Consider the following 144,179-nt stretch of genomic DNA (forward strand, 5'->3'; position numbering starts at 1 on the left):
AGAACGGTGATGATTGCCCTTGACATCCTTTGTCAACACCTGATTTTCTTGTCACCGTTTTCTGCTCCCCCGTCTCTGTTGGTTCGTTCTGCGCCTTGCTGTGTCCTGACACAACGCAGCAGCCCTCCACCGATCTGAGCAGGGACCTGCCTCCAAACACAATTAAGAAATCACAAACTGGTTAGGTTTCCCACCGCGCTAATGCCACAAAGTAGGGAGCAGTGTGGGGGAAATGGAGGGAGAGGAGATGTGAGACTCTCTCTTGAAAGCCAGCTTGGGCATATGCTGCTGGTATTAATTGGCCACAGCAAGCTAAGCATATCGTTTTTGAGTGTATGTGCATATAATTTTTCCATTCACCTGCTTTACATATCTGTTATATGTAATGGAGCAGTTTTAGCCCTTGCATCAATTATATACTAATATTTTCTTGTCTGCTTTTTGTCTGCCCTTTTTTTGGGGAACATTACAACACTGCACACTTTGCGCTTATTGTCCATTTCTTGGAGTTCTAACCTAAGTTACATCAGCCCTTTTGTCACTACACTTCCCCTCTTCTTTCTTTTCTTGGAGCAAATACTGCATCATTATTCATTAATCTCTCCTCCCCTTCCAATACGGTTATTGCATCTGACGGTGTGCTCCCAGGACATCATCTCAGCGGCGGTCGGTGCCATTTAAGTTGAGGGAAGATTTTTTTTTTCATGAGCATGGCCTCATTTCTATTACAGCATATTGGATGACTGTCATTCATATTCCATTCACCCAGCTCAATGTAACATTGATAGGTTTAGGCTACTACATGATACTCACATTTTCCCTATACACATCATGAGGTTGCTACAACCTAGTCTACGAATGAAAGTTTACAGCGTAGGTGCACAGGTCAAGAGAAATGTGAGTCATAAAGGTGACAGACAGTGATACATTCAATACCGCCTTGCACACTCTTGCCTGCATATAGCTGATCTAGGGTGTAATCATTAGTCCAAACAGTTGCAAACGAAAGTTTTTAATGGAGAAGTTCAGGTATGTTTATCAGCATTCTGTTCCGTTTGCTTCCGTTTAAGAAACATTTTAACAGAATCGGTCGAATGAATACACCCCTGATCACCCCCAATCACAGTTCACTCTCATAGCAGCCACATACAAACAGCTCATTGTATAATTCCTTCTCGCATCTACACCCTACTCTGTGACCAGGCGAAAAAAAACGTTCCAAGCCAAATCTTCATACCATAACCACTACACACTGCCTACATTAGGGTTTCCCAAACTCAGTCCTCGGGACCCCAAGGGGTGCACGTTTTGGTTTTTGCCCTAGCACAGCTGACTCAAATAATCAACAAAATAATTTGAATCGGCTGTGTAGTTCTAGGGCAAAACCCAAAACATGCAACCCTTGGGGTCCCGAGGACCGAGTTTGGGAAACTCTGTCCTACATTGCTGTCAAAATAGCTACTAGAAATAACGCGTTAGTAAACCCGCTACAATCATGCAGTACAGTGTACAGCAAGCAGTTTAGCAGTTACACCGGCGTGCCCCAGTGGCAATACATTTATAAAACCAAAAGTTTACCTTGACTTGGAGGAGTATAGTTCCAGTGTTTGATAGCCATAGCCAGCTAGCTAACATAGCATTCCTCTATTTGAGCCAGGTGTTTGAGTAGACTAAACTAGCTAGCTAGCTTACTATTTCACAGCAGTTTAGATGGTACAATGATTCTCTACACTATACTTGCTTGTTTTGTTACAAACTGAAATTAAGTGAACTATTCAAATTTTAGCGAGAAGGAAATGGCAGAGCAATTTGAGTGAAAGTAAAAAAATGTATACAACGAAATATAGCTAGCTCTCTCTCTCTCTTGCTTCTCCTTCATTCTTTAAACATTTATTTGTTCAAAACTGTTCAACTATTGTCTCTCTCTTTTTTTGAGTCAGCTACTCATCACATTTTATGCACTGCTGTGCTAGCTAGCTGTAGCTTATGCTTTTAGTACTAGATTCATTCTCCGATCCTTTGATTGGGTGGACAACATGTCAGTTCATGCTGCAAGAACTCTGATAGGTTGGAGGACGTCCTCGGGAAGTTGTCATAATTACTGTGTAAGTCTATGGAATGTGGTGAGAACCATTTAACATTTTTATTCATTTAGCAGACGCTCTGAACCAGAGCGACTTACAGTAATTGAACCCACAACCATGGCATTGCAAGCACCATGCTCTACCAACTGAGCTACAGGAGGCCTCCTAGGTTTTGTATTGAAGTCAATGTAGGACGGAAACTAGCTGTTCTCCGGCTACACCATGGTGCTACCCCAGAGAGTACCGTTGAGGCTACTGTAGACCTTCATAGCAAAACAGTGTGTTTAATGAGTTATTTGGTGACGTGAATATGTTTAGTATGGTTTTCTCTAAAAATTATACTTTTTTTATGTTTCACTCCTTTTTTATGAGATTCACTGAGGAGGATGGTCCTCCCATTCCTCCTCTGAGGAGCCTTCACTGGTGTGTGTGAGTGAGAAAAGTGTGTATGCAGGAAATTGTAAATGTGGGTGTGTGCAGGAAGGGAGCCCTGCTTTGGCAGTGACAAAAACACTATTCGGTGACTCAACTTCGTGCTCCGCAGCTAACAACCTAAATACATAAATGTCAAACTCTCCTGACTGCCTCACTAATGAAAGAAGTCTTAATTGACTCGTCACAGCATCTCTAGACTAGCACAATTTCTCAGTTCCATATTTTCATAGCGGGATTACCTCCACATAATATCTGCTCAGAGAGCTTTTAATTGGCTATAGATTGGAGACCTCCGGTCTCCTGTCTCCTCTTCTTCAGGTCAAACACCGTAGATGTGATGTCAAGCTACAACTAATTAAACATGAAACGCCAGTAGAGGGCTCCAAATGACATACTGTAAAACTACATGAACCAAGGGCAGAGTCCTAGGCAGATGGTGTCATGGGCCTCTCACTCCACCGGGTTACCACCTTAATTTTCTTCCACTCTGCTCACCACTCTCTCTACTCAGCCTAACTAGCTCCACCTGTCCCTGCTCTGCTCTGCTCTAATTACTCTGCCAGCTGCGCTGCATTACCCACTACCTCTCCCAGTATTTAAGGCCCTGTCTTTCAGCTCTCCGGTGTCAGATCGTCTGCAAAGCTCACACCCGGAACCTGTTTGCTCGCGCTTCTGGCTCACCCTGGTTTTGTGACCCCGGACCTGCCTGTTTATTGGATACTCTTCTGCCTCAGGAGATCCAGACCTGCTTCTGCCATTACGACTCCTGACTACTCTTCAATCCCGGTAACTCTGACCAGCCTTCTGCCTTGCTACTACGTATTTTGGATTTCCCTTGAACTGTACTGCTGCCTGGTTTCATTCCGCCCTGTTGTGTCTGTGTCTCCCCCCCCAGGACTTCTGGACCACCCACCACCGGCTTCATAGGACGCATCGCTGCCACTGGGGGGGGCACAGACCCAGCGCATTGGACGGGATCCCTGTTACCCCTGGAGCCTTCATTCACTCCCTACTTCCCTTTTCCCTTAAGTTTAATAAACTTTCTGGTGTGACGCAATTGTGGTCCTCTGGTCGTCTGTCTGAATCGTGACAGATGGGGTGCTGAATTTAACTTTCTGGACAGACATACGTTTGCTAAGCATTTACCAGCACTTTCCAAAGTATTGCAGAAGATTCCAAAGTATTTCCACCATGTAGATGGTGCATGACTTTTATATACCGTAGGTAAAGAGAGAGGCCTTAACAAATGGGAGTGGTAAATGTTGTGGACAGTTTCACCCAACTGGAACATCCTTTAGGGTTCTACTCTCACCGAGAAAATGGGTTTGAATCAGCTCTCTTCACTGGTGCAAAGACAAATGTATAAATAAAATGAAACAATCATATTCTAGAGCTTCCAGGTTGCAGTTTGTTGGAATTGATACTTTGAAAGTTTAGGTTAGATCACACCACACTTGCCTGAAAGCTCTCCAACTGTAATGAGATACAGCCCAAAAGTTGGCAACTTACACCTTAAAGTTCACCTTTTATATGACATGAAATCGATTATCTTGGCTCATTTATGCAGATGTTTTCCATCAACTACTGTAAGCTACATCAGATGAAATATCTAGCCCCCCCCACCCCACCCCACCCCCGAGATCTATTTGCCTTGCCTTAGAATATCTGATTTACATCACCCCACCCCAATCCTTCTAACGTTCTCTGAAGGAATGCAATGAGCAAACCAGTCCCTTAATTAATCAGTGATTAAATTAAAAGAGCCAAAGTGTTTGCATTATCTCTGCTTCTTCAGATAAAGTGGGGGAAGCAATTTAAACAGGGATGAACACTCGGATTTGCTTCTAATGTGGAATGCTAGGTAGCGCTAATCACATGTCTTAGACTAGCAGCTCTCAGTGAAACACCAGTGGAGACTGAGAGGTGTGGGAAATACAGAGCAGCATTGAATTGCTAGTAGTACTGAGTTTTGCCTACTTGCTTGCTTATGGCGGCACAATGAGCCAGATGATGGCATGCCATAGCTCTCTGTTGTTCACGACAGCTGGTAGATCGTGAGGGGACTTGAATTGCAAGAGGAGATACAGAGGCTATGCATCAGTATGATCTAGGTCTAGGCTAGTAGTCCTCCTGAGTTTTACATTAAGAAATCATTACTGACTGCCTGGTTCCATGAACTACATGTTAGGTAAACCGAGATGAGCTAAATATGTCATCCCCATGAGAAATATCCATATCTCTTTATGTTCGTATTGCTTATTCACACTCAACTTCAATCTTAGAGGAATTAAGTTCCCATTAAGGACTAAATGGAAAAATCATGAGGTACCTGAAATGAGGAGATTTTTATGTATTCTATCATAAAGATTGTAGGCTACACAGGAAATACTACTATTTTCAACAGGACATTACATCTTAGCTCTCAGCATAGAGGGGAATATACACTGAGTATACAAAACCTTTCCATGACATAGACTGACCAGGTGAATCCAGGTGAAAGCTATGATCCCTTATTGATGCCACTTGTTAAATACACTTCAAGCAGTGTAGATGAAAAGGAGGAGACAGGATAAAGAAGGATTTTTAAGCCTTGAGAATATTGAGACATGGATTGTGTATGTGTCCCATTCAGAGGGTAAATGTGCAAGACAAAATATTTAAGTGCCTTTGAACAAGTTATGGTGCCAGGCGCACCGGTTTGTGTCAAGAACTGTAACGGTTTTTCACACTCAACAGTTTCCCTTGTGTATCAAGAATGGTCCACCACCCAAAGGACATCCAGCCAACTTGACACAATTGTGGGAAGCATTGGAGTCAACATGGGCCAGCATCCTAATGTTTTGTATACTCAGCGTTGCCATTCTAGGATATAGAGTGAAAAGTTACGACCAGCAGTAAAACCTAGTTGCATGTCAAACAGGGTTAGAGGTCAAATGGTTACAGCATTCGGCCACGGCAGCAGTCTAAGTCTTTGGTTGCCATGCTGTCTTGGCCTGGCTACCATTCCACCTACCTCCAGCATTCCTCAATCGATACGGACGGATACAGACGGTAAATAAGCTTAGGCACTCTGGGAAGGAGGCAGAATCACATGATCTCAATCAATACACTGGCCGGCGTATTTCACCTCAGTTAGCACACCCATCCACCATGTCTGTGGTCTGTAATGCAGAATCTCTATACGGGTGTAGTTACTGATATCTGCTAATTAATTTAATGAATGGACAATTAATACTTCATATGATCTGTCTTCCACTGCATTAATAATGTACTAACAAGCATTTTGTTTTCGTTCTCTCTGAGGGTTTGAGGAACATTCTTCAAACATGTCAATGTGTTCCTGCAGGTATACATTTCTTCAGCAAAAACAACACTGAAAGAGAAGAATAAGGGTATGTAAATGTCTGATATTTTAAAAGATGTCAATGCCGTTAACAAGTCCAGAACGGAAAATGTTATCTTCTGAGAGACAAATCAATAGAGCCAATCTCACACCCAGGAGAGCTTACTGCTCAAGCCTTTATTGATGCTTTTTGAGGCGCCACCCCTCTGCCTTGCCTCGGCTCCCTTTCTGCCCCCACCACACACAAACACACACACACCCACACCCACACCCACACCCACACCCACACCACACACACACACACACACACACACACACACACACACACACACACACACACACACACACACACACACACACACACACACACAGTTATAGATCAGAAGAAAACCTTCAAGACAAAATTGACTGTATATCATTTCCGTGGAGTCTTCTTACATTTTCTTAACAAAAGTGTGTTTTCCTTTGAAACCACTAAACCTTTATTTTTATTTATTTTTACATCAATCGAAGCATGTAGTTTAGCGATAGATGAAACGTGAAAGTGCTTCTCTGTTCACTTGTGGCCCTATTCCGCCGTTCTTATGTACGCCTTTCCTACGCACTTCTAAGTAGTTGGTATTCAGACACCTTATCAAGGTACATAACAGGCTTTGCAGGCGTGGTTCCCTTGCGTGCTGAATAAATGTAATTCAACGGCTGAAAACCTTCTCACTTGCTGGCCAACAGATTTTCTCATGGAGTTTTCATTCAATAGGGTTTTCAGTACATTTATCTTAAGCCATCCCTTTAAATACAGTGTACCTTTTAGTTAGAATTTTGTCAACAGACTCAATAGAATATATTGAGAGAACGGGTTCAGAATATTAGGGATCAACTGTTAAGGCTTGGTCTGCGCTCCCTTCTTAACGATTTAATTAGTATTTTTTTAAATATTTAATTAGTATTTTTTAAAATATGATCAACTGTTACTAATAATCCTCAGCAACAACCACATGACGGTGTTTACAGAGGAAGCAAATTCAGGTAAATGAAATAATGTATTTACAGTTGAAGTCGGAAGTTTACATACACCTTAGCCAAATACATTTAAACTCAGTTTTTCACAATTCCTGACATTTAATCCTAGTAAATATTCCCTGTCTTATGTCAGTTAGGATCACCACTTTATTTTAAGAATGTGAAATGTCAGAACAATAGTAGAGAGAATGATTTATTTCAGCTTTTATTTCTTTCATCACATTCCCAGTGGTCAGAAGTTTACATACACTTAATTAGTATTTGGTAGCATTTCCTTTAAATTGTTTAACTTGGTCAAAGGTTTCTGGTAGCCTTCCACAAGCTTCCCACAATAAGTTGGATGAATTTTGGCCCATTCCTCCTGACAGAGCTGGTGTAACTGAGTCAGGGTTGAAAGCTTCATTACTTGCACACGCTTTTTCAGTTCTGCCCACAAATGTTCTATAGGATTGAGGTCAGGGCTTTGTGATGGCCACTCCAATACCTTAATATTGTTGTCCTTAAGCCATTTTGCCACAACTTTGGAAGTATGCTTGTGGTCATTGTCCATTTGGAAGACCCATTTGCGACCAAGCTTTAACTTCCTGACTGATGCTGCCACCCCCGTGCTTCACGGTTGGGATGGTGTTCTTCGGCTTGCAAGCATTCCCCTTTTTCCTCCAAACATAACAATGGTCATTATGGCCAAACAGTTCTATTTTTGTTTCATCAGACCAGAGGACATTTCTCCAAAAAGTACGATCTTTGTCCCTATGTGCAGTTGCAAACCGTAGTCTGGCTTTTTTATGGCGGTTTTGGAGCAGTGGCTTCTTCCTTGCTGAGCGGCCTTTCAGGTTATGTCGATATAGAACTTGTTTTACTGTGGATATAGATACTTTTGTACCTGTTTCCTCCAGCATCTTCACAAGGTCCTTTGCTGTTGTTCTGGGATTTATTTGCACTTTTCGCACCAAGGTACGTTCATCTCTAGGAGACAGAATGTGTCTCCTTCCTGAGCAGTATGACGGCTGAGTGGTCCCATGGTGTTTATACTTGCGTACTATTGTTTGTACAGATGAACGTGGTACCTTCAGGCGTTTGGAAATTGCTCCCAAGGATGAACCAGACTTGTGGAGGTCTACAATTTTTTTCTGAGGTCTTGGCTGATTTCTTTTGATTTTCCAATGATGTCAAGCGAAGAGGCACTGAGTTTGAAGGTAGGCCTTCAAATACATCCACAGGTACACCTCCAATTGACTCAAATGATGTCAATTAGCCTATCAGAAGCATCTAAAGCCATGACATCATTTTCTGGAATTTTCCAAGCTGTTTAAAGGCACAGTCAACTTAGTGTATGTAAACGTCTGACCCACTGGAATTGTGATACAAAGAATTATAAGTGAAATAATCTGTCTGTAAACAATTGTTGGAAAGATTACTTGTGTCATGCACAAAGTAGATGTCCTAACCGACTTGCCAAAACTATAGTTTGTTAACAAGAAATTTGTGGAGTGGTTGAACAACGAGTTTTAATGACTCCAACCTAAGTGTATGTAAACTTCCGACTTCAACTGTAAATGGAATGATAATGTAGTCTATACCAACTGACAGGGAACTAACATTGAATTGGCAGTTGAATATGTGTTATTTGGCCTACTGATGTTTTAACATGTTAGAAATAAGAAACAAAGAAAGTTGGGGTAGTCTATAATTAAAACATTTGAGTGTGCCCATCCCTGCAAGTTAGAAGGCTGTACAATAAAAAGTATACATAATGGCACAGCATTTCATCAACTTTATTGTGGGAAAGGTGATATGTTGATTTGCTTCAGTTTGCTGTCATATGACTGGTTTCACATTTGTCTCCAGCAATTATAAGGTAACATACAGTGAGGGAAAAAAGTATTTGATCCCCTGCTGATATTGTACGTTTGCCCACTGACAAAGACATGATCAGTCTATAATTTTAATGGTAGGTTTATTTGAACAGTGAGAGACAGAATAACAACAAAAAAATCCAGAAAAACGCATGTCAAAAATGTTATAAATTTATTTGCATTTTAATGACAGAAATAAGTATTTGACCCCTCTGCAAAACATGACTTAGTACTTGGTTGCAAAACCCTTGTTGGCAATCACAGAGGTCAGATGTTTCTTGTAGTTGGCCATCAGGTTTGCACACATCTCAGGAGGGATTTTGTTCCACTCCTCTTTGCTTATCTTCTCCAAGTCATTATGGTTTCGAGGCTGACGTTTGCAACTCGAACCTTCAGCTCCCTCCACAGATTTTCTATGGGATTAAGGTCTGGAGACTGGCTAGGCCACTCCAGGACCTTAATGTGCTTCTTCTTGAGCCACTCCTTTGTTGCCTTGGCCATGTGTTTTGGGTAATTGTCATGCTGGAATACCCATCCACAACCCATTTTCAATGCCCTGGCTGAGGGAAGGAGGTTCTCACCAAATATTTGACGGTCCATCGTCCCTTTGATGCGGTGAAGTTGTCTTGTCCCCTTAGCAGAAAAACACCCCCAAAGCATAATGTTTCCGCCTCCATGTTTGACGGTGGGTATGGTGTTCTTGGGGTCATAGGCAGCATTCCTCCTTCTCCAAACACGGCGAGTTGAGTTGATGCCAAAGAGATCGATTTTGGTCTCATCTGACCACAACACTTCCACCCAGTTCTCCTCTGAATCATTTAGATGTTCATTGGCAAACTTCAGACGGCCCTGTATATGTGCTTTCTTGAGCAGGGGGACCTTGCGGGTGCTGCAGGATTTCAGTCCTTCATGGCGTAGTGTGTTACCAATTGTTTTTTTGATGACTATGGTCCCAGCTGCCTAAGATCATTGACAAGATCCTCCCGTGTAGTTCTGGGCTGATTCCTCACCGTTCTCATGATCATTGCATCTCCACGAGGTGAGATCTTGCATGGAGCCCCAGGCTGAGGGAGATTCACAGTTCTTTTGTGTTTCTTCCATTTGCGAATAATCGCACCAACTGTTGTCACCTTCTAACCAAGCTGCTTGGCGATGGTCTTGTAGCCCATTCCAGCCTTGTGTAGGTCTACAATCTTGTCCCTGACATCCTTGGAGAGCTCTTTGGTCTTGCCCATGGTGGAGAGTTAGGAATCTGATTGATTGATTGCTTCTGTGGACAGGTGTCTTTTATACAGGTAACAAGCTGAGATTAGGAGCACTGCTCTGCTCCTAATCTCAGCTTGTTACCTGTATAAAAGACACCTGGGAGCCAGAAATCTTTCAGATTGAGAGGGGGTCAAATACTTATTTCCCTCATTAAAATGCAAATCAATTTATAACATTTTTGACATGCGTTTTTCTGGATTTTGTTGTTGTTATTCTTTCTCTCACTGTTCAAATCAACCTACCATTAAAATTATAGACTGATATTTTCTTTGTCAGTGGGCAAATGTACAAAATCAGCAGGGGATCAAATACTTTTTTCCCTCACTGTATATCTAAAACAAGTGTGATTTATATTTACAATTCCCTTATCCAAACCAATTACTCAGTTACCTAGTTCTTATATACAGTAGGTCTTATCAAGTTGTAAATTACAGTGCATGGAAAATTGTGTTATTTCTATCTGAAAAAATAATGTAAATGGTTTTTCCACTTGGAACCAGTAGGTTTGCTAGACCTTATGTAGACACACCTCTGCCACACCTTCAATTATTTGTTCTCCACCCAAAATGAATAGCAGGTGAATAGCACGCTATACTCATGCTGAAATTCAAGGTCAGAATACACAGAGAGAAAAGTACATAAACATTGAATTACGTCCACGCTTAACTCGGGTCGGAATCAGGACCAAAAAGGCTATTTATTTTGCCTGTGGAACATCTAAAAAGTCTCCCGGTTAATCAAAAGAACAATTTAAGACCAATTCAATGGGAATGAACGGTGAAGGATGACAGAATATTATACAGTATGACTGTGGAAAATGTTACAAAATGGAGCCGTGAATGGACACTGGTGTTATTTGTGCTTAATTGTAGTCAGAGAAATTGTAGTAGTAACAATCACTCTTTTTGGGAGGGACAAACGTCCTCTTTCTCTTCAAGAGCAAATAGATGAGAGGCTTTGATCTTTGACTATTTGTAATAATAGAAGCTATATCTCTGTTGGATGTGATACTCTACCTATCTGTAGCCTGGTCACAGATCTAGTTGTGCTGTCTTGCCAATTCCTATGGTCGTTGTCATATACTAGCCTGTCTCTCTGCAGCCATATCTGAGTCAGGTTGACTCCATGAGGCAGGATTTAACTGCAGGGAGTGGTGGACGTTTATTAGACGACCTGGTATTTAACTTTGTAAGACACATTTGTATTGATTGGTCTTTGTAATTTTCTCTGCGGTAGATTGAGCCCCTCTTCACAGGCTGGCTGTGTGTATTAAAACAGACACACAGCGCTCGGAGCTTCGCTGTCGCTGAGTCATGCTGGGCCTTGGAGACCCACTTCACATTATCATCACAGTGGTTTAGTTGATAAGGGGGGCCTCAATAGACTACTAAAATTGGGTTTAGTTTAGTTGAAGAGACACACATTACATTTTGACTTATCCAGCAGTGTATAATTAAGCAATAAGGCCCGAGGGGGTGTGGTATATGGCCAATATACCATGGCTTAGCCGTGGTATATTGGCCATGTAACACAAACCCCTGAGGTGCCTTATTGCTATTATAAACTGGTTACCAACGTAATTAGAGCAGTAAAAATAAATGTTTTGTCATACCCGTGGTATACGGTCTGATATACTACGACTGTCAGCCAATCAGCATTCAGGGCTCGACCACCCAGTTTATTATTGAAATTGCGGGGCAGTCTTTCAGTAGTATAACCACACATTTATACAAATCTTGTGTTAAAAAATAACAGATTTGTACTATGCCGAAACATGATTCCTTGTATATCTAGTATCCTTACTCTAGATGAAGTAGTTTAAATGCACATTAAAAGGTTATTAAATTCAAGAATGCAGTACAGAAACTACATTTGGATCAACTCCAAAAAGGAGTAGAGAGGATCTTTCACACACCAGAAAAGTCCATCACGCTCCCTCAAACACATTTTTGACCATCCATGGCCCTGTTTTGTAAGTCAGTGGACCACTCTGAGTGCTGCCCCTACTTCACCTGTATTCTCTATTCATGGCCTCTCTCATTCTCTCAGCTCTGAAGTGGCTGCAAGTACCAGTTGGACCTTGAAAAACATCAGGCCCCCTTTCAGAATACCTTGCACTTCAATCAGGCTTGTTCAGCTAAAAAATGTAGTATAGTTTGAGTGTACTGTATAGCTCTGCTGTGACTGGGGTACTCAAAATCAAAGCAGAGGGGGTATCTTAGTGCTTGTAAGAGATGTGATAGCTGTACAGCAGCTATTGAGGGGTGGTGTGACACGTAGTTTCAGTGTTGCCATGATTTCATCAGGTCTTTAGATGGATATAATTGGAACTGCAAAGGGACATGAAGAATGCCTATCAGAGTTCTCGCACAACATGAAATGGCACAATCCAACTTACGATAAAGATCTGCCACACACAAAATATATTATTGCATAAATAAAGAAATCATCCTTCTCAGTGATATCTACAGAACTTCATGTCAAGTGTCAACTTGCTAAAATATCTGACAGTGTTTGTGTATGTGTGTGCATGTGTATGTTGTTCAAACAGCTTGTGTGTGTTCACGCTAAAGGTCACACAGATTTCTACAGTCACACATGCTACTCCAGCAGGTCACTAAATCAGATATATTAATCTTTCCACTTCATCCTCAATGACTGAGGCTCCTTTTGTTGAGCATCAGTGAAGTGTATACAACAAAAGATGAGGCCTTTTTCTGAAGAACAAGGGTACTGTATGTATTGAGGCCAAGAGAAGATGTTGGAGTGTTGTCTATTAACATTTTACTGCAGTGAGCTAAATCCGGGTCACACAGAGTGTTTCTTGGTAATCTTAAACAAATCTACTTTGAAACAAAAGTACATGGTTATGGGCTTTAAAAAAAAGAAGACACCTGTACCATATCAGATACAGAGTTGAAATGTATTCCATTTTGAGTTTGCATCCCAATACTACACTTTATATACATCACAGAAGACTGAAATAAAAACAAAACCGTTTGACATGGAAACACCGGATTTTCTGCAGTTAAAAAAATATAATGTTTATTAATTATGAAATTATTACCGTTGTCACCTTCTCACCAAGCTGCTTGGCGATGGTCTTGTAGCCCATTCCAGCCTTGTGTAGGTCTACAATCTTGTCCCTGACATCCTTGGAGAGCTCTTTGGTCTTGGCCATGGTGGAGAGTTTGGAATCTGATTGATTGATTGCTTCTGTGGACAGGTGTCTTTTATACAGGTAACAAACTGAGATTAGGAGCACTCCCTTTAAGAGTGTGATCCTAATCTCAGCTCATTACCTGTATAAAAGACACCTGGGAGCCAGAAATCTTTCTGAATGAGAGGGGGTCAAATACTTATTTCCCTCATTAAAATGCAATTCAATTTATAACATTTTTGGCAAACGTACAAAATCAGTAGGGGATCAAATACTTTTTTCCCTCACTGTAGAATCAACAATGGACAGAAGGATTTGTTTTAAATTATTTCAACTTGTATTTCTATATTTCCAGTATAGCTAGGCTGTCTGAACAGTGACATGATCAGCCTAAAAGCCTGAAGGAATATCATTTGAATTGTAAATTGGGAGTAATATTGAATTGGGAATTGAATTCTTGGAATTTACCTAACATTGGAATTGAGAGGAAATGTATAATCTCTAAATTCAAAGACTGACCTGACATTTAATTAAATTCATTGGAATTTACAGGGAGAGGGAATTGAATTATAATATAATTTGTGGAATTAACCCCAACCCTGTTGTTAACCTCCCTTTAAGTGGTATCAAACTATTTGTAACACTCTCAACTTTGCTGTGCTTGATTCGTTAGCAGAGTATGACACAAACTTTAAAGTAAAGCAAAACAGTCTGACAATGTACCCAGCAAGTCTACATGTTTAGATAATTACCTTGCATTTCCATCACCCTTTTAACTAGCCTAAATAGTTCATTAGGACTTGATGAAAGGTATTTGTATGCTATATTACATAGACTATTAGTGAAACATCAGTTGAACAGAATGACTAGACAACTGTGAAACAAGTGTTTTCACTCAGTGTGGTGAAAGATACAGTATATCCTGGGTACAGGGAGTCAGAAGCAGAATCCCCGTGGTGACGATCTGGGAACAGTGTCTCTCTCCTCACAGACAGACACATACCAGTTGGTTTTGCGGGTCTTAGCTTGAATAATTAATGATTTTTAGCAAATGTATATCAGTCTCCTTTTAAATGTAATCAAGCCAGGCTGTAATTATCTCCCACGGAGGACCTTTCAACATACCTTCCAGGCACACAAAATACAGTAAGCTACAGAAGTATTGGGACAGTGACAATTTTGTTGTTGTTTTGGCTTTGTACTCCAGCACTTTGGATTTGAAATTATACAATGACTATGAGGTTAAAGTGCAGACTGTGAGCTTTAATTTTAGGTTATTTTCATCCATATCGGGTCCCCCGATTTTATGTGTATTAAAGTAGTCAAAAGTTAAGTATTTGGTCCCGTATTCGTAGCACACAATGACTACATCAAGCTTGTGGCTCTACAAATTTGTTGGATGCATTTTCTGCTTGTTTTGTTTCAGATAATTTTTTGACCAATAGAAATGAATGGTGAATAATGTATTGTGTAATTTTGGAGTCACTTTTATTGAAAATAAGAATAGAATGTTTCTAAACACTTCTACATTAATGTGGATGCTAACATGATTACGGATAATGTTACAGGAGGGGGTCACAGTTCCGGAGCGACCCACTAGATGTCATCCTCCGACAACCTTAGGCACCTCCTCACTCACAGTCAGGACTAATCATCATCCTATTGGTGTCACCTGTGTCTATTGGTTCACCTGTGTATTTATGCCCTCACTTCCCTGTGTTCCTTTGCTCAGTTCTCTCTGCAAGTTTCTCTGTCCAGTAGTACTACTCAGTGTCTGATCGGAGACCTATGTACAGGTACTTGAGAAGTGTTCTCCCTGTTTCGTTATTTGTTTCAGTCGAAGGTAGTATTTTGTATTTTGACTGTCAGACGGTTTTTGGAGACTTATTTGCTACGCCTTTCTTTTATCGTGATAAGTCCGTTATTTTGTATTTTGGCTTCGGGACCACCAGTAAAGATCCTTGTTTCACCATCACTGCCTACTGCCTACTGTATATCCTGCACCGCACCTGGGTTACACCTCACCCCAACCCTTACAGGATAATCCTGAATTAATCGTGAATAATGATCAGTGAGAAAGCTACAGACGCACAAATAAGGTAGAATTACATAAAAAATGGTGTGCAATGCCTGGATTCTCTCATCCTTCTACTCAACTCCTTAAACAACAAGGGACGTGTGTCCTGCTTTCTCTAAAGAGGTTACAGTATTCCCAAAGGTGTGTGTGTCTGCGCGTGCGTATGTGTGCACGTATGCATGTGTGTACACATGCTTGCGTGTGCGTGAATGCATTTGTTTCTGTTTACAGTATGTGTGTGTGTCACTATTTCTATTTGTATTATTTCTCTTTAACTCTGCATTGTTGAAAAAGGACCTGAAAGTAAGCATTTCACTGTTAGTCTACACCTGTTGTTTACGAAGCATGTGACAAAAACATTTTGATGTGTTAGTTTGTGCGCATGTGTGTTTGAGGCGGTCCTGGATATAGGAAAGAAACTCCACTAATAGCCTGTCTAGGGCCCTATAAAATCAGCGATGTGGAGAATGCGGACGGAATCACGGAATCCAGACATTAAAACGGAATTCAACAATATGCAAAAATGTATTGAACTTAGCAGGGAATAAACTAAATGTATTGAAAATGAATTAGCTTAAGTGTATCATAAGACAACAGAATGCATCAGTGATTCGTATTTCCTACAACTTTCTGAAGAGGCAATGACAATTCCCTGTGTACAGCGAGGGAAAAAAGTATTTGATCCCCTGCTGATTTTGTACGTTTGCCCACTGACAAAGAAATGATCAGTCTATAATTGTAATGGTAGGTTTATTTGAACAGTGAGAGACAGAATAACAACAAAAAAATCCAGAAAAACGCATGTCAAAAATGTTATAAATTGATTTGCATTTTAATGAGGGAAATAAGTATTTGACCCCCTCTCAATTAGAAAGATTTCTGGTTGTTTTTATACAGGTAACGAGCTGAGATTAGGAGCACACTCTTAAAGGGAGTGCTCCTAATCTCAGCTTGTTACCTGTATAAAAGACACCTGTCCACAGAAGCGATCAATCAACCAGATTCCAAACTCTCCACCATGGCCAAGACCAAAGAGCTCTCCAAGGATGTCAGGGCCAAGATTGTAGACCTACACAAGGCTGGAATGGGCTACAAGACCATCGCCAAGCAGCTTGGTGAGAAGGTGACAACAGTTGGTGCGATTATTCGCAAATGGAAGAAACACAAAAGAACTGTCAATCTCCCTTGGCCTGGGGCTCCATGCAAGATCTCACCTTGTGGAGTTGCAATGATCATGAGAACGGTGAGGAATCAGCCCAGAACTACACGGGAGGATCTTGTCAATGATCTCAAGGCAGCTGGGACCATTGTCACCAAGAAAACAATTGGTAACACACTACGCCGTGAAGGACTGAAATCCTGCAGCGCCCGCAAGGTCCCCCTGCTCAAGAAAGCACATATACAGGCCCGTCTGAAGTTTGCCAATGAACATCTGAATGATTCAGAGGAGAACTGGGTGAAAGCGTTGTGGTCAGATGAGACCAAAATCGAGCTCTTTGGCATCAACTCAACTCGCCGTGATTGGAGGAGGAGGAATGCTGCCTATGATCCCAAGAACACCATTCCCACCATCAAACATGGAGGTGGAAACATTATGCTTTGGGGGTGTTTTTATGCTAAGGGAACAGGACAACTTCACCACATCAAAGGGACGATGGACGGGGCCATGTACCGTCAAATCTTGGGTGAGAACCTCCTTCCCTCAGCCAGGACATTGAAAATGGGTCGTGGATGGTTATTCCAGCATGACAATGACCCAAAACACACGGCCAAGGCAACAAAGGAGTGGCTCAAGAAGTAGCACATTAAGGTCCTGGAGTGGCCTAGCCAGTCTCCAGACCTTAATCCCATTGAAAATCTGTGGAAGGAGCTGAAGGTTCGAGTTGCCAAATGTCAGCCTCGAAACCTTAATGACATGGAGAAGATCTGCAAAAGGAGTGGAACAAAATCCCTCCTGAGATGTGTGCAAACCTGGTGGCCAACTACAAGAAACGTCTGACCTCTGTGATTGCCAACAAGGGTTTTGCCACCAAGTACTAAGCCATGTTTTGCAGAGGGGTCAAATACTTATTTCCCTCATTAAAATGCAAATCAATTTATAACATTTTTGACTTGCGTTTTTCTGGATTTTTTTGTTGTTATTCTGTCTCTCACTGTTCAAATAAACCTACCATTAAAATTATAGACTGATCATTGCTTTGTCAGTGGGCAAAGTACAAAATTTGCATATTGCTGTATGTGCCACTTTGTGTAGCCATTAGCTATGATGCTGATGAAAATAATTCTCAATTAAATGTTAATTACAAAGTAGCCTATGCTTACCTGGCAGAATGATATCATGATTATTTGCATCAATCCAGTAGGTATTTGTTTCGCATACTCTATCATCACATGTGCGCTACAAAAACACTGCATAACAACAGCCTCTTGCTAGGTGCACACTGGAAACTAAAGGGTAATTTAGTGTAGTTCAGTTGGTAGAGCATGGCGTTTGCAACGGCAGGGTTGTGGGTTCGATTCCCACGGGGGGCCAGTATGGGGAAGAAAAAAAAAATGTATGCACTCACTAACTGTAAGTCGCTCTGGATAAGAGTGTCTGCTAAATGACTAAAATATAAATGTAATTACACCCCCCCCAAAAAAAAATCTGACCTGATGTGGTTTAAGCATTGTTGTGGACTTACAACATCCAATATAGTTGTTTTTCTATTAATAAAGTGTGATTTTGATATTGAAAACCTGAAAAAACTGGGGAAAACGGAAACCTGGAAAAACAAAACTGAGAAAACAGAACTTGGAAAAATAAAAAGGAATCAGGCAAAGAATAAACCGATTTTATAGGGCCTTACCTGTCGTCTCTGCAGGGCTATTAAAATATGATATGCCCAGCCTTTACACACGTTGTACCTGGAAGTTGGAGAAATAACGTATAAACCATTCCATTAATCACGCAACTCCTGGGTCATTAAGCCTCCTCTCCCTGAGCGCTAGCTAGCTTGCTCCATCTGACTTATATATACACACGTTCGCTATCTCCCACAATGGCCAGGAGTTGTGACACCACTCTTAATAACATGCCGCCATCCGAACATCGTACTCCCTAAAGCCATCTCTCTTTCGTAGTAGTTGGTTAGAGACTGCCTGAGTGATACGCCGCAAATATTTTGAGACACATGTAAATCGGAGGGTAATGAAAAAGATGAGGGCTCTTCTCTCAAACTCCCAGTGTAATGCCTGAACGTTAACACCTCGTTACGTCACAGAAGAGCACCTCTGCTGTTTAATTTCGTTTCACCCTCACCCTTTCGTTTTACCATCCCCTCATGTTGTTGAACAGCAGAGCAAAGGCTTAAAGGAGAATTAGCAGTCATTTTCCTTCTTGATTTAACTTGATAGGACATCTACTTGGATAAGTATTATCATTGCTTTTACTTTTTCACTTCTTTCAAGAGGGTTAACCCATCAAATAGTGTTTTAATTAATTGTTTGAGCGGAAGACTGATGCGTCCAGCAATGGGGAGACTAGTGCGATGTGTGCTGAATTTTGGGACAGCCAGGCTAGCTGGTGGGTGCTGCTGGGGAGTTAGCGTGTGACACGTGTGTTTTATGGAGTTCTTCAGGGGCTCTTGGGGAAATATCGTTCTAAGCACAGCTCCTCAAGGATTGAATTAGCCTTTTGATCTGCTAATCAATTTGGAGAGGGAGAAGAAATTAACTGTGGATTTTCCACTCTCTCGCTCTCAGCCGACTAGCAAATAAATCACTCTTGCTGCATTTAATTCCATTTCAAAGGAAAATGGTAAAAAAATATCGTTTTTTTTCTGTAATACTTTTAATACATGCAGGCCTATTCTACACATTAGATTAGGTGGTTCTCTGTACTGGTTACAGAGGTAGGCCAGAAAATCTGAATATATGATAAAGATGTTAATAATTCACAATCAGTGTTGGGGAGTAGTGAACTACATGTAGTTCAACCAGTAATTTAATTACATTTTGCAGTAGCTTGGTGGTAGTTGAACTAAACTCAAATCTAGGTACTGTTTTTTCAGTAGTTAATAACTTCTGCCTTGTAGCCGTGTAGCTTACTACTGGAACTACACATTTGCAAAAATAAAAGAAAATAACATTTTATTTGTCACATGCTTTGTAAACAACAGGTGTAGACAAACAGTGAAATGCTTACTTCCCAACAATGCAGAGAGAAAAATATAGAAAAATAATAACATGAGGAATAAATACACAATGATTAATGATAAAGTGGCTATATACACAGGGTTCCAGTACCGAGTTGATGTGAAGGGGTACGAGGTAAAGTGACTAGGCAACAGGATAGATGATAAACAGTAGCAACAGTACATGTGATGACTCAAAAGAGTTAGTGCAAAGAGGGTCAATGCAGATAGTCCGGGTAGCTATTTGTTTAATATTTAGTCTTATGGCTTGGGGGTAGAAGCTGTTCAGGTCCTGTTGGTTCCAGACTTGGTGCAATTTTTAGGGCCTTCCTCCAGCACTGCCTGGTATAGAAGGTCCTGGAAGGCAGGGAGCTCGGCCCCAGTGATGTACTGTCTGGGCCGTACGCACTACCCTCTGTAGTGGCTTGCAGTCGGATGCCAAGCAGTTGCCATACCAAGCGGTGATGCAGCCAGTCAAGATGGTCTCAATGGTGCAGCTATATAACTTTTTGAGGCTCTGAGGGCCGATGCCAAATCTTTGTTGTCGTGCCTTCTTCACGACTGTGTTGGTGTGTGTGGACCATGTTAATTCCTTAGTGATGTGGACACAGAGGAACTTGTGGGATGTACGTTCGCCAACAAAACAGAGGGCAATGGTGGTCTACATGCTCCCCAATGTAGATTAATCATGACACCGCCTCGCTTGCCTCTCTTTTGCCGCCACTTCCTCTTTCGAGTCCTGGGGATCAGGTCCTGGTATGGGGTAAGCATAGCATCCAGAAATCTTCATCCAAATCGAGGTTAGTGATCACTGTTCTGATATCCAGAAGCTGTTTTCGGTCATAGGAAGCGATCTTGGAAAAATGATGTACAAAAAAAGTTTACATCAGCATAAAAAAACACCAAATGGCAGAATTGGTCAGGAGCCCGTAAGACTGCAGCTAACCACTGCAGCACCATCTCAACATGAGATGGGTGAAGTAGGCAAGAATTCTCACTTAAAACATAGTTTTTGTGTTTAAATTATACATTCTGTTCACATATGACCCCAAAGTGACCGGTCTTGCAATTTGTAGTGTATGACATTTCAGATTTACATTTGACAATTTTTCAGGAAGTAGTTTGACTACTTGTTTTTAAGTAAACTATATTTTTCTTTAGGGCAGCTTTAGTGTAGCTTAACTTCTTCCAATGTGAAGTAATTGTTAGCTTGGTAAACTATATTTTCAGAGTAGCTTCCCTTCAGAGTAGCTTCCTATGTTTCAGAGTAGCTTCCTAAATATCTACACGTCTTCAACAACCTACATAAATCATATCCTATGGCATATTTAAGGTATTATCATACTGATAATTAAATATTCAAATGTGCGAGGGCGAGCTGTAGAATGGAACAGGTTTTTCAGTAATGATGACATAAACCCCTTCAAAGAATAAATGTGATTCATGGGAAATTAATCTGAGCTGCACCAACCCTCTGCATGACTGATGAGGGCAGAAAGTGGGTCAAAACCACAGGTTGGCTGTAGAACTGGGCTGAGATACAAAACCCAGAACAATCCTATGATATCTGAGTCCTCTTCACCAAAGGTTAATTAATTAGCATTGCTGAGACCAGGCCAACAGCTCTGTCAACGATTGTGACTCAAATGAACTAATACAAATGGAAAATAGGCTTGAAATTCCACAGAAACTCAACTATACAGAAAAACTAAATTTAAAAATACATTCTAAGTTGTCAGTTGGTCTGTGGAGACTCAAACTTCAGTCGTGATGACTTTGAACTCAGAGGTAACCGACCATGGAATCTCAAAGGAAGTCCTACTTGCCAAACAGAGGCGGTCTACCCAAGCCAAAACAATAAGTGCATCATACATTAAACATGAGAGTGGTGCTCAATTTGAGTAACACACATCTTATAAAAGTTTGGAATTTTTAAGGAATTAATATTTGAATAACACCATCAGTGCAATTAATCATAGCAGTGTTTAGGGTGAGAGTGATGAATATTCAATTGCCCAACGTAGACACCGGAGCTCTGACCCTGCTTTCCCTCATTTTAAATATATTCTATTCAGTTATATTCCCTCTGCTTCGCTGTGGAACTGCTACTATTTACTTCTCTGCACCTTAGCCTCCTAGTGTGGTACCAGTACAACAACCTCTCCCTCAACCTTAGCAAGATAAAGGATCTGATCGTGGACTACACGAAACGGAGGGCTGAGCACGCCCCCATTCACATTGAATGTAGTGGAGTGGGTCGAGAGCTTCAAGTTCCTCGGTGTCAACATTACTAAGGACCTATCATGGTCCAAACACACCAACACAGCTGTGAAGAGTGTACGACAATGCCTCTTTCCTCTCAGGAGGCTGAAAATATTTGGAATGGGCCCTCAGATCCTCAAAAAGTGATACAGCTGCAACATTGAGAGCATCTTGACTGGCTGTATCACTGCTTGGTATGGCAACTGCTCAGCATCTGACTGCAAGGCGCTACAGAGGGTAGTGCGTACGGCCCAGTACATCACTAGGGCCGAGCTCCCTGCAATCCAGGACCTCTATACCAGGTGGTGTCAGAAGAAGGCCCTAAAAATTGTCAAATACTCCAGCCACCCAAGTCATAGACTGTTCTCTCTGCTACCGCACGGCGAGCGGTACCGGACCGCCATGTCTGAGATCAAAAGGCTCCTGAACAGCTTCTTCCCCCGATAAGCCATAAGACTGATGAACAGTTAATCAAATGGCTACCCGGACTATTTGCATTGACCCCCTTTGTTTTTGCACTGGCTCTCTTGCACTGGCTCTATGCACTCTGGACTCCACCCACACACACACACACACTACAAACCAGTGGATGCTGCTGAGGGGAGGACGGCGCGAATGGAATGGCATCAATCACATGGAAACCATGTGTGTTGACGTATTTGATACCATGCCACTCATTCCGCTCCAGCCATTACCACGAGCCCGTCCTCCCCAATTAAGGTGCCACCAACCTCCTGTGCTGCATATGCTCACAGACACAATACACACACAAATATGCCTATTGACGCCACACACACACAGACACACTTTCACACTCTGTTGCTACTCTGTTAATTATCTATCCTGATTGCCTAGTCACCTTTACCCCTGCCTACATGTGAATATTACTTAAATCACCTCAAATACCTCATAACCCCAGCACATTGGCTCGGTACAGATACTCCTTGTATATAGCCTTGTTATTGTTATTTTATTGTGTTACTATTTCCTTATTTTTGGTGCTAATGTTCTTACTTTTTAACTCTGCGTAGTTGGGAAAGGGCTTATAAGTAAGCATTTCACGATAGTCTACACCTGTTCTATTCGGCTAATGTGGATTGTAACATTTGAATAGATTTTTGAAACCACCTCAGTATGTTAGAAAATTAGTTAACAGTTTCTCGATTGCTTGAGCACATTTGTCCAAAGATAATTCACACGCAACCCCAAACTGAAACACCTTGTCCAAAATGACACATTTCATTTTCAAAATGCATTGACTCGCAAAACATTAAATACATGACACAACATCAACTACCTCCATCAAAACATAAAGCTTGTTATCTAATTAAAAGTTATTACAATCAATCGTTACACAATGGCCCAATAAATACTAACTACAACTATCAATATACCCTAACATGGTTAACCCTCTTTTATATGTCTGGGCCATTTGTTGATACTATAATGATAGTATGCACTATAAAAGGCAAGTAAACATATTATAACAACATGGGCTGTATTATTTTGCCAGAATGTCACTCGAGCATAAATATCCAGAAACAAAAGGCTTTATTTGACCTTTTTCCAATTTAACTGCGAGCTATATGGGCCCCTCTACCTCTCCTTTGTCCTTGCCCTCGCTCGGCCTCTTACTTGAAAATAGCAACTCAGAGGTGACCTCTTTTATGCATGATTAAGGACTGATTGCTGATTGAACAATTGTGAAAAGAAGTTTTGCACATGTGCAGAAGAGGTTTACATTCATGGGAGTAATTTGTATCAGCTGTGACCAAATGTTTTAATTTAGTTTGTCATGATTTATTCAACTGGGTTTTGCGTCTTTTGTAGAGAGTTGTGTTTACTATTTTGCAAAAATGTACTTAGCATTTGCATTGTGTGTGTGTGTGTGTGAAAGCAATGAGAAATGACTTAAAGTTTTGCCCAAAAAAATATTGTTAGGTTATGATGGAGATCAAATGGACCCCAGTTTCATTTAAAAGTGTCTTGGCAATCGAGAACTGTAAATGCAGATAACGTTTATAACTTTCCGGTATGAAATCCTTCTACCTTTACGCACTAAAGAAAAACATAAGAGCCCATAGATGTAGCTAGCTAAATGCTCTCTTGGGTAAATAAATTAAACAAGCTCCAGTAATATTTTTGAGTGTGAACTGTATTACTGTACTTTATTGTATTATACTGTATTATATGGACTGGAATTAAGCACATCGTTCAAACCATGATAAAGCAGAAGAGAACATGCGATTCTGGTACAGCACATGTGGCCTACAAAGTTACATGTATAGGCTACTGAATTTGATTTGAATTTTTAAATATAATAGGGCCTATTTGTATAATTAGTAGGTTGAGGCATATATACCTTTCATAGTATTTCCCCTAATGTTATTAGCCTAACTCCTCCTTCTCTCTCTATTGTTGCTTCATTCCTTCCTCGTGTTCAACAGTTAAATCTTCATCATTCTAATGACATCCTTGTATAATATAGGACTATAATTAGATGCAGAAGGCTTTCAGTTCTGTTCACGAAGATTTAATGGGGTCTGAATAAATAACTGCTATAGCCTACCGCCATCGCACGTTCGCTCTTCTTTCAAACTACCCTTGAGTTCTATTGGCTGCTGTATTTAACATTCAGCAAACAAGAGGTTGCGTCTATTGGTATAAGAAATGCACAAAAAAATAATGTCCAGCAAGCTATTCTAGTCTAGCTTTACCTGCATGGGATTAAAGAACTAAGGAGCGTTTTTTAAGGAGAGGCCAGCGGAGCACAGGTGCGTGTGTATTGCGCAAGAGACAGAGGCTATAAGTTAGAAGCTTATTATGCATAACCCATAATTAATTAGCTAAATATAAGACTAATACAGCATTGAATGTATTACCTGGAAGAGGTAGGCTAGGACATCTACAGTGAGGGAAACAAGTATTTGATCCCCTGCTGATTTTGTACGTTTGCCCACTGACAAAGAAATGATCAGTCTATAATTTTAATGGTAGATTTATTTGAACAGTGAGAGACAGAATAACAACAAAAAAATCCAGAAAAACACGTCATAAATGTTATAAATTGATTTGCATTTTAATGAGGGAAATACGTATTTGACCCCTCTGCAAAACATGACTTAGTACTTGGTGGAAAACCCTTGTTGGCAATCACAGAGGTCAGACGTTTCTTGTAGTTGGCCACCAGGTTTGCACACATCTCAGGAGGGATTTTGTCCCACTCCTCTTTGCAGATCTTCTCCAAGTCATTAAGGTTTCGAGGCTGACGTTTGGCAGCTCGAACCTTCAGCTCTCTCCACAGATTTTCTATGGGATTCAGGTCTGGAGACTGGCTAGGCCACTCCAGGACCTTAATGTGCTTCTTCTTGAGCCACTCCTTTGTTGCCTTGGCCGTGTGTTTTGGGTCATTGTCATGCTGGAATACCCATCCACTACCCATTTTCAATGCCCTGGCTGAGGGAAGGAGGTTCTCACCCAAGATTTGACGGTACATGGCCCCGTCCATTGTCCCTTTGATGCGGTGAAGTTGTCCTGTACGCTTAGCAGAAAAACACCCCCAAAGCATAATGTTTCCACCTCCGTGTTTGACGGTAGGGATGGTGTTCTTGGGGTCATAGGCAGCATTCCTCCTCCTCCAAACACGGCGAGTTGAGTTGATGCCAAAGAGCTCCATTTTGGTCTCATCTGACCACAACACTTTCACCCAGTTCTCCTCTGAATCATTCATATGTTCATTTGCAAACTTCAGACGGCCCTGTATATGTGCTTTCTTGAGCAGGGGGACATTGCGGGCGCTGCAGGATTTCAGTCCTTCATGGCGTAGTGTGTTACCAATTGTTTTCTTGGTGACTATGGTCCCAGCAGCCTTGAGATCATTGACAAGATCCTCCCGTGTAGTTCTGGGCTGATTCCTCACCGTTCTCATGATCATTACAACTCCACGAGGTGAGATCTTGCATGGAGCCCCAGGACGAGGGAGATTGACAGTTATTTTGTGTTTCTTCCATTTGCGAATAATCGCATAAACTTTTGTCACCTTCTCACCAAGCTGCTTGGCGATGATCTTGTAGCCCATTCCAGCCTTGTGTAGGTCTACTATCATTTCCCTGACATCCTTGGAGAGCTCTTTGGTCTTGGCCATGGTGGAGAGTTTGGAATCTGATTGATTGATTGCTTCTGTGGTCAGGTGACTTTTATACAGGTAACAAACTGAGATTAGGAGCACTCCCTTTAAAAGTGTGCTCCTAATTTCAGCTCGTTACCTGTATAAAAGACACCTGGGAGCCAGAAATCTTTCTGAATGAGAGGGGGTCAAATACTTATTTCCCTCTTTAAAATGCAAAATCAATTTATAACATTATGACATGCGTTTTTCTGGATTTTTTGTTGTTGTTATTCTGTCTCTCACTGTTCAAATAAACCTACCATTAAAATTATAGACTGATCATTTCTTTGTCAGTGGGCAAATGTACAAAATCAGCAGGGGATCAAATACTTGTTTCCCTCACTGTATATATAGGGCTATATATCAATATAGAACAGGATTCTCTATTTTGGATGCAATTTGAATGGAGCTTGCGTGTGCACTGATTGAAAGCAACGATATTCGAGTGATAGCCTGTTTTAAAACTCTGCAGCTGCAATAAATAAATAAAATATTTACAAATAAAAAAGAAGGTAACCCCTGAAAGCCAGATGTACAATTGAAGTCGGAAGTTTACATACACTTAGGTTGGAGTCATTAAAACGCGTTTTTCAACCACTCCACAAATTTCTTGTTAACAAACTATAGTTTTGGCAAGTCGGTTAGGACATCTACTTTGTGCATGACACAAGTCATTTTTCCAACAATTGTATACAGACAGATTATTTCACTTATAATTCACTGTATCACAATTCCAATGGGTCAGAAGTTTAATACACTAAGTTGACGGTGCCTTTAAACAGCTTGGAAAATTCCAGAAAATGTTGTCATGGCTTTAGAAGCTTCTGATAGGCTAATTTACATAATTTGAGTAAATTGGAGGTGTACCTGTGAATGTATTTCAAGGCCTACCTTCAAACTCAGTGCCTCTTTGTTTGACATCATGGGAAAATCAAAAGAAATCAGCCAAGACCTCAGAAAAAAGATTGTAGACCACAAGTCTGGTTCATCCTTGGGAGCAATTTCCAAACGCCTGAAGGTACCATGTTCATCTGTACAAACAATAGTATGCAAGTATAAACACCATGGGACCACGCAGCCGTCATACCGCTCAGGAAGGAGACGCGTTCTGTCTCCTAGAGATGAACGTACTTTGGTGCGAAAAGTGCAAATCAATCCCAGAACAACAGCAACGGAGCTTATGAAGATACTGGAGGAAACAGGTACAAAAGTATCTATATCCACAGTAAAACAAGTCCAATATCGACATAACCTGAAAGGCCGCTCAGCAAGGAAGCAGCCACTGCTCCAAAACCACCATAAAAAAAAGCCAGACTACGGTTTGCAACTGCACAAAGATCGTATTTTTGAAGAAATGTCCTCTGGTCTGATGAAATAAAAATAGAACTGTTTGGCCATAATGACCATCTTTATGTTTGGAGGATAAAGGGGGTGCCTTTCAAGCCGAAGAACACCATCCCAACCGTGAAGCACGGGGGTAGCAGCATCATGCTGTGGGGATGCTTTGCTACAGGAGGGACTGGTGCACTTCACAAAATAGATGGCATCATGAGGAACGAAAATTATGTGAATATATTGAAGCAACATCACAAGACATCAGTCAGGAAGATTAAGCTTGGAGTGGCCATCACAAAGCCCTGACCTCAATCCTATAGAAAATGTGTGGGTAGAACAGAAAAAGCGTGTGCGAGCAAGGAGGCCTACAAACCTGACTCAGTTACACAAGCTCTGTCAGGAGGAATGGGCCAAAATTCACCCAATTTATTGTGGGAAACTTGTGGAAGGCTGCCCGAAACGTTTGACCCAAGTTAAACAATTTAAAGGCAATGCTATCAAATACTAATTGAGTGTGTGTAAACTTCTGACCCACTGGGAATGTGATGAAAGTAATAAAAGCTTAAATAAATCATTCTCTCAACTATTATTCTGACATTTCACATTCTTAAAATAAAGTCAGGAATTGTGAAACTGAGTTTAAATGTATTTGGCTAAGGTGTATGTAAACTTCCGACTTCAACTGTACGTACCTGTGCTAGCTTATACAGCCATGTCATTCATATTTTAGCCGTGCTATAGCCTAAGTTTTCCTACTCTTTCCTTTCAGAACCACATAGTTAATGTCAGTTCTCACTGGACATGATTCTCAGTTATCTGAACCATGAGTGGTCAAATATGTGTGTGTGTGAATGTGTACATCTTCTTCCAATAAACTCCCCTTAACCTGGACATCCGCCTCTTCCTTGTTCTGACCGGACATTCTGTTGTGGTTGCTACAGGCCTTAAGCCGGCACCTAAGGTTTCTTATTACTACATTCATGGTCCTTCGATTCTCTACAACCCTACCCTTATTTTTCACTTGGTCTTTTATCTGTTTGACCTGCTATATAGCCTTCTCCTATGTATAGCCAAGCCAACTGCTATGGTAACATGGCATGCCAACTGTCATACATTAGGAGTTAGCAAGACAGCATAAACAGACTATAACATTTTTACAACCTGCACCACAAGCTTAGTATGTATAGCAGCCACCACCAGCATCAACCTATGAGGGTTAGAGCGGGGACCAGTTCAGCTGCTTCTCTGCCAGTTGAATGTAACCTGTCTCTCCTGTCTGTGTATCTCATACTCTTCGTCCTAGTCTTCACCAAGTAGCTCCTCATCAAAAGCATCTCCCTCCAAGAAGTCCATGACCTCATGGTCCTCCTCATCCTGCAGCCCTTCCTCAGCGATGACCCTTTAGCACATTTAGGAGATCATGAATGGAAGGGAATTGTGTAGCCAAAAGTTATCATCCTGTTGACAAGTTACATTTTATATTCTTAAGGTTTTCACTCTCACATTTGAGAAGACATAAAATAATTTAATATTTGATAGTCCATAACTGAAATAATATGATCATGTATGCCTGTAGCAAAGTCAAACCAGCTAGACCTTAAGCCTGAGCTTTCATAAGATATAGCATAATGGTTATACATTCATTTTTGCATTCAACAGCCAGAAGGCTTACAATTTTTTAGGAAACATATCACAGATACACATACATCTAATGACTAAAATGTAAATGTAAATATCTAGCTAGCTAATATTAATAATAGCTACCCTCTCTCTTTCTTCTGGCTGGCAGGCTAGTAGCTACAAATCCAATTACAAGACGTTTTAGCTAATGATAAATACTTTACAAATGTGACTGACCGCATAGATTCAATCTTACTTAGAAAAATTAGATTTTTTTTTCTTCATTGGATAAAAGTAGAGACTCAGATCTACAAAATGGTATATTATACACTGCAGTTGAGGAACAATGGGAAAGTCATTCTGCTTTGAAAGTTGATAAACTTGTAACCCCACTTTTGAGAAAATGGCCCTTGAATGTTTTGGTACACCTACTGGAGAGCTCTTCTTTGTCTACACCTATTCAGCATTGTTCACACCCTCTTAAGCCCCACCCATCTCTTTAATGATTCACATGTGAGGCCATGTGCTAAACAGAGTGAGTAAGGTAGTGTAGTAAACAACCAAAGATTAAGACTAAAATTGGTGAAAGTAGTAGCCTACAATAAAGAAAAACTCCAGGTAAAAATAACGTTATCTAGTCCTTGGCCTATATCCTAATCTGACTTTTGAAAGTGTCCAGCTAAAAATATTTTATAATTATTACATGATGCTTACCCAGACACTGTCTAAATTGATGGGTTATGTGAAAAATACTATAACCAACTCATACCAGCCACATCAAGCTAAGTGGATGGGTCACTATTGTGTATGAAATACAATAGGCAATCTATGTATGAAATACAATAGATTGCTGTAATCACCACAAGACACACCTGGCTAAATTGATGGGTCATGTAATCATTCTCTTGCGAAGTGGTGTCTTTTGTTTAGACATGTAGCTAGCTAGCAAGCTAAACAATGAACCATACTCCCGATGCATAGCTACAGTAAAAACGGATTGTCATAGCTAGCCACTATGCATGAAATGGTGGAGTATGAATCTGCAGGTAGCTAAAGCTAACCAACTAGGTTCAATGTTAGCTAGCTAGCTAACATTAGACTATAACTAGCAATGCAAATGACTTTCTGAGATACAATTAATATTACTACACAGATCATACATGTAACGTTAGCAAGCGAGACAGCAATCTAACGTTCGCTAGCTAGCTAACAGTTCGCTTTATCTTGCAATAAAAACAAATTTCTGACAAAATTAAAAACGTATAATATCTGAAAATGTAGCTAGACTCTTTCCCGTACATATGGATGAATGTTTCATGGCAGCGTGTCTTTTCCGTTTGGTTTGTAGCTAGTTACAGCTTGTTTGGCCGGTTGTTGTGTCAAGTCACTCCGGTTCACACTGACCTTGTGCAGAAAAGTAGTCCATCACAACTTTTCCCCACTGATCTTTGTCGAATAGCGCCTGCTAAATTCTGGCCAGCAATGATGTTGAGAGCAGTAGCAACACTTTTGCAGATATCCATGGCTAACATTATATCTTTAAAAAACCTGCGGTAGCGAGGGTTATCTACATATAATGAGCAGCTCATGTTACAGAACTCATCTCTCGGCATGTCCAGCCCGTCCATTATCTCAGCCAATCATGGCTGGCGGGAAGGTTCCTGTCTTTTTCCGTAGCTAAACCAACTAGGCTCGTAATTTAACAATTGTATTCGTATTTACAGATGGCATACAAGTTTGTTATTAAGGCACATGAAAGTTCACATGTTCCAGAAGACATTTCTGCCAAGAAACGCATTTTGATCAAAAATAAAATGATCATTCAAATGCCTCTCCTGTGAAGTAATGACGTGCGACATATGCCTAGCTTCTTGAAATGGGTCACAAATGGTCAATTTGAGCATTTATTTTGTACAGTCATCAAAGAAAACACTAACATAAAACAGACAAGACACAAGCCAAATCAAGTAGGCTATCTTGGTCCGTTTTGGGTGACTGACGCTGACTGCAGCTTGAACAACAATCAACAGGCTAGCTACCATTAGTTAGCTCACAGACTTCTGTAAGTAGCAATCTAGCTAGCATTATCTGAGGAGACATAGTGGCCTGGAAATACGATGGCATTGCTAAAGTAGGCAAGTAATTAGTAGGAAACAACTTTGTCATTATATTTACTTTACAGAGATGGGAATTGCCATAGCTAAAAGTGAGTAAAAAATAGCTAGCTAGCAATGCTAACGTTAGCTAGGATAAATCCGGTCCTGTCCCTCAATCTTCTCTAGCTAGCTAAAGGTATACTCCATCTAAACTCAATCTGGCGACATTACAGCAACGACAAAAGGTTTTCCTACAAATTATTTTTCTCCTTTAGAAATGTCATTGTTTTTCAAGTCATTATAATGCACTTTAAACTACATCTTCATCAACTCATGGCGGCATATCAAGAAGATGATTAAACAGCATGATCATTACACAGGTCCACCTTGTGCTGGAGACAATAAAAGGCCACTCTAAAAAATACAACACAATGCAACAGATGTCTCAAGATTTTACGGAGCGTGCAATTGGCGTGCTGACTTCAGGAATGTCACCAGAGCTGTTGACAGAGAATTGAATGTTAATTTCTCTACCATAAGCCGCCTCCAACGTCGTTTTAGAGAATTTGGCAGCACGTCCAACCTGCCTCATAACCGCAGACCATGTGTAACCACGCTAGCCCAGGACCTCCACATCCGGTTTCTTCAACTTCGGATCGTCTGAGACCAGCCAGGAATTTCTGCACAAATTGTCAGAAACCGTCTCAAGGAACCTCACCAGGGTGTTGACCTGACTGCAGTTTGGCATCGTAACCGACTTCAGTGGACAAATGCTCACATTCGATGTCCACTGGCACGCTGGAGAAGTATGCTCTTCATGGATGAATCCCGGTTTCAACTGTCCCGGGCAGATAATAATAATAATAATAATATGCCATTTAGCAGACGCTTTTATCCAAAGCGACTTACAGTAATGCGTGCATACATTTTTGTGTATGGGTGGTCCCGGGGATCGAACCCACTACCTTGGCGTTACAAGCGCCGTGCTCTACCAGCTGAGCTACAGAGGACCACAGATGGCAGACAGTGTGTATGGCTTCGTGTGGGCGAGCGGTTTGCTGATGTCAAAGTTGTGAACAGAGTGCCCCATGGTGGTGGTGGGGTTATGGTATGGGCAGGCATAAGCTACGGACAACGAACACAATTGCATTTGATCAATGGCAATTTGAATGCACAGAGATACTGTGACAAGATCCTGAGGCCCATTGTCATGCCATTCACTCGCTTCCATCACCTCATGTTTCAGCATGATAATGCACGGCCCCATGTCGCAAGGATCTGTACACAATTCCTGGAAGCTGAAAATGTCCCAGTTCTTCCATGGCCTGCATACTCACAAGACGCTGTCACCCATTGAGCATGTTTGTGATGCTCTGGATCGACGTGTACGACAGCATGTTCCAGTTCCCGCCAATATCCAGCAACTTCGCACAGCCATTGAAGAGGAGTGGGACAACATTCCACAGGCCACAATCAACAGCCTGATCAACTCTATGTGAAGGACATATGTCACACTGCATGATGTCACACCAGCCTTTGCTTTGGCTCCCCCTCCTGTCCAGCTCAGGTGTTCGGCGTCACCAGCCTTCTAGCTGCTGCCAAACCTACAGCTGGCAAACACCCTTCACTCATCAACCCCGGACTTGTCTCATCATCATTATACACACCTGGTTCCAATCCCCACTCTATCACTGTATATATACTCCTTCTGCCATTTGTCTTTGTCGGTCATTGTAAATGTTACTTGTTTTCCTAAGAGCAATCTCTCCTACTATTTCCTGAGTACTTTATATTTTGCACTTTGGGTTCGCCCTGTGCCTTTTTGTTTATGAAGACATATTTTGAGCACAACAGCGTTTGGGTTTCGTCCCGCTTTGATCTATGGTGCATAAATAAATTCAGTAGTTCTAAACCTGCGGCTGCCTCCTGCCTACTCCTCTCTACACCAGTGACACATGAGGCAAATGGTTGTCACACCAGATACTAACTGGTTTTCTGATTCACGTCCCTACCTTTTTTTAAGGTATCTGTGACCAACAGAAGCTTATCTGTATTCCCAGTCGTGAAATCCATAGATTAGGGCCTAATGAATTTATTTCAATTGACTGAATTCCTTATTTGTGCTTTAACTCAGTAAAATATTTGTTGTTGTTGCATATTGCGTTTATATTTTTGTTCAGTATATCTAGACAACTTACTTAATTAATGGTTGCTGGTGCTGCTGATTTCAAGATCCTTGTGATGCTTGGTGGAGCTGCTGGGAAATCTATGTGTACCTAGCCTGATTTTCAGTGTAGTCCAATGCAACGTTTGCTGTGCAGGAGGTTCGAATTAACTTCTCTGATAGTTGATTATGAAAGTGATTGAAGATTAAGTGATTGTTCGGATGGAATATAGTGCAAAGGCAGCCATACTGCACAATCTCTCTTGCTTTTGGGCCAGCACCAAAACTTGGACAGAATATGCAAAAAACAATTAACTTTAATTGGTCTATTATAATCAGATCGCCAGGTGACGTTATGTGTCACACCTGAATTACATCCCACCCAAACAGGCTGAAAATCGATGCGATTTTTTTCAAACATCTCTTACACAAAAAAGTTATTTCGACCTCATAGTGTGGAAATAACACCAGAAAAACAGGAAAAACACGCTTTTAAATCCACTGCCCCTTTAAAATACTCCTGCATATGGATCAGCACTCACTTCAGGGGGATAGAAGGCTGGAGGGTCATACATAATAATTATGAATTTAGTTTATATACTGTAGCACCATACAGTCTTGTATGTCCACTGCCTGGTAGGAAAAACAGCAGAACACACTGGAGGCCAGAAACGACTCACAGACATTGAGGGAATTTCTCATCATCTCTCACATTTACCATACCTCCATCCTTTTAACATATATTGTTCTGGGTTCCCACCCAAAATACCTGATACAAAAAAGAACCCACTGGTGTGTAAAATCATAATCGATGTGTGCATGAATGGTGAAAACAGAAAATATGTGGATGTGATATCCATCGTGATCCTGCATACTGTTTGATATGATGAATGACTATTGATCAGCAATAGGCTGGGACACAAGATGGAACGCCATCCATAGATTCAGTCCTACATGATCGGATCAATGTGTGTGCATGCCAGAAACATGCATCATCTTTTCAACACTGGGAAGGAAAGTCAGAGCAAGACCAGTAGAGAATGTAAATCTCAGGAACTGATGACAAAGCAGATATGCAAAAATAACAACAGAGAGATTGCCACATTTCTGTGGAATCGAAGAAACATCTTTCAAGTAGGAATTCACAAGGACACTGGGAACAGAAGAAAGTCATTGAGGAAAAAATATTACACTACCGGTATGGCATGTTTCTGAGAAGCACCCTGTTACAATGTGAGATGATAGGCATCTAGTAATATATAATATTCTCTTCTCAAAACACAAGAATTGCCAACATAATGATAGAAGCTTATCACCAGTTTACATCCATGCCAAGCCAAGAAATCATTCCAGATTCCCACAAAATTCAATCATGCGAGTAGAGCAGGTGAGTGAGTAGGGTTCAAGGGCACACCTCATGTATGGCTTGCACACCTAGATGAGCAGAGAATGGAGCTCGCAGGCGTACTCGCATCTCCAGATTCACCTGGACACCCAGAAATGAATACTGCTATGATTAACAAAAGGAATAGGGAGTGAATATCCTCCTCAGATAAAATGGAGAACATTGATCTGCTCCATTATAAAGTCCCAAAACGAATAGGGCCGGACTAAGCTCACTGGGCCCCGGCACTCCTATACAATGTTTAAGAACCGCTAAGCATCTCAAGACAGCAATTTAACGCTTTAGTTCCCCTAGCCACGCTGCCTGAGAAATTACAGAGCTGGTCCGCTGGAGACAGAACTATTAAAGAAGAGCTCCTCCAGAGCGTCTCATTGCCTGCCAGGGATTCTATATGCAGATGAGGCCAGATGGCAGACGGTAGAGGCCTTCACGGGTCCAAAAAGTTGGACCTGTTCTGAAATGGACCTGGTGCTTTCCCAATCGGACCCGATATGTATAAATTCTTTTTTGTTTTTAATATAGAGAATCGTTCCGAACGGACCCGAGGACAACTAGACCCATTCCATATATAGACCTGGTTATGGTTTGGGAAGCAGCAGAACGTGCATTTTTATGTTACTTTATTAACCAGAGCTGATAAAGCGCGAGGGAGAGAAGGTAGAGAGAGGTGATGCTCTATCAGGGCCAATGTTGTATGTGTAGGCTACTGTGAGTGTGAGCGAGTGACAATGGAGCAGGGAGGAGGGAGGGAGAGACGAGAGACCGCAACCAACCAAGCCAACTCACACTTTAGTAGACTAATAGCTGCCACAGCTAGGTTACTTATCATCCAATATGATTACGTAGCACCTGTTTTGACTACATCAAACCGGGAGAAGCTAGTTAAGCTAGGCTAGCTAGGCTAATTGAGGCTGCATGCGAACAACAACAACTCCATACAGAATATTAAGTAGCAGCCTACCTGTTAGCTCTTGGTCGTTGTAGCCTATTCTTCTCCTTTAATTTTTAATTCCGTAATTTTAATTCCATTTTCCATTGATTAGCCTAGATATCTCCTTACTTTTGCAACACACGGAGGCTCTATGACTGTAGCCATTTTACCGCGTTGATGACTTATGATAGGCCAGCAACAACAACAAATCTACGAGCACCACTCTAATGAAAAGCAAGAGCAGCAGCATAAATTATACAATTTTCCTATCTCACTACTGCAGCAGACCTGTTCGGATCTGTACGGGTCCTTCCAAACAAGTCAGTTAAAATTACACATACCCAAGACCCGTGACAATAATATCAGATCCAACCCAGACCTGTGACATTATTTAGAATTCAGGATCCTGACCCGCTCAGGTCTCGGGTATTTGGGTACAGGTGGATCCATGAAGCCTCAGGAGGAACCTACATGTAAAGTAACAGCATGTCTAAGATACATTTCCACATCTCTAACCCCTGGAAATCATGAAGTATCTGCTCCAATTCTTTCCTCAGACACTGCACAGTAACTGTGACAGTATAAGGTGTCGGCAGGAGCCTGAAGACGATGGAAGGCTTCAGTGATGGTCTCTAAGGGAGAGGCCTGTGAGAGTACCTACATCACTCTGAATAACAGTGCGTAGGGACATAGACCAGGGCCCGGTTTCCCAAAAGCATCTTAAGGCTAAGTTCATGGTTCTAAGATGAACTTAGCCTTAAGATGCTTTAGGGAAACCGGGCCCTGGCAAGGAGGAGGGGTTGGCAGACAAACATATTACTTGACCTTTCTGTGAGTGGATCAACAGAATTAATATTTTGACCTCTTTATGAAGAACATTTGGATATGGCAGACAGTCCCGCTCTCCCACTCAGCAGGTGGTCTCCCTGATGCTGTGTTTGTCCCTCACCCCCTCCTGAAGTGTGATTCACCAGGCTAATAAAGGCAGCAGCAGCTGATGAAATCAGTCAGGGCCCCAGCCAGCTGGGAGGCATCGGGCTTGAGAGGCGCATCAATTACCCTGAAGACTCAAACCTCAATTCCTGTTTAAAACATGGGTTCATTACCCGCTCTGGACACAGTATGTCCCCCAGGGACTGGTCGATATGCTTTCGCCTCAGCAGCCTTTATGCTGAGAATCATGAGCAGCGGGAATAAGTAAATGGAAAATCAATTCATAGCCTGTTGCAGAAATAGGCCGGGAGTACTTTCTACCTAGAGCCCAATTATAGCACTACTCACCTCTGACTGATCCATCTCCTGACTCACACCCCCCGTGAAGACATTGATGTTCTAGATGCACTGAAATACATGTCAGAGTAGAGGCCTTACCCTGGATGTGTCCAATCACCCGTTTGTTCCATGCTATTGTTGTTACTGGCACATTCAAACTTTACCAATACACTTTATAAAGTATAATCACTTCAAAACAACATTTTCAGTGTTGGCTTTTGAATTTTGAATGTACGTTTCTCATTTAAAGCACCACAAAAAAAGAATACTATGACTTAAAATGAATGCATGGCTTTGCTAATCAATACCTGAAGAGACACTGCACTGAATATTTGAAGATTTCCAAAAAAGTTACTATTTCTAATTGAAAGTCACTTAAGAAACTTTCCCCATTTAAAATTAAAAGCTTTGAGAGACAAAACCACCATTGTGGCTATGACAGCATGTTATAAGAAAAATCTATATGTGCAGACAGTGTTGAGGCGAAGAAAGTATCAATGTTGACGTCTTTGAATGTTGCCACAATAATTGAAAGGAGGCCTCAGAGGACAGAAGAACATCAGATGTTTATTTTATTTTTATCTAGAAGCTTCCACTTTAAAGTGGCCTTGACAAAATGACAGCAGCAGAACTCTCTCTGCCTCTTACAGATGCTTCTCCACTTCTGATGTAAAAAAAACTCCAGTTAAAATGCCTGTTATGTTTGGCAAATGCAGTTGTACAAAATGGTCTCCAAGCACACCTCCTCTACAGACTTAACTGAACGGAAATAGGTGTAAACTCATGCCTAAATTGAAGGCGGAGAGCAGTGTGCACATACCTATTTCTTATGTTCTAATGTAAAGCTTTTCAAGTGGGAGCTATTGAATCACTCTTAATTAGACTTTCCCCTCTATTTTCAAGTGCTCTAACAGTTTAGTCTAATAGGGGGGAATTCAGACCAGAGTTTAATTGTTTCAAATCTATTTCACCTTATGATCGCTGGAGACAAATTTGAAACCAGTCATATTTCAGCAAACTGAAAAGCATATCAACATGACAGGTATTTTGGCCTCCTTTCCACAGTGAAGTCTAAATAGCTGTGTCGTTATTCCGAATTTTAATTGTAGGCCTATGGCTTTATAATTTGTGGGGGCTGTAGTCCAGGGGTGTAGCCCAGGGGTCTCCAACAGGTAGATCGCAAGCTGCCAGTAGCTCGCAGCCCACCTATGAGTAGCTCGCCAAGCAATTCTGAAAGTACATGTATTTTTTCATAAATATAAAGTTCTGGGCTACGTTCCAAACAAATCCACATTGACCTTATCCCACCACTGGATAGCCACTATTGGTTTAAAAAGCCAAATGTATGACAATATCTGCCAATTAATTTCCAGCAATATTTCCTGTATGTCTGTTTGGTGCGCATGTTTGTTTATCACTCCTTATGTAGCCAGTTAGCTATGCTAATGAGGATAGACAAAGACTTTCCATTAAATATTAACTGCAAAGTAGGCTTACCTGACAGAACTATATCATGATTATTTGTATCAATTGGGTGACCATTGTTTTACAAACTTTGCCATGACAAGCTGCAGCAGTAGGCCTAACAACAGAAACATCACTAGCCCGACACGTTCCTCTCTTGCTAGATGCACAAGGGGAATTACACAATTTTTTTTGGACATTTGTTAGTTTTTTTTCCAGACCTCAAATTGTATTCTGATGTGATTTAAGCATTGACATGGATTCAGAACATCCATTTTCGTTGTTTCTCTATGAATAATTGTAATATTGAGAGTAAAAAACTGATGGTGCTTGTACAAATCCCAAACCAGGAAAAATAAAACAGAATTCGGGAAAATACTAAAGATACTTTTATGGGGCCTATCAGGCCAAATACTGTTTATTAACCATTATTTTACCAGGTATATTGATAGAAAACCCATCTTTGTACATCAAGGACCCGGGGACAAGTTGCAGGGTAGAGGAGAAGAGAAGAATGTGCGTAATTTTAAAGCTATAAAAAATAGTAGCTTGCGTTTTTAAGTAGCTCTCATGCTACAAAAGGTTGGAGACCCCCTGCTGTAGCCTATGGAAACCTGTGTGCACTGACAGTAGCACCCAACCTACCTAGTTGATTGATGTGCTCTAGATTTTTAAAATTATATTCCCCGATTTTTATTTTTATTTTATTTTATTTTTTACAATTTCTATCATATTAAATATTTGCTAGTCGGTAGCCAGCGTCAGTAATACCCACATAATAACTGTCACTTTAGTGCAGTGACTGTTCGTTTCCTTCAATTTGTAGCCTATGTTTTGCATCATTCCTTTACATAATTCGTTTCCCTTTCTTGCCTCCTGTTCCTGAGGGTCGCTAGTAATAGTGGATCATATTAGGCTAACCGATTACATGTTAATGTCAATCATTTGGGACAAGAAGCCGATTTAAATCATTATGGAATGCAGTTTAAACCAGTCTGCCGCATGGTTTACGTCGACTGGACCTTTGTCATCACAGTTCCGTGATTAGTGAGGATTAGGGTAGATTTATAGGACTATTGTTCAACCCCTATTGTACACTTTTCTCACGTTCCAATATTTCATGGATTGAACAATTGAATATGGCAACTTTCAGAATGAATCAAACCACTGTATTTTTGATTCACCAATATATTTAGTGCACAAAGGCTCTCCAACTCTGTTAATGTATGATTCATAAATACTTTCCTAACCTGTAAATAATCAGTGTTTTTAATTCTACCAATTGGTGCTGAAAAGGAGATGAAAATGTGTGTATTTAGATGGATTTCTTTAATTGATCCCTATTCTGAACCCATTCTCTCGATATACAGTATATTCGAGTGAGTCTGTCGAGAAAATTCAAGTTAAATGTACACCGTGTTTAAAGGGATGGCTTTAGATTAATGTACTAAAAACACTATTGAATGACATTTCAGCAGTTTAAAGATGGCGTATTGAATAGAAAGCGGTACAAACCACCTCAAGATAAAAACATAATATTCAAAATCAGTAAGTTAGACTAAATATTAGCATTTCATATATTCGCAGTTAATATAATTCAATCTGGATAATAACATAAAACAGATCATAAGGCTAGAGAAATATATCGACAAATATTACATCAACACGCAACACCCAAACATGGCGGAAGATAAGCGAGGAGAGCCGATCCCCAAAAGAAAACGCGACTCTTCAACTGATACGGATGACATATGCTTTTCACCACTAGGTATGGTAAGTGTGGAAAGCGATCTGTTGAAGTCGATAAATGACAAATTGGGCATACTAGAACTGGTCAGTAAAGACGTAAAAGAGTTGAAAGCGAGTCTTCAAATGAGTGACGAAAAAGCTTTGGTAATAGAGAAAGAAACCAAAGAATTAAAAGTGACAGTCTCTAAAATAGAAACGAACGTTAGGGAACTAAAAAAGGAGAACAATCTTCTGAAAGCAGCCTTACTAGACATCCAAACTAGATCGATGAGGGAAAATCTAGTACTTACCGGTATTCAGGAAAAGGAGGGAGAAATAACAGAGAATGTTATGAAGGACTTCCTGCATACAGCGCTACAAATCCCACTCGAGGCTGTCGATAAAATCCAACTCGAACGTGTACATCGTTTAGGAAAAAGAGGACAGAAATATGAGCGCCCAATCGTTGCCAAATTTGCGTTTTTTAAGGAGAAAGCTATGGTGAAGAGCCTGGGAAAAAGACTTGCTGGCACAAAAATAGGCATGAATGATCAGTTCCCGAGGGAGATTGTAGAAAGGCGCAAAGTTCTGTATCCAATCTTCAAGGAAAACAGATTAAAAGGGAAGCGTGTTGCATTAGTGGTGGATAAATTATATATTGACAACCAAATGTTCAGAGACACAAAGACTACTCCATGGCTATTCTAAGTGGTAATAGAGGAGTCAAATATTGGAGCACCTGATAGGGATTGTAATATTAAATGACATTTATAGTAAGTATAGTATTGTATAAAACGATATAACAAGCAGAATAATACATATTTAAATACAAATAATTAGAACATGGCTTTTTTTTGGCGGGAGGTTGTTGTTTTGGCGGATGGTTGTTGTGGTTGGTCCTGTGTTCTCTCTGGCGTCCTTTCCCCCTTGCGGCAGATGTGGATGCGGGTGCGTTTGCACGCTCGGCCCATTTCTTCCCCAGTCAACCATGTGGTATGCATTTTTGTGTTTGAAAAGGTGCGGCGTTAAATGAGTGAGAGGGGAAATGGTTGCATATCCCGGAGCCGACCGGGGTCTGGGAGCAGGGGTACAGAGAGAGAGCTGTCAATTTTGTGTGGATGAGGGATATACATTTTTAAATATAGTATACAACTAATCTAATTTTCCATTGTCCTATCATGATGGAAAGATCCCTAACCCTATAACCTTGACACCCACCTGAGCGACCTATACACCAAAGAGAAGTTCCCATCTCTTTTTGGACCTGCTGTGAATATGCAGCCTAAACAGAGAAAAAATACGGTCAGAGACCTACTTGAGCAGCACCGCCCCCTCAAGATTCTGAGCCTGCCTGGCAGGGTTGGTCATACAAAGCCAGAGCCCCCTGATGGGAGAGCATAATAAACAAGGAAATTCTCAAAGCTGCTAATGAGAACCTTGACGACCTTTTACCTAGCCGGTGGGGATTCCGGTGGGGTACGCCCACCCAGGTAGTGGCAGTGCTGGCAACACTGGCTGCAGTAACCCATGGGGAGGGGGTCACACTCGGACAATCAGAGAGGGGGTTTATCATTGTAGCCCAGGTGGCACAAAATAATCAAAGGTCTGATCGCATGGAGATGCTTGGGAAAATGGTTAAAACAGGGGATCAGAGTGTTTGTGTCTCAGGTGAAGAGGGTGATCTGATCTCCATCACCTAGGACTGGACATAGATTAAGTAGATTAATCAAATCTCACATTGTTATCAATTTCTACTCAATCTGCATGCTTTCTCAGTCAGCTTTAACTGTATCTGCACTCGTAGATCAAGTTATTTCTCGAGTTGGGCTCTGGGATATAACAGCTGTTGAGTATCTGTTTTTATGGTCGACTGTGGAGGGGAGGGGTTGAGTGTGTTGGAGTATGTGAGTATGTGCGTGTGTGCTTGTCTGACGTCTGTTGTGGGGGGTGGGGATGTTGGGGGGAGGGTATGGGATGGACCGCGGGGAATTATTTGCTGGGATAATGATTACTTGTCAAGGAATTAAATGTAATACAATGGCAATCCGGGTTATATGTTAGAATCCTACGCGTGAACTGCCGACATTATTACGCATATTAATTGATAATGATGGAAAATAGGATATGCATAATTAAAAAATAAATAAATAGATATATATATATAGAGGTGAAAGCATTGGAAATGCTTTTGGCGGTTGACCTGCTTTTGTTTTGTGGGTGGCACTATGTGCTGTTTTCGATGGATGGGTCCTGGCCTCTCGGGGCCTTAGGGATACGGAGGGACGTGGGTGGGATGCTGATCACGGCGATGACGGCTCAACTTGGGATGGGAAGGGGCTTTAGCGGGGGAATTAGTGGAGAACAATTGAAGGGCTACTCCGTAGCAATGCAAATATCACGGTACAGCTATATGGACACTCAATCATTACGCTATTTTTTATTGGTAAATTTACAAACATATATAATGATAAATAGACTTGAAACTTATATCTCATTATGGTGTATGGTGAAATAAGTATAGCCAGTTATAATTGTAATGGCTTAGCTGATAATAACAAAAGAAGAACAATATTTACATGGCTCAAAGAGAAGGAATATAATATCTATTGTATACAGGAAACTCATTCAACAATTCGAGATGAAGTAGCGTGGAAAAAAGAATGGGGGGAAATATACTTCTCCCATGGGCAAAGAAATTCAAAAGGGGTGATGATATTAATTAATAGTAATTTCGATCCAAATGTGCAAATTGTACAAATAGATACACAAGGTAGATGGATTATTTTAAATATGTTATTGGACCATAAACAGATATGGCTCATTAACCTTTATGGACCAAATAATGATGATCCACAATTCTTTGACAATATATATAATAAATTATCAAGCCTGCAAGCAACTCAAGACAATATTATTATGGTGGGGGATTATAATACTGTTTTAAATAGCTCAATGGACCGTAAAGGAAATCACACCACAAACAATCACCCACATGCTCTTAAGGAAATTGTGAATGTCATGGATACATTAGAACTAGTAGATATATGGAGGCTTAAATATACTGATCTAGTGAGATATACATGGCGGAGACTGAATCAAGCTAGTCGTCTTGACTTCTTTCTTATCTCATTCTCGTTGGCACCAAAAGTAAAAAAAGTGTTGATAGGGGACAGAATGCGGTCAGACCATCATGTAATAGGCATATATATTACTCTTACTGAATTTCCACGTGGGCGAGGATATTGGAAATTTAATCAAAGCCTATTGGATGATAATTTATTTATAATTAGAACAAAGGAATTTATAACTGATTTTTTCCAACATAACATAGGTACAGCGAATCCCCTTATTGTATGGGACACCTTTAAATGTGCCTTTAGAGGCCATGCAATTCAGTACTCATCTCGAAAACAAAAGCAATTTAGGTCAAAAGAGTTTATACTAAGAAAGGAAATAGAAAGTCTAACAGAACAGATAGATGGCAATAAAAACTGTAACATAGAGGCTCAGAATAAATTAGAGGAAAAACAAAAAGAAATGGAGAAATTTATTCAAGAAAGATCAAGTGTAACATATTATAAAAATAAAGCAAACTGGATGGAATATGGGGAAAAATGCACAAAATTCTTTTTAATCTTCAACATAGGAATGCTACCAAAAAGAACTTAATGAAACTGGTTACAATTGACGGAGTCACCCATGATTCACCAAATGACATTTTGAAGGAAGAAACAAAGTACTTTAAGCATATGTTTTCTTTTCAGTCGCCTCCATCTCCTCTAACTGAAGCTAATTGTAGAGATTTTTTTTCTATTGATAATGTCAAATTAACAGCCACACAGAAAGACTCATGTGAAGGTGAAATTACAGAGGAGGAACTTCTGGATGCAATTAAAGACTTTAAGTCTGGGAAAACTCCAGGGTTGGATGGCATACCAGTCGAGGTATACCAAACCTTTTTTGATATACTAAGAGGACCGTTATTAGCATGTTTTAACCACTCCTATGTAAATGGTAGATTATCTGACACTCAAGAAGAAGGACTGATCTCATTATTACTGAAACAGGATACAAGTGGAAAATATAAAGATCCAGTCCATTTACAAAATTGGAGGCCCCTTACACTTCAGTGTTGTGATGCAAAAATCCTAGCAAAATGTATAGCGCATAGAATTAAAAAGGTATTGCCGGATATTATTCATTCTAATCAGACAGGTTTTTTACATGGAAGATACATTGGAGATAATATAAGGCAAGTATTGGAAACATTAGAACACTATGGAAAATATGGGAAACCAGGCCTGCTATTCATAGCAGACTTCGAAAAGGCATTTGATAAAGTTCGACTGGGGTTTATATATAAATGCCTGGAGCATTTCAATTTTGGAGAATCTCTTATAAAATGGGTCAAAATCATGTATAGTAACCCTAGGTGTAAAATAGTAAATAATGGCTATTTCTCAGAAAGTTTTAAACTGTCAAGAGGAGTGAAACAAGGTTGTCCACTATCGGCATATCTATTTATTGTGGCCATCGAGATGTTAGCGATTAAAATCAGATCTAATAATAATATCAGAGGATTAGAAATAAAGACCTTAAAAACAAAGGTGGCATTGTACGCTGATGATTCATGTTTTTTTTAAATCCACAACTAGAATCCCTCCACAGCCTCATAGAGGATCTAGATACATTTTCTAACCTCTCTGGATTACAACCAAATTATGACAAATGTACTATATTACGTATTGGATCACTAAAAAATACAATTTTTACATTACCATGTAGTTTACCAATAAAATGGTCTGATGGTGATGTGGATATACTCGGAATACATATCCCAAAGGAAATAAATGATCTCACTTCAATAAATTTTAATAGAAAATTAGCAAAAATAGATAAGATCTTACTACCATGGAAAGGAAAATACCTGTCAATTTGTGGAAAAATCACCCTGATTAACTCATTAGTATTATCACAGTTTACCTATTTGCTTATGGTCTTGCCTACGCCTAGCGAACAGTTTTTTAAATTATATGAGAAAAAAATATTCAATTTTATTTGGAACGGCAAGCCAGACAAAATTAAAAGAGCATATTTTGTCATGAGCCCTCTCACTCCACTGGGTTACCACCTTAAGTTGTTTCCACTCTGCTCACCACTCTCTCTCTACTCAGCCTAACTAGCTCCACCTGTCCCTGCTCTGCTCGGCTCTAATTACTCTGCCAGCTGCGCTGCATTACCCACTAACCTCTCCCAGTATTTATAGCCCTGTCTTTCAGCTCTCCTTTGTCAGATCGTCTGCAAAGCTCACACCCGAACCTGTTTGCTCGCGCTTCTGGCTCACCCTGGTTTTGTGACCCCCGGACCTGCCTGGTTTTTGGATACTCTTCTGCCTCAGGAGATCCAGACCTGCTTCTGCCATTACGACTCCTGACTACTCTTCAATCCCGGTAACTCTGACCAGCCTTCTGCCTTGCTACTACGTATTTTGGATTTCCCTTGAACTGTACTGCTGCCTGGTTTCATTCCGCCCCGTTGTGTCTGTGTTTCCTCCCCCCAGGACTTCTGGACCACCAACCACCGGCGTCATCGGACGCATCGCTGCCACTGGGGGAGGCACAGACCCAGCACATCGGACGGGATAACCCCTGGAGCCTTCACTCACTCCCTACATCCCTTTCCCCTTAAGTTTAAATAAACTTTCTGGTGTGACGCAATTGTGGTCCTCTTGTCGTCTGTCTGAATCGTGACAGTACGATCTGACCATCATGGACTCAGCGCACACTTCCCCCGACATGGAAACCGAAGAGCCTGAGCAACCCACCGCCATGCTACGCCTGGAACACACTGAGAGAGAGCTAGGCCGCATGAGCGGCGTCATCTCCTCTCTGCTTCAGGTCGGCCACCAACAGCATCAGCAGTTCCAGCAGCACCAGCAGCAGTCCCAGCAGCAGCAACAACAACTCGCCATGATCATTCAACTCCTCACCAACCTGACCCCAGCCAGTCTGCCCACCAGCCCTGCCCCCGAGTTACCTGCCCCGGTCATTGCAGCCGCTGCTCCGAACCCAAGATTGGAAACCCCGAGCGGTTCAACGGCGATTCAACCCAGGTCCGGCCATTCCTGACTAGCTGCCGACTTCAGTTCTCCTTGCAGCCAAGGACCTTCGCCACGGAGGGGGCTAAAGTTGGGTATGCCATCACTCACCTGACGGGCCGAGCTCGACTCTGGGGAACAGCAGAGTTCGAACGTCAAACCCCCGCATGTGCAACCTTCGACCTGTTTGCTGAGGAGATGCTGAAGGTGTTTGACCTGGATTCCCCAACCGCAGAGGCGTCTCGTGAACTGTTCAGTATTCGACAAGGCAGACGTACAGTCGCAGACCATTCCATCGACTTCCGAACCCTGGCTAGACGAAGTTCTTGGAACACACCATCGTTGGTGGACGCGTTCTTCCATAGTTTGGCTGACTATATCAAGGACGAGTTGGTCTCCCATGAACTGCCTTCCACTCTTGATGAAGCCATCGCACTGACTGTCAGGATCGACAGTAGGATACAGACCCGTCGTCGTGGGAGGGGGCGCCAAGGTCCACCTACTACCGGCATTCGGAGAGATCCGACTGGGCTCCTGTCATCTACTGCCACTCACCCAGGTCAGCTTGATCAGTCTGAGCCTATGGAGATTGGGCGAGCCTCTCTCACTCCTGCAGAGCGCCAGCGACGCTTTCACCTCAAACCTCTGCCTCTATTGTGGAGGTGATGGACATCGTGTGGTAACCTGCCCTTTAAAGGGCCGAAGCTCACCGGGCATAGGGGGAGTCCGGTTGAGTTCAATGACCATCCAGTCCTCCGACCGCAAACCCCTGCTGCAAGTTCACCTCCGCCTCCCTGACTCAACTCACACCCTGGCTGCTCTGGTGGATTCTGGCGCCGAAGCCAACATAATGGACATCAAGCTGGCACGCCAACTGGGACTGGAGAACCTCCGTTTGACACCTCCTATTCCTGCCCGGGCACTGGACGGACACTTACTCGGATCGGTCACTCATGTCACGGCCCCGGTCTCGATGGGTCTGTCCGGAAACCATCAAGAAACTATCCAGTTTCACCTGCTCCCCTCTCCAGGCCAACCCCTCATCCTGGGTTACCCATGGCTCCGCCCGGCACAACCCTCAGCTCGACTGGGTGACCGGGGTGATCAGGGGAGTGGGGAGAGGACTGCCACCGAACCTGCCTGCTTGCCGCCGCACTACCCCCTCGGCCAGTACCTACTAACTCCGCTCCTGACCCCTCCAAGGACCCTGTGTCGATTCTGCCAAGTCCCTGCATCGTTGCAGCTCTGACCTGGGCTGTTGAGGAACAGGTGCTGGAGGCTCTCCGTAACCAGCCAGGTCCCAGCACTTGCCCAGCTGACCGCCTTTTTGTCCCCGAAGACCTGAGGTCCCAGGTCGTTCAGTGGGGACATGACTCCCGCCTAGCTTGTCACCCTGGCTCCACCCGCACTTACAACCTGCTCGCCCAGAGGTTCTGGTGGCCCTCTCTGAGGAAGGATGTACGGGAATTCGTCCAAGCCTGCCCCATCTGCAACCAACACAAGTCGTTCTGCCAGCCCCCAGCCGGATTGCTGCAGCCCCTGCCTGTGCCCAGGAGTCCGCTGGTCCCTGCTGCGCCTTGTCCTCCTCCTCCACGGCTCGTCGATGGTGGTCTGGTTTACACCGTCCGCCGCCTGCTTCGGTCCAGACGGAGGGGTAGGGGTCTCCAGTACCTCATTGACTGGGAGGGCTATGGACCTGAGGAAAGGACCTGGGTGCCAGCTAGTCGGATTGTGGATAGGACTCTCATCACCGCTTTCCACCAACGGCATCCTGATCAACCTGCAATCCGTAGGGGCCGCCCCAGAGGGATCCCTAACCGTCCTGCCCGCTCGGCTTCCTGTCCTGTGCCTGATCCTGTCTCGGGACCTGTCCCATCTCCCGACCACGGCCCTCCGGCTTCCTCCGAGGATGAGGACGTTCGCTCGGACCGTTCGGAGGAGTTCTAGCCCTCCTCCGGCTCCCCTCCTCCCGCCCGGCGTGGTGTTGCTCTTGGGACTTCTGGGGCCGTCCCTTGGGGGGGGGGTTCTGTCATGAGCCCTCTCACTCCACTGGGTTACCACCTTAAGTTGTTTCCACTCTGCTCACCACTCTCTCTCTACTCAGCCTAACTAGCTCCACCTGTCCCTGCTCTGCTCGGCTCTAATTACTCTGCCAGCTGCGCTGCATTACCCACTAACCTCTCCCAGTATTTATAGCCCTGTCTTTCAGCTCTCCTTTGTCAGATCGTCTGCAAAGCTCACACCCGGAACCTGTTTGCTCGCGCTTCTGGCTCACCCTGGTTTTGTGACCCCGGACCTGCCTGGTTTTTGGATACTCTTCTGCCTCAGGAGATCCAGACCTGCTTCTGCCATTACGACTCCTGACTACTCTTCAATCCCGGTAACTCTGACCAGCCTTCTGCCTTGCTACTACGTATTTTGGATTTCCCTTGAACTGTACTGCTGCCTGGTTTCATTCCGCCCCGTTGTGTCTGTGTTTCCTCCCCCCCCCCCAGGACTTCTGGACCACCAACCACCGGCGTCATCGGACGCATCGCTGCCACTGGGGGGAGGCACAGACCCAGCACATCGGACGGGATAACCCCTGGAGCCTTCACTCACTCCCTACATCCCTTTCCCCTTAAGTTTAAATAAACTTTCTGGTGTGACGCAATTGTGGTCCTCTTGTCGTCTGTCTGAATCGTGACATATTTATATAATGAATATGAATTCGGAGGACAGAAATTATTAAATATTAAAGCATTAGACCTATCACTAAAAGCTTCAGTCTTACAAAAGTTATACTTAAATCCGAACTGGTTCTCAAGCAAATTAGTAAGATTGTCTCACCCAATGTTCAAGAAAGGCCTTTTTCCCTTTATTCAGATTACAACCTCACACTTTCAGTTATTTGAAAAGGAAATAATCTCCCAAATGTCACTATTTCTAAAACAAGCCATAGAAAGTTGGTTGCAATTTCAATTTAATCCTCCAGAAACGACAGAACAAATAATGCAACAAATATTGTGGTTAAATTCAAATATACTAATTGACAAAAAACCTTTATTTTTTGACAGAATGTTTAAAAAAAGGTATAATCTTTGTAAATGATATCATCGGTAGGACTGGTGGAGTTATGACGCACATGCAGCTAACAAAAACATATGGAAATGTCTGCTCTACCCAAAATTACAACCAAATAATGGCAGCATTACCGCAAAAATGGAAGAGGAAAGTGGAGGGGGGAGAAAGTAAGGAACTTGTCTGTCGGCCTTGCATTAAAGAACATAATTGGTTAAGGAAAACTGTGATAAATAAAAAAATATATCAGTTTCACTTAAGGACCAAAGGATTGACAGCCGTCCCATATAGATTGCAAAATAGTTGGGAAGAGATCTTTGATGTACCGATCCCATGGCATAGTGTTTATGAACTGACACGCAAAACGACACCGGATTCAAAAATTAGAATCTTTCAATTTAAATTATTATATAAAATCCTTGCTACCAATAGAATGTTATTTATATGGGGGATACAATCCTCCCAGCTCTGCAGATTTTGCTGTGAAGAGACGGAATCATTGGACCATTTGTTTTGGTTCTGTCCATTTGTAGCTTGTTTTTGGACACTGGTCCAGGAATGGCTAAAGGATTGCAATATTTACCTGGAACTAACCTTGCAGATAGCATTACTGGGTGATCTGAAAAGTCATAGTCAATCAATCAATAATATAATAATACTTTTAGCAAAGCTGTTTATTTTTAACTCTCAATCTGTAGAAGCAATGAGAATAGAAAGGTTCAGAATTATTGTAAAACATCACAGTACGGTTGAAATATATATGGCAAATAGAAATCCGATATGGATGGTGTTAAGAGATAGATGGGAGGTATTGAATAGAGCTGAAGGATGGGACTAATAACAAATAACAACAAATAATAACAAAGATAGCTAATAATGTAAAGCATACTGTGTCCATAATAAGTATATAGGCTGTATGTTGGGAGCTTTTGGGAAAGAGCACAGTTAGAAAGATATGGCATATAGAAGCAAACCGGATGGACATCATGAAAACGATCGGAGAGGTTGAGAGTAGAAGTAGTTCAGGAGCAAAAAATAAATAAATAATAATAATAATAATAATGATATATATGTATGTATGTATGTATATGTATATATATATGTATATATATAATAGAATTATTGTAAAATTAACTGTGTCCATAAGGTGTAGATAGTAAGTATAGACCGGAAGTAGAGACCTGGGCATTGTTGTTCACTAATTTACTCCAAGTAGGGAAAGGATGGTGGGGTTGAAAAGTAATAAAGGGGAGTATATATATAAAAAAAAAAAAAAAAAAAAAAAATGGGGGATTGGAAGTGATGCAGACAATTACATTGATAGAAGATACAATCTATCTGCAATATTAAGCTGATCCATTCCCCCAATAAAAAAAAAAAAAAAAAAAAAAAATAAAAAAAAAAAAAAAAAAAAAAATAACTTTCCTAACCTGTAAATAATCAGTGTTTTTAATTCTACCAATTGGTGCTGAAAAGGAGATGAAAATGTGTGTATTTAGATGGATTTCTTTAATTGATCCCTATTCTGAACCCATTCTCTCGATATACAGTATATTCGAGTGAGTCTGTCGAGAAAATTCAAGTTAAATGTACACCGTGTTTAAAGGGATGGCTTTAGATTAATGTACTAAAAACACTATTGAATGACATTTCAGCAGTTTAATTACATTTATTCGGTGCACACAAGGGAGCCACACCTGCAAAGCCATTACGCACCTTCATATTGTAAGTCTGAATACCAACTACTGAGAAGTGCTTAAATCAAAAAGTGTTAAAAAGGAATAGATTTCCTAAGTCTGAATCAGGCCCTTAGGGTGTGATTCAAGAGGAGCAAATTAGTGGTTTTAAAAGCCAATTCAAGACTCCATGAAGGTTAGCAACTCAAAATCTGAGACATTTCCTCCATGTCCTTGTTCTATTTGATTTTGCGTGTACTTGAGCAAGCAGGCTGTGTGCCCTTACTCTGCTGCATTACAAAAAATAGCTACATTCAGATAGGTAGGATGTGGGTGCTGGAATGCTTTAAGGTAGAAACAACATTTGGGGTCATAGGGGGTCATATTACGCCTGTTGGATGTTCAAAAATATGTTTGCGTAGGTAACAATTTCACTCCAACACATAGTCTATTGCATAGAAGTAGAGAGCTGCATTCCCGCGGCTCCTGCGGCCCGACAGAGAGCATTGCAGCATGGTCTGCCAGACAATTTTGGGATTATTTTTCTTTTTTGTCCCAGAGATTATTTGGAACTGTTGTCTTTCTGTTTTGTATGTGTTATCTATTGTATTAAAAGTCAGGGAAAAAATTGAGGTTGTTCAGACAGAAAACGTTAAAGTCCCAAACTCCGTCATAGTTAGTGGGCTTACTCATATTGTAGCAGATGACGAGATAGCTGCCTATCTGGAGAAACATGACTCTATTGAGATTATAATTTGTATTGACAATCCCCAGTCTGAATTTCACAAACAAATGAAAGTTGAGTTTAGATCTAGCACAGGAATGCAGGCTCTTGAGCCTTTGCTGCCCTACGAACACAAGAGCCCCAGTCAAGCTGATGTTACGTACCAGGTACGCACCATGGCCAGTGTGTAGACCCACTACCACCATGTCTTATCTGGAGGAACTGAAGAAAATAGCCAAACTGAGTGGAAAGGATTTTGAAGAAGTGCTAAGGAGGAGCTGTCCTGTATCAGCGAGTCAGTCACTCCTGCACCAACAGAGAACACAGAACCAGCTCCGGAGACCACAGGCGACACCCACCTCAGACACCAGATGGACAGGCACTCCCATCGACAGCTGATAAAGTGGGCCCTCATCAGCTTACTGCTGTTCCTCCCAGACCAGAGCTGTTTCAATGCAGCGAACCCCCAGTGAAACCATTCATCACTGAGAAGAATTCTCCAAACCTCACGGTAAGTGATGTTAAACCACCTGAAGTGCAAAGGGTCATCGCCAAACATATAGTGAGAATCCAAGAAGCCGCATCACACATGCATGTACCCCTGGCTCAGATAGTTCTCTGTAAAAAGTCCACATCCCAGCAACGAGGCAGATTACGACACCTGGCATTCTAATGTCAAACTTATCTTGAAAGACCCTGTAGTATCAGACCTGCATAGGTCCAGAACAATTATTGACAGTCTCTTACCTCCAACAGCAGACATCACCAAGCTTCACCTACAGCTTCTCTAGAGCTGCTAGCTTCAGCTTTCGGCACAGTCGAAGATGGAGACAATCTCTTTGCCAAGTTCATGAACACTTTGCAAAATGCAGGTGAAAGATCCTCCAGCTACTTACATCGCCTGCATGTAGCTCTGAACACGGCCATGAACAGAGGTGGTGTCACTGCTAACGAACTCGACAGACATCTTCTCAAGCAGTTCATCAGAGGCTGCTGGGTAAATGGGATAACTGATCTCCAGCTAGAGCAGAGGAAGAGCAATCCACCTTCATTCTCAGAGTTGCTTCTGCTGCTATGCACAGAAGCAGACAGACAAGCTGCAAAGGCAACTCGTATGAAGCAACACCTTGGTGCCGCCAAGCAATGTGTCATATCACACCAACAGAGCACATGTGTTCTGAACCCAACACTGAAACTCAAGAGTTCAGGTGGGCCTTCGCGTTTCAGCAAACAATGGAAAGGAGTGGTGCTCAACACATGTGACCGCACGACCAATGCTAATGTTTTTTACCACCCAAGAACAGGTAAAGAATGCAAAATCCAAAGCTTCATTAATTGTTTCACCACATACTGTATGTTATATACACGCTCAAATGCATATGCGGGGCTGCTTATATTGGTCAAACTAAACGAGCATTGAAACGCTGCATTGCAGAACATAAGGCTGCTATTCATAATAAAAACACGGACGATGCTATTGCGCGCCACTGCATAGAAGTCAACCTGCACTTTGTAGCCATAGAACACGTCCAAATTTCACCAAGAGGTGGTGACATCATACGCAAACTAAAACAAAGAGAGACATTCTGGCAGTACTCCTTAAACACTGTAGATCCTAAGGGGCTAAACAATGATTTTTCACTGTCCTTGTTTTTATAATGTTGTTGCCTTTATTTTTTGGGTCTCTGTGTCTCCTGATTCACAAACACCCACATTTCTGCAGACCTTTGCAGGGTAAACCAAAGGCTAGGTCAACAGCCAGCCTTGGATGTTCTTCCGAACATGAGTTCGTATGGAGTGAATCCTGTGACTTCATTTTTGGTACAATTGTATGCATGATAAAATCATGGGGAATGAATCCGAGCCACACTAACCCTCTGCATGACGGATGATGAGGGCGGAAAGTGGGTCAAAATCACAGGTTGGCTGCACAACTGAACTGAGATGCAAAATCCAGAACAATCCTATGACATCGGAGTCCTCTTCACCAAAGGTTGATTAATTAGCATTGCTGAGACCAGGCCAAAAGCTCTGTCAACGATAGTAATTCATATGAACTACAGTGAGCTCCAAAAGTGTTTCTAAGCACTTCTACATTATTGTGTATGCTACCATGATTGCGGATAGTCCTGAATGAATCATGAATAATGATGAGTGAGAAAGTTACACAGGCATAAACATCACCCCCCTGTTATTGTAATAGTGAGAGGTTATCATGTCTTGAGGGTATGATATGTGTCCATTAAATCCAAAGTACTGGAGTACAGAGCTAAAAGCAACAACAAAAAAGTCACCTTCCCAATACTTTTGCAGCTAACTGTAATACAGAAAATAGAAAGGAAAAAATCGAAATACTCCAAAAGAGAAACTAAATGTATACATTCACAGTCATAACCATGTAATAATTAGTCATAACAGCTGATATAACTTGTCATAACCTGTCATAATATGGTCATAACACTGTCATGACCCATATATTTACACCTGTTGTGATATACAGTACCAGACAAAAGTTTGGACAAACCTACTCATTCAAGGGTTTTTCTTTATTTTTACAATATTCTACATTGTAGAATAATGGTGAAGACATCAAAACTATGAAAATGGAATCATGTAGTAACCACAACAGTGTTAAACAAATCAAAATATATTTTATATTTGAGATTTTTCAAATAGCCACCATTTGCCTTCATGACAGCGTTGCACCCACTTGGCATTCTCTCAACCAGCTTCACCTGGAATGCTTTTCCAACAGACTTGAAGGAGTTCCCACATATGCTGAGCACTTGTTGGCTGCTTTTCCTTCACTCTGCCGTCCGACTCATCCCAAACCATCTCATTTGGGTTGAGTTCGGGGGATTGTGGAGGCCAGGTCATCTGATGCAGCACTCCATCACTCTCCTTCTTGGTAAAATAGCCCTTACACAGCCTGGAGGTGTGTTGGGTCATTGTTGAAAAACAAATGATAGTCCCACTAAGCCCAAAGCAGATGGGATGGCGTATCGCTGCAGAATGCTGTGGTAGCCATGCTGGTTAAGTGTGTCTAGAATTCTAAATAAATCACCAACAGTGTCACCAGCAAAGCACCCCCACACCATAACACCTCCTCCTCCATGCTTTACGGTGGGAACTACAGATGCAGAGATTATCCGTTCACCCACACCGCGTCTCAGAAAAAACACAGCGGTTTGAACCAAAAATCTCAAATTTGGACTCCAGACCAAAGGACAAATTTCCACTGGTCTAATGTCCATTGCTCGTGTTTCTTGGCCCAAGCAGGTCTCTTCTTATTATTGTTGTCCTTTAGTAGTGGTTTCTTTGCAGCAATTTGACCACGAAGGCCTGATTCACACAGTCTCCTCTGAACAGTTGATGTTGAGATGTGTCTGTTACTTGAACTCTGGGAAGCATTTATTTGGGCTGCAATTTCTGAGGCAGGTAACTCTAATGAACTTATCCTCTGCAGCAGAGGTAACTCTGGGTCTTCCATTCCTGTGGCGTTCCTAATGAGAGACATTTTCATCATAGCGCTCAATGGTTTTTGCGACTGCACTTGAAGAAACGTTCAAAGTTCTTGAAATGTTCTGTATTGACTGACCTTCATGTCTTAAAGTAATGATGGACTGTCGTTTCGCTTTTTTAATTTGAGCTGCTCTTGCCATAATATGGTCTTTAACCAAATAGTGCTGTCTTCTGTATACCCCCCTACCTTGTCACAACACAACTGGCTCAAATGCATTAAGAAGGACAGAAATTCCACAAATTAACTTTTAAGAAGGCACACCTGTTAATTGAAATGCATTCCAGGTGACTACCTCATGAAGCTGGTTGAGAGAATGCCAAGAGTGTGTAAAGCTGTCATCAAGGCAAAGGGTGGCTATTTGAAGAATCTCAAATATAACATATATTTTGATTTTTTTTAACACTTTTTTGGTTACTACATGATATGATTCCATATGTGTTCTATTATAGTTTTGATGTCTTCACTATTATTCTACAATGTAAAAATTGTTTAAAAAAATTAAGAAAAACCCTTGAATGAGTAGGTGTGTCCAAACGTTTGACTGGTAGTGTATATTGAGTTATTTTATGGCTGGTTATGACACCTACATAGGAGTGTCAAAACCCACATTTATTCCCCAAAGAATTATCCATGCCAAGAAGTTTCCTTTCATTTGAAAGTTTGTCTCTATCCTTTGTTTTTGTTGTAAGTAATTCTTTATAGTCATGTTTTTTTCATCATATTTTAAGTAACTTGTAGAAAATACACTTTATGACACTGTCATGAAGCATTAAAACCATCCTGTGTCACTTTACTTGGACTAAGGAAATACACTTTATGACACTGTCAAGAAGCATTATGACCATCATAATCATACAAGCCAGGTAAGCCTATCACGAACATGCCCTTACATCAGTCATCAGTCAAAAAGAAGGTGTTTTCCCAGTCATCAGCAACAGAGCATTTGGGTAGGTTTATGTCTGACATCAAAGTGTGCGCAATTACTATGATAATTTGGTCAATGAAAAAATATATATATAACATAAACATACTGTTGACACATAGGCTATGGTGTAATGGAATGTTTTGCCTTGTGTGGTAAGTTTTGTGGGTTTTGACACTCTTATTTAGGTGTCATAACCAGCCATAAAATAAGTACCGTGGTAGGTTTTGTGGGTTTTTACACTCTTATATAGGTGTCATAACCGGCCATAAAATAACGCAATATATGTAACAACAGGTCTACATATATGTGACAGTGTTATGATCATATTATAACAGGATATGACAAGTTATGTCAGCTGTTATGACATATTATGACCTGGTTATGATGCTGGGTGTCAAGTAAAGCAAAGTGTGTCAAGTAAAGTGTAACCAGAACATTTAAGCTAGCAGACTGGAGTAAAAAAAAAATAATAATAATAACTGGAGGGAAGAAATACTCTCACCTAGATAAACCAATAAGTGCTTCATACATTAAACATGAGCTGCTCAATTTGGATCTGTCGCCCCAGAGAGCGGAGGGGATTTGAGAGAAATTCATTCACATTTTAATCACACTGGAGGTTCAATTAATCATTGCGCGGTTTAAGGGTGAAATTGATGAATATTCAGTTACCAGACAGAAACTTTTGTGACCCTAGCTCCTTGCCTTCATTTTAATCATATTGTTGCATACTGTACCTTCTCTTCCAAAAAAATCCCTCTGAGGGATATCCCATAACACCCAAGGTTGCATTTTAATTTTCAAAACCCTGGCAATGTTGTCAGAGGGTGTCACGAGTTGCTAAGCCAGAACCCAGAAGCAGACCAGGACAAGGTAAGTTGAAACGAAGGTGAGTGTTTATTTACAAATTCAAGAGTGATGCTGAATAATCCAGGGAACAGAGCGGGCGGCGTTGATTAGTTGTTGGGGGTGCAGTGGTTGATCCCATCCTGGGTCGGCAGCCGCCGACCACCAGGCAGAGGTTGGATGAAGGTTCCGGACGGGTGACTGCAGATGGAACAAAACGGGGGTAAGTAAGCAACAAACCAACAAGGTGCAAAAACAACAAAACTAACGCTAGGCTCTAAGACTGATACTCTGGTAAACCTACTGTTCATGGCTAACGATCCGGCAGGGAATGGATGTTAGGCCAGAGCCTAAGAAGGGTGATGATCAGGACCAGGTGTGCAGATTGCTGATGGGATGCAGGTGCGGAAATCAAGAGAGCTCCCCGGAGCGTTCCAGAACCCTCGGGAAACTGGAGATCACGAACATAAAAACTAGTCCACAGACAGGACCCGACTCAGACTGCCGGGATCGTTACAGTACCCCCCTCCGACGAACGCCACCGGGCGGACTCCCGGAGCGCCAGGATGGAGGCGGTAGAAGTCACTGATGAGGTCAGCATCTAGGACCTGTCGCCGCGGAATCCAACTCCTCTCTTCAGGACCATACCCCTCCCAGTCCACGAGATACTGGAAACCCCGGCCCCGCCGTCTGGAATCCATGATGCGACGCACCGTGTAGGCAGGACCACCTCCGATCATCCGAGGAGGAGGAGGAGGAGGCGGAGGAGGCAACAGAGGACTGAGGAAAACAGGCTTGAGGCAGGAGACATGAAAGGTGGGATGGACTCTGAGCGTCCTCGGGAGTTTGAGTCGAACTGCCACCGGATTGATCACCTTCTCCACCACAAACGGACCAATGAACTTCGGTAACAACTTCCTAGACTCAGTCCGTAAAGGAAGATCCCGTGTGGCCAACCAGACCCTATCTCCGATGGTGTAGGTGGGAGCGGGGATCCGGCGACGATTCGCCTGGAGCTGATACCGGTCCGAAACTCTAAGGAGTGCTTTTCTGGCCCGATGCCAGGTCCGGTGGCAACGACGAATATGGACCTGAACAGAAGGCACTGAGAGCTCCTTCTCCTGAGAAGGGAACAAGGGAGGTTGGTAGCCATACAGGCACTGGAAGGGAGACATCCCAGTGGCAGATGTAGGGAGAGTATTGTGGGCATACTCAACCCAAGGCAACTGAGAGACCCAGGAGGTGGGGTTGGAAGAGGCCAGGCAGCATAGCGTGGATTCCATCTTCTGGTTGGCTCTCTCCGCCTGACCATTAGATTGGGGGGTGAAAACCAGATGTGAGACTGACTGTAGCTCCAATGGCCAAACAGAAGGACTTCCAGACAGCAGAGGTAAACTGAGGGCCACGGTCGGAAACGATATCACTGGGCAACCCGTGGACCCTGAAAACCTCCCTAACCAGGATCTCGGACGTCTCGAGGCAGAGGGAAGCTTGGCAATTGGCACAAAGTGGGCGAACTTGCTGAATCTGTCCACGATAGTCAGAACGACCGTGTTCCCTCAGAAGCGGGCAACCCAGTGACAAAGTCCAGGGCCAGATGCGACCATGGTCGCCGGGGAATAGGAAGGGGGTGAAGTAGTCCAGAGCTGGGCCGATTGGTACTCTTATTCTGCGCACACACTGGACAGGCAGCAACATAACCCCGAGTATCCTCGGCCATGGCAGGCCACCAAAAACGCTCTGCGAAGAAACGCCATTGTCCGAGCCACGCCAGGGTGACAAGCCATCTTGCTGGCGTGGGACCATTTGAGGACAGCAGGACGAACCGACTCAGGCACAAACAACCGACCGGGTGGACCGTTACCGGGACCGGGCTGAGTCCGAAGGGCCGCCAGCACCTCCTCCTCAATCTTCCACATAACTGCTCCCACGACGCAGTTCCGGGGGAGAATTGTCTCGGTCTTGGACCCACTCTCCTCCGTCTTGGAGAACATCCGGGACAAGGCGTCCGCCTTGCCGTTCTTAGATCCAGGTCGGAACGTCAGGGAAAACTTGAATCGTCCGAAAAACAACGCCCACCTGGCCTGACGGGAGTTGAGACGTTTAGCCGATTGCACGTAAGCAAGATTCTTGTGGTCAGTCCAGACAATAAACGGTTGCTCCGCCCCCTCCAACCAGTGGCGCCACTCCTCCAAGGCAAGTTTCACCGCGAGAAGCTCCCGGTTACCCACATCGTAATTCCTCTCCGCAGGCGAAAGGCGACGAGAGTAGTAGGCGCAGGGATGGAGTTTACTGTCCGTGGAGCATCGCTGCGACAGGATGGCGCCAACTCCCACATCAGACGCGTCCACTTCAACGACGAACTGACGGGCCGTGTCCGGTTGAGAGAGAATCGGTGCGTTGGTGAATCGCCTCTTCAAATCCAGAAACGCTCGATCCGCCTCCGGATTCCACTTGAAGGTCCTGATACTGGAAGTCAAGGCAGTTAACGGAGCGGCCACACGGCTGTAATCCCGGATGAATCTGCGGTAGAAATTCGCAAACCCCAAAAATCTCTGGAGCTGCAATCTCGTACCGGGCTGGGCCCATTCCAGAACCGCTCTAACCTTCTCCTGGTCCATCCTAATCTCTCCCCTGGAGATGATGTACCCGAGAAAGGATGTCGTGTGGGCGTGAAACTCGCACTTCTCGGCCTTCACGAACAGGCGATTCTCCAACAATCGCTGCAGAACCTGCCGGACATGCTGGGACGTGGTCGGAAGGTTCCTTCGAGAAGATCAGAATGTCATCCAGGTAAACAAACACAAAGAGACCGATCATATCTCTCAGGACGCTCGTTCACCATACTCTGGAATACCGCTGGAGCATTGGTCAGTCCAAACGGCATCACCTGATACTCGAAGTGACCCATCGGTGTATTGAAACCCGTCAACCACTCGTCCCCCTCTCTGATCCGGACCATGCGATACGCATTGCGTAGGTCTAGCTTGGTGAACACCGTAGCACCCTGTAAGGAGTCGAAGGCAGAACTCATCAAGGGCAGGGGATACTTGTTCTTGACCGTGATGTCATTCAACCCCCGATAATCAATACACGGTCGAAGAGAGCCATCCTTCTTACCCACAAAGAAGAATCCTGCCCCAGGGGTGATGACGAGGGACGAACGAGACCAGCAGCTAGGGACTCCTTGATGTAGGTCTCCAAAGCCTCACGTTCAGGTCGGGAGATACTGTATAACCTTCCCTTGGGGTAGACAGCTCCAGGGAACAGGTTGATGGCACAATCATATGGTCGGTGGGGAGGGAGTGACAGAGCCTTCTGCTTACTGAAAACTTCCCCCAAATCGTGATATGTCTCGGGAACCAGGGACAAATCTGGGGGTTTAGCCTCAATCACCTGACTGGGAACCGAATGGGGGCAGGCAGTCTTGAGACAGTTGGCATGACAGTCAAGGCTCCAACTCGTTACCTTGCCCGTCACCCAATCGAACGTGGGATTGTGTTCCTTCAGCCAGGGGTATCCAAGGACCAGAGGAACATGGGAAGACGGCAGAATGAAGAATGAAATCATCTCAGAATGATTCCCCGACAACCGCATCTTAACCGGTTCAGTCCTCATCGTGATACGTGCCAGACTACTGCCGTCCAGAGTGGTAGCTTCAATGGCTTCCGGCAATTGCTCCTTGGAAAGCCCCAGCTGTTCCACCAACTCGGCATCTAGAAAGCTTCCATCGGCACCTGAATCGATAAAAGCATTAATCGCTAAGCTCTGATTCCTGTTCATAAGGGTAGCCGGAAACGGGGTCTGACAGAGGTATTGAGAGGTCGAAACTGGCTCGCTAAAAGTCCTCCCAACTTTAGCGAGCCGCGCAGTTTGACGACCCGACTGGAACCTGAGAAGCTGATCGGTTGGACGGAACCCATTGCTTCTCCCTCCTTCGCTCTCGGACTCGATTATCCACCCGAATAGACAAGGCTACCAAGCTGTCCAGGTCACTAGGCTCCGGATAGGAGATCAACTCATCCTTGAGCTGCTCCGACAGACCCTGGTAAAAGGCCGCTTGCAGAGCCTCCTCATTCCACCCACTCTCCACAGCCAACGTCTTGAACTCGATCACGAAGTCGGCCACGCATGCAGTTCCTTGGCGAAGCGAAAACAGGCGCCTAGCTGCGTCCCTCCCTCGGACGGAATGGTCGAAGAGCTTCCTCATCTCGGCCGTGAACCCCTGGTATGAAGCCATGCAGGGATCCTGTCGTTCCCAAACGGCTGAAGCCCACTCCAGCGCTCGACCACGCAGCAACTCAATCACAAAGGCTATCCTAGCCTTGTCTGTGGCATAAGAGTAGGGCTGTAGATCGAACACTAATCCACACTGCATAAGGAAGGAACGGCATCTTCCCAGCTCCCCCTCATATTTATCCGGCGTCGGAACCTTGGGCTCACGGAAGGACACAGCTTCAGAAGCGGCAGGCGAGATGGGTGAAACCGGTAGTGGATCCTCCACCGGACACTTGCGTTGGTTCTGGACCTCCGTCAGACCGGTAGAAAGGTTCCGAACTGACAACGCGATCTCCTGTAGTACCGTGCTATGATGGCCCAACATCTTCTCCTGCTGGGTAATGGCATGGCGAACAGAGTCCAGGTCCGCTGGGTTCATTACTGGCCGGATCGTTCTGTCACGAGTTGCTAAGCCAGAACCCAGAAGCAGACCAGGACAAGGTAAGTTGAAACGAAGGTGAGTGTTTATTTACAAATTCAAGAGTGATGCTGAATAATCCAGGGAACAGAGCGGGCGGCGTTGATTAGTTGTTGGGGGTGCAGTGGTTGATCCCATCCTGGGTCGGCAGCCGCCGACCACCAGGCAGAGGTTGGATGAAGGTTCCGGACGGGTGACTGCAGATGGAACAAAACGGGGGTAAGTAAGCAACAAACCAACAAGGTGCAAAAACAACAAAACTAACGCTAGGCTCTAAGACTGATACTCTGGTAAACCTACTGTTCATGGCTAACGATCCGGCAGGGAATGGATGTTAGGCCAGAGCCTAAGAAGGGTGATGATCAGGACCAGGTGTGCAGATTGCTGATGGGATGCAGGTGCGGAAATCAAGAGAGCTCCCCGGAGCGTTCCAGAACCCTCGGGAAACTGGAGATCACGAACATAAAAACTAGTCCACAGACAGGACCCGACTCAGACTGCCGGGATCGTTACAGAGGGAGAATAGCAGTTGAAGCAGAATAACGAAGACAGCACTGCTCACTCACTCCAATTTATAGAACTGAGTTCTGACATGAAAACATTTGTGAATTCTGAAGAAGGGCTTGTTGTCAGCTCGAAAGTGGTGTTTGGTGAGTCTCTATCTGTTTGCCAGACTATGTCCAGACTGTTTGAGCCTCTATAAGCGTAACATAAATGAACCTTTTGAGGATTTAAAGCTAGAATCATTAGTTGCTACATCAATATTTGGACTTATAAATGAATGATATACAGCGCATTCGGAAAGTATTCAGATCCCTTCCCCTTTTCTACATTTTGTTACTGTCACACCCTGATCTGTTTCACCTGTCTTTGTGATTGTCTCCACCCCACTCCAGGTGTTGCCCATCTTTCCCATTATCCCCAGTGTATTTATTCCTGTGTTCTCTGTTTATCTGTTGCCAGTTTGTTTTGTTTCATCAAGCATACCAGCGTTTTTCCCCTTGCTCCTGTCTTTCTCAAGTTCCTGTTTTCTAGTTTTCCCGGTTTTGACCATTCTGCCTGCCCTGACCCTGAGCCTGCCTACTGTTCTGTACCTTGTCACACCACCCTGGATTATTGACCTCTGCCTGCCCTGCCCCTGGACTGTCTGCTGTTCTGTACCTTTTGGACTCTGATCTGGATTACTGACCTCTACCTGTCATTTGCCTGCCCCTTGTTTTTGTAATAAACTTTTGTTACTTCGACACTGTCTGCATCTGGGTCTTCTCCTGAAACGTGATAGTTACGTTACAGCCGTATTCTAAAATGATTTAAATAGATAACAATTCTTCATCAATCTACACACAATAGCCCATAATGCAAAAACAGGTTTTTTAAAAATGCAAGAATGGCTTCGGGACAAGTCTCTGAAAGTCCTTGACTGGCCCAGCCAGAGATTGAACATCTCTGGAGAGACCGGAAAATAGCTGTGCAGCGACGCTCCCCAACCAACCTGACAGAGCTTGAGAGGATCTGCAGAGAAGAATGGGAGAAACTCCCCAAATAAAGGTGTGCCAAGCTTGTAGCATCATACCCAAGAAGACTCGAGGCTGTAATCGCTGCCAAAGGTGCTTCAACAAAGTACTGATTAAAGGGTTTGAATACTTCTGTTAATGTTTCTTGGCACAAGCAAGTCTCTTCTTATTATTGGTGTCCTTTAGCTAATGGTTTCTTTGCAACAATTCGACCATGAGGCCTGATTCACGCAGTCTCCTCTGAACAGTTGATGTGTCTGTATACCACCCCTAACTTGTCACAACACAATTGATTGGCTCAAACACATTAACCTCTTAAGGATCGGACCCTTTTTTTCCACTTTCGCCTAAAATGACATACCCAAATCTAACTCCATATAGCTCAGGACCTGAAGCAAGGATTTGCATATTCTTGATACCATTTGAAAGGAAACACTTTGAAGTTTGTGGAAATGTGAAATTAATGTAGGAGAATATAGCACATTAGATCTGGTAAAAGATAATACAAACAAAATAACATCCATTTTTTTCATCATCTTTGAAATGCAAGAGAAAGGCCACAATATAATATTGCAGTTTAGGCGCAATTTAGATTTTGGCCACTAGATGGCAGCAGTGTGTGTGCAAAGTTTCAGATTGATCCAGTGAATCAAATCAAATCACATTTTATTTGTCACATGCACCGAATACAACAGGTGTAGACCTTACAGTGAAATGCTTACTTACAAGCCCTTAAACAACAATGCAGTTTTAAGAAAGAATACCAAAAAATAAAATAAAAATACTATATAAAATAAAACGAAATAAAAGTAACAAATAATTAAAAAGCAGCAGTAAAAATAACAATAGCGAAGCTATAAACAAGGGGTACCGGTACCGAGTCAATATGCGGGGACAACGGTTAGTTGAGGAAATTGAGGTAATATGTACATGTAGGTAGAGTTGATTATGCATAGATAATAAACAGAGAGTGGCAGCAGCATAAAATAAAGGGGGGGGGGGCAATGCAAATAGTCTGGGTAGCCATTTGATTAGATGTTCAGGAGTCTTATGGCTTGGGGGAAGAAGCTGTTTAGAAGCCTCTTGGACTTAGACTTGGCGCTCCGGTACTGCTTGCCATGTGGTATCAGAGAGAACAGTCTATGACTAGGGTGGCTGGAGTCTTTGACAATTTTTAGGGCCTTCCTCTGACACCGCCTGGTATAGAAGTCTTGGATGGCAGGAAGCTTGGCCCCAGTGATGTACTGGGCCATACGCACTACCGTCTGTAGTGCCTTGCAGTCGGAGGCCGAGCAGTTGCCATACCGGGCAGTGATGCAACCAGTCAGGATGCTCTCGATGGTGCAGCTGTAGAACCTTTTGAGGATCTGAGGACCCACGCCAAATCTTTTCAGTCTCCTTAGGGGGAATAGGTTTTGTCGTGCCCTCTTCACGACTGTCTTGGTGTGCTTGGACCATGTTAGTTTGTTGGTGATGTGGACACCAAGGAACTTGAAGCTCTCAACCTGCTCCACTACAGCCCTGTCGATGAGAATGGGGGTGTGCTCGGTCCTCTTCTTTTTCCTGTAGTCCACAATCATCTCCTTTGTCTTGATCACGTTGAGGGAGAGGTTGTTGGCCTGGCACCACATGGCCAGGTCTCTGACTTCCTCCCTACAGGCTGTCTCGTCGTTGTCGATGATCAGGCCTACGACTGTTGTGTCGTCTGGAAACTTAATGATGGTGTTGGAGTCGTGCCTGGCCATGCAGTCATGGGTGAACAGGGAGTACAGGAGGGGACTGAGCACGCACCCCTGAGGGACTCCCATGTTGAGGATCAGCGTGGAGGATGTGTTGTTACCTACCCTTACCACCTGGGGGCGGCCTGTCATGAAGTCCAGGATCCAGTTGCAGAGGGAAGTGTTTAGTCCCAGGGTCCTTAGCTTAGTGATGAGCTTTGAGGGCACTATGGTGTTGAACGCTGAGCTGTAGTCAATAAATAGCATTCTCACATAGGTGTTCCTTTTGTCCAGGTAGGAAAGGGCAGTGTGGAGCGAAATAGAGATTGCGTCATCTGTGGATCTGTTGGGGCGGTATGCAAATTGGAGTGGGTCTAGGGTTTCTGGGATAATGGTGTTGATGTGAGCCATGACCAGCCTTTCAAAGCACTTCATTGCTACAGACGTGAGTTCTATGGGTCGGTAGTCATTCTGTCAGGTTACCTTAGTGTTCTTGGGCACAGGAACTATGGTGGTCTGCTTGAAACATGTTGGTATTACAGACTCAGACAGGGAGAGGTTGAAAATGTCAGTGAAGACACTTGCCAGTTGGTCAGCGCATGCTCGGAATACACATTCTGGTAATCCGTCTGGTCCTGTGGCCTTGTGAATGTTGACCTGTTTAAAGGTCTTACTCACATCGGCTACGGAGAGCATGATCACACAGTCATCCGGAACAGTTGATGCGCTCATGCATGTTTCAGTGTTACTTGCCTCGAAGCGAGCATAGAAGTAATTTAGCTCATCTGGTAGGCTCGCGTCACTGGGCAGCTCGCGGCTGTGATTCCCTTTGTAGTCTGTAATAGTTTGCAAGGCCTGCCACATCCGACGAGCATCGGAGCCGGTGTAGTACGATTCGATCTTAGTCCTGTATTGACTCTTTGCCTGTTTGATGGTTTGTCGGAGGGTCCCGCTCCTTGAAAGTGGTCTACCCTTTAGCTCAGTGCGGATGTTGCCTTTAATCAATGGCTTCTGGTTGGGGTATGTACGTACAGTCACTGTGGGGACGACGTCATCGATGCACATATTGATGAAGGCAGTGACTGATGTGGTGTTCTCCTCAATGCCATCGGAAGAATCCCGGAACATATTCCAGTCTGTGCTAGCAAAATAGTCCTGTAGCTTAGCATCTGCTTCATCTGGCCACTTTTTTATTGACAGAGTCACTGGTGCTTCCTGCTTTAATTTTTGCTTGTAAGCAGGAATCAGGAGGATAGAATGATGATCAGATTTGCCAAATGGAGGGCGAGGGAGAGTTTTGTACGCGTCTCTGTGTGTGGAGTAAAGGTGTTCTAGAGTTTTTTCTCTCTCTGGTTGCAATACTGGACTATTTTGTATCAAGTCTGCCCAAATGTGCCGAATTGGTCAATTGATACATTTTCAAGTACATAACAATAGAGAACATACAAAAATGATATGGTATTACAAAATCTGAGTTTACACACTCTCAGGAATGTCATACATGATGGATCATTAGCTTATACACTAACTTTCACACATCTAGATGGCCGGGCGGGGTGGGTGTGGAGCCAGAGACAGCAGGGGTTCAAACTGTAGAACCCAGTTCCTACATTTGAATATAAAAATTGATTTTATCAAACAAAACTATGCTACTATGCTCTGGGACCCATAGGATGACAAATCAGAGCAAGATTACTGAATGTAAGTACATTATCTACCTTCAGAGGTATCAAACCAGTTGCAGTGATAAGTTTTGTTGTTGTTGTGCACTCTCCTCAAACAATAGTATTGCATTTTTTCACTGTAATAGCAACTGTAAATTGGACAGTGCAGTTAGATTAACAAGAATTAAAGCTTTCTGCCCATATAAGACATGCATATGTCCTGGAAAGGTTGTTGTTAAACTTGTGTAAACTTCTGACCCACTGGGAATGTGATGAAAGTAATAAAAGCTGAAATAAATCATTCTCTTTAATATTATTCTGACATTTCACATTCTTAAATAAAGTGGTGATCCTAACTGACCTAAGACAGGGAATTTTTACTAGGATCAAATGTCAGGAATTGTGAAAAACTGAGTTTAAATGTATTTGGCTAAGGTGTATGTAAACTTCCGACTTCAACTGTAAGTGTTCAACCCCCTGAGTCAATAAATGTTAGAATCACCTTTGGCAGCGATTACATTTGTGAGTCTTTCTGGGTAAGTCTCTAAGAGCTTTGCACACCTAGATCATAAAATATTTGCACATTATTTTTTTTTTAAATTCTTCTAGCTCTGTCAAGGTGGTTGTTGATCATTGCTAGACAGCCATTTTCAAGTCTTACCATAGATTTTCAAACGGATTTTAAGTTAAAACTGTAAATAGGCCACTCAGGAACATTCAATGTTGTCTTGGTAAGCAACTCCAGTGTATATTTGGCCTTTTTAGGTTTAGGTTATTGTCCTGCTGAAAGATGAATTTGTCTCACAGTGTCTGTTGGAAAGCAGACTGAACCAGGTTTTATTCTAGGATTTTGCCTGTGCTTAGTTCTATTCTGTTTCTTTTTATCATTAGAAACTCCCTAGTTCTTGCCGATGACAAGCATACCCATAACATGATGCAGCCACCAATATGCTTGAAAATATGAACAGTGGTTCTCAGTGATGTGTCGTGTTGGATTTACCCAAAACATAACGCTTTTGTATTCAGGACATAAAGTTAATTTCTTTGCCACATTTTTTGCAGTTTTACTCTAGTGCCTTATTGCAAACAGGATGCATGTTTTGGAATAATGTTGTTGATCCATCCTAAGTTTTCTCCTATCACAGCCATTAAAATCTGTAACTGTCCCTGAGCGGTTTCCTTTCTCTTCGGCAACTGAGTTAGGAAGGACGCCTGTATCATTTTAGTGACTGGGTGTATGATACACCATCCAAATGTAATTAATAACTTCACCATGATCAAAGGGATATTCAATGTTTTTGTGGTTGAATCTGTGTTTGAAATTCACTGCCCGACTAAGGGACCTTACAGATTATTGTATGTGTGGGGTACAGAGATGAGGTAGTCAATAAAAAATCAGGTTAAACACTTATTGAATACAGAGTTAGTCCATGCAATTTATTATGTGACTTGTTATGCAACATTTTACTCCTAAACTTATTTAGGCTTGCCATAACAAAGGGGCTGAATACTTATTGACTCAAGACATTTTTAATTAATTTGTAAAACATTTGAAAAACATGATTCCACTTTGACATTATGGGGTATTATGTGTAGGCCATTGACAAAAACATCTCAATTGAACCCATTTTAAATTCAGGCAGTAACACAACAAAATGTAGAACCAGTAGAGGGGTGTGAATACTTTCTTAAGGCACTGGTGTATTAGCAGCAATTATAGGTAACATGAAGATGGCCATTTTTCCATTCACTATAATGGGGGATCCTGTCTTCCAACCTGGTCTCAGAGCATTTCATATTCTTTACGTAAAACCAATACACTCCGTTTAGTATGATATGTTACGTTTTGTATGGTATGTATTAATTTGTGGCTGTCCATCCCCCATTTCCTATGATATGTTATGAATTACAATTCGTATTATATGTTACTTGTTTGCAAAACATACAATATGTTACGAATTCCAAAACGTATGATATGTATGAGATTCAACCTTTGAGTTGCTAGACTTTCGCGTTATATACACCTACCCATCCACCCTGACCAACCACCATACTTTAGTTTTTGCCTTAAGTAACCGTCTGTCTTATGTAACCATACCAAACGTAACATATAACATTTATATATTAGCCATTTCTGAGACTCACTTAAATAATTCATTTGATGATACAGCAGTAGCAATACAAGGATATAACATCTATAAAAGAGACATAAATGCTTATGGGGGAGGTGTTGCTGTATATATTCCAGGAGCGCACATGTGTTTGTTGTCCATTGCTTATGCCTGCCCATACCATAACCCCATCGCCACCATGGTGCTCTCTGTTCACAATGCTAACAGCTCGCCCACACAATGCCATACACGTGGTCTGCGGTTGTGAGGCAGTACGGTTGGACGTACTGCCAAATTCTCTAAAACATGTTGGAGGTGACTTATGGTAGACAAATGAACATTAAATTCTCTAGCAACAGCTCTGGTGGACATTCCTGCAGTCAGCATGCCAACTGCACGCTTCCTCAAAATTTGAGACAGCTTTGGCATTATGCTGTGTGACAAAACTGCACATTTTTGAGTGGCTTTTTATTGTCCCCAGCACAAGGTGCACCTGTGTAATGATCATACTGTTTAATCAGCTTCTTGATATTCCACACCTGTCAGGTGGATGGATTATCTTGACAAAGCATAAAATGCTCACTAACAGGGACGTAAACAAATTTGTGCACAAAATTGCAGAGATACAGTGGGGGAAAAAAGTATTTAGTCAGCCACCAATTGTGCAAGTTCTCCCACTTAAAAAGATGAGAGAGGCCTGTAATTTTCATCATAGGTACACGTCAACTATGACAGACAAAATGAGATTTTTTTTCTCCAGAAAATCACATTGTAGGATTTTTAATGAATTTATTTGCAAATTATGGTGGAAAATAAGTATTTGGTCAATAACAAAAGTTTCTCAATACTTTGTTATATACCCTTTGTTGGCAATGACACAGGTCAAACGTTTTCTGTAAGTCTTCACAAGGTTTTCACACACTGTTGCTGGTATTTTGGCCCATTCCTCCATGCAGATCTCCTCTAGAGCAGTAATGTTTTGGGGCTGTCGCTGGGCAACACAGACTTTCAACTCCCTCCAAAGATTTTCTATGGGGTTGAGATCTGGAGACTGGCTAGGCCACTCCAGGACCTTGAAATGCTTCTTACGAAGCCACTCCTTCGTGGTGTGTTTGGGATCATTGTCATGCTGAAAGACCCAGCCACGTTTCTACTTCAATGCCCTTGCTGATGGAAGGAGGTTTTCACTCAAAATCTCACGATACATGGCCCCATTCATTCTTTCCTTTACACGGATCAGTCGTCCTGGTCCCTTTGCAGAAAAACAGCCCCAAAGCATGATGTTTCCACCCCCATGCTTCACAGTAGGTATGGTGTTCTTTGGATGCAACTCAGCATTCTTTGTCCTCCAAACACGACGAGTTGAGTTTTTCCCAAAAAGTTATATTTTGGTTTCATCTGACCATATGACATTCTCCCAATCCTCTTCTGGATCATCCAAATGCACTCTAGCAAACTTCAGATGGGCCTGGACATGTACTGGCTTAAGCAGGGGGACACGTCTGGCACTGCAGGATTTGAGTCCCTGGCGGCGTAGTGTGTTACTGATGGTATGCTTTGTTACTTTGGTCCCAGCTCTCTGCAGGTCATTCACTAGGTCCCCCCGTGTGGTTCTGGGATTTTTGCTCATCGTTCTTGTGATCATTTTGACCCCACGGGGTGAGATCTTGTGTGGAGCCCCAGATCGAGGGAGATTATCAGTGGTCTTGTATGTCTTCCATTTCCTAATAAATGCTCCCACAGTTGATTTCTTCAAACCAAGCTGCTTACCTATTTCAGATTCAGTCTTCCCAGCCTGGTGCAGGTCTACAATTTTGTTTCTGGTGTCCTTTGACCGCTCTTTGGTCTTGGCCATAGTGAAGTTTGGAGTGTGACTGTTTGAGGTTGTGGACAGGTGTCTTTTATACTGATAACAAGTTCAAACAGGTGCCATTAATACAGGTAACGAGTGGAGGACAGAGGAGCCTCTTAAAGAAGAAGTTACAGGTCTGTGAGAGCCAGAAATCTTGCTTGTTTGTAGGTGACCAAATACTTATTTTCCACCATATTTTGCAAATACATTCATTAAAAATCCTACAATGTGATTTTCTGGATGTTTTTTTCTCAATTTGTCTGTCATAGTTGACGTGTACCTATGATGAAAATTACAGGCCTCTCTCATCTTTTTAAGTGGGAGAACTTGCACAATTGGTGGCTGACTAAATACTTTTTTCCCCCACTGTATAAGCTTTTTGTGCATATCGAAAATGTCTGGGATCTTTTATATAAGCTCATGAAACATGGGACCAACACTTATATTTTAGCTCAGTATAGTTCCGAACACGTTAAGAAACTACGTTCTTCTGTGGGAATTTCAGTACTTCAGCATAACGTTTCCTACAGGTTTCCTCATGGTTCTATTTAAAGTAATGAATGTTAAGAAAACTTTCCATAAAAAACACAAAAAAAACTTTTGTAATGTTCAGAGAATGTTCTAAAAACATATACATTCCGTTCTCAGCATCAACAAAACTCTCTATCTTGTTAGGTGTGTTCAGGTGTGTTGGGCGCTCACACTAATTGGCCACACCTGATCTTATCGAGTGCTTGTTTCCTTTGAAATGGGGTCTGTTTGAATAGACTAAAATAAACAGCTTTGTATACATAAAAAATCATAGCATTCTAGCTCGATCCTGGTGGTGGAACTTTCTGTTTTACCGATCAGGAAACATGTGGCTTTGTTCCCAAAACCAATGTGAAACGAAAAACATACATTCCCACAACTTCCAAGGAACCAAATGTGCTAGCTGTGTGTGGACCTCAATGACAAATTCCAAGCGGGCGATTGAATCAGAAGTTCAAATGGTTTCTCACTAAAGAACATTAACCAGTCTACATTTTTCACAAACGAAGAGGCCTTATCAGTGAAAATTAGTTATTTTTCTCAATAAAAATATCAGGTGCCTGAGATATTTAAAAAGAGTGGTGAATTCCTATTGCAGCCACTCAGGGACATATTTTGTTTATTACCGTTCTCCAAATTTGTGGAGCGGCTATAGCAGCCAGCGAGAAGGGGAAGCGATTATAAATGCAAATTCCCAATAAGTGCCTGAAAGGTATGTTGAAAGGTCCGCCCTAGGAGATAACAGCCTGGCTTACATTTAAAAGGAGACTGAAATATAAAATGCATATATTATTCAAGCAAACAAAAATACCTTTGAACTAGAGTGTCTGTGAGGAATAACGCGGTACCAGGCTGAGGTGATTCTGGTTCTGACTTCACCCAAGAGATTGACATCACACGGGACTGGATGTACAACTGTGTTTTGAGTTTGTTCGGTTAGATTCCCTTGAAAAAAAAGTTATTTTCCACAAACTCGTATTCAAAGTTTATGAGAGGGAAAATTAACATGAGGCCTGCTGTCAACAGTATTCATTAAAGCAATGATATGCCTCTATGTCATTGTGATGTATCTTTCCCAGTTTAATTTGCTGCAGCGGAGGCTGCTGAGAGGAGGGCGACTCATAATAATGGCTGGAATGGAGTAAATGGAATGGCATCAAACACATGATTTTAATGTGTTTAATACCAATCCATTCACTCCATTCCAGCCATTGTACTCCATTCCAGCCATTATTATGAGCCATCCTCCCCTCATCAGCCTCCACTGATTTGCTGGTAGCATATTTATATGGTGCACTGCACACACGCTTTTGTACAATTTCTGTACGTTGTATACCGTAATAGTTGTCATGAGCAAAGTTTTGGTTACCTCAGGGTCATCAGAAAGTTGTGTGAAACAAGGATAAGCTAGCCTTGGGCTATTTCTAACCCTTCTCAGATCAGCCACACTCTGGTTCTCTACATAACAAGGTTTTTGTTCCTCTATAGGTTTACTGTGAGAGTTACATTACACTGTCCATTCTCTATTACCAATCTGCTTTTGACACTATCATTGTTGTTGACAAAGGAATTAAAGCCCTGGGTTGAATAGGTTCCACCACCACTGAGAAATGTAATTGCTTAGAAAAAATGTACCATCTTCAAGTGATATTTGGGAGAGATAGTGGCCTTTAATTGTTGCACTTCACTGGTGCTCAACAAAAGGAGCCTCAGTTACTGAGGATGAAGTGGAAAGATGAATCTTTGATTTAGTGACCTGCTGGAGTAGCATGTGTGACTGTAGAAATATGTGTGACCTTTAGTGTAACCGCGGGTATAAAGATAATGATTCTATACCTGGAGCCTGGAATGTGTATTAGGAGTGCCTCTCACTTTGTTATGGAAGATAATCAGCCTTCTGCGCCAATGCCACAGGATGGAAATAACGCTGTGAACTGTGAAGGACTGAGGTAAGTGACAGGATCTCTCTCATACAGATAAACTCCAATAGGCACAAACACATACACAAACAGACAACACACACACACACACACACACACACACACACACACACACACACACTACAACAATAACAGCCCTTGGTTCCACCAATGCAAAATCTAAACTAAGATGCACCAAATGTATTTAAAAAACTCAAATATAGATTTTCCACCCTTCTGTAATGACTGCTCGCTCTGTCAGTATGTTGAGATCAGTTGTCCCTGTGCAGTGCCCATATCAGACTATACCCAGCAAACAGTTCTAGGGAGAGAGAAAGTTGTTGTAATGTTAACCTTAATGTTCCCCAGATGATTGAGTGTCCAGTTTTCCGTTAGTTAGGGGAATATTCTGTGTACTGTATGTTAGCAAAAACCTCCTGAGAAACTATTTAGCATGTTTTGGTGTTAGAGGTAGGAGAACATTCCCTAAATGTCAAACAGAACTTACCCAGAATGTGGTTACCATGTTCTCAGAATATCCAAAATAATGTTCTAGACACATTTCATTGGAACGTTGCAAGAACATTCCTGTGTCCAGTTTTCTGAGGTAGGACAATATTCCATCAACATCCCACCAAACATATACAGAACATGGTTGCCATGTTCTCAGAATATAAGATATTAATGTTCTAGACATGTTTCATGGGAACGTTGTATACAGTTGTAAGGACGTCACCTAATGGTCCCAAAGAATCGCTCCCCCCCCAAAAAAAAGAATTACACCTTGTTGCTGTTGCCAAGCCCATAAAGGCCCTGATTGGTGAACCACTGATCCATTTACAGCTCTTTGTCTGTTGGCAGGTTTAGGGACACACACAGCGCTTTTAACATACAGTGTTTTCAACTTACATATTTGACACACTTTGACATACATGATTACATTGTGCATGTTCAATTATACAGAAATTATTATTCAGCATTTCCTAACCTGGGATTTGAACTCAAAACTTCTTGGTTCACGGCATTCCAATCTTTCTGCTAAGGCATCACATCTGTGTCAGTTATCAGTTAATAGGACTATTCTCTCATGATTGATTTGATTTACTTCCCTTACAAAAATGAATTTGTTGACTCAAATGTAACCGGTGCTGTACTACACGGCTGTAGCTCTGCGTTCTGTGTGATTTTTTAACTTTTTTATTTCACCTTTATTTAACCAGGTAAGCCAGTTGAGAACAAGTTCTCATTTACAACTGCGACCTGGCCAAGATAAAGCATAGCAGTGCGATAAAAACAACAACACAGAGTTACATATGGGGTAAAAAAACAAAGTCAAAAAATACAACAGAAAATATATGTACAGTGTGTGCAAATGTAGCAAGTTATGGAGGTAAGGCAATAAATAGGCTATAGTGCAAAATAATTACAATTAGTATTAACACTGGAATGCTAGATGTGCAAGAGATTATGTGCAAATAGAGATACTGGGGTGCAAAAGAGCAAAATAAATAACAATATAGGGATGAGGTAGTTGGGTGGGCTAATTTCAGATGGGCTGTGTACAGGTGCAGTGATCAGTAAGGTGCTCTGACAACTGATGCTTAAAATTAGTGAGGGAGATAAGAGTCTCCAGCTTCAGAGATTTTTGCAATTCGTTCCAGTCATTGGCAGCAGAGAACTGGAAGGAATGGCGGCCAAAGGAGGTGTTGGCTTTGGGAATGACCAGTGAGATATACCTGCTGGAGCGCAGACTACGGGTGGGTGCTGCTATGGTGACCAATGAGATAGATAAGGCGGGGATTGCCTAGCAGTGATTTATAGATGGCCTGGAGCCAGTGGGTTTGATGACGAACATGTAGTGAGGACCAGCCAACAAGAGCGTACAGGTCACAGTGGGGGGTAGTATATGGGGCTTTGGAGACTAAACGGATGGCACTGTGATAGACTACATCCAATTTGCTGAGTAGAGTGTTGGAGGCTATTTTGTAAATGACATCGCCGAAGTCAAGGATCGGTAGGATAGTCAGTTTTACGAGGGCATGTTTGGCAGCATGAGTGAAGGAGGCTTTGTTGCGAAATAGGAAGCCGATTCTAGATATAACTTTGGATTGGAGATTCTTAATGTGAGTCTGGAAGGAGAGTTTACAGTCTAACCAGACACCTAGGTATTTGTAGTTGTCCACATACTCTAGGTCAGACCCGTCGAGAGTGGTGATTCTAGTCGGGTGGGCGGGTGCCAGCAGCGTTCGATTGAAGAGCATGCATTTAGTTTTACTAGTGTTTAAGAGCAGTTGGAGGCTACTGAAGTAGTGTTGTATGGCATTGAAGCTCGTTTGGAGGTTTGTTAACACAGTGTCCAATGAAGGGCCAGATGTATACAGAATGGTGTCGTCTGCGTAGAGGTGGATCTGAGAGTCACCAGCAGCAAGAGCGACATCATTGATATACACGGAGAAAAGAGTCGGCCCAAGAATTGAACCCTGTGGCACCCCCATAGAGACTGCCATAGGTCCAGACAACAGGCCCTCCGATTTGACACACTGAACTCTATCTGAGAAGTAGTTGGTGAACCAGGCGAGGCAGTCATTTGAGAAACCAAGGCTATTTAGTCTGCCAATAAGAATGCGGTGGTTGACAGAGTCGAAAGCCTCGGCCAGGTCGATGAAGACGGCTGCACAGTACTGTCTATTATCGATCGCGGTTATAATATCGTTTAGGACCTTGAGCGTGGCTGAAGTGCACCCATGACCAGCTCGGAAACCGGATTGCATAGCGGAGAATGTACGGTGGGATTCCAAATGGTCGGTGATCTGTTTGTTAACTTGGCTTTCAAATACTTTCGAAAGGCAGGGCAGGATGGATATAGGTCTGTAACAGTTTGGATCTAGAGTGTCACCCCCTTTGAAGAGGGGGATGACCGCGGCAGCTTTCCAATCTCTGGGGATCTCAGACGTTACGAAAGAGAGGTTGAACAGACTAGTAATAGGGGTTGCGACAATTTCAGCAGCTAGTTTTAGAAAGAAAGGGTCCAGATTGTCTAGCCCAGCTGATTTGTAGGTGTACAGATTTTGCAGCTCTTTCAGAACATCAGCTGTCTGAATTTGTGTGAAGGAGAAGCGGGGGGGGCATGGGCAAGTTGCAGCGGAGGGTGCAGAGTTGGTGGCCGGGGTAATGGTAGCCAGGTGGAAAGCATGGCCAGCCGTAGCAAAATGCTTGTTGAAATTTTCGATTATTGTAGATTTATCGGTGGTGATAGTGTTTCCTAGCCTCAGTGCAGTGGGCAGCTGGGAGGAAGTGCTCTTATTCTCCATGGACTTTACAGTGTCCCAAAACTTTTTGGAGTTAGTGCTACAGGATGCAAATTTCTGTTTGAAAAAGTTAGCCTTTGCTTTCCTGACTGCTTGTGTATATTGGTTCCTAACTTCCCTGAAAAGTTGCATATCGCTGGGGGTATTTGATGCTAATGCAGTACGCCACAGGATGTTTTTGTGCTGGTCAAGGGCAGTCAAGTCTGAGGAGAACCAGGGGCTATATCTGTTCTTAGTTCTGTATTTTTTGAATGGGGCATGTTTATTTAAGATTGAGAGCAAATTACTTTTAAAGAACAACCAGGCATCCTCTACTGACGGAATGAGATCTATATCCATCCAGGATACCTGGGCCAGGTCAATTAGGAAGGCCTGCTCGCTAAAGTGTTTTAGGGAGCGTTTGACAGTGATGAGGGGTGGTCATTTGACCGCGGACCCGTTACGGACGCAGGCAATAAGGTAGTGATCGCTGAGATCCTGGTTGAAGACAGCGGAGGTGTATGTAGAGGGTAAGTTAGTCAGGATGATATCTATGAGGGTACCCATGTTTACGGATTTAGGGTTGTACCTGGTAGGTTTGTTGATAATTTGCGTGAGATTGAGGGCATCTAGTTTGGATTGTAGGATGGCCGGGGTATTAAGCATATCCCAATTTAGGTCACCAAGCAGTACGAACTCTGAGGATAAATGGGGGGCAATCAATTCACATATGGTGTCCAGGGCACAGCTGGGGGCTGAGGGGGGTCTGTAGCAAGCAGCAACAGTGAGAGACTTATTTCTGGAAAGGTGGATTTTTAGAAGTAGAAGCTCAAACTGTTTGGGCACAGACCTGGATATATTTACATTTACATTTTAGTCATTTAGCAGACACTCTTATCCAGAGCGACTTACAGTTAGTGAATCAAACCCACAACCCTGGCGTTGCAAACGCCATGCTCTATCAACTGAGCTACATCCCTGCCGGCCATTCCTTCCCCTACCCTGGACGACGCTGGGCCAATTGTGCGCCGCCCATGAGTCTCCCGGTCGCGGCCGGCTGCGACAGAGCCTGGATTCGAACCAGGATCTCTAGTGGCACAGTTAGCACTGCGATGCAGTGCCTTAGACCACTGCGCCACTAGTATGATAGAGCTCTGCAGGCTATCTCTACAGTAGATTGCAACTCCACCCCCTTTGGCAGTTCTATCTAGACGGAAAATGTTATAGTTGGGGATGGAAATTTCAGAATTTTTGGTGGCCTTCCTAAGCCAGGATTCAGACACTGCTAGAACATCAGGGTTGGCGGAGTGTGCTAACGCAGTGAATAACTCAAACTTAGGAAGTAGACTTCTGATATTTACATGCAGGAAACCAAGGCTTTTGCGATTACAGAAGTCAGCAAATGATAGCGCCTGGGGAATAGGCGTGATACTGGGGGCTACAGGGCCTGGGTTAGCCTCTACATCACCGGAGGAACAGAGGAGGACTAGAATAAGGATACGGCTAAAGGCTTTAAGAACTGGTCTTCTAGTGCGTTGGGTACATAGAATAAAGGGGGCAGATTTCCGGGCGTTGTAGAAAAGATTCAGGGCATTATGTACAGACAACGATATGGAAGGATATGAGTAAAGTGGAGGTAAACCTAAGCGTTGGGTAACAATGAAAGAGATAGCATCACTGGAGGCACCAATTGAGTCGGTCTCCGCGTGTATGGGGGGTGGGACAAAGGAGCTATCTAAGGCAGGTTTAGCTGGGCTGGGGGATCTACAGTGAAATAGTACAATTAGAAATAACCGAAACAACAATAAGCTAACCATATTGAGATGGGAGAGAGGCATAAAGCAATCACGGGTGTAATTTGAGAGAGCTAAAACAACAGCTGGTAATGACGACACAGTTTGGGCTGAGGCTAAACATAAACAGGATGTGGTACCGTAAAAAGGAACAGTCCAGCAGGCATCAGCTGTATAGCTGAGTTATCATAAGGTCCGGTGAAGAGCAATAGAATAGGATAGTTCGGAGGTAGTTTGGGGGCTGCTATAGCACTAGCGAGCAAGAGGCCACGGCTAGCGTGTGCTAGCGGGCCTGGGCTAGCAGATGGAATCTTGATTGGGACTATAGACGTGGACTTCGGAGATCAGGCTGTTTTAATGAATCAGAATTCTCTCTGCATCCAAAATAAAAGAGAAAACATTTGTAGAGCACAAATATGTTCTGCCCATTGTCGCCTCTTTCTCTCATAGTGCATAAAAATTATTTTCAGAATACAAAAATGAGTACAGCCTCTCCTTATAATGTATCAACACATAACATAAAAACCACATAACTGCATCCAAAAGAAACGAGCATGCAGGGCAAAACGTAAGTACACACTCCCCTATTCCCAGGATGCAGGCATGCATAATAACAAATCAACATGCTATATTAATATATGAACCTGGTGAAATTCACAAAGTACTTTAACAACTGTTACATTCACCCCTCCTGAATTTCACCAAATTGTAAAACTAAACAAAATAATCTACCAAGGTCAAGGCATAATTCTGAATTCAGCTCAAAGCTACCCATAGGGTTCAGGGCAAGTGAAAGTTGGTCAGACCTTCAACTGCCCCTAGATGCATAGTGCCTCTTACACTATATCTACCTTCTTAACCATTAAAAAAACTGTCATTCTGTACTATATCTCTGTACTATGTTAAACTTGCACCTTCTGGGGGTTTGACTGAATTAGTTTCTTGACTGGTTTTTCTACCCTCCCCGCCCTTGTGCGACCCGCCACTGGGCTAGGGGCCATGGTGACTAACAGTGGTTCTAGCCTTAGATCATTGATCAGAGGAGGGTTTGAAGGAATCAGCTCCAGGATCTCAGAGGTGCTTCCCAGGTCATTTTCCTCAGGCAGGCAAGGTACTTCTGGTTATGTCTTTCCATCTGATGTCCAGAGCTCGGAGTAATTGCTTGAATCCTCCGCCATCCAAGATGCCTTTTCCTCCCCAGAGTCCTCCATGTCTTCCCTGTCCAGTCCATCGCCGGAATGCGTGGCCTCTCCTGCATCTACATTGATCGAAGGTCCTGCAGCATCACTGTCATTGAAGTACTCTGAATCATCCATTTCAAATGGCAGGAAGTTCACCTGCAGCAGTAGATTTCTGTGAACCACTTTCTCTCTGCCATTGCGGTCTTGGATTCTGTACGTGTGAGTTTGTGGATTGACTGAAGTCACTCTGAAAATCTCGGGATTCCACTTGTCAGCCAACTTGCGACGGCCCCTTTCACCCTTGTTGGCGTTGAGGACACGATCCCCCATGGACAAACTGATGCCTTTAACCCGCTTGTCGTACTCCCGACCTTGTCGTCTCTGTTGCTTGTCAGTGTGCCTTTGGGCAACACTCATAGCTTCCTTCAGCCCAGTGATCAGCGTCTCGACATACTTGTTGCAATCCACAACACTGGAGTCGTCCAAGACATTGTGGAACATCTCATCCACTGGTAGCCGAGGGACCCTACCAAATATGAGAAAGAATGGCGCATAGCCCGTAGTCTCGTGAACAGTTGCATTATAGGCGAATGTCAATGACTGGATTTGTTCAGGCCAATGTTCCTTGGTTTTCAGGGGTAGACTCCTGAGCATGCTGCCTAGTCCTGTTGAAATGTTCCGTCTCTCCATTCCACATTGGGTGATATGCCTTGGTTCTTGACTTTTGGACACCAGAGAGCTTAAGCAGTTCTGCTATTAACTCGCTCTCGAAATTCGCGCTCTGATCAATATGGATCCTTGCAGCAAATCCGTAGACACAGAAGACATGATCCCACAGTTTACGAACTACTTGCTTGGCTGTCTGGTTTCTGCATGGCCATGCATGGGAAAGTTTAGTGAAGTGGTCAGTCACCACCAGAATGTCAACGGAGTTCTTCTTACTGTCTTCCGCTGTCCAAAAATCCAAACACACCAACTCCATGGGAGAGCAGGTTTTGATGCTCTCTAACGGGGCTCTAGCCGCTGGCTCTGGGGTCTTTGCTAGAACGCATCTCTGGCAGCAGCATACATGCTCCTTGATGTCACTCTCCATTGCTGTCCAGAAAAACCTCTGTCTGGCCAGGGCTAGAGTTCTAGCCTGGCCTTGATGTCCTGCAAGGTCGTGAATGCCGGTCATTGCTTTGAGTTTTAACACCTCTGGTAAGACATACTGGAACTTTCTCCGGTTTGTGTGACTCTCCTTAATGACACGATACAGAACTCCCTCTCTTAGGATCAAGTGGTCCCACTGCTTCATCAGCAACAATACTTTAGAAGAAACATCATATCAGTCTCGTCTGGTGGGCCATTTCTTATTGAAGACGAAAGGGATGACATTGGAGTCGTGCAGCTGGAGACCTCGAAGTTCCTCATGCGAGAGTTCAAGCAAAGTGTCAATACCAGGAGAAAGCAAGTGTTGGATGTTGGAACCAAGCTGGATTGCTTGCATCTCCGTTGAACATTCCCAGTCAATATGGAGCTGACATATAGTTTTCACTTTAGCAGTGGTCAAGGAGATAAGAAGCCCACTGTAAGGCATCTTGGACATTATCATTCAGCGTCCCAACAGCCAAAGACAGAAGTGCTAGGTAGGACTCCCTCATCAGTCTCTGCGTGGCAGTCACTGCGAAGGGGTCGCGGCTCAGTGCATCTGCTACTGTATTCTTGCTGCCTGGGATACGCTTCAAATTGAAGTTGTACGGTGCAAGCTTGGCAACCCATCTTTGCTCGCAAGCGTCCAGCTTGGGTTTTGTCATGATGTACGTTAACGGGTTACTATCTGTCCAGACAGCGAACTCGTGCCCCTTAAGCCAGTGACTGAATTTTTCACACACGCTCCATTTCAGTGCTAGAAATTCAAGTCTGTGTGCCGGATACCTTCTCTGTGACTTACTCAGGGTCTTGCTTGCGAATGCTGTGGGCCTTGCTTTATCTTCACCTTCAGGCACTTGACAAAGCACAACCCCGAGACCATCCAAAGAAGTGTCAGTGAAGAGAATGAACGGCCTCTCAAAATCAGGGTGAGCCAGCACGACACAATTCAGAAGAGTCTCCTTCAGCTTCTGGAATGCAACAACACATTCCTCAGTCCAATCCGATAGCATCAGCTTCCGGAAAATCCCACTGTTGCACTTCTTCCTTCCATCACTTCCTCTTCTCTTTTGACCCCTAGTGAGTGCAAACAAAGGCTTGGCTATGGCGGAACAGTCAGGAATGAAGTGCTGGTAATATAATACCATACCCAAGAAGGATTTCAGCCTCCGAGCAGAGGGAGTACATCCATCTGCCTCCATCAGCTGAGCTTAGCTTAGCTCATCTTGACAATGGCCTCCACCTTCTCAGCATCCACTGACACACCGTCCTCTTTAATGATATGTCTGAGGAATTTCACTGTTCTTCGTAGGAAGTGGCATTTCTTGTGTGCTAGTTTGAGATTGTTGGCACTTACACGGCTAAACAAAACTTCAAGTCGCTGCAGAGCCAGTTCCTCGGTGGGTGCAAAGACCAACAAGTAATTTAGGTAACAAAGGGGATTTGAGAAATGTAGGTCCCCAAATATACTTAACATCATTCTCAAGAAAGAGGCCGGGCTGTTACACAGACCTTGTGGCATGCGATTGTACTCATAAAGTCCCATCGGTGTGTACTTCTTGTCCTCTTCATGAACTGGAATGTTATAAAATCCTGAGGTCAAGTCCATGGTGCTGAAAAATGCACTGCCACCAAGGGCTGCGAGGCAATCTGCTTGATGAGTAAGGGGATGAGCGTCCTTCACCGTTCGTGCATTCATCCACCTGAAGTCAATGCATAACCTCAGACTCTCGTCTTTCTTCCATACCATGACTAAAGGGAAGGCATACTCACTAACCAACTGGCATATAAAGGCCTACTTCCTCCATATCTGTTGATACCTTCCTCTGCTTCAGGTAATGAGCAGGCGGAACCCTTCTGTATGGAAGGCGGAAGGGTCTGTCATCAACCAGATGGATACGGTGAACATATAACCCATGGCTTCTCCGCAGTCCAGATTATGTCTTGAGAAGATGTCTTCATATTTTGTGATGGTATTCACAAGCTTCTCCTTCCACTGGTCAGTCACTTGGCATCCATCAATGTCGATGTCTCCTAATCCTAGATAAGACAGTCTTTGTTTCAGGTTGTGGCAGACATTGTCATCCTGCTTCTGTTCCATTGCATCCTCAACAGCCAAGCATGTAGACACATCGGCCAGCTTCATGTTACGTCTTAGAGTGAGAAGTTTATCTGAACAGTTTACTACAGTGGCTTGCGAAAGTATTCACCCCCCTTGGCATTTTTCCTATTTTGTTGCCTTACAACCTGGAATTAAAATGGATTTTTGGGGGGTTTGTATCATTTGATTTACTCAACATGCCTACCAGTTTGAAGATGCAAAATATTTTTGTGTGTGAAACAAACAAGAAAAAGACAAAAAAACAGAACACTTGAGCATGCATAACTATTCACCCCCCCAAAGTCAATACTTTGTAGATGCACATTTCACAGCAATTACAGCTGCAAGTCTCTTAGGGTATGTCTCTATAAACTTGGCAAATCTAGCCACTGGGATTACTACCCATTCTTCAAGGCAAAACTGCTCCAGCTCCTTCAAATACCACAGATTCTCAATTGGATTGAGGTCTGGGCATTGACTAGGCCATTCCAAGACATTTAAATATTTCCCCTTAAACCACTCAAGTGTTGCTTTAGCAGTATGCTTAGGGTCATTGTCCTGCTGGAAGGTGAACCTCCGTCCCAGTCTCAAATCTCTGGAAGACTGAAACAGGTTTCCCTCAAGAATTTCCCTGTATTTAGCGCCATCCATCATTCCTTCAATTCTGACCAGTTTCCCAGTCCCTGCCGATGAAAAACATCCCCACAGCATGATGATGCACCACTATGGGATTAAGGTCTGGAGACTGGCTAGGCCACTCCAGGACCTTAATATGCTTCTTATTGGGCCACTCCTTTGTTGCCTTGGCCGTGTGTTTTGGGTCATTGTCATGCTGGAATACCCATCCACAACCCATTTTCAATGCCCTGGCTGAGGGAAGGAGGTTCTCACCCAAGATTTGACGGTACATGGCCCCGTTCATCGTCCCTTTGATGCGGTGAAGTTGTCCTGTCCCCTTAGCAGAATAACACCCCCAAAGAATAATGTTTCCACCTCCATGTTTGAATGTGGGGATGGTGTTCTTGGGGTCATAGGCAGCATTCCTCCTCCTCCAAACACGGCGAGTTGAGTTGATGCCAAAGAGCTCAATTTTGGTCTCATCTGACCACAACACTTTCACCCAGTTCTCCTCTGAATCATTCGGATGTTCATTGGCAAACTTCAGACGGGCCTGTATATGTGCTTTCTTGAGCAGGGGGACCTTGCGGGCGCTGCAGGATTTCAGTCCTTCACGGCGTAGTGTGTTACCAATTGTTTTCTTGGTGACTATGGTCCCAGCTGCCTTGAGATCATTGACAAGATCCTCCCGTGTAGTTCTGGGCTGATTCCTCACCATTCTCATGATCATTGCAACTCCACGAGGTGAGATCTTACATGGAGCCCCAGGCAGAGGGAGATTGACAGTTATTTTGTGTTTCTTCCATTTGCGAATAATCGCACCAACTGTTGTCGCCTTCTCACCAAGCTGCTTGGCGATGGTCTTGTAGCCCATTCCAGCCTTGTGTACGTCTACAATCTTGTCCCTGACATCCTTGGAGAGCTCTTTGGTCTTCGCCATGGTGGAGAGTTTGGAATCTGATTGATTGATTGCTTCTGTGGACAGGTGTCTTTTATACAGGTACCAAGCTGAGATTAGGAGCACTCCCTTTAAGAGTGTGCTCCTAATCTCAGCTCGTTACCTGTATGAAAGACACCTGGGACCCAGAAATCTTTCTGATTGAGAGGGGGTCAAATACTTATTTCCCTAATTAAAATGCAAATCAATTTATAACATTTTTGACATGCGTTTTTCTGGATTTTTTTGTTGTTATTCTGTCTCTCACTGTTCAAATAAACCTACTGTCACGGTTTCGGCCGAGGCTGCTCCTCCTCCTTGTTCGGGCAGGCTTCGGCGGCCGTCGTCCCCGGAGTACTAGCTGCCACCGTTCGATGTTTCATGTTTGTTTGGTTTTGTCTGTTTGTACACCTGTCCCTTGTTAGTGTTTGATTTTGTTTCCTATTTAGTTATCGTGTGTTGGGTCAGGTGTTATGTGTGATTGTTTTTTGTCAAGCTGTTGCTCTCGGGATTTGCTCTCGTGTTTTGTTGTGTTTCGAGAGTCCGCACTGTGTGCGCTATCGTTGTTTTACGCACTGTGTTTATTTGTGCGTAATTTGTATTTTGCCTCCCGGTTGGGTTGGCTGTTCGCCTGTTTGGTGCTGCTTTCGTTGACTAAAGTCTGTTCACGAACGCCCGTGTTTCCTGCGCTTGATTTCCACACCGCATCTACACTCAGCTACTGACAGAATCACACATCAACCCATGGAATCAGCAGGAGCAACCGCGCCAACGGACATCATGGAGGACCGTCTTCGTGGGCAGGAGGACAGGATCAACCAGATCGGTCACGCCCTGGATCGGGTGATGAACACTCTCCACCGATGGGAAAGCAGCGGGGTACCCACGCCCCCACCTACCGGACCATCCCCATCGGTCAGTCCTCCTGTTCCCCTTCCGGAACCCAGCGGGATTCGGCTCTCGCTCCCGAGGGCGTACGACGGCTCCGCTGCCGGGTGTCAAGGGTTCCTGCTGCAAGTGGAGCTCTACCTCGCCACCGTACACCCGGCGCCCTCGGGACACGAGAGCGTCTCCGCCCTCATCTCCTGTCTCACCGGCAAGGCGTTGGAGTGGGCCAACGCCGAATGGAGGAGAATTAGACGCTTCTACTATTACCTATGCGGAGTTCTCCCGCCGCTTCCGTGCCGTGTTTGACCATCCACCAGAAGGGAAGGCGGCGGGGGAGCGTCTGTTCTACCTCCGACAGGGGATGAGGAGCGCACAGGATTTTGCTTTGGAGTTCCGGACTCTAGCGGCAGATGCAGGGTGGAATGAGCGGGCCCTCATAGACCACTTCCGCTGCAGCCTCCGGGAGGACGTCCAGAGAGAGTTGGCGTGCAGGGATACCACGTTGTCGTTTGACCAACTGGTCGACATGGCCATTCGGCTGGACACCCTGCTCGCCACCCGTGGACGTCCCCGGGTGGGGGTTGCCCATTCCACCTTCCGGCACCTCCGAGCCGAGCCCTATGGAGCTCGGAGGTGCTGGCGCTAGAGAACGGAGGAGTAGGAACCCGAGGGGGGGCCGTTCCCTGCACCAACTGTGGCCGTGGAGGGCACACCGCGGCTAGGTGTTGGGGAAGGTCCCCCGGTGGAGGTGAAGGCAGGCCACGCATTGGGGAGTCCTCCCAGGTGAGTAGGCGCCCTACTTACCTAGAGCTTTCTGTCGTTCACATAACCTTGCCTGTTTGTTTCCCACAGGTTGCACCTCGTTCCCAGCATAAGGCGCTAGTAGATTCAGGCGCAGCTGGGAATTTTGTAGATCGCCAGTTCTGTGTAGAGTTAGGGATTCCTCTCCTTCCCGTTGATAAGCCTTTCCCTGTACATGCCCTAGATAGCCGTCCGTTAGGATCTGGGTTAATTAGGGAGGTCACAGCGCCCCTTAGGATGAAGACGCAGGGGGTCATGAGGAGACGATTCAGCTCTATCTGATTGACTCTCCTGCGTATCCGGTGGTGCTGGGACTTCCCTGGTTGATTACCCATGATCCTACTATTTCGTGGCGAGAGAAAGCTCTTAAAGGGTGGTCTGTTCAGTGTGAGGGGCTATGTCTGGGTGTTTCCATAGGGGCGACCTCGGTGGAGAGTCCAAATCAAATGCCCGCACTGCATATTCCCCCGAGTATGAGGATTTGACACTGGTGTTTAGTAAGACAAGGGCGGCGCAGCTGCCGCCTCATAGACAGGGGGATTGTGCGATAGATCTCCAGTTAGGAGCAGCACTCCCGCGGAGCCATGTGTATCCCTTGTCTCAAGAGGAGAGGAAGGCGATGGAAACTTACATCGCCGAGTCTCTGAGACAGGGCTCCATACGGGCCTCCACTTCACCCGCTTCCTCGAGCTTCTTTTTTGTGAAGAAAAAAGATGGAGGTTTGCGCCCGTGTATTGATTAACACGGTCTCAATCAGATTACGGTGAAGTACAGTTATCCACTTCCTCTGATTGCGACTATGACGGAGTCATTACACGGTGCTCAGTTCTTCACAAAATTGGATCTCAGGAGCGCATATAACTTGGTGCGCATTAGAGAGGGCGATGAATGGAAGACAGCATTTAGCACGACCTCCGGTCATTACGAGTATCTCGTCATGCCATATGGGTTAATGAATGCTCCCTCAGTCTTCCAATCCTTTGTAGATGAGATTTTCCGGGACATGCAGGGGCAGGGAGTAGTCGTGTACATAGACGATATTCTGGTGTACAGTTCTACCCGAGCTGAGCATGTAGCCCTGGTGCGCCGAGTGTTGAGGAGACTGTTGGAGCATGACCTATATGTCAAGGCAGAGAAATGTCTGTTCTTTCAGAAGTCGGTCTCCTTTTTGGGTTATCAGTTGTCTGCGTCAGGGGTGAAGATGGAGGTTGACCGGGTGTCAGCTGTGCGTAATTGGCAAACCCCAACCACTGTGAAAGAGGTGCAACAGTTCTTGGGTTTTGCGAATTATTACCGGAGGTTTATCCGGGGTTTTGGACAGGTGGCAGCTCCCAAAACGTCTCTGTTGAAGGGCGGTCCGGTGCGCTTGCGGTGGTCAGCTGAGGCGGACAGGGCTTTTGGGAGACTGAAGGACCTGTTTACCTCGGCGCCGGTGTTGGCGCATCCGGATCCCACGTTACCATTCCAGGTTGAGGTAGACGCGTCCAAGGCCGGTATTGGGGCCGTCCTCTCACAACGGTCTGGCACACCACCTAAGCTCCGCCCCTGTGCTTTTTATTCTAAGAAGCTCAGTCCGGCGGAGCGGAATTATGACGTAGGGGACAGGGAGCTGTTAGCCGTGGTACAGGCCCTAAAGGTGTGGAGGCATTGGCTTGAGGGGGCTCAACACCCTTTCCTCATTTTGACGGACCACCGTAACCTGGAGTACATCCGGGCAGCTAGGAGACTGAATCCTCGCCAGGCCCGCTGGACTATGTTTCTAGCCCGGTTTGTGTTTAAAATCACTTACATCCCTGGGTCCCAGAACGGGAAGGCAGATGCCCTGTCTCGGCGGTATGACACGGAGGAGAGGTCCGTTGAGCCCACTCCCATACTACCAAAGTCTTGTTTGGTGGCACCGGTGGTATGGGAGGTCGATGCAGAGATCGAGCGGGCGTTACGCACCGACCCAAGTCCTCCACAGTGTCCAGTGGGTCGGACGTACGTTCCGCTCGAGGTACGTGATCGCCTCATTTATTGGGCTCATACGTCCCCCTCCTCTGGACATCCAGGTATCGGCCGGACAGTTCACTGCCTTAGCACTAAGTACTGGTGGCCAACGTTAGCCAGGGATGTGAGGGTTTATGTCTCCTCCTGTTCGGTGTGTGCACAGTGTAAGGCGCCCAGACATTTGCCCAGGGGTAAGCTACAACCCCTGCCCGTTCCACAACGACCCTGGTCCCACTTCTCGGTGGACTTTGTTACAGACCTTCCCCCCTCACAGGGGAATACTACCATCCTGGTCGTTGTGGATCGGTTCTCGAAGGCCTGTCGTCTCCTTCCCATGCCGGGTCTCCCTACTGCCCTACAGACCGCTGAGGCTCTGTTTACCCATGTCTTCCGGCATTACGGGGTACCCGAGGATATAGTGTCTGATCGAGGCCCCCAGTTCACCTCCAGAGTGTGGAGAGCCTTTATGGAACGGTTGGGGGTTTCGGTGAGCCTTACCTCGGGTTACCACCCGGAGAGTAATGGGCAGGTTGAACGTGTCAACCAGGATGTGGGTAGGTTTCTGAGGTCTTATTGCCAGGGCCGGCCGGAGGAGTGGGCGAGATACGTTCCGTGGGCCGAGATGGCGCAGAACTCTCTCCGCCACTCCTCCACCCAACTAACCCCTTTCCAGTGTGTGTTAGGGTACCAGCCGGTTCTGGCACCTTGGCACGAGAGCCAGATCGAGGCCCCTGCGGTGGATGAGTGGGTGCGGCGCTCGGAGGAGACATGGAACGCTGCCCACGTCCATCTGCAGCGGGCCATCCGTCGGCATAAGACGAGCGCCGATCTCCACCGCAGTGAGGGGCCTGTATACGCACCTGGAGATCGAGTCTGGCTCTCGACCAGAAACCTGCCCCTCCGCCTGCCCTGCCGGAAGCTGGGTCGGCGGTTTGTGGGGGCCATTCAAAGTCCTGAGGAGGTTGAACGAGGTGTGTTACAGGTTAGAACTGCCTATTGATTACAGGAATATTAACCCCTCGTTCCATGTGTCTCTCCTCAGGCCGGTGGTAGCTGGTCCACTCCAGGACTATGAGATAGAGGAGATTCCTCCGCCCCCGTTGGACATCGAGGGGGCTCCGGCGTACACTGTGAGGTCCATCCTTGATTCGAGACGCCGGATGGGGGTCTCCAATATCTCGTGGAGTGGGAGGGGTACGGCCCGGAGGAGCGGTGCTGGGTGCCGAGGAGGGACATATTAGACCTGTCCCTGCTGACCGAGTTCCATCGGGGTCATCCTACGCGCCCTGCTCCGCGTCGTCCTGGTCGTCCCCGAGGCCGGGATCGGCGCATGGCTGGAGCCGCGCGTCAAGGGGGGGTACTGTCACGGTTTCGGCCGAGGCTGCTCCTCCTCCTTGTTCGGGCAGGCTTCGGCGGCCGTCGTCCCCGGAGTACTAGCTGCCACCGTTCGATGTTTCATGTTTGTTTGGTTTTGTCTGTTTGTACACCTGTCCCTTGTTAGTGTTTGATTTTGTTTCCTATTTAGTTATCGTGTGTTGGGTCAGGTGTTATGTGTGATTGTTTTTTGTCAAGCTGTTGCTCTCGGGATTTGCTCTCGTGTTTTGTTGTGTTTCGAGAGTCCGCACTGTGTGCGCTATCGTTGTTTTACGCACTGTGTTTATTTGTGCGTAATTTGTATTTTGCCTCCCGGTTGGGTTGGCTGTTCGCCTGTTTGGTGCTGCTTTCGTTGACTAAAGTCTGTTCACGAACGCCCGTGTTTCCTGCGCTTGATTTCCACACCGCATCTACACTCAGCTACTGACACCTACCATTAAAATTATAGACTGATCATGTCTTTGTCAGTGGGCAAACGTACAAAATCAGCAGGGGATCAAATATTTTTTTCCCTCACTGTATACTGAGATAATGTGACAGATCATGTGACACTTAGATTGCACACAGGTGGACTTTATTTAACTAATTATGTGACTTTTGAAGGTAATTAGTTGCACCAGATCTTATTTAGGGGCTTCATAGCAAAGGGGGTGAATACATATGCACGCACCACTTTTCTGCTTATTGACTTTCGATCCCAGGATAAGATCATCACGCTGTCCAGGAACAACTAGGGTGGGCACTTTAACATCAATCCCATAGATTTGCATCTCCAAGTCATAGAAACACTTTGGTGAGGAATTCTTCCCCCCACAACCCACAACCCACTAATACTAACTCTTTAGGAGACTGATATTGCTGAGGAAGGGCACCTGCTTCCAAAAGTCTCTGCTCAGTAGGTTCACTCAATGTACAGGCCATAGACCCAGTGTCAAGCATGCCCTTAAGCTGCACTTTCCCATGTACAGACACAGAGGTGTAAAACAAATCTGAAAAAACCTCAACCTCTTGTGAACCTAACATAACAATTTTCTCTCCTCCTTTCGCATCAGAGCACAACATCTCATATGTTTTCTCAAGATCATCAGATTCTTTCCTGGGGATAGACAGTTGAACACCCACATTTCCCCCCCCTTCACCTAAGGGCGTGTCAGTTTAACGCTTGCTGCTGTAGTGGGTTTCTCTGCTGCTGTGTTTTTGGGCGTCTCTCACCGCCGGGATTGGCATTGCGTTCCCCCTGTTTTGGACAATTTGACTTCCAATGATCTGGGGAAAAGCACCAGAAGCACAGGTTCTCATGTCTACAGTGCATCACAGTGTAATGATCTGTTGAGCCACAAACCCTGCATTCCCTACGCCTGAAGGGCTGGGCGGGGAAAGATGGCGCCCTGGCCTGTGTCTGTGAAACCATAACAGGTGGTATGCTCTTCTCTAAGGTACGTTCAAGCAGGTGAATGAGCCTCTCGATACTTGCACTCTGCCCATCTTGTTTGGCGCTTGATGTGAGAGAAGTGTCACTGCACGCACCAGCATTGGCCTCGCCTTCAAACTGAGTTGTCTGGGGATGTACTGTTACTTGCTTTGAGGATACAGCGGTAGAATGACACATGGTGGCCTTTCTGCGGCGTTCATGTTCATAGATTCTCTCCTGTACTTCACTCGCAGTCCATTTCTCAGCAGACTTGTATTGGAATACTGCTGCCAGTTTGGGGTCAGGGCAGTATGTTACAAACATCATGACGACATCTGAGTTGTAGCTGTCAATCTTCTTACCTTGTCTCTTAAGACCCTCGTCAGCGACATCTACGGCCTTGTTCAATCGAACCCAATACTCCATAACAGCCTCTCCGGGTACAGGTTTAGTATTGTAAAAATCAGCTAAAGGCATGCATGAGTAGGCCAATTCGCTGAAATTCTGTTTCAGAATGTCAAATACAATCTCTGGCTTCTCTTTAGGATCAACAGTTGTCTCATTGCGTACATTTATCATTACCATGTCTCTTGCTTTGCCAGATAATCGACTAATCATCTCATCCGATTGTTCCCCAACAGGACATCTCTTCCTCCTCAAGTATATTCTCAACTCCTCCCATTTATGAATGGAGCATTTGTCTGTACCATCTCCTCTATATGTAGGAGGTTCCTTCACATCTGATAGCATGATGAACTTCATTTTACTGAGGTCTACATATCCTGCTGACTCTGAGTGATGATCACTTATCTTCTCTGTACTTACTGGTGGCTCATGAGTGCTGGACCTGCCACTCTGTATTTCCTCCCTAATGGAGCTCCCTATTTCCCGAGCTAGCTGAGTGACCAGCTCAGCTAAACCATCTACAGGGGCATTTTGATTAAAACTAGATTAAGGGCTTTCATCAGTATTGTTAGTGGAGCAAAACATGGGGGAACCTATTGCAACTACACGCTTTACAGGTGTTTGATCAGGGTATGAGAAAAACCTCCCCCTCCCAGCATAAACAGCACTCTCAATACATCGTTTTCAGAAAAGATATAAACAGGATAGAATATAGACTGCAGATCCGCTTTTTGCCACAAGGCGGCAGGAGTACCTCAATGATGTAAACAGAGTCTCTAGAGCAGCAGCGCCGCGGTGATTGAGCTGACGTCGATCAACGATGAATCCGGGTCTAGAAGGCACCAATGCAAACGGTGCTGTACTGCACGGCTGTAGCTCTGCGTTCTGTGTGATTGATTGGGACTATAGACGTGGACTTCGGAGATCAGGCTGTTTTAATTAATCATAATTCTTAGCTAGCAACAATATGAGTTGATTTGACATCAAAGCAAAACTTCACTTTTGCAGATGGATACCCTTCCCCTACCCGTGTTGTTGGAAGATGCTGAATTGGGAGAAGGATCAATAACTCAATAACTGGTTGTGCCACCTTTAGCTGCAATGACTCCAACCAAATGCTTCCTGTAGTTGTTGATCAATCCCTAATGACCGTTAGCTAGCTAGTTAGCCATTTTCTGTGCTAATACCTCTGGCTGTGATAACATTAGCTAGCTAGCTAACATTAGCCTTGCGACCATGCTCGGGACGTTAGCGTACTGAAGTGTTGTCGCAGAATATAATGTATGTTTTTTTTTCAACATTTGGTTGTTGCAGAATATAACTAAATGTATGTTATTTGTCAACTAGCTAACTACAGTGCCTTGCAAAAGTATTCATCCCCCTTGGCGTTTTCCCTATTTTGTTGCATTACAACCTGTAATTTAAATGGATTTTTATTCGTATTTCATGTAATGGACATACACAAAATAGTCCAAATTGGTGAAGTGGAATAAAAAAAATAACTTGTTTCAAAAAATTCTGAAAAATAAATAACGGAAAAGTGGTGCATGCATGAAGCCCCTTTGCCATGAAGCCCCTAAATAAGAACTGGTGCAACCAATTACCTTCAGAAGTCACATAATTAGTTAAATAAAATCCACCTGTGTGCAATCTAAGTGTCACATGATCTGTCACATGATCTCAGTATATATACACCTGTTCTGAAAGGCCCCAGAGTCTGCAACACCACTAAGCAAGTGTACAGATCAGGGTTGGGTTATGAAAAAATATCCGAAACTTTGAACATTCCACGGAGCACCATTAAATCCATTATTAAAAAATTGAAAGAATATGGCATCACAACAAACCTGCCAAGAGGGGGCCGCCCACCAAAACTCACGGACCAGGCAAGGAGGTCATTAATCAGAGAGGCAACAAAGAGACCAAAGATAACCCTGAAGGAGCTGCAAAGCTCCACAGCGGAGATTGGAGTATCTGTCCATAGGACCACTTTAAGCCGTACACTCCACAGAGCTGGGCTTTATGGAAGAGTGGCCAGAAATAAGCCATTGCTTAAAGAAAAAAATTAGGTGTTCACCAATAGCCATGTGGGAGACACCCCAAACATATGGAAGAAGGTACTCTGGTCAGATGAGACTAAAATTGAGCTTTTTGGCAATCAAGGAAAATGCTATGTCTGGCGCAAACACAAAACCTCTCATCACCCCGAGAACACCATCCCCACAGTGAAGCATGGTGGTGGCAGCATCATGCTGTGGGGATGTTTTTCATCGGCAGGGACTGGGAAACTGGTCAGAATTGACGGAATGATGGATGGAGCTAAATACAGGGAAATTCTTGAGGGAAACCTGTTTCAGTCTTCCAGAGATTTGAGACTGGGACGGAGGTTCACCTTCCAGCAGGACAATGACCCTAAGCATACTGCTAAAGCAACACTCGAGTGGTTTAAGGGGAAACATTTAAATGTCTTGGAATGGCCTAGTCAAAGCCCAGACTTCAATCAAATTGAGAATCTGTGGTATGACATATATATTGCTGTACACCAGCAGAACCCATCCAACTTGAAGGAGCTGGAGCAGTTTTGCCTTGAAGAATGGGCAAAGATCCCAGTAGCTAGATTTGCCAAGCTTATAGAGACATACCCCAAGAGACTTGCAGCTGTAATTGCTGCAAAAGGTGGCTCTACAAAGTATTGACATTGGGGGGGGGGGTGAATAGTTATGCATGCTCAAGTTTTCTTATTTCTTGTTTGTTTCACAAGAAAAAATATTTTGCATCTTCAAAGTGGTAGGCATGTTGTGTAAATCAAATGATAGAAACTCCCAAAAACTCAATTTTAATTCCAGGTTGTAAGGCAACAAAGTAGGAAAAATGCCAAGTGGGTGAATACTTTCGCAAGCCACTGTATGTCAGTGTCTGTAACGTCGGTTAGCTAAAGTTAGCTAGTTAGCTATCTTAGCTAGCTTACTCTGACACTTCTTTTGGACTGTCTCGGACACTGTTTCACTCATTAGCTAATGTTAGCTAAATTAGCTGGCTAGCTAAGTTACAATAGTTAGATTTGACTTATTCTCCATCTGGGTTACAGTGGGGAAAAAAAGTATTTAGTCAGCCACCAATTGTGCAAGTTCTCCCACTTAAAAAGATGAGAGAGGCCTGTAATTTTCATCATAGGTACACGTCAACTATGACAGACAAAATGAGAAAAAAAAATCCAGAAAATCCCATTGTAGGATTATTAATGAATTTATTTGCAAATTATGGTGGAAAATAAGTATTTGGTCAATAACAAAAGTTTCTTAATACTTTGTTATATCCCCTTTGTTGGCAATGACACAGGTCAAACGTTTTCTGTAAGTCTTCACAAGGTTTTCACACACTGTTAATGGTATTTTGGCCCATTCCTCCATGCAGATCTCCTCTAGAGCAGTGATGTTTTGGGGCTGTCGCTGGGCAACACGGACTTTCAACTCCCTCCAAAGATTTTCTATGGGGTTGAGATCTGGAGACTGGCTAGGCCACTCCAGGACCTTGAAATGCTTCTTACGAAGCCACTCCTTCGTTGCCCGGGCGGTGTGTTTGGGATCATTGTCATGCTGAAAGACCCAGCCACATTTCATCTTCAATGCCCTTGCTGATGGAAGGAGGTTTTCACTCAAAATCTCACGATACATGGCCCCATTCATTCTTTCCTTTACACGGATCAGTCGTCCTGGTCCCTTTGCAGAAAAACAGCCCCAAAGCATGATGTTTCCACCCCCATGCTTCACAGTAGGTATGGTGTTCTTTGGATGCAACTCAGCATTCTTTGTCCTCCAAACACGACGAGTTGAGTTTTTATCAAAAAGTTATATTTTGGTTTCATCTGACCATATGACATTCTCCCAATCCTCTTCTGGATCATCCAAATGCACTCTAGCAAACTTCAGACGGGCCTGGACATGTACTGGCTTAAGCAGGGGGACACATCTGCACTGCAGGATTTGAGTCCCTGACGGCGTAGTGTGTTACTGATGGTAGGCTTTATTACTTTGGTACCAGCTCTCTGCAGGTCATTCACTAAGTCCCCCCGTGTGGTTCTGGGATATTTGCTCACTGTTCTTGTGATCATTTTGACCCCACGGGGTGAGATCTTGCGTGGAGCCCCAGATCGAGGGAGATTATCAGTGGTCTTGTATGTCTTCCATTTCCTAATAATTGCTCCCACAGTTGATTTATTCAAACCAAGCTGCTTACCTATTGCAGATTCAGTCTTCCCAGCCTGGTGCAGGTCTACAATTTTGTTTCTGGTGTCCTTTGACAGCTCTTTGGTCTTGGCCATAGTGGAGTTTGGAGTGTGACTGTTTGAGGTTGTGGACAGGTGTCTTTTATACTGATAACAAGTTCAAACAGGTGCCATTAATACAGGGAACGAGTGGAGGACAGAGGAGCCTCTTAAAGAAGAAGTTACAGGTCTTTGAGAGCCAGAAATCTTGCTTGTTTGTAGGTGACCAAATACTTATTTTCCACCATAATTTGCAAATAAATTCATTAAAAATCCTACAATGTGATTTTCTGGATTTTCTTTTCTCAATTTCTCTGTCATAGTTGACGTGTACCTATGATGAAAATTACAGGCCTCTCTCATCTTTTTAAGTGGGAGAACTTGCACAATTGGTGGCTGACTAAATACTTTTTTTCCCCACTGTAATTGTGGGGCTTGCACAGCAAGTGCCCCATCTTAGAATTCCGACATACTTCTTCTTATCATTCTTTAGCACGCTACTCCTCCTACACCGTTTAAGCTAGAAACGCTGTTCGAACTTCAAAACGTGCGGAACCGTCTCACTTAAGTTGCTTGTATACAACTTTTTGATATCTGTTATACTTTTTACGTTATTACATTTTTATTTTTATTTTTGTCCTCCATCCGCTTTCATGGCATTTCTTCAACATTCTAAAGCTCCCCATTGTGACATCATCACTTCCAACTGCCATTCTCTAAGTGAAATTATAAACTGGTTGGTTCGAGCCCTGAATGCTGATTGGCTGACAGCCGTGGTATATCAGACCGTATACCACTAGTATGACAAAACATTAATTTTTACTGCTCTAATTACGTTGGTAACTAGTTTATAATAGCAATAAGACAACTCGGGGAGTTGTGATATATGGCCAATATACCACGGCTAAGGGCTGTGTCCAGGCACTCTGCGTTGTGTCGTGCTAAAATAAATATTCACTACGGATCTTATGGTACAGCTGTTTTAGTAACTGCATTACCACATCTTCCAACTTTTCCCAAACAACTGCCGTTTTGACCACTAACGCAACAAGTTAGAGACATTTTTAAGAGCATGAAATCTTCCCCTACTTCTCTGCTTGTCAAATCCGAAAACGGATTAGAAATTGTGTATACCAATCTCTAGATAGAGCTCTTTTAGTAACCCATTACCTGCTCTCTTTCCAGCTGTCAGAAGCTAGCAGATTCATTACTTTCCAAACAACTGCCGTTCTGACCCCTAAGCCAACAAGTTAGAGAAACCACACAACTATTGACCCCTCAACTTTTGATCACAACTACTGATCTAAACCACACAACTTCTAACCACAACCACACAACTTGTGACCACATTTAGTGACCACAACCACAACCACACAACTACTAACCACAACCACATAACTTGACCACAACCACACTACTGCTAACCACATCTAGTGACCACAACCACACTAGTCCTGACCACAACCACAACATTCTTTACCACAACCACTCAAATACTGACCACATCTAGTGACGACAACCACACAACTCCTGACCACAACCACAACATCTTTGACCACAACCACACAACTGCTAACCACATCTAGTGACCACAACAACACAACTCCTGACCACAACCACATAACTTCTGATCACAACCACACAACTGCTTACCACATCTAGTGACCACAACCACACAACTTCTGACCACAACCACACAACTTCTGACCACAACCACAAAACTTCTGACCGCAACCACACAACTGCTAACCACATCTAGTGACCACAACCACATAACTTCTGACCACAACCACACAACTGCTAACCACATCTAGTGACCACAACCACATAACTTCTGACCACAACCACACAACTTCTGGCAACAACCACACAACTTCTGACCGTAATCACACAACTGCTTACCACATCTACTGACTACAACCAAACAACTTCTGACCACAATCACACAACATTTGACCACAACCACACAACTATTGACCACAACCTCACAACTTCTGACCACATCTAGTGACCACAACCACACATCTACTGACCACAACCACACAACTTCTGACCACACAACTACTGACCACAACTATTGACCCAATCTACTGACTATCGATGGGAATTAACAATTATTTCACTATTTGAATAATATCATCAAAGTACACATTTGTTTTTACTTCTTTCATTACCACAATTTTTTTTTTAAAATTATTAGCAAGCCCCACAACTTTACTTGTAAAGTTACCATCTCATGCTTGCATGGTGATTTATTGAGTTAGCTAGCATTACTGTACAGGTTTTCAATGGTTTCTGACAGTGGCAGCTTTAGTCGGACTTATAAAGTTGAGAAAGATGGATGCAAATTCTGTTAGCTAGCTAAGTTAACATGTACCTTTCATTTTATGTAGAGGAGAGGGCTATAGAAGTATGGCCATCACTGGTGAAATATGTGGATGCGGTGAGAACCAAGAACCTCCCAAACTCTGAAACAGGGTTGTTTGACACCATAGAATCAGCCCAGCAAGATCAGCTCATCTAGGCCAAACTGCAGTTCTTCATGGCTGTCTCCAGGACTTTCAGTCCCTTTTTGACCAAGTAACAGACTGACGAGCCAGTGATGACATTCCTCTGCAAAGAATTGGCTGAGTTGATCAAGGTAATGATTTATATTCTAGCACTGCAAAATTTCACCATTTGATTTCAACTCTCTTATCACTGATTGTACTGTTGATGATATGAAGCTTATGATAGAGGTGATGATAAAGATAAGAGAGTTGTGGAAATACACATGTATTTAATGATGAATGTGGTTAAAAGGGTATTTGCATTACATTTTGAGTTTTCCTGTTGGCAGAGTCTGCTTGGGAGCTTTGTCAAGAGGGAGCTCCTCCAGGACATCACTCCACTGCAGATGATCAGACTGGATGTCGCTGACCAAAATAACTGGGTCCCCCCGAAGGAAGTTGACATATACTTGGGTGCCGAGTGAGTCCTCAAGGTAGTGTGAGAATTTAGAAGTATTACTTCCTATCAAATTATGGTGAGGATGCAGGCAGCAGATCGTTTTCTATTGTATTACACATTGGAATGGAGTTAGACCGGTGGAGGGTTTCTGGAGTGAGTTCTGTGCATACTCCGCCCACATGAGGAATCGACTCCAGTCTGCTTGGTTCTGATGACAGTAGGCTCTGAGAAACCGGGTGATCTCCTGATTGAGGCGTTCTGTCTGACCATTAGATTGTGGGTGATATCCTGAAGTGAGGCTAATGTTGATGTTGAGTTGTTGGAAGAATGCTGACCATACTCTGGATGTGAATTGGGGCCCCGGTCCGACACGATGTCCTCAGGCAGGCCATAGAAGCGAAACACAAGGTTGCACATGAGTTCGGCTGTTTCCAATGCTGTGGGCAGTTTGGGAAGTGGAATCAACCGGCAGGCCTTGGAGAAGCGATCTATGACAGTGAGTATTGTGGTGTTCCCATTGGACTTGGGAAGATCGGTAATAAAGTCTATGGCAAGATGGGACCATGGTCGGTGGGGAACTGGCAGTGGTTGCAGTAGGCCCGATGGTAGTTGTCTGAGATGTTTGCTTGTGTTACAGGTGGTGCATTCGTTAATGAATTTTATTGTGTCTGCCCGCAAGGTTGGCCACCAAAAGCTGTTCTGAAGCAGGTGAACAGTGGCAGCGATTCCAGGATGACCGGAGCTGAGTACGGAGTGAACTTGCTGTAGCACTTTCTGACAGAGATCCTGAGGTACAAAAGTTTTGTTAGGGGGGCATTCGGGAGGAGGGGTCTTTTGTGAATTGGCCTGGGTGAGCTCTGTCATGATGTCCCACTGAATAGGGGCCACGATTAATGACTCAGGAAGCAGGGTTTCCTTGGATTCAGTGGGAACTACACCGTCGTGTTGGCGTGATAATGCGTCTGCTTTGGTGTTCTTTGAACCGGGACGATAGGTAACGGTGAAGTCAAATCGTGTAAAGAAGAGAGCCCACCTCGCTTGTCTGGGATTCAGTCTCTTGGCAGATCGCAAGTATTCCAGATTCTTGTGGTCAGTTAGAATCACAAACGGGTGTTTAGCTCCCTCCAGCCAATGACGCCACTCCTCCATAGCTGCTTTCATGGCCAACAGTTCTCGGTTCCCGACGTCGTAGTTCTGTTCGGCTGGACTAAGTTTGCGGGAGTAATAGGCGCACGGATAGAGCTTGAGTGGGGGATCCGTGCCGCTGTGAGAGGATGGCTCCAATGCCCGTATTAGAAGCGTCCACCTCAACTGTAAACGGGATTTCAGCATTAGGGTGGTGGAGGATGGGGGCAGATGTGAAACGTGACTTGAGTTCTGCGAAAGCCTCCTGTGCTGTAGTTGACCAGGTGAGGTGTGGTGCATTTCTCTTAGTCATAGAGGTTAAGGAAGAGGCTACCGAGCTGAAATCCCTGATGAAGCGTCGGTAGAAGTTCGCAAATCCCAAGAAGCGTTGTAACTCCTTTAAGGTTACTGGCAGTGGCCAGTCTAGAACGGCCTTGACCTTCTTCTCGTCCATGGCGACTCCCTCCTGGTTGATGATGTAGCCCAAGAAAGACGTGGAAGTCTGGTGAAATTCGCACTTCTCTGCTTTGGCGTATAATTGGTGATCAATGAGTCGTTGTAATACTGTTCTCACGTGTTGCACGTGTTCCTCATAGGTGTTGGAATAGACGAGAATGTCATCGATGTAAACAATTACCCAACGATTAAGCATGTCCCGAAAGACGTCATTGATAAACGACTGAAATACGGACGGACTATTGGACAGCCCGAAAGGCATCACCAAATACTCATAGTGCCCAGTGCTGGTAGAGAAGGCTGTCTTCCATTCATCACCGTCCCCGGATGCGAATGAGATTGTAGGCGCTGCGGAGGTCCAGTTTGGAGAAGTACTTGGCTTTGCGGAGTTGTTCTAGGGCAGCTGGTACCAGCGGTAAAGGATATCGAAACTTGACGGTGATGTCGTTGAGACCCCGGTAGTCGATACAAGGGCGTAGGCCACCGTCTTTTTTTTAACAAAGAAGAAGCCAGAGGCTGCAGGTGATGTCGACGTTCTAATGAACCCCTTCGAAAGTTCCTCCTCGATGTAGTTGTTCATGGCTTCTGATTCGGGTTGTGATAGGGGGAAGATTCGGCCCTTAGGTGGTGTTGTGCCTGGTAATAGTTCGATGGAACAGTCGCTTGATCGGTGGGGGGAGTTCCATCGCCTTGGTCTTGCTAAAAGCTTCGATGAGGTCAGAGTATTCAATGGGAAGAGTGGGGAAAAGGACCGGCTCGTCCTTTAGCGTGACGGTCTGAATGGAGAGTGAAGGGCTGCCAGTTAAGCAGTTGGAGTGACATGACGGGTCCCATTTGATGATACGACCCTCCCTCCATGAGATGAGGGAATTATGTTGACGTAGCCAGGGGAGTCCAAGAATAACCGGGTTATGAGGTGATGAGATGACGTAGAAACGAATTACCTCAGTGTGAAGGGTACCGGTCTGTAGTTGAAGGTCCACGGTGGTGTGCAGGACCCTCCCATCGCCGAGAGGCCGTCCATCTAGCGCCTCCACTGCCAATTGAGAGTTACAGGAGATTAATGGGAGTTGTTGTTGGGCAAACTCGTGAGACATAAAGTTCCCGGCTGCTCCTGAGTCTAATAGAGCTGATGTGGATATATGATTGCCCTCTAGAGATAATACTATAGGTACTTTGATGCAAGAACTGGAATGATGTGCTTGAACACAAGGACTCACCGAAGAGGGATTACGAGGAGGTGGTCTTGTGGGGCAAAACGCCCTCAGATGGCCCGGTTGACCACAATAGAGGCAGAGATGTTGACGTATGCGGCGTTCTCGTTCTTCCGGAGTCAGGTGAGTATATCCGAGCTGCATGGGTTCAGTTTGAGACAGAGTGACCGGGTATTGTGTGCTGGTGGGTACCGTTCTGAGTGGACGACGTGAACGAATCAGATTGTCAATCTGAATGGTTAGTTCGATGAATTGATTCAGCGATTTCCCTTCATCTCGGCAGGCCAGTTCGGATTGCAACTCCAAGCTGAGTCCCTTGCGAAAGAGCAGTTTAAGTGTGCTCTCCACCCAGTCGGTTTGAGCTGCTAGAGTGCGAAATGTCAAAGCATATTCTGCTGCGGTATTCCTGCCCTGGCTCAACGCAAGTAGTCGGTCATCAGCTCTCATACCTCCCTCCGGGTGTTCAAATATTTCCCGGAAGCGTTGAAGAAAGGTACCAAACGATGGAAAAGCAGTGCCATCCTCTCTCCAAACCGCCGTCACCCACTCTAACGCCTTGTCAGCGAGGAGTGAGCATACCAAGGAAATCTTGCTGGCATCGGTGACATACATAGCTGGTTGTTGATCAATGAATAATGAACATTGCAGTAGAAATCCCTTACTTTTAGTTGGGTTGCCGTCGAACTTATCAGGGAGAGCCAGACGTGGGTTAACTGTGAGTGACGGTGGTGGAGAAGCGCCCACACTCGCGTTCGGTGGAGGAGGGGCTGGGTTTGTTAGCGACACCGGCAACCTCTGTAGCGTCCTGACGAGTTCCTCTGTTACTGTAGTTAAATGGGTTAGCTGCTGTTGATGAATGGCGAGTTGGTGAGCTTGAGTGGAGATCTCCGTGGACATCTGAACCAGAGCTGCTGGATTGTGTGTTGGCGAAGTCTTCTGTAATGACGCTCCAGGAGAGTGAGGATCCATTTGCAGTTTTATTACAATCTGGGTCGTACAAACAGGGTCAATCGCCAGCAGACACAACAGTAGGGATAAGGCAACTCGTAATCCAGGTACAGGCATAAGGTCAGGGCAGGCAGCAAGCTTACCAAAATCAGTCCAGTAAAGAATATAGTCCAGGGCAGGCAGCAAAGAATCAAGGAGGGAAAAACAGTCCAGAGTAAATCCACGGGCAGACAGACACAGGCGAAAACGCACAGAAATGATCACCAGGGTAAACAAGACTTCGCAAGGGGAGAGAGTTTGAGAGCACCTAAATAGTCTACTGATGGGAGTCAGGTGCAACGGTAATCAGAGCCAGGTATGTGGGAAATGTAGTTCAGGGGTTTAATACTCAGGAGAGGGTTCCCTCTGGTGGTGAGCAGGAGGAACAGCGGGAGTCTCGTTTGTGACAGTATTTAATGATGAATGTGGTTAAAAGGGTATTTGCATTACATTTTGAGTTTTCCTGTTGGCAGAGTCTGCTTGGGAGCTTTGTCAAGAGGGAGCTCCTCCAGGACATCACTCCACTGCAGATGATCAGACTGGATGTCGCTGACCAAAATAACTGGGTCCCCCCGAAGGAAGTTGACATATACTTGGGTGCCGAGTGAGTCCTCAAGGTAGTGTGAGAATTTAGAAGTATTACTTCCTATCAAATTATGGTGAGGATGCAGGCAGCAGATCGTTTTCTATTGTATTAAGTCATTCACAGCCCATTGTCCCTCTGTCAGGAACTGCAGAGAAAAGCTAGTGTAGGAGAGCTCACTGTCCTAGAGTTTAGGAGGGACTACATGAAGGGTATGTCAAAGATCCTAAAGAAAGTATGGGACAAGAGCCCCCTGAAATACCCCACCGTAAGACAGATGGCGTGTTTGGACCCCACTGTCATGTACTCCGACCCAGACTGGTCGCTAGGGAAGGATGAGCAGTCTTGTGCAGAAGTTTCTGCTAGATAAGCAGTTGTCAGGAGGTGTCTCTGCTGGTAGAAATAGTTTAATAGAATAGATAGAGTAGTTCTGGAAAAGGTTTTGTCCCCGATTATTACCAAATGTATATACAATTATAACTTATATAAGTGATAGAAGCCTATCTGATGTAATATAATGATTCATCATCTAAATAATTGTCACTTATTTCCTTTCATCTGTTTTGTTACAGGTGGTGTGATTACCCAACAGTTTGGGAACTACATATCCCTTGAGGCTAAAAGTGAGCACTTCCTCTCTTTCCGGGCCACAGAGACGGGCCAACCCTACCCTGAGCTTTGGGGTTTCTGTAAGAAGCTTCTTTTTTTGTCCCATTGGCAGGCAACCGTCGAGAGAGGCTTCTCCATCAACAAGGATGTGGAAACCTGTAACATGCAGGAGGGCACAGTCATCGCCCAGAGACCTTTGTGTCACAGTCTATGGGGAGGTTGTCAAGGTCCCTCTCACCAAGGAGCTGTTGACCTCTACTGGAACAGCAAGGTCAAAATACAGAGCACACCTGGTCCAGGAGAAGACGAAGAGGGAAAGTGCTTTGCAAGGGCAGAAGAGAAAAGCTGCAGAGGACCATATAGATGAGCTGGAAAAAAAGAAGAAAACTGCTGGAGGTATCTGACAGCCTGGAGAAGGATGCAGACACATTTGCAGAGCAAGCAGAGGGCAAATCCGGCACCTAGATCAAATCAAATCAAATCAAATTTTATTGGTCACATGCGCCGAATACAACAGGTGCAGACATTACAGTGAAATGCTTACTTACAGCCCTTAACCAACAGTGCATTTATTTTAAACAAAAAAAGTAAAAATAAAACAACAAAAAAAGTGTTGAGAAAAAAAAGAGCTGAAGTAAAATAAAGTGACAGTAGGGAGGCTATATATACAGGGGGGTACCGTTGCAGAGTCAATGTGCGGGGGCACCGGCTAGTTGAGGTAGTTGAGGTAATATGTACATGTGGAAAGAGTTAAAGTGACTATGCATAAATACTTAACAGAGTAGCAACAGCGTAAAAAGGATGGGGTGGGGGGGCAGTGCAAATAGTCCGGGTAGCCATGATTAGCTGTTCAGGAGTCTTATGGCTTGGGGGTAGAAGCTGTTGAGAAGTCTTTTGGACCTAGACTTGGCACTCCGGTACCGCTTGCCGTGCGGTAGCAGAGAGAACAGTCTATGACTAGGGTGGCTGGAGTCTTTGACAATTTTGAGGGCCTTCCTCTGACACCGCCTGGTATAGAGGTCCTGGATGGCAGGAAGCTTTGCCCCAGTGATGTACTGGGCCGTACGCACTACCCTCTGTAGTGCCTTGCGGTCGGAGGCCAAGCAGTTGCCATACCAGGCGGTGATGCAACCAGTCAGGATGCTCTCGATGGTGCAGCTGTAGAATTTTTTGAGGATCTGAGGACCCATGCCAAATCTTTTTAGTCTCCTGAGGGGGAATAGGCTTTGTCGTGCCCTCTTCACGACTGTCTTGGTGTGTTTGGACCATGATAGTTCGTTGGTGATGTGGACACCAAGGAACTTGAAGCTCTCAACCTGTTCCACTACAGCCCCGTCGATGAGAATGGGGGCGTGCTCAGTCCTCTTTTTTTTCCTGTAGTCCACAATCATCTCCTTTGTCTTGGTCACGTTGAGGGAGAGGTTGTTGTCCTGGCACCACATGGCCAGATCTCTGACCTCCTCCCTATAGGCTGTCTCATCGTTGTCGGTGATCGGGCCTACCACTGTTGTGTCGTCGGCAAACTTAATGATGGTGTTGGAGTCGTGCCTGGCCATGCAGTCATGGGTGAACAGAGAGTACAGGAGGGGACTGAGCACGCACCCCTGAGGGGCCCCCGTGTTGAGGATCAGTGTGGCAGATGTGTTGTTACCTACCCTTACCACCTGGGGGCGGCCCGTCAGGAAGTCCAGGATCCAGTTGCAGAGGGAGGTGTTTAGTCCCAGGATCCTTAGCTTAGTGATGAGCTTAGAGGGCACTATGGTGTTGAATGCTGAGCTGTAGTCAATGAATAGCATTCTCACGTAGGTGTTCCTCTTGTCCAGGTGGGAAAGGGGAAGTGTGGAGTGCAATAGAGATTGCATCATCTGTGGATCTGTTGGGGCGGTATGCAAATTGGAGTGGGTCTAGGGTTTCTGGGATAATGCTGTTGATGTGAGCCATGACCAGCCTTTCAAAGCACTTCATGGCTACAGACGTCAGTGCTACGGGTCGGTAGTCATTTAGGCAGGTTATCTTAGAGTCCTTGGGCACGGGGCTATGGTGGTCTGCTTGAAACATGTTGGTATTACAGACTCAGTCAGGGACATGTTGAAAATGTCAGTGAAGACACTTGCCAGTTGGTCAGCACATGCTCGGAGTACACGTCCTGGTAATCCGTCTGGCCCTGCGGCCTTGTGAATGTTGACCTGCTTAAAAGTCTTACTCACATCGGCTACGGAGAGCGTGATCACATAGTCATCCGGAACAGCTGGTGCTCTCATGCATGCTTCAGTGTTGCTTGCCTCGAAGCGAGCATAGAAGTGGTTTAGCTCGTCTGGTAGGCTTGTGTCACTGGGCAGCTCGCGGCTGTGCTTCCCTTTGTAGTCTGTAATAGTTTTCAAGCCCTGCCACATCCGACGAGCGTCAGAGCCAGTGTAGTACGATTCAATCTTAGTCCTGTATTGACTCTTTGCCTGTTTGATGGTTCATCGGAGGTCATAGCGGGATTTCTTATAAGCGTCCGGGTTAGAGTCCCGTTCCTTGAAAGCGGCAGCTCTACCCTTTAGCTCAGTGCGGATGTTTCCTGTAATCCATGGCTTCTGGTTGGGGTATGTACGTACGGTCACTGTGGGGACGACATCATCGATGCACTTATTGATGAAGCCAGTGACTGATGTGGTGTACTCCTCAATGCTGTCTGAAGAATCCCGGAACATGTTCCAGTCTGTGCTAGCAAAACAGTCCTGTAGCTTAGCATCTGCGTCATCTGACCACTTTTTTATTAACCGAGTCACTGGTGCTTCCTGCTTTAGTTTTTGCTTATAAGCAGGAATCAGGAGGATAGAGTTATGGTCAGATTTGCCAAATGGAGGGCGAGGGAGAGCTTTGTATGCGTCTCTGTGTGTGGAGTAAAGGTGGTCTAGAGTTTTTTTCCCTCTGGTTGCACATTTAACATGCTGGTAGAAATTAGGTAGAACGGATTTAAGTTTCCCTGCATTAAAGTCCCCGGCCACTAGGAGCGCTGCATCTGGATGAGCGTTTTCCTGTTGATTAATGGCCTTGTACAACTCATTCAGTGCAATCTTAATGCCAGCATTGGTTTGTGGTGGTAAATAGACAGCTATGAAAAATATAGATGAAAACTCTCTTGGTAAATAGTGTGGTCTACAGCTTATGATAAGATACTCTACCTCAGGCGAGCAAAACCTCGAGACTTCCTTAGTATTTGGTTTTGTGCACCAGCTGTTGTTTACAAATATACACATACCGCCACCCCTTGTCTTACCAGAGTCAGCCGTTCTGTCCTGCCGATGTAGCGTATAGCCTGCTAGCTGAATGTTATCATTGTCGTCGTTCAGCCACGACTCGGTGAAACATAATATATTACAGTTTTTAATGTCCCGTTGGTAGGATAACCGTAATCTTAAATCGTCCACTTTATTTTCAAAAGATTGAACGTTGGCTAATAGGATTGATGGAAGAGGCAGTTTACTCGCTCGCCGTCGGATCCTTACAAGGCACCCCGATCTGCGTCCACGATATCTCCGTCTCTTCTTCACGCGAATGACGGGGATTTGGGCCTTGTCGGGTGTCTGTATGATATCCTTCGCGGCCGCCTCGTTGAAGAAAAAATCTTCGTCCAATACGAGGTGAGTAATCGCTGTCCTGATATCCAGAAGCTCTTTTTGGTTATAAGAGACGATGGCAGAAACATTATGTACAAAATAAATTACAAATAACGCGGAAAAACACACATAATAGTACAATTGGTTAGAGGGCTGTAAAACGGCAGCCATCTTCTCCGGCGCTGTTCGGGAGTTGTTCTTGGTGATGGCTCAGCTCATCACCAAGTCCAACACCCTAAGGAGGAAATATAAGGAGAACATGTGTGAATTAAAACAAGTCCAGGCAGAGTTGGAGAGTAAGGCCACATAACTAATGCCATGATAAAAGAGAGAAAGAGGAGAGCAAGGCTGCATTTTGAGTGTAGTTGAAATGACAGTTGTCCCAGGACTGGTAGGTAGTGGGTTGGCACCAGCAAAAGTTGTTTTGTTTGTTTTATATGCAGCTAACATTGCACTGTTGGTTACAGTGTCAACCCTGTACGTGACATGTTTACATGTTAAAAAACACATTTGGACATAATGTCCCTAAACATAAGTAATTGGTGTCCTTCAGTACCTTTTGCAGAGCTGTTTTATTGTAAAATTGCATTAAACTGCATTCCAAGTGGCATTAAAAAGGTCATACATTTAACTTGCTGAAACCTGCAGATACCCTGTATACCGCAAATGTGACCACTGTTATGTGGGCAGCTTGTCTCTCCCTTTTCTGTTTCCCCTCCTCCTTGTTTTGTCCCCTCTGTGTCTGTTGTATCTGTATGTGTGTTTGTCCCCTTTATGTGGGTGTGTCTGGAGTGGATCAGGGGGCGTGCTCAGGATCTGCCTCTCCTGTGCAGCTGCGGGTTGTTTCCAGTGATTCCTGCCTACGCAGCTGCATCCTATTCTCTAATCAACCTGCACTACTAATTCCGGGGCATGGCTCTCCACCGGCGCCAGATCGTTGTTCTTACCAGAGCGGTAACTTGGCTCACCAGTAAAGTTATTTTGTCTTTGTCTTCAGCCTGGCTCTCCACTCTCCTTAACCTGTCATTTGTTTTGTCTTTAGTTTCGGACATACCTCCCAACCTGCCTGCCTTCCTGCCTGTCGGCCTGCCTGCCTGCCTGCCTGCCTGCCTCAGCCTCTCCTTCCTCCGGAGCCGACTAGCCCACTCTGTTCCTTTACTTCAGTTGTTTTTGGACTAAGACAATTTTAACTTTTATTAAATATTTTTGTTTCTTCCACTCCCTTTGTCGTGTTTGTTTCTCTGAGTGCTGGGTTGAACCATAGCCTAACAGAACGATCTGGCCATGGACCCAACAGAGAGACAGCACGGGGCAAACGAAGACAGCTTCCAACAAGCTATCCAGGCTCAAGGAACGTTGCTAGGACAGCATGACCAACTGATTCGGACTCTTTTGGAAAATAATCATCAACTGCTGAACCAGGTGACTCAGTTAACTACACAAGTCTCTAAATTGTCTGTTATCAGTTCTCCATCTCTCTCTGACCCCCAGTTTGATGCACCCCAAGTTGGTTCCTCGGACATGATGCAGGCTTCGTTCCATCGGGAACCCCTGTCACGTCGCCTGAACCGTTCAATGGAGAATTGGACAAGTGCCGGGATTTTTGCTTCAGTGTGACTTGATTTTTCGGCAGAGACCACTGTCATTTTCTACTGATTCCTCTAAGGTACATTATGTTCTGGGGCTGTTAAGAGGAGAGCTCTGGTTTGGGCTGAGGCTGTGTGCTCAAATCAAACTTTGACTGGATTGACTTTCGCTGATTTTTCTGCTAAATTGAAGACTGTTTTTGACCATCCTGACCATGTGGGTAATTCCTCCAAGATACTTTTTAATTTGAGGCAGGGTTCTAACAGTGTGGCTGAGTACTCTATTGAGTTCTGGACTTTGGCAGCGGACTCCAAGTGGAACAATGTGGCACTTCAAGGAGCATTTCTAAACGGTTTGAATGAAGCCATTAAGGATGAACTGGCTGCTCGTGACGAGCCACATGATTTACATTCTCTCGTTTCCCTGTCCATTAAGCTAGACAACCGGTTGCGGGAGAGGCGTCGGGAGAGAGGCGGTCGGCCGCATCTAGGAGGACGAGTTCCCCAGCCTTCAACCACTCGAGTCTCGCCTCCCCGGAGCCGGCAGCTTCTTATTCCTGATTCCATCCCGAGCACAGAGGAGGAACCTATGCAAGTGGGTCAAGCTCGACTACCTCCAGCAGAACGGCAACGGCGCCTCCAGGCGGGTGAGTGCCTGTACTGTGGAGACGCCACACACATTCTGGATACATGCCCTAAGCGGCCAAAAGACAAGGCTCGCTCGTAACGGTGGGTCTACTTGCGAGCCCAGAGTTAGATCCTGAACCCATCATTCCCCGATTACAAGTACCTGTAACCTTACGTTTCCAGAGTCATTCCCTGCCACTCTCAGCTCTCATAGACTCAGGTGCAGAAGACAACTTTATTAGCCACCAGTTCGTTACACAAGCTCGTATCCCCATGGAGCCACTACCTACCCCCATTCGGGTCACAGCCCTTGATGGGCGCCTCCTCGCGGAGATAACTCATCAAACCATCCCCGTTTCCCCTAGTGATTTCTGGCAATCATTGTGAAAGCATTCAGCTAAGAGTTATGTCTGGCTCAGCTACCTCCCTAATCCTTGGCTTCCCCTGGTTGGCTCTTCACAACCCACAAATTGATTGGACACGTCACACCATTCTCAGTTGGAGCACTAACTGCCATTCAGAGTGCCTTAGGTCAGCGGTTCCCCCACTAAGTGTAACCCAACTCATCCCTCAGCTCCTCTTGATCTGTCATCTGTCCCCAAAGAATACCATGACTTAGCGGAGGTTTTCAGTAAGGACAAGGCTCTGTCTCTACCACCACATAGGCCTTATGATTGCCCTATTGAACTGCTTCCTGGTGCTCCCTTGCCCTCTAGTCGCTTATACAATCTGTCCCGACCGGAAAGAGAGGCAATGGAGCAGTACATTGGTGATTCTCTGGTCTCGGGCATAATCCGTCCCTCGTCGTCTCCTTTGGGTGCAGGTTTCTTTTTCGTGGAAAAGAAGGACAAGTCGTTACGCCCCTGTATCGATTTCAGGGGTTTAAACAACATAACTGTTAAAAACAAGTATCCCCTTCCACTCATCAACTCTGCTTTTGAACCTCTGCATGGCGCCACAGTTTTCTCCAAGCTCGACCTCAGGAACGCTTATCACCTTGTCCGGATCCGTAAGGGAGATGAGTGGAAAACCGCTTTCAACACTCCACTGGGACATTTTGAGTATTTGGTCATGCCCTTTGGGCTCTCAAACGCCCCTGCTGTTTTCCAAGCCATGGTGAACGATGTTCTTAGGGATTTTTTGAACCGTTTTGTCTTTGTATACCTGGATGATATTCTTGTTTTTTCCAAGTCACCCGAGGAGCATGAGTCACACGTCCGTCAAGTCCTGCAACGGCTCTTGGAAAACAAGCTGTATGTCAAAGCAGAGAAGTGTGAGTTCCACAAACAGTCTACATCGTTCCTTGGTTTCATCATTGAGAGCGGGCAGGTGAAGGCGGACCCCGAGAAGATCCGGGCAGTGACGGAATGGCCCATACCCACCACCCGTAAGCAACTTCAACGATTTTTGGGCTTTGCTAACTTCTACCGTAGGTTCATTAAGGGTTTTAGTAAAGTGGTGGCACCCCTTACTAGACTCACATCCCCAAAAGTCCCTTTTCTGTGGTCCCCTGAGGCGGAGCAGGCGGTAGGGGTTTTGAAGGAACTGTTTTCCACCTCCCCTGTGTTGATACACCCCAATACCTCTCTGCAGTTTGTTGTGGAGGTGGACGCGTCGGACTCAGGTGTGGGAGCCGTCCTCTCCCAGCGCTCCCCCACTGACCAAAAGCTTCACCCCTGTGCTTTTTTCTCCAAAAAATTGTCACCCACAGAACGGAATTACGACGTTGGAAACCGAGAACTGCTGGCGGTCAAGCTAGCACTGGAAGAATGGCGGCACTGGCTGGATGGAGCTGAACTGCCGTTTGTGGTCTGGACAGACCACAAGAACTTGGCTTACATCCAAGCCACTAAGAGACTCAACTCACGCCAAGCCAGATGGGCCCTGTTTTTTAGTAGGTTTAACTTTATTCTTACATACAGACCGGGGTCAAGAAATGTTAAACCAGATGCTTTGTCCCGCCAGTTTGCTGACCCTTCGGAGACCAGCGAGCCTGAGGCAGTCCTGCCTTCCTCATGCGTCGTGGCGGCTGTTCAGTGGGAGATCGAGTCTCTTGTGAAGACTGCACTTGCCACGGACCCGGGACCGGGTGATGGACCTCCCAACCTACTCTTTGTTCCCGAGACGGTCCGGTCTCAGGTGTTGCAGTGGATTCACACCTCCCGTTTTGCTGGTCACCCTGGGATGAGACGCACGTTGACGCTGCTTAGGAGACATTTTTGGTGGCCTTCAATGGAAACTGACGTTCGGGCTTTTGTGGCAGCCTGTTCAACCTGTGCTCGGGGCAAAGCCTCCCATCAGTCCCCTTCGGGGCTGCTGCTACCCCTCCCAGTTCCCAGCCGTCCCTGGTCCCACATAGCCATGGATTTTGTCACCGGCCTACCCAAGTCTGAAGGTAATGATACTATACTTACCATTGTGGACAGATTCTCTAAATCTGTTCACTATATAGCATTACCAAAATTACCGTCTGCCAGTGAGACAGCGGACCTCCTAGTCCAACATGTATTCCGTCCCCATGGAATACCTGTGGACATCGTATCTGATAGAGGCCCACAGTTTACTTCCCGTGTTTGGAAGGTTTTCTGTTCTGCTTTGGGTGCTTCCGTTAGTCTGTCCTCAGGGTTTCATCCCCAGACCAACGGTCAAACAGAAAGAGCCAATCAAGACCTCGAAGCAACCCTTCGTTGTGTGGCTGCTCAACATCCATCATCCTGGGCCAAACATCTGCCTTGGATAGAGTACGCCCACAACTCCCTCACCACCTCTGCCACTGGTCTTTCACCCTTTGAAGTTACCATGGGTTATCAACCCCCTCTGTTTCCTGCTCAGGAGAAGGAATTGGCTGTTCCTTCGGTTCAGGAGAACCTCCGCCGCTGCCAGAGAGTGTGGCGCGACGCTCGGGAAGCGTTAGCCGGACCACCGACAGGAACAAGATGACAGCGGATAGGAGCAGGACTCCCGCACCTGTGTTTCATCCTGGTCAAGAGGTTTGGCTGTCGTCTAAGAACGTACCTCTTCGTACCAAATCACGCAAGCTGTCTCCTCGGTACCTGGGTCCGTTTGTGGTGGAGTCCATCATTAACCCCGCTGCGGTTCGTTTGAAGTTGCCTTCAGCCATGAAGATACACCCTACTTTCCACGTCTCCCAACTGAAACCTGTGTCCTCCAGCCTTTTGTGTCCGCCGGCTGTTCCACCTCCACCTGTTCGTCTCATTGACGACCATCCGGCCTACACCGTCAGTAGGCTACTGGACTCTCGGAGGCGGGGTAGGGGTCTCCAATACCTAGTCGATTGGGAAGGTTATGGACCAGAGGAGAGGTCTTGGGTCCCTAAGCGTTTTGTGTTGGATCCTCAGTTGATCACGGACTTCCATCACGACAACCCTGACAGGCCTGGTGGGTCGCCAGGTGGCGACCATTGAGGGGGTACTGTTATGTGGGCAGCTTGTCTCTCCCTTTTCTGTTTCCCCTCCTCCTTGTTTTGTCCCCTCTGTGTCTGTTGTATCTGTATGTGTGTTTGTCCCCTTTATGTGGGTGTGTCTGGAGTGGATCAGGGGCGTGCTCAGGATCTGCCTCTCCTGTGCAGCTGCGGGTTGTTTCCAGTGATTCCTGCCTACGCAGCTGCATCCTATTCTCTAATCAACCTGCACTACTAATTCCGGGGCATGGCTCTCCACCGGCGCCAGATCGTTGTTCTTACCAGAGCGGTAACTTGGCTCACCAGTAAAGTTATTTTGTCTTTGTCTTCAGCCTGGCTCTCCACTCTCCTTAACCTGTCATTTGTTTTGTCTTTAGTTTCGGACATACCTCCCAACCTGCCTGCCTTCCTGCCTGTCGGCCTGCCTGCCTGCCTGCCTGCCTGCCTGCCTCAGCCTCTCCTTCCTCCGGAGCCGACTAGCCCACTCTGTTCCTTTACTTCAGTTGTTTTTGGACTAAGACAATTTTAACTTTTATTAAATATTTTTGTTTCTTCCACTCCCTTTGTCGTGTTTGTTTCTCTGAGTGCTGGGTTGAACCATAGCCTAACAACCACTGTGGTCTTGGCACATGCGCTCTAGCCAACAGCTCGGACATACAGTGGGGGTAGGCTATCTACATTATGAGATTATTATGGATAAGAGCAATATTATTTTTATTTGTCAAACGGCAGCCAAGCATCGATCACCATGTCACCAGAATAAGACCCTCAATATTTATTGGAAAGGAACATCAAGCTCATCACCTTGCACATTCACCACCCTGTGAAGTTCATCATCATTTGTTTAATCTGTAGCCTAATAAACTGCATGCTTTCCCGAGTCGTAGTGGGAGAACCACACAACATATCATGCCGTGACTCCAAGTTTACTCCAATATGATCGCATAATTAATTTTAACGATACCAAAAGATCCTACCATGTCGAACGAACAAATTGTCTGTAGGCATTTATAAAATTGTAGCCCAGTCCTCACTTTTTTTCATATTTCAAGTAATTAATCCGCATGAAATGGTTGGCTGGAAACCTGGTTAGTGTTGTGTAAATGAACATATTCTAAAATCAAATGAGTTCTCTAACAGGCTGGGATCAAACTGGTTGAGTACCTGCGCCAGGCGGAGGTGACCAGACCCTACCCATTTGTGTTGGCTCTTGGGGACTGCTCACAGATGTTTACAGTCATTAGTGGACAGGCATTGGAGCAAGGTACACTGCTTGGGGCACTGAATGTGTGCTTCAAGTCCTATTATGTGTTTGATATCTATCAACTTTCCCACTGTGCCCCTACATGGGAATTCTTACAGGGTTTATCAGCTGCCAGGAACAGAATCCCCTGCAGTAAGACTGTCGCGAGCATGTATTTTTTCCACTGAACAATAGTGGATACAGTTGAAGTAAAGTTTACATACACCTCAGCCAAATACATTTAAACTCATTTTCTCACATTTCCTGACATTTAATCCTAGTAAAAATTCCCTGTCTTAGGTCAGTTATCATCACCACTTTATTTTAAGAATGTGAAATGTCAGAATAATAGTAGAGAGAATGATTTATTTCAGCTTTTAATTCTTTCATCACATTCCCAGTGGGTCAGAAGTTTATATACACTCAAATTGAATTTGGTAGTATTACCTTTAAATTGTTTAACTTGGCCCATTTCTCCTGACAGAGCTCGTGTAACTGAGTCAGTTGTAGGCCTCCTTGCTCGCACACGCTTTTTCAGCTCTGCCCATACATTTTCTATAGGATTGAGGTCAGGGCTTTGTGATGGCCACTCCAATACCTTGACTTTATTGTCCTTAAGCCATTTTGCCATAACTCTGTTCTCTCTGCTACCGCACGGCAAGCGGTACCGGAGTGCCAAGTCTAGGTCCAAAAGACTTCTCAACAGCTTCTACCCCCAAGCCATAAGACTCCTGAACAGCTAATCATGGCTACCCGGACTATTTGCACTGCCCCCCCACCCCATCCTTTTTACGCTGCTGCTACTCTGTTAATTATTTATGCATAGTCACTTTAACTCTACCCACATGTACATATTACCTCAACTACCTCAACTAGCCGGTGCCCCCGCACATTGACTCTGCAACAGTACCCCCCTGTATATATAGCCTCCCTACTGTTACTTTATTTTACTTCTGCTCTTTTTTTTCTCAACACTTTTTTTGTTGTTGTTTTATTTTTAAAAATAAATGCACTGTTGGTTAAGGCCTGTAAGTAAGCATTTCACTGTAATGTCTGCACCTGTTGTATTCGGCGCATGTGACCAATAAAATTTGATTTGAATTGATTTGATGCTTGGGGTCATTGTCCATATTGGAAGACCCATTTGCGACCAAGCTTTAACTTCCTGACTGGTGTCTTGAGATGTTGCTTCAATATATCCACATAATTTTCCTTCCTCATGATGCCATCTATTTTGTGAAGTGCACCAGTCCCTCCAGCAGCAAAGCACCCCCACAGCATGATGCTGCCACCCCCGTGCTTCACGGTTGGGATGGTGTTTTTCGGCTTGCAAGCACCACCTTTTTCCTCCAAACATAACGATGGTCATAATGGCCAAACAGTTCTATTTTTGTTACATCAGACCAGAGGACATTTCTCCAAAAAGTACGATCTTTGTCCCCATGTGCAGTTGCAAACCGTAGTCTGGCTTTTTTATGGCGGTTTTGGAGCAGTGGCTTCTTCCTTGCTGAGCGGCCTTTCAGGTTATGTCGATATAGGACTCATTTTACTGTGGATATAGATACTTTTGTACCTGTTTCCTCCAGCATCTTCACAGGGTCCTTTGCTATTGTTCTGGGATTGATATGTACTTTTCGCACCAAAGTACGTTCATCTCTAGGAGACAGAACGCGTCTCCTTCCTGAGCGGTATGACGGCTGTGTGGTCCCATGGTGTTTATACTTGCATACTATTGTTTGTACAGATTAACGTGGTACCTTCAGGCATTTAGAAATTGCTCCCAAGGATGAACCAGACTTGTGGAGGTCTACACATTTTATTCTGATGTCTTGGCTGATTTCTTTTGATTTTCCCATGATGTCAAGCAAAGAGGCACTGAGTTTGAAGGTAGGCCTTGAAATACATCCAGAGGTACACCTCCAATTTACTCAAATTATGTCAATTAGCCTATCAGAAGCTTCTAAAGCCATGACATCATTTTTTGTGGAATTTTCCAAGCTGTTTAAAGGCACAGTCAACTTAGTGTATGTAAACATCTGACCCACTGGATACAGTGATAGAGTGAATTATATGTGAAATAATCTGTCTGTAAACAATTGTTGGAAAAATTACTTGTGTCATGCACAAAGTAGATGTCCTAACCGACTTGCCAAAACTATAGTTTGTTAACAAGAAAATTGTGGAGTGGTTGAAAAACGAGTTTTAATGACTCCAACCTAAGTGTATGTAAACTTCCGACTTCAACTGTAAGTATCTGCTGTTGTGTGTAGTGTGAGAAGTGACAGGAGGAAGCACAGCCCTCCGGCTGATGTGTTCTTGTGAATTAATAGATCAATGGATAGATGAGCCATGAATGTCTCAATCCAATGCTAATATGCTCTTAATGCACTATTTACAGCTCTGTTAAATTGACTTTTTGTTTGTTTTTTAATGCATCAGTGCCTGCTTGTTGCCTACAGTACGGTTTGTGGCTCTTTTGCCTTTAGTTAAACTACTGAAGCACGTTCTGGTACTCTTTCATTCTATCACAACAATTTATTGTGAATACAAATGTTACATTTTGGGGATTGTGAAATATGCTTTATGAATGAAATACAGTTAAGTCATTAGTCATTAGTCCATGTCCTTAGTAGAGTGACCTTCAAATATAATATTTTACACTTGTTCTGTGTAACAATGTTTTAACTCGATCCAAATGTAGACCATTATTGTATGGGAAAACAGCATGGTATGTGTGTGTGCTGTCACCTAAGATAGCCGTAGTGTGTCAGTGAATGTGAATATCTATTGATTAGCTCTGGCACTGTCTGATAGACAGATCTGTGTTAATACCACTTAAGACAGTGTCAAGCATGCATGCTTTGTTTTTCTCGGATTGCAATCTGAGTGTGCACATCAAGTTCAACTGAGGCTTTAGTCTGATGTTTGGACTGTTTGGTTCATGAAATAATATAAATAAATTATACTCATCTGTTAAAGACATTGAACACTGTCACGTTCGTTCATAGACGGGACGGACCAAGGCGCAGCGTGATATGCATACATGTTTATTTAAACTTAATAAACACTCGACAAAACAATAAACGAAACGTGCCGTCGGAAGGATATACACACAAGCCAAACTCACCAAGCACAAAACAAGATCCCACAACACAGGTAGGAAAACTGGCTGCCTAAGTATGATCCCCAATCAGAGACAACGAGCGACAGCTGCCTCTGATTGGGAACCACACCCAGCCAAACATAGAAATACAAACTTAGAATCAACACACACATGATATTCACACCCTGACCAAACTAACTAGAGTTCTATAGGTCAGGGCGTGACAAACACATGTTGTTTAGTATATTTACTACATTTAGTATGTTTAGTTTTTTTCTCTGTGAAGTAAGTTATTTTAAAGCTATGTGATTTGGATTATGTAGATACATTTCAATGTTGTTTAACATTTACATTTACGTCATTTAGCTGACGCTCTTATCCAGAGCGACTTACAGTTAGTGCATACATTATTATTTTCATACTGGCCCCCCGTGGGAAACGAACCCACAACCCTGGCGTTGCAAACGCCATGCTCTATCAACTGAGCTACCTCCCTGCCTGCCATTCCCTCCCCTACCCTGGACGACGCTGGGCCAATTGTGCGCCGCCCCACACATTAACCAAAAACCTGATGTAATTTGCATATTCATACTGAGTTTGCAGCAAACAGAATGTTCGCCACAAGTTTCCCAGAATTGTTTGGCAGAAATTCACAAGTTGGCGCAAATTTACCGCAACAGTTTGCCACAAAACTAATTTGCATGTGAAAATATGAGCTTTCTGGAAATTTGCGGCAAATTGTGCAAAGGTTTGCCACAACTGTTTGCCAGATGCCTGTTTTTTTGGTAAGGGTTATTTAAGCAATTTTAGTGCTTTCTGTATAGTGGTCTAATGTTGGTGGGGCATTTTACAGTGTTTTAATGTTACTGCTGAATCACTATGATCAATAAAATAGTTTTTCTTGAGTGTACTTTTAACAGAGCTGAGATTTATTTCAAAGTGCATTCACCCTATTGCTTACACCTATCCAATTGTTTCAGATCTACACAAGGGAGAAGGGGTTAGGGTTCGCTTCTGGACAGGCCCTAACTATACTGGCCCAATAAACACACGCCCTACGGATATCTCTTATTGGGACAGTGGTTAGGGCGTTCGTCATTGGTGCTGGTAGACTGTGTTTGAGACCCGCTAGGGGAGTCACACTACTCACACATGCTTAGCAATTATGTTTATGTCATTATTTGGCAATAGTTACAACACCCCTAACTGAGATAATTCAAATAAGTTTCTCATTGAAAGATGAGCATGAATTATGACCACATTTCCACTGCTCAGTACTTATTAATTCTATTTAGCTGAGTATCGCTCCATTGTCTTCTTGAAATCCACACCACATATACCACGTAGAACAAACGTGTCTCTGATTAGGAATTACATCAGCTTTCGTCATTACATTTCTATCTGCAACATTCCTAATTGGTTGCCGAAACATGGCCCAGGTGGTAGTGTTGCTTCTGATGGAAACATACCTAGTGTGATTCTTGGTAGTCTTAAACAAATCTTCTTTGAAACAAAAGTATACACTTCACACACATGGTTAAGGGCTTAAAAAAAAGAAGACACATGAACCATGTCAGATATAGAGTTGGAATCTATTCAATTTTGAGTTTGCATCCCAATATCTCACGTTATATAATGTTCATCACAGAAGACTGAAATATAACAAAACTGTTTGACATAGAAACACCGGATTTTCGTAGTTTTCATTTTATTTTAAATTATCTTTAAGAATTATGGAATTATGAAAAATATTCATAAAATTCCACCCGAGGCCAAAGGGGGCGCTTTTGGTCATTGACTGCAGGAAAGGGCTACGCAATGATGATGTCAGTTATACCAAAACAATACACAATACAGATATCCTTTCGAAAGTATTTGAAAGCCAAGTTAACAAACAGATCACCGACCATTTCGAATCCCACCGTTCCTTCTCCGCTATGCAATCCGGTTTCCAAGCTGGTCATGGGTGCACCTCAGCCGTCTTCATCGACCTGGCCAAAGCTTTTGACTCTGTCAACCACCGCATTCTTATTGGCAGACTAAATAGCCTTGGTTTCTCTAATGACTGCCTCGCCTGGTTCACCAACTACTTCTCAGATAGAGTTCAATGTGTCAAATCGGAGGGCCTGTTGTCTGGACCTCTGGCCGTCTCTATGGGGGTGCCACAGGGTTCAATTCTCGGGCAGACTCTATTCTCTGTGTATGTCAACGATGTCGCTCTTGCTGCTGGTGACGCTCGGATCCACCTCTATGCGGATGACACCATTTTGTATACATCTGGCCCTTCATTGGACACTGTGTTAACAAACCTCCAAACGAGCTTCAACGCCATACAACACTCCTTCCGTAGCCTCCAACTGCTCTTAAATACTAGTAAAACTAAATGCATGCTCTACAACCGAACGCTGCTTGCACCCGCCCACCCGACTAGAACCACTACTCTCGGCGGGTCTGACCTAGAGTATGTGGACAAAATAGCCTCCAACACTCTACTCAGCAAATTGGATGTAGTCTATCACAGTGCCATCCGTTTTGTCACCAAAGCCCCATATACTACCCACCATTGTGACCTGTACGCTCTTGTTGGCTGGGCCTCACTACATATTCATCGCCAAACCCACTGGCTCCAGGTCATCTATAAATCACTGCTAGGCAAATCCCTGTCTTATCTTAGCTCACTGGTCACCATAGCAACACCCACCCGTAGTCTGCGCTCCAGCAGGTATATCTCACTGGTCATCTCCAAAGCCAACACCTCCTTTGGCCGCCATTCCTTCCAGTTCTCTGCTGCCAATGACTGGAACGAACTGCAAAAATCTCTGAAGCTGGAGACTCTTATCTCCCTCACTAACTTTAAGCGTCAGTTGTCAGAGCAGCTTACCGATCACTGCACCTGTACACAGCCATTCTGAAATTAGCCTACCCAACTACCTCATCCCCATATTGTTATTTATTTTGCTAATTTGCACCCCAGTATCTCTATTTGCACATCATCTTTTGCACATCTATCATTCCAGTGTTAATACGAAATTGTAACTATTTTGCACTATGGCCTATTTATTGCCTTTCGTCCATAACTTACTACATTCGCACACACTGTATATATACAGTGGGGAGAACAAGTATTTGATACACTGCTGATTTTGCAGGTTTTCCTACTTACAAAGCATGTAGAGGTCTGTAATTTTTTATCATAGGTACACTTCAACGGTGAGAGATGGAATCTAATTGTATGATTTTTAAGTAATTAATTTGCATTTTATTGCATGACATAAGTATTTGATACATCAGAAAAGCAGAACTTAATATTTGGTACAGAAACCTTTGTTTGCAATTACAGAGATCATATGTTTCCTGTAGGTCTTGACCAGGTTTGCACGCACTGCGGCAGGGATTTTGGCCCACTCTTCCATACAGACCTTCTCCAGATCCTTCAGGTTTTGGGGCTGTCGCTGGGCAATACGGACTTTCAGCTCCCTCCAAAGATTTTCTATTGGGTTCAGGTCTGGAGACTGGCTAGGCCACTCCAGGACCTTGAGATGCTTCTTACGGAGCCACTCCTTAGTTGTCCTGGCTGTGTGTTTCGGGTCGTTGTCATGCTGGAAGACCCAGCCACCACCCATCTTCAATGCTCTTACTGAGGGAAGGAGATTGTTGGCCAAGATCTCGCGATACATGGCCCCATCCATTATCCCCCCAATACGGTGCAGTCGTCCTGTCCCCTTTGCAGAAAAGAATCCCCAAAGAATGATGTTTCCAGCTCCATGCTTCATGGTTGGGATGGTGTTCTTGGGGTTGTACTCATCCTTCTTCTTCTTCCAAACACGGCGAGTGGAGTTTAGACCAAAAAGCTCTATTTTTGTCTCATCAGACCACATGACCTTCTCCCATTCCTCCTCTGGATCATCCAGATGGTCATTGGCAAACTTCAGAGGTGCCTGGACATGCGCTGGCTTGAGCAGGGGGACCTTGCGTGCGCTGCCGTATTTTTAATCCATGACGGCGTAGTGTGTTACTAATGGTTTTCTTTGAGACTGTGGTCCCAGCTCTCTTCAGGTCATTGACCAGGTCCTGTCATGTAGTTCTGCGCTGATCCCTCACCTTCCTCATGATCATTGATGCCCCACGAGGTTAGATCTTGCATGGAGCCCCAGACCAAGGGTGATTGACCATCATCTTGAACTTCTTCCATTTTCTAATAATTGCGCCAACAGTTGTTGCCTTCTCACCAAGCTGCTTGCCTATTGTCCTGTAGCCCATCCCAGCCTTGTGCAGGTCTACAATTTTATCCCTGATGTCCTTACACAGCTCTCTGGTCTTGGCCATTGTGGAGAGGTTGGAGTCTGTTTGATTGAGTGTGTGGACAGGTGTCTTTTATACAGGTAACAAGTTCAAACAGGTGCAGTTAATACAGGTAATGAGTGGAGAACATGAGGGCTTCTTAAAGAAAAACTAACAGGTCTGTGAGAGCCGGAATTCTTACTGGTTGGTAGGTGATCAAATACTTATGTCATGCAATAAAATGCAAATTAATTACTTAAAAATCATACAATGTGATTTTCTGGATTTTTGTTTTAGATTCCGTCTCTCACAGTTGAAGTGTATCCCTTCAACTGTAAGTAAGCATTTCACTGTAATGTCTGCACCTGTTGTATTCGGCGCATGTGACCAATAAAATTTGATTTGATTTGATTTGATTTGATTTGATTTGAGAAGTGTACCTATGATAAAAATGACAGACCTCTACATGCTTTGTAAGTAGGAAAACCTGCAAAATCGGCAGTGTATCAAATACTTGTTCTCCCCACTGTATATACAGTGTGTATATATATTTTCTGTTATATTTTTGACTTTATGTTTTACTTACCCCATGTGTAACTCTGTGTTGTTGTTTTTATCGCACTGCTTTGCTTTATCTTGGCCAGGTCGCAGTTGTAAATGAGAACTTGTTCTCAACTGGCTTACCTGGTTAAATAAAGGTGAAATAAAATTAAAAAATCCATACATTTTCACAACTCTTAGTACAAAACTCAAAACACATAATCAAAAAGGCAGTTGTTTCAAAACTATAAGCACATTTTCAATTGACTAAGTACAACACACAGCACCATACTATGACTTAATCCGACTGCTCTTAATTGATGATCACTTACACATTTGGTAAACCTATAGATTTGACATAATGAAAATGTATGTCTGTAAAGTAGAACCATAAAAGTATGAGGTACAGTGCATTCGGAAAGTATTCAGACCCCTTGACATTTTCCAAACTTTCTTACGTTACATCCTTATTCTAAAAATGATTAAATTGTTTTAACCCTCATCAATCTACACACAATACCCCACAATGACAAAGCGAAAACAGGTTTGTAATTGTTTTTGCAAAATTATGAATAAATAACATACGAAAATATCACATTTACATAAGTATTTACACCCTTTACTCAGTACTTTGTTGAATTACCTTTGGCAGCGATTACAGTCTTGAGCCTTCTTCGGTATGACAATTCAAGCTTGGCACACCTGTATTTGGGGAGTTTTTCCCATTCTTCTTTGCAGATCCTCTCAAGCTCTGTCAGGTTGGATGGAGAGCGTTGCTGCACAGCTATTTTCAGGTCTCTCCAGAGACGTTCGATCGGGTTCAAGTCCGGGCTCTGGATGGCCCACTCAAGGACATTCAGAGACTTGTCAAAAAGCCACTCCTGCATTGTCTTGGCTGTGTGCTTAGGGTCGTTGTGCTGTTGGAAGGTGAAACTTCGCCTCATTCTGAAGTCCTGAGCGCTCTGGAGGAGGTTTTCATCAAGGATCTTTCTGTACTTTGCTCCGTTCATCTTTCCCTCGATCCTGACTAGTCTCCCAGTCCCTGCCACTGAAAAAGTTCCCCACAGCATGATGCTGCCACCACCATGCTTCACCGTAGGGATGGTGCAGGTTTCCTCCAGACGTGACTCTTGGAATTCAGGCCAAAGAGTTCAATCTTGGTTTCATCAGACCAGAGAATCTTGTTTCTCATGGTCTGAGAGTCCTTTAGGTGCCTTTTACAAACTCCAAGCGGGCTGTCATGTGCCTTTTGCTGTGGAGTGGCTTCCATCTGGCCACTCTACCATAAAGGCCTAATTGGTGGAGTGCTGCAGAGATGGTTGTCCTTCTGGAAGGTTCTCCCATCTCCAGAGAGGAACTCTCAGCTCCAGAGTGACCATTGGGTTCTTGGTCAGGGAGGTCACCAAGGCCCTTCTCCCCCGATTGCTCAGTTTGGCCGGGCGGCCAGCTCTAGGAAGAGTCTTGGTGGTTCCAAACTTCTTCCATTTAAGAATGATGGAGGCCACTGTGTTCTTGGGGACCTTCAATTGCTGCAGACATTTTTGGGTACCCTTCCCCGGATCTGTGCCTCGAAACAATCCTGTCTCGGAGCTCTACGGACAATTCCTTTCAACCTCATGGCTTGATTTTTGCTCTGTCATGCACTGTCAACTGTGGGACCTTATATAGACAGGTGTGTGCCTTTCCAAATCATGTCCAATCAATTGAATTTACCACAGGTGGACTCCAACAAAGTTGTAGAAACTATTCAAGGATGATAAATGGAAACAGAATGGCGCGTGCAATGACACCTTATTTGTTTTTAAGTCCTGGATTTCTAGCCCCTTGCTATTATTGTTGGGTCTGATTTTAATAGCTAACATTTTGATTCCATTATAAATAGATATGATGACAGTGGACAACCTTGTTTTACTCCTCTTGACAGTTTAATACTTTCTGAGAACTAGCCATTATTTTCTATTTTACATCTAAGGTTACTATATGCGTGTCTTTGTGTCTGTGCGAGTGTGTGTCTGTGTGTGAGCGTCTGCATCTGTCTGTTTGTGGGGGTCTGTGACATTATTTGCTTTGACAGCTTTGGAGCTGCACCCGGCAGAGAGGAGCGTTAACTGATGTGTCAGGTGTTTGTGTTCTATCCACCAGCTCGTGTTGGTTCCCAACATGGCCCCTGAGCGACACTAGTCAGTAGAAACAGCCCCCCACCCTACCGCTTTTAGTACATTAGCCCAGCTGTGATACAAGTCAGTATTCGACATCCATCCATGTCTGAGGAGGTTGAAATTTGACGTTTGGAACAACTAGTTGAAGGGGCGTTTTTGTCACTGATTCTCTCTCTCTCTCTCTCTCTCTCTCTCTCTCTCTCTCTCTCTCTCTCTCTCTCTCTCTCTCTCTCTCTCTCTCTCTCTCTCTCTCTCTCTCTCTCTCTCTCTCTCTCTCTCTCTCTCTCTCTCTCTCTCTCTCTCTCTCTCTCTCTCTCTCTCTCTCTCTCTCTCTCTCTCTCTCTCTCTCTCTCTCTCTCTCTCTCTCTCTCTCTCTCTCTCTCTCTCTCTCTCTCTCTCTCTCTCTCTCTCTCTCTCTCTCTCTGTCTCTGTCTCTGTCTCTGTCTCTGTGTGTCTGTCTGTAAGCCATCAGCTGCCAAAGCAGGAGGCCTTCGTGGACTCCCTCAGGGCTCACTTCGTGCATACACACATACACAAACACACTCTATTGTACAATTCCTACAGACACACACCCTAATTTGCAATCTCATCATTCCCTTAAATGTTGTCCTCAGAGCACACTGTCAACGGAGCAGGAGCTGTGAATAATGATGTTGTTCAAGACAATACATTCTGGCCCATCGCAAGGGATATCAAGAGGAATAGAATTAAACATGACTGACAACAATAGATTGTATGAATCAAGCATAGCGAGCTTACATTATTTTCATTTCACTGTATGGATCACTTTGAACCAAAGATATTACAGATTTTAAGAAACAACAACACATTCATACAGTTACATACACCTCAGCTGCTGCCTGGCCTATATGCTATGGCTGGAACTTCAAGAGTGGTAAGCCATGTTCCCTCTAATTTTTTCCGGCACTGAGCAAATTGCAGGTCTGCTGAGCGCAACTTCAACGTTGTGAAAATTGTTTGCAACTTCCAGCGCGCGTTTACTGTGAACACTGAGGCTGTGCCCGCTTTAACTTACAGTTTTAACAGTGGCCATGTAGGCTACTGTGGCTATTTGATCATCATTTAGGCCTACCAGAGTGGCCTACCATAAAAAACAATGGAGAAAATGCATCCCATAACATGTTCACATGGAAATAGCTATTCTATCATTCAGCCTACAGTACCAGCCAATGTGTGGTGTTCAATGTAGGCCTACATTCTATGAGACTGAAAAAAACATGCAGGGCTTGACATTAACCTGTTTATCCACTTGTCCTTCAGACAAGGAGGTGACTGAAAATGTTGTTGTGTTATTTGATGCAAGAAACCACTTTATAAAATAAAATTCATCATTATTCCCATACCATTATTACAGAGAATCCGACAAATGATGCTACCCTCTGCCTATTGGCTACTTAGCTTATTCAAGCCTGTCTCAAAATACAACACTGCCCCTTTAAGACAAAAAAAATCTCTTTACCTCGCTTTAATAAGATGCACACTTAGTGCTCTTGTAGGAAGCAATCACTCCCCTATTGCTGACCACAAATTATCTATAACTGGGCTAATAACTCACTAACTAGCAAAGGATATGAACAAAATGTGCACATGTGGCTACATGCAGCTCTTGCTTTGATCTCAAAACAAGCGCATCTACTAACGACTGCTCATTCTGTAAACAGTGTCCAGTTCAAAGTAAATAGCACAGATCCATATATGGCAATGGTCTATTTGCATATAGGCCTACTGCAGCTCTAATTGTTTATGCCGCACAGGTCTGTGTAGATTACGGGCTGAGTAGTGTGTGTCAATTCAATAGAATCCTACTCTGATGCGTTTTGCCTACAACAAAATCTCTTGCATAGTTTGTTTTGTTTCGGTATGTTGCATTGAAAAAGGCTAATATTGAGTTGATTCAATCACAATTGCCACAGTAAAGGGAAACGTTGATAGTGTTAACAGGGAAAACTCTAGAACAGTGGCCACCAGCCTTTTCTGAGTCAAGATCACTTTCTGAGACAAAATGCAAGCCGAGATCTACAATTCAGATTTATTTATATTTTTACATGACTTAAGAAATGTAAGCCTATGCAACATTAACCAATCAAAAACAGTACTGTAGCAATGAGGTTTGTGCACTAAGCTTTAGGCCCAATACATTATCACTGCATATTGGCATGCTTGAATTGCCCTGCCAATGCATTGTTGTTCGGGCGACCGGTAATAAACTCAGCAAAAAAAGAAACTGTCAACTGCATTTATTTTCAGCAAACTTAACATGTGTAAATATTTGTATGAACATAACAAGATTCAACAACTGAGACATAAACTGAACAAGTTCCACATACATGTAACTAACAGAAATTGAATAATGTGTCCCTGAACAAAGAGGGGGTCAAAATCAAAAGTAACAGTTGTTATCTGGTGTGGCCACCAGCTGCATTAAGTACTGCAATGCATCTCCTCCTCATGGACTGCACCAGATTTGTCAGTTCTTGCTGTGAGATGTTACCCCACTCTTCCAGCAAGGCACCTGCAAGTTCCGGACATTTTTGGGGGGAATGGCCCTAGCCCTCACCCTCCGATCCAACAGGTCCCAGACGTGCTCAATGGGATTGAGATCCGGGCTCTTAGCTGGCCACGGCAGAACACTGACATTCCTGTCTTGCAGGAAATCACGCACAGAATGAGCAGTATGGCTGGTGGCATTGTCATGCTGGAGGGTCAGGATGAGCCTGCAGGAAGGGTACCACATGAGGGAGGAGGATGTCTTCCTTGTAACGCACAGCGTTGAGATTGCCTGCAATGACAACAAGCTCAGTCCAATGATGCTGTGACACACCGCCCCAGAGCATGACGGACCCTCCACCTCCAAATCGATCCTGTTCCAGAGTACAGGCCTCGGTGTAACGCTCATTCCTTCGACGATGAACGCGAATCAGACAAAACTGCGACTCGTCAGTGAAGAGCACTTTTTGCCAATCCTGTCTGGCCCAGCGACGGTGGGTTTGTGCCCATAGGCGACGTTGTTCACGCAGATGAGCAGGGACCCTGGGAATCTTTCTTTTGGTGTTTTTCAGAGTCAGTAGAAAGGCCTCATTAGTGTCCTAAGTTTTCATAACTGTGAACTTTCCTCTTGCACAAATTCATGTTGTTACTCCTATGAACAGAGAAAGTGAAATATCCCTCGATATTAAAAAAGAACCTAGCCGTTAATAATAACAACAGCGCAAGCCTATAGATACACTTTCCTACTCATTCATTACTGCTGCACTGCTTGTTGTAGTATTGAGTGGAAATAGGAAGAAAGCTCATTTTATGGCTCATAAAAGTGTTGAATACAAAGTGTTGACAGTGCTGAGTAAGTACTTAAATATGAACTCATTCATAAAAACAGCAGCTCTTTGCTGTATTCGTTGACAGTCTCTCTCTAGTCATTGTTTTAAACGTTTTGAAATCTCACAGTATCAACTTTGCTGTAGCTTTCTTTTATGCCTGCTACGTTACAGCAGACAAGGTAATCTGAGCCATCCGATTGGCCAGCGGTAGGCCAGACACAGAGTTTGTACCTTCAACAACAGTTTGCCTACCCGGCGCGCAGGGCAGCTGAATCAGGTGCACCTACCGGCAACAACCCGAGACGAGTAAAACAAAATAGAAATGTTTGGCAATAGTCTTGGAAATAGACCGGTTGGTGACCACTGCTCTAGAAAGTTGAGTGAAATTCAATCTTGTGCTTCTCTCTGTGGGCTGATATTTCTGCGCGGCAGTCCGGGGGGAGCTGCGTGGCAGTCTCTGGCTTTGAGGGAACATTGGTTGTCAGCCTCTGTCATCTCCTCTCCCTCCATTCACCCCACACTGCTCCCTACTTTAAGGCCTTAGCTCAATGGGAAACCAAACCAGTTTGTGATTTCTTAATTGTGTTTGGAGGCAGGTCCCTGCTCAGATCGCTGGAGGGACAGCAGGGCGCAGCAGAGCACACAACGAGCCAGCAGAGAGACAGAGGAGCAGAAAACGGTGACATGAAAATCAGGTGTCGACACAGGATGTCAAGGGCAATCATCGCCACAGCACTGTCACCATGGTGCGTATTAAGTGAAATGTTGAGCATGTAAGACTCTCCGAGTTATGCTCCACTGTTCCATCTCGCAGCACATCAAATGGCACTTGGTAGTTAAAACACGGCCCTCTCAAGTGCATTCATTTGGAGTGCATTTTATATGCACTGCTGCTGTGCTGAGACAACACTACCCTGTGTGTGTGTGTGTGTGTGTGCAATGACTAAATACAGCTGTTTTTCTCTTTAATCTCACTTAAGTTCCTTGTTACTTCATGGAGGAGAGACAGGAACATCGCTGGGCACCGGGTGTTCTTCAGAGAAGAGGTAAGAGCCATAGTCATGTAGCATCTCTTTAAACAGGCCCTAGAGAGGTAAGGGAGGAAGATAAGACTTGTCTTTACCACAGAGACAAACAACAGACTGAGAATTGGGTTTGGAAGAAGAAGATGAGGGGCCTACGGCCAAGTTGAAGGAATTGGCTGGAACTAGAAGTACGATTTCGTACATTTTCATTTGGGATGCGATTGAAATCACTTCAAATGCATCTGGTTCTTTGTGCATTGTTTTATTTTTTTTATGTGTGATTGAGAAGCAAGCAGCTGGGTCTCTTGGTTCAAGAAGTTAAATTGGCTGCAAGTTACAATTCCTTTCAGACCATAATCCATTTCTTAGACCATATGTACATTGTATTGTTCATGGTTTCAATCAGAATTTGTCCATGAAAAGCTGTTTATGAATAACGTATCGCCAATCAGGCACTTCAAAAAGGACTTCAATTTGAAAATGGAATAAAAGTATTTTCTCCATATTTCTCACAGCAGGGCTCACCAAGACACACAATCTCCCCACACCTGATAGTTACACTTTTTAATTGCTTTTCTCCCTGTGTCACGACTTCCTCCGAAGCTGCCTCCCCTCCTTGTTCGGGCAGGCTTCAGCGTTCGTCGTCACCGGCCTTCTAGCCACTGCCGCTCCATATCTCATCATTCCATTTGTCTTGTCTTGTCAATTACACACACCTGGTTCATATTCCCCTCATTAGTACATGTTTAAGTGTTCCCTCTGCCCCCCTTGTCCTTGTGGGTGATTGTTTATTGTGAGGATTAGTAGCTCGGTTGAGGTTGGGGTATTTTCCTTGTGTGCATGTTTGTTCCAGTGCGCCTGTTTTGCACACTGGACTGGTTACGCTGGATTACGGATTAAAGTCTGTATACTGTGATTTACCCTCCTGCGCCTGACTCCTTCAAATCACGCATCACACCCTGTTTAATTAACACTATGGAGCCATGCCATTTTGTACTGAGAAGAAGAAAAACAAACATTTCTCCACAATCAATCAGACAGAAGTGATGCGTGCAGTTTTATTGCTAATATATATATTTTTAAATAACAAGATTTAAATTGCTGTTTTTACAGGAATCAAAAACATATTCACCTATCAAGCCACAACACCTACCTCTATCAATGTTCATCCAAGCCCGCATTCACAATTCAGATCATAATGAATAACATTATATGGACAGGGCGCAGGGACCTGATTGTAGATCAGCCCTCCTTCTCTGAGACACTTTTTGAATACGGGCCCAGACCTCCAAGGACATAGCTACAACTCTCTTGAGAGGTTGCTCAGAGGGTGTTGGACCTGGTTCAATGTCTTAGTAACCCATTATGAACATTATGAAACAAAATGGCTTCCAGGTCGCATGAAGGGTATTTGGATCTGGTTCAATGTCTATGCAAACCATTCTGCATTACACTATTTGTCTGAAACAAAATAGTTGCCAGGCCATCCATCATCTCTCTAGTGAGGCCCATCCATCATCTCAGAGCCGGGCTGACATTCACTCTGCTCCTGTTCCTCTCGGCTGGGCCGTGATTGGTCTATGTTAGGGAACTGAAGAGCCCAAGCGCAGAGGTGCTTTCACGCTCGCGGAGCAGTGAAACGTTCAAAACTGTACAACTTGACAGAAATACATTGATTTAGAAATCTACCGAGATGGGATTCATCAACCTTGAGGGCTGGACCATGTGGTGTGCTCCTTGTGAAGGGTTTTTAAGAGAGAACTCCTGTAGACGCATATGCTTTGGTAGGCAAGGAGGAGGTCAACTGTAAAGAGGCTATTTACACTGGCAGGATGTGAAGTGGATTGGGCTGGGCCGGGAGCAGGGATGTACTGTAGTAGGAGGGTGGCTGGTAGCCTAGAGGTTAGAGAGAACTGGAGTGACACACACACACAGCATTCAAGATCAAATAGAGCTTGACATGAGAGCTATGGGCAGCTTCCTGTGTTTGAAGTGTTGTGTGCCTCCATGTCCTCCACTGTCCCGTTAGCTGGCCAAATTTACAAGAGACATGAATAGCTCAAATTCATATTCCTTTCAACTTCAAAATGTTCTGCCTTCTTTAAAGATAAAAGCAACTCAACTGCATTAGGATTCATCATTAAGATATACAGATAAGATTCAGTCTTCTGAATGTTAAGGAAGCCTTCATATTTATTACATTTTATTTAACCTTTATTTTATCAGGGGGTCCTACTGAGACCAAGGTCTCTTTTACAGATGATCCCTGAATTACATAAATTACAGAAAATACACATCAAAATATAAATACAAAATGCAAGCAGAAAGAAAGAAAGAAAAACACGGTCATAAAAAACAAACACATTAATCAGTAATAAGGTCCTCAGTCAGTTTCTGAATTGCCCTAGAGGCACCAGAACATCACATTTAAGAACATGTTGAAGATTATTCCACAAATAAGGTGCAAGAAAACTAAAAGCTGATTTACATAACTCAGTAGAGACCAAAGGAATTTACAGAGTTAGCCACCCCTGAGACCTGGTGTGGTAACTCATATGTCTAAAGTTTAGTAATGATGTTAGGTACTGTGGGACTTTTTGTAAAAGGGCTTTATAAATGAAAACTTTGCAATATATCAACCTATGTGACATCAAAGAGGGCCAATTAACTTTCTGGTAAAGAAAGCAGTGATGAGTACAAATATTCTCGCCTGTTATAAAGTGCAGTGTGCTATGATAAACTGCATCTAACGGCTTTAATGAAGTGGCAGCTGCATTCTTATAGATGATGTCACCATAGTCTAGGACAGATAGGAACGTCGACTGCTTCCAACTATTTAGCGAGAGGCAGGACCTATTTCTATAGAAGGAGCCCATTTTTATTATCAGCTTCTTAATTAACTCATCAATATGCTTTTTAAAAGAGAGTTTTTCATCTATCCAGATGCCCAGATATTTGTAAGCACGGACATGATCTATATGGACACCATCCAAAGTACATATGCTTAAATCATCAGACTTATTTTTATGCGCTCTAGATAACAACATATACTTAGTTTTACTTGCATTCAGTACTAATTTCAGGTCAATAAAGTTTTTCTGTAATACAATGAAAGCAGACTGTAGTTCAGATAGAGACTGGTCAACCGTGGGAGCAATATCATACACAACAGTATCATCGGCATTCAAGTGCAGGTTACCATTTTTTACAGACAAGTCGATTTTGTTAATGTAAATAGTAAAAAGTACAGGATACAGAATTGACCCCTGCGGGACACCTTTCGTAATATCCAGGAAACCTGATTTAACACCATCGGTAGATGTACGTACATTGAGTTCTATCTTTCAAGTAATTTTTAAACCAGTTACATGCAGCCTGGTCTAGGCCAATTGAGGACGCCTCTGAATTAGCAGTGAGTGATCAACAGTATCGAAAGCCTTTGACAGGTCAATGAAGAGGACAGCACAATATTGCCTTTTATCCATACAGGTAACCACATCATTTATAACTACGGATGCAGCAGAGATAATGCTATGATCTGGTCTAAAACCCGACTGATGTACATTTAGAATACATTTCAAAGATAAGAAAGATCTTAGCTGAGAATTAATCAAGGATTCTAATATTTTAGCTAGGCAAGAAAGTTTACAAATAGCCCAAAAATGATTTAGGTCACAAGGGTCTCCACCTTTTAGAAGTGGGAGTACATGGGCAGCCTTCCAAACCTTGGGGATAGTAGCAGATATAATCGTCAGGTTAAAAATATTGGTTAATGATTCAGCAATCAGGGGGGCAGAGAGCTGCAGCAAAAATGGATCAGGCATATCAGCTACAGTGGATTGTCTTTAACATCAATCTTAAGCAAGGCATCTAGCTCATCACAGACAGTAAATTGTTGAAATGAAAACAAAAATTCACTAGAAGTTGTTGGGTTAACTGTAGAGTCAGCTAGAGGCTGGCAGAGGGAAGAGCAGTTGATTGACTGACCAGGGTCAACTACACCACTGTTTCTCTCAAATAAAAAGCCTGCTGAGATAAAATGATGATTAAAAGCATCACTTATCCCATTCTTCTCAGTTATGATGCCAGAGCCAGACAGAACTTGCTTAGGCAGGGAAGAAGAGGAATTTGTATGCTTCAGTGCATTTACTGTTTTCCAAAATGTAGAAGGATCACCAGCAGAGTCAGAGATGAAGCTTAAAAAGTAGCTTAATTTAGCTTTCTTAATTGAGATAGTTCCAAAATTGTCTGAAAGATTGCCAGTCCACTACAGTCAGTTTTTCTTGCTTTGGCCCAGGCCTAATTTATCCTCTGAAGGAGCTCAGATAATTCCAAAGAAAACCAAGGGTTCAATCTAACTTTTTGTCTGAATTGTTTAAAAAGGGCGTGTTTTTCTGGCAGAGGAATAAATATGGAGGATACATTTTCTAGAGCCAACTCAGGGTCAGGAATACAGGAGACAGTGGCTAAACAGAGTAAAACATATAATGTAAAAACTTTGAGCAGAGGATAAACGAGGATTAGTATTTGGTTGTTTCGTATCTCTACTAAATAGTATGAGACAATGATCACTGAGATCATATATACTCCACTAGACAAATATTTATCGGGGTTATTAGTAAGAGTGTTAAAAGGGTTTTTCACATTTAGCCTTGTGGGTTTTGAGATAAATTGAGTCAGACTAAAATCAATGCATATTCTCTTAAATTGATCTGAGGCTGGGGATAGCCAATCCAGATTCAAATCCCCTAAAATGACCAACTCCGAGGACAGAAAAGGTGTTACACACTCAGATTTAGCACCAATAGCATCCGCCGCGAGGTAAATCATGTAGAGGATGTAGAAGAAAATATCTGTTTTGAGTGTATTCTGCTTTGAGATTGGAATATAAAATACAATGATCCATATAATACCAAATATCAATCTGAATTGCATTGCAAGTATAGCTATCTCGCTTGTGTAGAATTAGTAATCACAATATGTACAGTATATAAACCCACATAATACATTGTATACTGTAGTTTATGCTATTCAAACCGCTCGGAGAAATCCCTCAATATAATACGATGAGAGGAATTTGTGTTTATGATACTGCTGCGAATCAATTAAGAGGATAAAACACAAATGATTAGTCTTATGGAGTAGCAACTTAATGGCAAAATAGATTTCTTGCAATTAAGCTAATTACTTCATTTAATTTACAATGCTGAGCTGCAGACTGTGCATTATACCTGCAGCGAACAATGGTGTGTTGGCAGGAAACGACTAGGCTGAATACGGAAATTATGGCAAAACCCTGACTGTTTCTGACATGAGATTTGATCAGTTGTTAGTCCTCTATGTAGAAAAGGAGACACAAATGCAAACCAGTAATATTACTGTAAGGAGATTAGGATGTTGCTGGTCAGTTTGTCTGATATTAAAAGGCCCCCAATTATCATATCTGTGCCATTACATTCAGCAATATCCGATCTCAGTGGCCAGGTATGCACATTTTGCAACCGATTGTGATCTAGCGATATCACTTCCTGAGGTGGACACATTGTAGCTGTTATGCAGCCATGTGTAATCACAACGGGGACACTGGCTAAAACCTCACAATATTCTGCCCAACTGTATCAACTGGATGACCACAAAAGAAAACAGTGGGCACAAAACAGCGGCTGACTGTAACATTAGTTATATAAACACTCCAACTAAATCCATGAACTAAATCATGAAAATAGAGCTCTTTGGTCACACACACCAGTGCTAGGTTTTGCGTAGAAAATAAGATGCATATGCAGAAAATAACCCCATACCTACTGTAAAATACGGTGGTGGATCTTTGATGTTATGGGGCTATTTTGCTTCCACTGGTCCTGGGGCCCTTATTAAGGTCAATGGCATCATGAACGTTACCCAGTACCAGGTAATATTTGCCAAATACCTGGTTGCCTCTGCTAGGAGGCTCAAACTTGGCCGCAAGTGGATCCTCCAGCAAGACAATAACCCCAAGCAGTCAAGCACACATCAAAATCCCCAAAGAAATGGTTAATTGACCACAAAATCAAAAATGTTCAATGGCCATCTCAGTCTCCAGACTTGAACCCCATTGAAAACCAGTGGTTTGAATTGAAGAGGACAGTCCATAAGCGCAGACGAAGGATATCAAGGATCTGGAAAGATTATGTATGGAGGAATGGTCTAAGATCACTCTCAATGTGTTCTCCAATCTCATAAAACATTTTAGAAAAAAGGCTTAGTGGCGTTATCCTCGCAAGGTAAGGTATTGAAAGTTACTGAAAACAGGGGTGCCGATAATTTTGACCCCTATCTTTTTTATTTATTACTTGTTAAACAAAATCTATTTATATGAGCACGTGTATAAGTATTAAATAATATAATTTTCACAAAAATGTTTTGCATAAAATATAGCTCAGTATTTGTATTGTTAATTTTATACAGTCTTTTATTCCTCATCTTAATCCAGGGTGCCTATCATTTTGGACATGTCTGTATACAGTACATTCGGAAAGTCTTCAGACCCCTTGACTTTTTCCACATTTTGTTACGTTACAGCCTTATTCAAAAATTTTGCTCAGGTGCATCCTGTTTCCATTGATCATCCTTGATATGTTATTACAACTTGATTGGAGTCCACCAGTGGTAAATTAAATTGATTGGACATGATTTGGAAACACATACACCTGTCTATATAAGGTCCCACAGTTGACAGTGCATGTCAGAGCAAAAACCAAGCCATGAGATCAAGGGAATTGTCCGTAGAGCTCCGAGACAGGATTGTGCCGAGGCACAGATCAGAGGAAGGGTACCCAACAATTTCTGCAGCATTGAATGTCCCCAAGAACGCAGTGGACTCTTCCTAGAGCTGGCCGCCCAGCCAAACTGAACAATCGGGGGAGAAGGGCCTTGGTCAGGGAGGTGACCAAGAACCCGGTGGTCACTCCGAAAGAGAACCTTACAGAAGGACAACCATCTCTGCAGCACTCCACCCATCAGGCCTTTATGGTAGAGTGGACAGACAGAAGCCACTCCTCAGTAAAAGGCACATGACAGCCCGCTTGGAGTTTGCCAAAAGGCACCTAAAGGACTCTCAGACCATGAGAAACAAGATTCTCTGGTCTGATGAAACCAAGATTGAACTCTTTGGCCTGAATGCCAAGCGTCACATCTGGAAGAAAACCTGGCACCATCCCTAAGGTGAAACATGATGGTGGCAGCTTCATACTGTGAGGATGTTTTTCAGCGGCAGGGACTGGGAGACTAGTCAGGATTGAGGGAAATATGAACTGAGCAAAGTACAGAGAAATCCTTCATGAAAACCTACTCCAGAGCGCTCGGGACCTCAGACTGGGGTGAAGGTTCGCCTTCCAACAGGACAATGACCCTAAGCACACAGCCAAGACAACGCAGGAGTGGCTTCAGGACAAGTCTCTGAATGTCCTTGTGTGGCCCAGCCAGAGCCCAGACTTTAACCCAATCGGACATCTCTGGAGAGACCTGAAAATAGCTTTGCAGCGACGCTCCACATCCAACCTGACAGAGCTTGAGAGGATAAGCAGAGAAGAATGGGAGAAACTCCCCAAATACAGGTGTGCCAAGCTTGTAGCATCATACCCAAGAAGACTCGAGACTGTATACGCTGCCAAAGGTGCTTCAACAAAGTACTGAGTAAAGGATCTGAATACTTCTGTAAATGTACAGCACCAGTCAAAAGTTTGGACAACCCTACTCATTCAAGGGTTATTCTTTATTTTTACTATTTTCTGTATTGTAGAATAATAGTGAAGCCCTCAAAAATATGAAATAACACATATGGAATCATGTAGTAACCAAAAAAAGTGTTAAACAAATCAAAATATATTTTATATTTAAGATTCTTCAAATAGCCACCCTTTGCCTTGATGACAGCTGTGCACACTCTTGGTATTCTCTCAACCACCTTCAACTGGAATGCTTTTCCAACAGTCTTGAAGGAGTTCCCATATATGCTGAGCACTTGTTGGCTGCTTTTCCTTCACTCTGCGGTCCGACTCATCCCAAACCATCCCAATTGGGTTGAGGTCAAGGGATTGTGGAGGCCATAAACATCTGATGCAGCACTCCATCACACTCCTTCTTGGTAAAATAGCCCTTACACAGCCTGGAGGTGTGTGGGGTCATTGTCCTGTTGAAAAACAAATGATAGTCCCACTAAGGCCAAACCAGATGGGATGGCGTATCGCTGCAGACTGCTGTGGTAGCCATGCTGGTTGAGTGTGCCTTGAATTCTAAATAAATCACAGATAGTGTCACCAGCAAAGCACCCCCACACATTAACACCTCCTCCTCCATGCTTTACAGTGGGAACTACACATGCAGAGATCATCCGTTCACCCACACCGCATCTCACAAAGACACGGCGGTTGGAACCAAAAATCTCAAATTTAGACTCCAGACCAAAGGACACATTTCCACCGGTCTAATGTCCATTGCTCATGTTTCTTGGCCGAAGTAGGTCTCTTCTTCTTATTGGTGTCCTTTAGTAGTGGTTTCTTTGCAGCAATTCGACCATGAAGGCCTGATTTACGCAGTCCCCTCTGAACAGGTAATGTTGAGATGTGTCTGTGACTTGAACTCTGTGAACTCTGCAATTTCTGATGCTGGTAACTCTCTAATGAACTTATCCTCTGCAGCAGAGGTAACTCTGGGTCTTCCATTCCTGTGGGGGTCCTCATGAGAGACAGTTTCATCATAGTGCTTGATGGTTTTTGCATCTGCACTTCAGGAAACGTTTAAAGTTATTGAAATTTTCCGTATAGACTGACATTAATGTCTTAAAGTAATGATGGAATGTCATTTCTCTTTGTTTATTTGAGCTGTTCTTACCATAATATGGACTTGGTATTTTACCAAATAGTGCTGTCTTCTGTATACATTAAGAAGGAAATAAATCCCACAAATTAATTTTTAACAAGTCGCTCTGGATAAGAGCGTCTGCTAAATGACGTAAATGTAAATGTAAATGTAAACAAGGCACATCTGTTAATTGAAATGCATTCCAGGTGACAACCTCATGAAGCTGGTTGAGAGAATGCCAAGAGTGTGCAAAGCTGTCATCAAGGCAAAGGGTGGCTATTTGAAGAACCTCAAATATAAAATATATTTTGATTTGTTTAACACTTTTTTGGTTACTGCATGATTCCATATGTGTTTTTTAATAGTTTTGACTTCTTCACTATTATTCTACAATGTAAAAATAAAGAAAAACCCTTGAATGAGTAGGTGTGTCCAAAGTTTTGACTGATGTATGTGATTGAAAATGTTATGTTGGTGCTTTTCTATTCATACATTTCTGTGTTCTATGTTTTAATGCTTTTCTAATAACTGTTTTCTGTGTTCATGCAAGTGACTGATTGAACGAATCCTCACTATCAGTATCTGTTGTAAAATGATTCTGTATGGAGATATGAAAGAAGAGAGTATTATTCCCGAATATTCTGTTAAATAGAACAACTAGTGTAAATATCTAAACCCCTGTATGAATAGAACACTAGTCTAAATGAGGAATTGGTGAAGAAAAGTATACTGGGTTACTAGAGATGATAAAGTAACAATGGAGAAAAAAATTAGAATAATAATAATAATATACAACCTGCACACCCACACATAGACGTACATAAGTAGTGTAAAAAGTATTCTGAGAAATGTTCAGAGTGGTCCCTTTATGGATCATTTGATTAAGATAAGGTTAAAGCATTGTACGGGACTTGACTTACCCCTAACCAATCAAACTATAAACGCTTATGAGATTTCCTCCAACCTTGTAATACATTTTGAAATAAACCCATACCCTGTTAAATACAGTGAGGGGAAAAAAGTATTTGATCCCCTGCTGATTTTGTACATTTGCCCACTGACAAAGCAATGATATAATTTTAATGGTAGGTTTATTTGAACAGTGAGAGACAGAATAACAACAAAAAAATCCAGAAAAACACATGTCAAAAATGTTATAAATTGATTTGCATTTTAATGGGAAATAAGTATTTGACCCCCTCTCAATCAGAAAGATTTATGGCTCCCAGGTGACTTTTATACAGGTAACGAGCTGAGATTAGGAGCACACTCTTAAAGTGATTTAGAGTGCTCCTAATCTCAGCTTGTTAACTGTATAAAAGACACCTGTCCACAGAAGCAATTAATCAATCAGATTCCAAACTCTCCACCATGGCCAAGACCAAAGAGCTCTCCAAGGACGTCAGGGACAAGAATGTAGACCTACACAAGGCTGGAATGGGCTACAAGACCATCGCCAAGCTGCTTGGTGAGAAGGTGACAACAGTTGGTGCGATTATTCGCAAACGGAAGAAACACAAAATAACTGTTAATCTCCCTCGGCCTGGGGCTCCATGCAAGATCTCACCTCGTGGAGTTGCAATGATCATGAGAACGGTGAGGAATCAGCACAGAACTACACAGGAAGATCTTGTCAATGATCTCAAGGCAGTTGGGCCCATAGTCACCAAGAAAACAATTGGTAACACACTACGCCGTGAAGGACTGAAATCCTGCAGCGCCCGCAAGGTCCCCCTACTCAAGAAAGCACATATACAGGGCCGTCTGAAATTTGCCAATGAACATCTGAATGATTCAGAGAAGAACTGGGTGAAAGTGTTGTGGTCAGATGAGCCCAAAATCGAGGTCTTTGGCATCACCTCAACTCGCCGTGTTTGGAGGAGGAGGAATGCTGCCTATGACCGCAAGAACACCATCCCCACCGTCAAACATGGAGGTGGAAACATTATGCTTTGGGGGTGTTTTTCTGCTAAGGGGACAGGACAACTTCACTGCATCAAAGGGACGATGGACGGGGCCATGTACCATCAAATCTTGGGTGAGAACCTCCTTCCCTCAGCCAGGGCATTGAAAATGGGTCGTGGATGGGTATTCCTTCATGACAATGACCCAAAACACACGGCCAAGGCAACAAAGGAGTTGCTCAAGAAGAAGTACATTAAGGTGCTGGAGTGGCCTAGCCAGTCTCCAGACCTTAATCCCATAGGAAATCTGTGGAGGGAGCTGAAGGTTCGAGTTCCCAAACATCAGCCTCGAAACCTTAATGACTTGGAGAAGATCTGCAAAGAGGAGTGGGACAAAATCCCTCCTGAGATGTGTGCAAACCTGGTGGCCAACTACAATAAATGTCTGACCTCTGTGATTGCCAACAAGGGTTTTGCCACCAAGTACTAAGTCATGTTTTGCAAAGGGGTCAAATACTTATTTCCCTCATTAAAATTCAAATCAATTTATAACATTTTTGACATGCGTTTTTCTGGATTTTTTTGTTGTTTTCTGTCTCTCACTGTTCAAATAAACCAACCATTAAAATTATAGACTGATCATGTCTTTGTCAGTGGGCAAACGTACAAAATCAGCAGGGGATCAAATATTTTTCTCCCTCACTGTATGTTAACTCAGGATGTCATGAATAAAGTCGACCCAATGATTTCCTGTATTTACCTATTTATGTCCCTGGTACAGTTTGTATGTCAATGCAACAGGTCAAAATGACAATGAATACAAGAGAGGGTCTCCTGGGATTGTTAACTTTAGAAGGTGCCTATTCAGTTTGACAGGACACTGTATCATCTGATGTGCCTGAAGTATAATTCTGTATACGACTAACATAAAAAAAAACATGTCTACAGTTGAAGTCGTAAGTTTACATACACCTTAGCCAAATACATTTAAACTCAGTTTTTCACAATTCCTGACATTTAATCCCAGTAAAAAGTCCCTGTCTTAAGAATGTGAAATGTCAGAATAATAGTAGAGAGAATGATTTATTTCAGCTTTTATTTCTTTCATCACATTCCCAGTGGGTCAGAAGTATACATACACTCAATTAGTATTTGGTAACATTGCCTTTAAATTGTTTAACTTGGGTCAAGCGTTTCGGGTAGCCTTCCACAAGCTTCCCACAATAAGTTGGGTGACTTTTGGCCCATTCCTCCTGACAGAGCTGGTGTAACTGAGTCAGGTTTGTAGGCCTCCTTGCTCGCACACACTTTTTCAGTTCTACCCACACATTTTCTATAGGATTGAGGTCAGGGCTTTGTGATGGCCACTCCAATACCTTGACTTTGTTGTCCTTAAGCCATTTTGCCACAACTTTCGAAGTATGCTTGCGGTCATTGTCCATTTGGAAGACCCATTTGCGACCAAGCTTTAACTTCCTGACTGATGTCTTGAGCTGTTGCTTCAATATATCAACAGAATTTTCCTTCCTCATGATGCCATCTATTTTGTGAAGTGCACTAGTCCGTATTGCAGCAAAGCACACCCACAGCATGATGCTGCCACCCCCGTGCTTCACGGTTGGGATGGTGTTCTTCGGCTTGCAAACAGCCCCCTTTTTCCTTCAAACATAACGATGGTCATTATGGCCAAACAGTTCTATTTTTGTTTCATCAGACCAGAGGACATTTCTCCAAAAAGTACGATCTTTGTCCCCATGTGCAGTTGCAAACCGTAGTCTGGCTTTTTTATGGCGGTTTTGGAGCAGTGGCTTCTTCCTTGCTGAGCGGCCTTTCAGGTTATGTCGATATAGGACTCGTTTTACTGTGGATATAGATACTTTGTACCTGTTTCCTCCAGCATCTTCACAAGGTCCTTTGCTGTTGTTCTGGGATTGAACGCACCAAAGTACGTTCATCTCTAGGAGACAGAACGCATCTCCTTCCTGAGCGGTATGATGGCTGTGTGGTCCCATGGTGTTTATACTTGCGTACTATTGTTTGTACAGATGAACGTGGTACCTTCAATTGCTCCCCAGGATGAACCAGACTTTTTGGAGGTCTATAATTATTTTTCTGATGTCATGGCTGATTTCTTTTGATTTTCCCATGATGTCAAGCAAAGAGGCACTGCGTTTGAAGGTAGGCCTTGAAATACATCCACAAGTACACCTCCAATTGACTCAAATGATGTCAATTAGCCTATCAGAAGCTTCTAAAGCCACGACATCATTTTCTGGAATTTTCCAAGCTGTTTAAAGGCACACTCAACTTAGTGTATGTAAAATTCTGACCCACTGGGATTGTGAAACAGTGAATTATAAGTGAAATAATCTGTCTGTAAACAATTGTTGGAAAGATTACTTGTGCCATGCACAAAGTAGATGTCCTAACCGACTTGCCAAAACTATAGTTTGTTAACAAGAAATGTGTGGAGTGGTTGAAAAACTAGTTTTAATGACTCCAACCTAAGTGTATGTAGACTTCCGACTTCAACTGTATCAATGATTCTGAATCCTGCCTTTGAAAGGTTTCCTAAGGCAAGTGCCTTGGGACAGCAGTTAAAGGTACCCGGATCCAGCTGTTATGGGAGCTCCAAAATTAAGTAAGGCCTGGCCATTTTGTATGTTTTTACCCAACGATTTGTACCACACACACGCCAGCACCCAAACACAACCCACCTGTTAATGAATATTTGTTAGTGATTAATACTCTGTTTGATTTATTGTGTGGGGTCTTTTTATTTTGGTTTTAGTGTGATTTTCACAGGTTAGAAAGGATGCTGTACACAAATGGAAATATTCTGAAGTATCTATTGTCAGAGTTTTGGGTGCCCACATGTAAATTCTCTTGATAAGAAATGTACTGAAAAACCCAATGTAAACTTGATACACGAAATGTTAGAAATATCTTCAAATAATGTCTGAGGTACAAGAAACAAACACTTACACTTAAAAAAAAAACGTGCGTAATACGGCTGACTGACCTCTGACCTCTGTCTGACTTCCTGGTGAGGCCTGATCACCCTCACTAGAATGAATGGAGACATTGGGTGAGATTTAATTGGGCTATGTAAACACTAATTATTAGGAAGTTTATCATTTAGCAGTAGTCCTATGTGTGATTTGGACCACGAAAAGGACAGAGAGAGAGTGCTGCCCCTGAATGAGGGACACCTGTCTCTACTCTATTTTACCATTACCTTATGGGATACAATCACGATGTGAGTCATGTGTCCAAAGGTGGAATTACCGGTCCCCTACCAGTCCCCTGGGCCTTTGGTAAATATGCAAATTTATTTTCTTCACATGCCTGCCAGTAAAAGGAAAAATATTTTGTTAATGGTTGACCTTCACTCCAAATGGATTGAACTTTTCCCCACGTCGAGTGATATATGTGTATTGCTGTTGTTGTTGTTTTTTTTGTTGTTTTTTGTGCTGCTTCAATAACAAATCTTACCAGATTGTGTCTGCTGGATGGTCGGGATTTCTCCCTAAGGATTAGCCCTCTAACTCCCTGACCCTGTAACTCTGCAGTGAGATCGCCAAGATGATAGGGGAGTATAAGCCAATTTTGAGGAATAAAAATGTTTTCAATTGTATGTTGTTATTCTCTTTGACATTTGTTTTAGAAATCTGTATTAAGAACAATGGTAGTAGTAATAATTTGTCATACAGTAAATAATTTGTCTGGATTTCCTGAATCAGGTAATAGTAATAATTTGTCATACAGTTAATAATTTGTCTAGATTTCCTGAATCAGAAATGCCCTAAACTAAACTGTTGTTCTGGTCTGTCCTCTCTCGAGGTTATGGCGAAGGTGACCACAGATGGTGTCTAGATGCATGGAAGGGATAATTTGACCAAGAACAGTGTGAACCTCAACCCCCTCTAACCGGCTGAAGTAATGGTGACAATGGCGTTCAGTATGGTCCTTCACCACTTCTACCGTGAGACCTGAGTCTGAGCCAGCAACCTGTACACAGCATCCAGTTGAAGCTATCAACTGCCTTTTCTCTCATGCCTTTTCTGCGACATGAGTACACGTGGAGTGAGCATGGAGAGAGATCCCATCCATACTTGCTGGTGTATTGGTAGGAAAGTGGACTAGACATAATGGACTGTAAAGGACAGTGGCGGCTCAGGTGAGAGACATCATCAAGGGCCATCCACTTTGAACATGTGCCATTGGGAGGACGAACTGAAACACTATCTGAAGAACAACATGAAGAAACGCCAGAAGTGCCAGGAAGGAGGGGGGTGGTCAACCGTGCCCGTAATTGATTTAGGCTTATCCAATATGGTTTATTTCGGGTATCAGGTTGATTGTGGAGGTCTGTACACTGTGAAATGTATAGTAATTTAGACTAAGAATGTATTGAGATACCAATCTGTCATTACCACAAGTGATGAGAAAAATGAATGCTAGAAATATAAGATGAATATACTGTATGTCATTGTAAATGTACATTCTGCCAGTATCGGTGTGTGCTAAGTTGACGGTCTTAAATTAAAGTGATAGAACCAACGTGAAGCACTAACGAATGTCATTCTAAATTTGGGTTGGATGATTTATCAATAGTGCTAAAAGATTTGGAAAGGTGAGGCTTCTAGAGACAGAGTTATGCCCCTACAATGTGAGGAGAGCCACTAGATTGTAGCTTGGGCTAACCTTGCCCCAATCTCATTCTTATCAAGGTTGGTGTGAAACTGATATACAGTGGGGAAAAAAAGTATTTAGTCAGCCACCAATTGTGCAAGTTCTCCCACTTAAAAAGATGAGAGAGGCCTGTAATTTTCATCATAGGTACACGTCAACTATGACAGACAAAATGAGAAAAAAAAATCCAGAAAATCACATTGTAGGATTTTTTATGAATTTATTGGCATATGATGGTGGAAAATAAGTATTTGGTCAATAACAAAAGTTTCTCAATACTTTGTTATATACCCTTTGTTGGCAATGACACAGGTCAAACGTTTTCTGTAAGTTTTCATAAGGTTTTCACACACTGTTGCTGGTATTTTGGCCCATTCCTCCATGCAGATCTCCTCTAGAGCAGTGATGTTTTGGGGCTGTCGCTGGGCAACACGGACTTTCAACTCCCTCCAAAGATTTTCTATGGGGTTGAGATCTGGAGACTGGCTAGGCCACTCCAGGACCTTGAAATGCTTCTTACGAAGCCACTCCTTCGTTGCCCGGGCGGTGTGTTTGGGATCATTGTCATGCTGAAAGACCCAGCCACGTTTCATCTTCAATGCCCTTGCTGATGGAAGGAGGATTTCACTCAAAATCTCACGATACATGGCCCCATTCATTCTTTCCTTTACACAGATTAGTCGTCCTGGTCCCTTTGCAGAAAAACAGCCCCCAAAGCATGATGTTTCCAACCCCATGCTTCACAGTAGGTATGGTGTTCTTTGGATGCAACTCAGCATTCTTTGTCCTCCAAACATGACGAGTTGAGTTTTTACCAAAAAGTTATATTTTGGTTTCATCTGACCGTATGACATTCTCCCAATCCTCTTCTGGATCATCCAAATGCACTTCAGACGGGCCTGGACATGTACTGGCTTAAGCAGGGGGACACGTCTCGCACTGCAGGATTTGAGTCCCTGGCGGCGTAGTGTGTACTGATGGGAGGCTTTGT

The sequence above is a fragment of the Coregonus clupeaformis genome, chromosome 11 (assembly GCF_020615455.1).
Source record: "Coregonus clupeaformis isolate EN_2021a chromosome 11, ASM2061545v1, whole genome shotgun sequence".
In the NCBI taxonomy this organism is placed as follows: domain Eukaryota; kingdom Metazoa; phylum Chordata; class Actinopteri; order Salmoniformes; family Salmonidae; genus Coregonus; species Coregonus clupeaformis.